The sequence below is a fragment of the Zosterops lateralis genome (assembly GCF_965231275.1).
Source record: "Zosterops lateralis genome assembly, chromosome: 3".
Classification (NCBI taxonomy): Eukaryota; Metazoa; Chordata; class Aves; order Passeriformes; family Zosteropidae; genus Zosterops; species Zosterops lateralis.
In genome coordinates, this window is record NC_139764.1 from 109,202,213 (window position 1) to 109,344,641 (window position 142,429).

At 41.1% G+C, this 142,429-nt stretch overlaps 7 protein-coding genes and 1 long non-coding RNA gene across 10 annotated transcripts; 3 read left to right on the plus strand and 5 right to left on the minus strand.

Annotated features, from left to right (window-relative positions):
• Positions 1-16,989: 16,989 nt before the first annotated feature.
• On the plus strand, positions 16,990-25,106 carry LOC310906630 (opsin-5-like; the record flags this gene model as incomplete). Its single annotated transcript, XM_083856049.1, has 4 exons — positions 16,990-17,062; positions 20,385-20,678; positions 21,257-21,588; positions 22,412-25,106. 4 exons carry the CDS (start codon positions 16,990-16,992, stop codon positions 22,757-22,759), a joined length of 1,047 nt encoding a protein of 348 aa, XP_083712175.1. The 3' UTR covers positions 22,760-25,106.
• Positions 25,107-31,688: 6,582 nt separating this feature from the next.
• Positions 31,689-47,167, minus strand: MMUT (methylmalonyl-CoA mutase). Its single transcript, XM_083856780.1, has 12 exons — positions 46,798-47,167; positions 45,522-45,889; positions 44,604-44,761; positions 44,209-44,380; positions 42,051-42,299; positions 41,675-41,786; positions 40,287-40,402; positions 39,634-39,749; positions 35,088-35,219; positions 33,583-33,730; positions 33,306-33,473; positions 31,689-32,085 (listed from the first exon to the last, which is right to left on the minus strand). Exons 1-12 carry the CDS (start codon positions 47,150-47,152, stop codon positions 31,957-31,959), a joined length of 2,223 nt encoding a protein of 740 aa, XP_083712906.1. The 5' UTR covers positions 47,153-47,167; the 3' UTR covers positions 31,689-31,956.
• Positions 47,168-49,509: 2,342 nt separating this feature from the next.
• CENPQ (centromere protein Q) lies at positions 49,510-53,963 on the plus strand. Of its 3 annotated transcripts, XM_083858129.1 has the most exons (10): positions 49,510-49,965; positions 50,074-50,131; positions 50,492-50,647; positions 50,955-51,012; positions 51,142-51,256; positions 51,411-51,479; positions 52,018-52,147; positions 52,353-52,472; positions 52,741-52,818; positions 53,426-53,963. In XM_083858129.1, exons 3-10 carry the CDS (start codon positions 50,525-50,527, stop codon positions 53,552-53,554), a joined length of 822 nt encoding a protein of 273 aa, XP_083714255.1. In that variant the 5' UTR covers positions 49,510-49,965; positions 50,074-50,131; positions 50,492-50,524; the 3' UTR covers positions 53,555-53,963. The 3 variants fall into 3 exon arrangements, with proteins under 3 accessions (XP_083714255.1, XP_083714254.1, XP_083714256.1); XM_083858128.1 differs by lacking the exon at positions 50,074-50,131; XM_083858130.1 differs by lacking the exon at positions 50,074-50,131 and having other exon boundaries at positions 50,958-51,012.
• A 1,546-nt stretch (positions 53,964-55,509) lies between these two features.
• Positions 55,510-64,508, minus strand: LOC310906933 (cytochrome P450 2K1-like). The gene is made up of 9 exons (XM_083856654.1): positions 64,079-64,508; positions 62,312-62,474; positions 61,040-61,189; positions 59,833-59,993; positions 58,993-59,166; positions 58,263-58,404; positions 57,429-57,613; positions 57,202-57,343; positions 55,510-55,965 (listed from the first exon to the last, which is right to left on the minus strand). Exons 1-9 carry the CDS (start codon positions 64,334-64,336, stop codon positions 55,778-55,780), a joined length of 1,563 nt encoding a protein of 520 aa, XP_083712780.1. The 5' UTR covers positions 64,337-64,508; the 3' UTR covers positions 55,510-55,777.
• A 1,956-nt stretch (positions 64,509-66,464) lies between these two features.
• On the minus strand, positions 66,465-81,113 carry RHAG (Rh associated glycoprotein). Its single transcript, XM_083856781.1, has 11 exons — positions 81,097-81,113; positions 80,680-80,901; positions 76,499-76,682; positions 74,664-74,814; positions 74,327-74,474; positions 73,459-73,625; positions 72,473-72,610; positions 72,164-72,285; positions 71,349-71,434; positions 70,430-70,503; positions 66,465-69,760 (listed from the first exon to the last, which is right to left on the minus strand). The coding sequence occupies exons 2-11, from the start codon at positions 80,825-80,827 to the stop codon at positions 69,683-69,685; spliced, it is 1,296 nt and encodes a 431-aa protein (XP_083712907.1). The 5' UTR covers positions 80,828-80,901; positions 81,097-81,113; the 3' UTR covers positions 66,465-69,682.
• Positions 81,114-84,787: 3,674 nt separating this feature from the next.
• LOC310907010 lies at positions 84,788-123,609 on the plus strand. Its single transcript, XR_014589512.1, has 4 exons — positions 84,788-85,153; positions 115,319-115,454; positions 122,462-122,607; positions 123,442-123,609. It is a non-coding gene; the product is annotated as an uncharacterized lncRNA (long non-coding RNA).
• On the minus strand, positions 92,803-97,690 carry LOC310906702 (cysteine-rich venom protein-like; the record flags this gene model as incomplete). Its single annotated transcript, XM_083856153.1, has 7 exons — positions 97,461-97,690; positions 96,565-96,696; positions 95,243-95,333; positions 94,641-94,786; positions 93,981-94,075; positions 93,121-93,209; positions 92,803-92,930 (listed from the first exon to the last, which is right to left on the minus strand). The coding sequence occupies exons 1-7, from the start codon at positions 97,632-97,634 to the stop codon at positions 92,803-92,805; spliced, it is 855 nt and encodes a 284-aa protein (XP_083712279.1). The 5' UTR covers positions 97,635-97,690.
• LOC310907009 (cysteine-rich venom protein kaouthin-2-like) lies at positions 116,342-125,842 on the minus strand. The gene is made up of 8 exons (XM_083856809.1): positions 125,727-125,842; positions 122,538-122,599; positions 120,986-121,105; positions 120,422-120,509; positions 119,191-119,336; positions 118,323-118,417; positions 117,441-117,529; positions 116,342-116,758 (listed from the first exon to the last, which is right to left on the minus strand). The coding sequence occupies exons 2-8, from the start codon at positions 122,595-122,597 to the stop codon at positions 116,748-116,750; spliced, it is 609 nt and encodes a 202-aa protein (XP_083712935.1). The 5' UTR covers positions 122,598-122,599; positions 125,727-125,842; the 3' UTR covers positions 116,342-116,747.
• Between the last annotated feature and the right edge of the window lie 16,587 nt (positions 125,843-142,429).

Sequence of the window (142,429 nt, forward strand, 5' to 3'; positions counted from 1 at the left end):
AGTCACCTTAGGCTGCAAGTGGGTTTTATCCTCTTTCATTCAATCCTGTAGCTTGGAGGGGCCTGTGCCAGTAATTTTGTAAGGTCTTACATCAGTATCCTTAACTTTACCAGCCAGGGCACATAACAAAAAGTCAAGCTGGAAATATTGAACAAAAAGCCTAAAAGTTGAGGGATAAAAGATAATGTCACTTTTCAACCAGGGAATATAGCCCTGGTTTCGTGCCTGAAATGTTTTGGTTTTCTGAAATTCTTTTCCCAGAGAATTTTCTGTAAACAAAAGACATGTGTTTTTTTTGTAAACTGTACCTATGTTTTTATTCCATTTCCTAAGAGGGACTTCTTGATATCTCTCTGATCTAACCAATGTAATTAAAAAGGTTTGTCTTTTTGTCATCGATCAGACTGATCTGTGTAAAATAGTATATTAAAAAAACACATCCCAAAAACAAAAAAAAGTAATTTTCAGCCTTCTAAAACCTGGAGTCTGTGTCATTGTAGTGTACAACAATGTCAAGGGAGAGCCAGAGAATTGCTCTTGGGAAACTTATATTATGTAGGTGCATAATGTAATGGTCTGGCAATAAGAGCAGAAGTGGTAGCTGAATACAAGTCCAGCTGGAAAAGCATAGAAAAGAGGCTGGGTAAGTTGTAAATGAAGTTATTGGTCCATATCAGCTAATATAAAGAGAGAAATATCTTCGGAAGGATTGCTCAGGACAGTTTCAGCTGTTTTAAGACTGTGAACTACAGGGACTGGGAGCTTTTTAACAGCCCAGATGTTGCAGTAACAAACCAAGGCTTAGTAACTAAGTGACTTCTTTTACTGTAAAACCTGATGGTTTATTTTTCTCTTTCTCACACTGCCACTGACTCTTTTTTTTTTTTTTTTTTTTTCTTTTTCCCTTTTTGAAAACAGCTCCACTGAAGTCTGTTCCAGAGGGAAGAGAAGAAAACACATCAGTGAGGACAAAGAGCTGAGCAGCACTTAGGCACAGAGCCTTCTCACACCAAATGCCCACAGAGAATGCAGCTGAGGATTAAGAGTCACACAAAGTCCCAGCACACTGTTTTCCAATACCTTCTGCCCCAAGCAGGTCTCTTATCACTAAGTTCACCTTGAGCTTGTGGAAACTGCAAGACTAGGAAAAAAATTCAGTCCTATGGTTATGGCACGGGAGACAGGAAGTTTGATTTCCATTCCTGTTTTTTTCTGCAGGTTTGTGAAAATCCCTATTGTTTGCAGAATGTTTCGAGCTCTTCACATTGCTTTAAAAGAACAGAGCAGTGCTTTTATACATTTTCAGCTCTCAGTATTGGAAAGCAGAGTTTGATTTATTGCCATATGCAGCATTTCCCTAAATCTGGAGACAAATGTATCTAAGGTAGAACTCAGGAAAACCTGGAAATACAGAGCCTTTTCTCTGGCAAATTGAGCATGGTCCATTCTACTGAATTTGCTCTTTTTCTTTTCATAGAATCATAGAATAGTTTAAGATGGAAGGACCATTTAAAGGTCACTGAATCCAACCGCACTGCCATGGGCAGGGACACTTTTCCCTAGACAAAGTTGCTCCAAATCCCTTCCAACCCGGCCCTGAACGCTTCCAAGGATGGGGAAGTTCTCTCGTGCCTTTCTGGTGTGAAAGACAGAGAACTTCTGGATCAAAAATGATTGCTTTTCATGAGGCCACACTGATCTGAACAAAGTTAGCCCAAAACTGAATTATGGAGTTTGTTGCAGTTTGAGAGAAACAAACATGACAAAGGAAATTTCAGCTTGGAAGTTCCAGCATAGCAAGACCTCTTTGTGGAAAGTGTAAGGAAATCTTAATAGAGGGTGTTGGTGCCTCTGCCTTCTAGAGTAATTTGAAAACTGAACATTAAAATACTGACAGTTACAGAGAGTAATGAGCCATTGCTTTTCAAAAATAATACGTTGGAAATGGTCCGCTCTTTGAGAAAGCAAGTGCCTGTGGATTGACCAAGTTAATCATCAAAATAAGTGTATTGCTGCCCAACTGCCAGTTGCTGGGTAACCCACAGGTGAAGGGAAGTGCATTTGCTTAGTGGCAGGAGTTTAATGATTCACCATCTGGGTGAAGTATTCTTCACTGGAGCATGTAAGATTTTTATTTAGACATTGCAGTCTACCTGTTACATTTGACCAGCTAATCTGTCTCTAGACTCCATTGATGATATTGGTTGCAAGCTTAATTCAGTTGTCTGAATATGAATAACAATAAAAGTTCTTGTATTAGTTTTTCTGTATTCCTAATGGACTTAACTTAAAATAACACATCTAGACCAGATAAGATAAAATAAAATAGCATAATTAGTTTGTGGAAAAGGTGCTTCTTAGGCACAAGGTTTGGAGACCAACCTGACAACATGATAAACTTTTTTTTTTTTTTTTTTTTTTTTTTTTTTTTTTTTTTTTTTAATAGACCAAGGCAAAAATGCCTCATTCAAAACAGAGAATGTTCTATTTGCTTTTAACTGGATGTTAATTGATTTTTTTAAGCTGTTTTTTCACAAGCTTTTTGCATTAAATTGTTCCCTATGAGGGTGGAGAGGCCCTGGCACAGATTGCCCAGGGAAACTCTGGCTTCCCATTCCTGAAAGTGTCCAAGGCCAGGTTGGGCAGGGCTTGGAGCAGCCTGGGATAGTGGAAGATTTCCTTGTTGAAGGCAGAGGCTGAAACGAGATGAGGTTTCAAGTCCCTTCAATCCAAACCATTTATGACTGTATGATTTTGTGTGGCAGGGCTTTTCTGCAGATAGGAGGCCTTTTGCTGTGATCTGGTCATGCCCTATTTTGAATTCCTGCTACCCTCCCAAACTGGGTGATTAGCCACTAGCCTTCCACTAGCCAGGTGACTCTGACTTTCATACAGGTAAACAAAAGTTCTCCTACACAATTTCCAGTACAGTTTAGGAGTTACCATGGGCCAGGGCAAATTTCCCAGAACAGAAATAAACAGAAGGAATTACTTTTTCTCTGAAGATTAATGCCTGTACAAAATCAGATGAGAACCTCTGGCACTCATGACACATCTAGAAAGATGTTTGCTATAACAAGCAAGTAACTTTTTTGTTTGTGTGTTTCAAAAGATTTCTTATAAAGTCCCCCCCAAGCCTGAACTATATGGTGATCAGATGTAGTTTATGTAGTTTATTATAGTCAGTCTGGTTACTTGTCTGCAGCTGGGAGGAGTGTTTCAGCTAAAAGCAAACTAGATGAATGGTCTTTCAACTGATTTTCAACTTTGTTTTATATTTTGCAGCTGCTTCTAAATCTCAGAAAAGCACAAAAGGCACAAAAATAACAATATTATTCATGCTGACAAGATTAAAAATGAAGAAAAATTATGGAAAAGGAGAAGCCAAAGCTTTTTGTGTTTGTAACCTTTTCCTCAGCTAAACATGTCAGGTCTCTCCTGGCTTATTTTTGTATTTTCCTTCCATCTTAGATTATGCAATCTTAAAATATTTTAGGTACTTTTTTCACTTTTAGCAAGTGCAAAATATTGAATTTTTTCTGTAAATTTGCCTTGCATAAATTCCAGTTACACAGCCCTTTGGAAGTGATTGAGACATTCAAGTATTACAGATTTCTCATTAAAGAAAGATAATTTACTAGGGTGATTGAGCAGTCTAAAGGCATTATATTTATATTTTTCCCCATTAGGGTGGTGAGGCCCTGGCACAGATTGCCCAGAGAAGCTGTGGCTGCCCCATCCCTGGAAGTGCTCAAGTCCAGGCTGGGCAGGAGTTGAAGCAACCTGGCCTAATGGAACGTGTACCTACCATCAGGAATCTCATTCCTTATTTGTATTCATTCCTTATCTATAACTCTTTATGGAATATTTAAAAACAGAAATCCAGATCTTGCCCAAACAGGTCTGCATTCCCTGATCGATGGTATGAATCCATACATCTCAGATCTGTCTGTTAAGTTCACAAAGTGCTCTGAGATTTCGAAATACAGCTATTATGGAAATAGACATTATTATTCTTGTTTTTAATAGCTGCTGACAGTCAGGAATATTTGGAGGTAAGTGCCAAGTTAGAAGCTGTGATTCTGAATAGAGTTTTTCAAATACTCAAGGGGTCTATTATGTTTGAGGTAATTTGTCTGGACTGTCATCCCAGAAACATCTGGTGGAAGGGGATCAGACTGGCACAACAAAGACTGGCAGTGGTACTCACATGTCCCCTTGTGGAGCCACTTTATGGGTTTGGTTGTGCTGAAGATGTTGAACACTTTGCAGGGCATTACTGAATTGTCTTGAGCTGTCTGAAACTCAGCATTTCCATTTCATGGCAAATATCAAAGTTTCACAGTATGTTTTTATTCTCCATATGAACATACCCACAAGTATAAAACCTTTCCTGCCCATTTAGAAAAGTGTTGTTTTAAACAAAGAATAAATATATATAGAGAAATTTCACTTCAAAATTAAATTACTGCTTCAAAACTTATTTTGTTTGGTTTCTAATCTTAGTATGAGGTGTTGGTTTGTGTCCAAAGAAGGATGACAAAGCTGGGGAAGGGTCTGGAGCACAAGTCTGAGGAGAAGCAGCTGAGGGAGCTGAGGGGGCTCAGCCTGGGGAAAAGGAGGCTCAGGGGGAACCTTCTGGCTCTGCACAACTCCCTGACAGGAGGGGACAGCCAGGTGGAGTCAGGGTCTGCTCCCAAGGAACAAGTGATAGGACAAGAGGAAATGGCCTCAAGTTGCACTAGGGGAGGCTTATATTGGAAATTAGGGAAAAATTCTTTATTAAATGGGTTATCAATTACTGGGCAGTGGTAGAGTCACCATCCCTGGAGGAATTTAAAAAACATGTAGATGTGGCATGTGGGGACATGGTTTAGTCATGGGCTTGACAGTGCTGGGTTAAGGATTGGATTCAATGATCTTAGAGGTTTTTTCTACCTTTAACAATTCAGTGATTCAATGATTCTCTCCTGGCACAACAGTTCTAATGGTTCAGGACATGGCCCAGCCCATCACACTATGTCCTGTCAGGAAAAGAGCCAGGTAAGGATGTTATTGCTGGACAACCACGTGGGCAGTTTTTAGTGGATGAGATTCATCCATTATCAGCAATTACCTAATTTTAGGGTGGGGGGGGGCGGGGCGGGGTTGTGTTGCAACTACATTGGAGCTTGATGGCCAAATTTCTGATTTGGAGAGGGATTTTCTACAGCTGAAAACATGTAGTCCAAGTCAGTCTTAAATTAGATACATCTACTAAGACAAATTATTTCCTGTCTCCATTGCCTCTATTGAGTCATTCTCCACTAAACATAATGGGAGTCTAGACTGTTGTAGCCATGTCCATTTAGGTTTGAATTTTGTGCTGAATGTCCCCCTACTCTGTTCACCAGTGGAATGAGAGCTTTCTGAGAACTAATTAGTGATAATAACTTGAAGTCTCTTGTCAATTTATTGTTATCATCTTTATAGTATGCACGAGACCATTTTGGGCTTGTGATCCAGAACATGTAACCAGAGCAGGATACATCAGAAGCTGTCTTGTCACTGGAATATTTTTAAGTTGTTAATATAACATCCTACTGAGGCAAAGCTCTGTAGTTCATACAAGACAAGTCAAAACCAACTGGGTTTATCTGAACCTGTCCCCATTAGAATCTTGTGTTGACTTTGCTGTTTGATTTAGCAATCAGCTATAAAAGCCAACATTTTGGAAGCCAGTCTAATGAAGATGCTTGGAGTGATATTCTTCCAACCACATGTTTGAATCTGAGAAAATTACTTCAGGCTTTATTCCCTTTATTGTTGATGAGAGGAAGCAGGAATTTAGCGTGTGAGTCATCTGACCTATTTTAGATGTCCATTTTGGAGTGATGAGTTGCAGATGAAATGCTGATTTCTCCCCGTTGAGTACTTGAAGGCCAGAGGGGGATTTAGATGCAGGTGAGCAATGGGATTGGAGGAACTCATCCTGTCCCCGCATCTGGGTAAAACGTTTGGCCTTATCAGCAATAGCTTTATCACCCAGCAAATGCCATGGCTGATATGGGATCTCTCCCAGGACAAGTCTGCATGGAGATGAGACCAGCCACTGGAACTGGAGCTCCATTTCCATTTGAGAATTATTCACAGCCCACTGAGGTCAACAAGAATCTTTCCACTGGCTTCTATGGGCTTTGCAAACCCCAGGGTTTCAGTGTACATTAATTTAGCAGCTGGGTGCCACAATTTAAGATAACATCATTCTCCTGGGTTTTATTATCAATGTTTTGCCAAAGGTCAGCACTCTCACAACAGAGCTGGCAGGCCAAAGTTAGTCACAGACTAATACAGCAGTTCACTTGGTCCTAAAGGCTGTGCATGTCTTACTCTGCACAGATTATTCCTTCCCTTGGTACCTGGGTCTCCTCTGATTTATCTAGTCCATAGTCTTCACCATCATAGAAATCCATACTTAATCCCTTTCTCCAAGGCTGCCAGTGATCTGTGGTTTACAAAGAACAGACTCCCCATCCAATCCCCACTCCCTGATGTGTGATCTCTGTCCTTTCAGCCTTTGACCACCTTGAAGCTGCATCTCAGTAGCAAGTCTGGTAAAAAGAGGGCTAAAAGTACCTTTGAGAAAAACTCAAGATAGACAAAAAAATTTGGGGTAGAAACCGGATGTTCTTCCTTTCTGCCAGACAGGCAGAAGTGTTGCTTATTTGAAGGAGAGAAAATTCAGTATTGAATTGTATAACTGAAGCTTGAAATGTCATTAATTAACAATTAAATAACTTGAAAAGATCTTAGAGGTTTTAGGGCAAGTGAAGACTTTGGAGAGACACCAGAAGAGTTTAAATATTTGTCTTATTTTTGTGGTATTGTGGATGCTTTTGCAATACTTATACTTTTACTCACTCCACTGCCCCAAACATCCTTTTCATTGTCTGGCAAAAATTATTCCTTTAGAGCTCACACAGTGCTTCAGAGAACATGATACTGCCTTACAAGAAAAGCCTTACAGGTACCGACAATCTTCTGCATCAAAAGAAGGGCAAACTCAAGTTCACTGTGTTGTCCAGGTCACTGTGATGTGACTTTCACAGTCAAACCCAGATCATTTAAATACTAATAACATCATTGTCTTGGTCATGTTTCTACAGGAAGGAACTGGTAATTAAAAAATCTTTGGGAAAATAATATTAAAATTGGATGGCTAGAATACTTTGTTTTGTTTTAAATATCAAGCAGGCTTCATAACCACTGCATGCTCTGAGGAATTTCAGTTTTGGCAGCAATGGAAACGAGGGGAATATAACACAGTTGAAAGCCTTAACTCAAGATTTGGGACCATATGTTCCCGTTCATCCTTTATTACAGGTTTCTTGTGTTTCTTAGAATGTCTGTCAGGACAGGATTCAAATCAACCAAATTCAACCACCTCAAACTGAGTGGTTTATTTAAGACACCTCTGGGCTCTCTGTAATCCCAGAATGGTTTGGGTTGGATGGGATGGGACCATAAAGATCATCTTGTGCCACCCTCTACCATGGGCAGGGACACATTCCACTATCCCAGGTTGCTCCAAGCCCCTCCAACTTGGCCTTGGACACTTCCAGAGATCATGGGGCAGCCACAGCTTCTCTGGGCAACTTATGCTAGGGCCTCACCACCCTCACGGTGAATAATGATGGTATTATTATTATTATTATTATTGCTATTATTGCTATTATTAAATTTAACGTCAATAGGCACTTCCAAATAACAACTGATCTCATCCAGAGAAGGTGCATATTTCTCCTCCAGGGGAAGTAAGGATGACCAGTTTCAACCAGATTTGAACTTTTTAAATGGTTTTATTTAGCTGAAATACATTCTCTGGTGAAGTTAGGGCTATAAAATCTATTTAAGTACATGTGACAGATTTTAATATATTCAGTTACAATCCAATAAATGTGTGCTTCAAATGTTTGGGTTATGAAAACCATTTCAACGTGTGACAGGAAAAATATTTTTATATATTCAGTTACAGGCAAAAATAAATTGGTATTACTTTGTCAACTCAACACATTGAATGTCACAGTATGACAGCAATGATGAGTGAAAAAAGGGTAATAATTATGGTTCTTTATTTACCTCATGATTTTTGTGCCTGTTGTATTCATGCTGTCAGAATTTTTCTAAATAAGCGTAATGGATAGAGATGGCCTAGAATTTTCTCTTCTGGATGAACACAGAGATTCTCTCCTGATGAGGACATGGAGTCTACAAACAAACAAACAAACAAACAAACAAACAAACAAACAATGTTTGCAATGCAGACTGAATAGAAAATGCAGCTCCACTTACAGATAAACCCAATTTGAGCCGTGGGAACCTTTTTCCCCACGTCCTGATCCAGGTTCAACAAGGCCCCAGCACCAAACCTTATGAAATTCAATGAGCCCAAGTGCAAGATGCTGCACCTGGGTCAGGAGAATGCCTGGTATCAACCCAGAGAATGGATTGAGAGCAGCCCTGAGGGAGAGAACTTGGGGGTGCTGGTCAATGAAAAGCTGAACATGATTCGGCAATGACTGGTTATTTCTTGCACTTGCAGCCCCAAAAGCCAACTGTGTCCTGGGTTGCATCAAAAGCAGCCTGGGCACTGGGTCAAGGGAGGTGATTCTCTCTCTCTCACTGCTTTGCTCTTGTGATATCCCACCTGGAGGACTGCATCCAGCTCTGGGAGCACCAACACAAAAAAAAAAAAAGACAGAGACGTGTTGGAGCAGGTCCATAGGAGGGCACAAAGGTGCTCCAAGGGCTGGAGCCTCTCTGCTCTGGGTGTCAGGCTGGGAGAGATGGGAATGTTCACCTGGAGAAGAGAAGGCTCTGGAAGACCTTAGAGCCCCTTCCAGTGCCTAAGGGAGGCTTCCAAGAAAGCCAAAAAGGGTTTTTTTTTAATAAGGGTGTTCAGTGACAGGACAGGAGACAATGGCTTCAAACTGATAGGGTTTATACTTGGATTAAATATAAGGAAGAAATTCTTCCCTGTGAGGGTGGTGAGGCCCTGGCACAGGTTGCCCAGAGAAGCTGTCTCAGGGCTGCCTCATCCCTGGAAGTGTCCAAGGCCAGGCTGGATGGGGCTTGGAGCAACCTGAGGTAATGGAAGGTGTCCTTGCCCATGGCAGTGGCTGAAATGAGATGAGCTTCAAAGTCTCATCCAACCCCAACCATTCTGTTCCTATGAACATGTGACAGTGGTTTAGAGATATAAAGAAGAAAGCTTTTATTTGCATGCATTTCTGAGGCATTAAAGCACAGAATGATTTAATCTCTGGCCAAAAGGCAGTGACAGGAAGACTGTGGCAAGGCAAAGATTTGAACTCAGAATGCCCCAGGGCCCTCACCATAAGATTTTTTCTCAGGATAGGTTAATCTCTGTTTTTTCAGTGTAAGTGAGTGCAGGAAGTATTCACAGTCACTGTTGCTGTTTCTGAGCATGGTCTATTAGAGAATAATCTGAACCAGACTCTTAGAAGCCAGACAATACTTTTCTGATGTACAGCAGATAATGTGAGCAGCAGAGGAATTGATGTCATCCCTACCTGAGATGAAGGAGGCTGCAGTGATGTTTTTCTGAGGCCTTTCCTCATCTTACAAGTTTTTCACTGTAGAGTGGCCCTGGGAAGGCAAGCAGAGGGATAACTCAATATTAGCAAAACAAACTGAGCACTGTGTAAACATGGGGGGAAAAAGCTGGAAGTTTCTTTGTGCAGAGAATATCCACTAAATATTTAACTTACTCCCACTTTTGTTTCCTGTCAAGTATCAAGAGCAATGAGTAAAGGACCTGGCTGCAAGTCAGTAACAGTTATGAAATTAATTTTTTCCAAGTTTAATAATCTTTTATATCCCTGAAAAGGTCATTTCACACCACTGCAAAGGAGTGAAATGCAAAGAAGTAAAACCTGAACACTTTCCAAGGTGTGGAAAATGCTCTCTGAGAGCAACGTGTTGCTGCAGCGCAGTTAACCTTGAAAACCCAAGAAATTAAAATGCTAATGACTAACAAATAATAATTTTGAGAAAGTAGTTTTTCTTCTTTCCCTCACAGTCCTGCTCTGTGCCATATTTACAGCCATCTTGAGCTGGAAGTTTTGTATAGGGGGAATTAACCACTACTTGGCTTAAAGCATCAAAAGACCTCAGAAAGGAAGTCAAGAAAGAATAGCTCTGACTTCTCTCACTCATATGATTATAATCTGCAGGCTGGAAAAGAGACCTGAACATGATTTAAAGAAGAAAATGACAGAGGGTCTTGACATGAGGCTTCTGGTGCTCTCCTTGCAGCTGGGGACCCTTAAACTCCACGCAGTGTCTTTCATTGGAAGTTAAAATCCAGGGAAGTTGCCTTAGCAGTAGGTTGCTGTGATAGTTGTCATCAGGCAGCTCTGCTCAATGCTGTCCTTAACAGGGTCATTGTCAAAGAGCTGGTGATGCCACCACAGTTTACTTCAGAGCAGAAGTTTTGTCTTCCCCATTCAACCTAATAAGAGATTTGTTATTATCAAGCCTCTGTTATGCCCTTGTTTCTCAACCTTTTTTCCTCTCTCCATTGAACTTTGTGTTCCAGATTGAACAAGGAAACCTGCTCTTTTCCATCCAAAAGAAGAATCTCCATGAATTTTCCCTCTTATCTACATTTTTACAGGATTCAGTCTCAGCTATTTTTCTTTTCTCTAAATAATAAGTTGTAATCCTGGCATTTTTGAATTCCCAGCGTGGGTCTATTTAGAAATTAGTAATTCTAATATGAAAGAAAATTGGCCTCTTTAAGCCATTGTTGTGTCACAATGGTGCTGAGAGGCACAAGCCAACAACGGCGCTGCTTTGTTACCAGGCACTGGGCAGAAATAGCTGGAGGTCAGTCAGACCTTGGAAAATGTACAATTTTAGTGGGTCAATCAGAGGCTGCAAGAGGAAGGAAGTGACCTGAGGAGTGTCACACAGTAGGCAGCAGCAGAGCCAGGGCAGTGCCATTGAGTTCATCTGTAGTGCCATAGGATTGCACCCTTGAAGCCTGTCTGTGTGGGATACACAGCCATGCCTGCTCTGAGATCACATCCCTGGGCTGCTCTATTCCTGCCTTGGCAGAGAAACTGGAACAGGGAATAGAGGTGAGTGCACCCAAAGAGTGTTCAGAGAGCCCCATGGTGTGAACAGAACTGGATTACACCATTTGGGTAAAGATTATCAATATATAATCAGCTCCCTGTCCCTGGAGGTTGTATAAAAACCCCAATCTCTTGTCTTCCACTCTGGTAACCTTTTCTTTGACTACCTTTAAATAAATGCAAAAACATTCCCTCAAAACAAATCCCCTTTCCACTCTTCAGTGAAGCAAGGAACAGCAACACCAGCTGCATCCAGTGAACTCTTTTAGAGGCAGCACTTTTAGAGGCCTCCCCTGTGCTCATGCCAGTGTCCAGGAGGGCCCTGCAGTATTTGCCATCCTATATGACCCTATATATCCCAAATATCCCACCACAGCCTATTTGGTCCTGTCTCAGTTCTGCCACATCCTAGTCCTGCTATCAAAGTTAAAGAACAAAGAGAAGGACCAGTTTCACCTGTGCTGCTGGAGGGATGCTCCCTCTCAGCATGATTCTTCTGGATTTCCTATCAAAAAGGAGAGGATGGAGTTTTGTCATTCAAAAGAGGAGGGGTTGAGCCCAAATCAGCACTAGGCCAAATGAAAAAAGGACAAAGGAGCAGAGCTGGGACTAGTCCTGCAGCTGGGCAGACTCCTGCAGAGTTGGCCTTCCTGCTCCCAGTGCTGCTGGAAGGCTCTGGGCAGGTTTGGTCCCAGCCCTACACACTGTGATCTCTTGTATCCCAGTCCTATTTGCTGTTTTGCTGCTTCCAGAACATTTCTGATCTTAGGATCACAGACAATCCTTGTTGCCATCATGTTACAGTAACACAGAACTGGAGAGTCTTAAATGATTCAATCTGTCAAATCTGGCTTTTTAGAAGGTAGAGTGCCTGGAATGTGTTGCTTCCCAGGTCCCCCCTCTGTAGCCACACTTGTGCTTGCCCAGAGATGTGCTCACCATAGAGATATGCAGAGGATGAAGAGACAGAGCTGCTGCACAGAAATATTCCTGTGGTGGCCCAGATGCTCCATTCTAAAAATTGTAGGGGTTTTTTTCCCATTGTTTGAATGACACAAAGGAATTGTGAATAGAGTGCAGGATCAAAATGCAAAGGAAAAGTCAGCGGAGCTTGCAACCAAAACCGACATGTCAATAAATGGTTGAAAAGAAAAACCCATAAGAAAGTGTCCTTGTGTGATTATTTGTGCAATATCCAGCATCACAGAGCATGGTTGTTTCTCTGTGCCCTTGAAAATGAGAGTAGTTGCTGTTCATACCACTGCTAAACAGAGATCTGGGAACATGGTCACCATATTAAATATGAGCAGGTTTGCAATGTCAAATTCCATTGCATGCGCAATATATTTTATTCTTCTCTTTTCTTGACACAATAGTAGCTTTCATTTTATTTTAGCACCTTTCCTTTTCACTCTTAGTGTATTAGAGTCTGTCTCCTCACACCTCTGAAACAGCTGTAGTATGCCTCATACTTGAATGTTGAATTAACCTTTTCATATCTCATTCCAATCTCTTCTTTCTCACCTCCTACTCTGTTTCTCCTTTGCCTTGTTTTCTCAAATTAGAGCCTTTCATTGCATATTTGAGAACACTGAGAGAAAAAATAATTGCCCCTGAGAGGGCAGGCTATTTCCCAGTTGAAAAGAGCTGGTTTGTCATGTCAGAGACACCTTTACTCCTTGTGTGGCTTTCCTCACTGCATACCTGGTATTTTTTTTCACCAGTGAACCATGAGTTATCATGGTTACAACAAATAATGACTTTGTTTAATAAATGTGAGCTTCTGGCTTCAGTTCCACAACCTTTCCCCAGCCTCATTGCTCTTCCCTGGACATGCTCCAGCTCCTCAATGTCTTTTTTGTCCTGAGGGGCCCAAAATTGAACACAGCACTTGAGGTGTGGCCTCACCAGTGCCCAGCACAGGGGACAGTCACTGCCCTGGTCTTGCTGTCACACCATGGCTTGTACAGACCAGGTGCCTTTGCCTTCTTGGCCACCTGGGCACAGCTGGCTCATGTTTAGAGCTGTCCCCAACACTCACAGGTCCTTTTCCACCTTTCCAGCCACTCTTCTCCCAGCCTGCAGCACTGCAGGGGTTGTTGTGACCCAAGTAACTCACTTGGACTGGGTTAACCAACACACAAGTATAATATATAAAACTGGTTGTCGTGAAAGAGCAAAATGTATTAATCCAACTGGATTCTTCAGTTCCTGACAAGGGAAGTTTAGGAGTTTAGCGTCCCTAGACTGAATTTAGACTTTGTAAATAACCCCTTGGGCAATAACATGCAAGTCAGTGCAGGCAGCCAGAAGAAAACAATTTTAAAATGACTATGCTTGAGGTTGCAAATACCAGCTTAAACAAGACTTAGTTGTTGAAAACATACAACTCCATGAGGAGACTGAGAATTCCACTTAAATGCTGGTTCTGGTTTTCATAAATAGAGGTGAAAGCTAGAGAAGCTCAGCTAGAGGTCTCAGCTCAAAGATGAGCTTCCAAAAGTTAAATGGCAGAAGTAAATGAATATTTAAAAAGAAGGAAGTTGTAGGAATTCCTGGAGAGTATGATGAAGTTGTCTCTTCCAAGGAGTTTGGAAAAGGTGGTATTTTTTAATCAAAAAGCTTGAGTTGTGCATCATGGCAGATGTGTTTTGCAGCAAGGAGAGGGCACTCAAAAGGGTCTGTCCCCACAGGCTGTTTGCACTGCTCACTTGAGATCTCAGAGTCTTTGCAAAGAGAAGATCTGGACACAGTAGCCAGAGAAAAACAGGAATAACAAAGTCATGTCCTCTTCTAATGATACAAGATTATTTTTGATAGACATTCCTGATAAGGACCCAGATTCATAGCCCTCCCCACATATCAGAAAATATCAGTGATTTTGATACATGGTACCAAACACAACCCAGTATTTATGTCTCAAACAGCTCCAAACATTGAGACATTTTATCTCAAAATGAACCACTACGTAGTGGCAAACTGGTAATTCAGAGCAAGTCCCTTGTTCCTACAGATTCAGAATAGTCTTTATTTTTTTCCCTGTGGAAAGTAAAAATGAATTTGTAGGACATTCTCACTGGGTACATCCAAACTCATATGCTGTTTTATGCCAACAATGGGAACTTGTTTTATACGTGTGTTCATATTTACATCAAATATGTGTGACAATTTCATGGTGAGTTTATTAACTTCATCCTTCTGTCTGCAAGTAAGTTTTCACAAAACAATTATAAAGTATGATCCTCCCCAAATCTGGGTCTATCAAGATATATAAACTTGGGCTGTTGTGAACAGATCATATGGCTTGATCTGATGTGCAGGAAGATGGTGATGAGCACAACTTGCTATTGTTAAACAACGCTTGAATAATGCACTGGGTTTGGGATCCGTCAGCTCTTCTGGTTTTAATAATTCATTTTCTTTTCTTCCATTTCGTAACTGGACTGTTGATGTAATCCTGCCCCATGTGAATGCTCAGTTGAGGGTTTCACAATAAATGAAATGCCATCTAAACCAGCATGAAAGAGCCACACAGTGTAATCTAAGGTGCCCACAAGAGCTGGCAGAGGACTGGCCTCCTGATGTAGCCAGTGGAGTCTCCAGTAATTAAATTATAATTAGCAATTAAATTCTCAGCAAATCGTTTTAATCTTACCCTTGGTCTCCTTGCTTGCCTGAAGAAAGGCAGTGTTTTATTTCAGTAGAGAGAGGTTGGACCATGTAACAAGTGGGAAAGCAGGAGATCTGGCTGGGACTGGGTGACATCAGGCTCCTTGAACTGAGCCCTCTGCCATGGTTTCACCATGAAAGGCCAAAAAGAAACATTAGGTGAGATGACTGCATAGCACAGGCCAGGAATTTTATCAATAAAGGGTTTTATCAGAATTAAAAGCTCTGTTTGAGAATTTTAAAACATTCAATCCTCATCCAGTGGCTGTGCCTTGAGAATCTAAATGTTTGCACTCAGGATAAGAGCAAAACTCAAGGGCAACATCTGTACCAGGGAACAAAACTCTTTGTTTTCAAGGCTGATGATGTTACTGCTTGCTGGGAACAATCCTGGGCTCGTTTTAGCTCACCTGTGCCTGGGAATGCCAGGACAGTGCCAGCTGGTCCAGGCCAAAGCATTGCCAGGTGCTGTTTTGTGAATTTAGCAAGGTGAGCATCAGATTCCAACCTCTTTGTATCTGGTATTGTGTAATTGTAAACCAATGAAATGGGTTTGTGTACTGGAGAAAGTGTCAGAATATGGCAAATTTCTACTTTCTGACAAAGGCTTTGTGTCCTTTGCTACTCTAACAGACATTTCTCCCTGTCCTTGTTCTGCCCAGGTGCTACAGAATCACCTCCACGTCCTGGCCATGCCCTTCCTGGCTACTGCAAAATTAACCCTGTCCTGGCCAGAACCAGGGCACTCCCCCAAAATCCTATCAAATGGTAACCTCTCTTTCTCACACAGACTACACTGAATTGACAAGGCTGTTTGAAACTCTCAGTACTGGGCATGTTTTTGAGCCATCACCTCTTCCCTTTTTTGTTCTATTCTGGTAAAAGAACTTCCTTTAATGATTAACACTGTATATATGCTACCTTCCTATGCTAAACTGAGTCTCACTTATACACCCCTGAGAGCACTGCAACAACCACCCACATTCATTCGTGCATTCAGCTGAATCTCCCCTGCTGAGGAACATTCAGTGAAGGACACCTGCACTGAACAGCTCATGAGCAGCTGCTGGGTTTCATGAGTTGGGTGGTGTCTTTATTCCAGAACTATGTGAGACTTTGAACAAAAAGGCACTGGAACAACAGCTGTGGAGTCTCCATGCTTGGAGATATATGGAACCCTGCTGAACCTAAAGGGTTCTCAACTCTCCCCGATTCCTACTTAGGGTGTTACTGCTGTACTTGAGCACCTAAATTCCACCTAAATCACACTTGAGATGCCTACATGCTCTTATGAATTAATGCTCTTATGCTCTTAAAAATTCCTTATTACAGAATCACAGAATGGTTTGGGCTGGAAGGGACCTTAAAGACCATCTAGTTCCAGCCCCTTGTCACAGGCAGGGATGCCACCCACTTAGCCATGTTGCTCATTATGGTGATTTTAGGCTCAGATATTATAAGGAGAAGGAACACATGGAGATGAGGTGTTCCTGTGGCTGCTTGCCAGGTCAGGACTCTGGAGTGTCACAGAGTGACCTCAGAGGTTGGTTCTCTTCTGGTACGCTACACTGGACAGAGCATCCTCTAGTTCTGCACTGGAGCAGCTCAGACAGTCCTGTCTTCAGTGGTGTGACTTTGATCCTGCTGAGCCCCTGCAGCAAACACCTTTCCTTTAACACTTCAACTCAGAGACTCTTGCCACAACCTCGTATCTCCCATACTCAGCCATAAAGCTGGAAAACAAAACTCCCGACCTTCCTTCCCTTGCCTGCCCCTTCAGCCTGGTTTTATTTCCCAGGGCTGCTGATGGTTGAAGAACAATTGGTTTTGCTCATCTGAGGGCATTTGTATTGTGAATCTTCCCGACAAGCCAAGGAGCAGAAGGGTGGGAGAGGAGGGGTGGGAGGAGAGCTGCTCTGCCAGCCAGGCAGGCGGGATCGCTCTGGCAGCAGCTCTGCCTGGCTTTCACTCTGCCTCCCAGGGGGAAATCCTTCCTCTCACTCCAGGCTTCTCCCCTGCCACACCAGAGGCAGGACAAGGAGGCAGCAGAAAGGTCCCTGCACTGCCAGCACCCAACACCAGCTCTCACCTGCAGCAGGCAAACCATGAGGACGAGCTCTTTGCTCCTGCAGCGTCTTCAGCCTTGATTGAAAACCTTCACCCATCTCCACAAGAGACCATGGAGGAGCAGTACATTTCCAAACTCCACCCAGTAGTGGATTATGGAGCTGGGGTCTTTCTTCTAATCATAGGTGAGTTGACAGCCTGCTCGTTTGCTTGGAGCCAGGGAACAGGATACAGGGATTCCCTGTCGGTGCTGTGGTCAGGCAGAAGAACCTGGAAGGAAATGACAGCAAATATTTCCCCACAGATTCCCCTGCTTAGTGCTTTGGAGTTGGTTGGCAGCCAGGATTAATCTCCACTCTTGGATTTGTAATCTTGTTTTGATGCTGAAGAATGGTCACCACAAATTTGCCTCTGTGGCATCACAAATATTTGAAATAAGTTGTCACGTTCTGTGGCATCTCAGCCCTGAGAACTGATCCAGGGCAGCTCAGTCCATGGGACTGGTCAGGGGAAAGCAGCTGTGGGCTGACCCTTGGTGGGGGAAGTGTTATTCTGCTTTGTCTTGGTAGGATGAACTGCTACAGAACAGCAGAGTGTTTCCAAATTGCAGTTCTGGGTTTTGCAGCAGCCTGTTTGCCCTGCTGCAGGCAGATTGGAAATGAAATACAAGTGGGGATAGTTACCAGTCCATGGCTTCAGTTATGTGTTTTCTTCCTTGTCTGCTTCTTGCATGTACACAGACATTTGTTTTCTACCCTCATGGATTTGGAGAGGAGTGGAACTTGTTTAGGCATGCTTTCCACCTCAATTTTTCCTAATATTCCTTCCTTCAGCTCGCCTGAAAACTCTGGTTGCCATAAGAAAGACAAGCCTATATTTTTATGTGCTTTAATACTTGAGGCTCTGGGCAGAAGTGCTGGACTTTAACACTTCATATTTCCTCTTGTTCTGCACAGCAAGGCACAAGTCAGGGTGAGAAAATTTTTACAAAACAATGAAGGGCTTTTTCAAGTCAGGATGCCAGCTCCCTTCTCCCAGAAATGTAAATGCATTTAGATGAAATTAAGGCAATGGGAAGAGACAATAAAAAAAGAGCTGGAGGCTGGGGCTCGCTGTGTTCATGTTCCACCATGCTGCAGCCTCACACCTCTCCTAAAGGACTTTGAGGCACTGAAACTCCAGGCACAGATTCCAGCATTGGGTCCAGAGCCCTGTGTGGCAGCCAGGCTCACTGCATCCTGCAGGGACTCTCAGAAATAAAGCAGGGAGCTGAACTGGAAACAGGTGCTGGATTTATCCATAGCTTTGCCACCTCACTGGGGCTGCACGTTTGTGCCCTGAAATGATGTTTTTATTGGGAACAAGGCCAGGGCACGGGTTGCAGCACTCACCACCAGCTGTTTGGTTACTGTCCCACAGTGGCAGCTCTGTCCTGGGCCAGCCAGCAGCCCACAGGCTGTGGGATGGAGGGCAACAGCTTCTGTCAGGGTAAAAGAGAAGCTGGGCCTGGATGTCACCTCTGATGACAGAGCTGCTTCTGCATCTTGTGTAAGGGTCGGGCTCTTATAAGAAGAAAGTGAACTGGGTTCATTTATCCTCCTGAAGCCTGAGGATGTTCTATTTTGGGACCCTCACTGTGAGAAGCAGAATGAGGGGCTGGAGTGACTCCAGAGAAGGGAACAGAGCTGGGGAAAGGGCTGGAGCACCAGGAGCAGCTGAGGGAGCTGGGGAAGGGGCTCAGCCTGGAGAAAAGGAGGCTCAGGGGGAACCTTCTGGCTCTGCACAACTCCCTGACAGGAGGGGACAGCCAGGGGGGGTTCAGGCCCTGCTCACAGATAACAAGTAACAGGACAAGAGGAAATTGCTTCAAGTTGCACCAGGGCAGGTTTAGTTTGGATATTAGGAAACATTTCTTCATGGAAAGGACTGTGAAGCATTGCAACAGGCTGCCCAGGGCAGTGGTGGAGGATTTAAAACCTGTGTGGATGTGGCATTTGGGGACATGCTTTAGAGGTGTCCTGGTCAGTGCTGGGAAATGCTTGGACCTGATGATCTTAGGGGTGTTTTTCCAATTGAAAGGATTCTATAATTCCATGTTCCAGCCTGTGGACAGTGCTCTGCCCATTGAGCTGCAAGTTGCTGCCAGCAAGTGGCCAAGCCCCCATGGGCATCATCCTGTGTGTGTAGACACAGAGATCCTGAGAGCTCAGGGAACTCTTCAAGGGCATCCAGAGGTGGCAAGTGAATGTGTTTGGTCAGAAGGTGAATGAAGGAGGGACATGGGGTCTCAGATTTGTGTCCCCATTTCAGTTAAGCCTTTCTCTTGACATCTCTGATGTTTTTGTACTTATGCCAATATATTTATTCTGTTTTATTGCATGTGCCTCTGTTAAGTGCTCTGTGGACACTTTAAGTGGTACCTGTGAGCAAATGCAGCCTTCCTGCATTCACAGCCACAAGGGAACATGACAGAATCTTTTTCCGTCTCCTTCTTTCATGTCTGACTTTAGAGGACACATTCTCAGGAAAACCTTTCATCAAAATGTTGCTACAGCACCATGTTCACTTGAAAGATGAGAGAAAATGAGTTGTTTGGTGTATGTACTTCTGACACTGCTGTCACCAGCACTTTGAAGCCCTGTGGCACACCTGAATAATGTATGTCTGACAGCTCCTTTTGCAAAGCAAGCTCTGGGTCTGTTGCATGCCCCTGGCTAAACAACTCCCACGGTCCCATTACTCTCAGTGACCACCAGAACAATCATGGGATCAGCAAGGACTCTGAGCTGCCCAGCCAGCACATGCCAAGGCAGCTCAGAGCCCAGTGCTGGGGCTCTAGTTGAAGATGAGTGAAGTCACAGAGAGGGAAGGCTTTGGGGAGTGCAGGGGACAGGTGGGCAGGATGGCTGGAGTACTTCAGCAGGAAGGAGAAGTGACGGTATTCTTTCTCAGTGCGAGAAATACATGGGCCGGCTAGAGTGGGTCCAGAGGAGGCCACAAAGATGCTCTGAGGGCTGGAGCACCTTCACTCTGGAGACAGGCTGGCAGAGCTGGGGGGTTCTCCTTGGAAAAGGCTACAGGGAGACCTCATTGTGGCCTTCCAGTACTTAAATGGAGCTTATAAAAAAGGCAGAAAGTGATTTTTCACACGGGCAGTCATAGGACACTCCAAACCCTGCCATGGGCAGGGACACCTTCCCCTATCCCAGGCTGCTCCAAGCCCTGCCCAACCTGGCCTTGGATACTACCAGGCATGGGGCAGCCACAATTTCTCTGGGCAACCTATGCCAGGCCCTCACTGCCATCCCAGGGAAGAACACCTAATATCAAATCTAAACCTGCTCTCTTTCAATTTAAAGCCATTCCCCCTTATCACTACATAACCTTGTAAGAAGCCCCTCCTCAGCTCTGCTGTAGCCCCTCTCAGGCACTTCACACACTTCCAATGGATTTCACAGTTGTGTTACCTGTGTGATATTCTTGTCTGCCTTGATCCTTCCCTTTCAGCCATCCTGACCATCCTGGGGAATTCAGCTGTCCTTGCCACGGCCGTGAAACGCTCCTCCCTGCTGAAGTCCCCGGAGCTGCTGACAGTGAACCTGGCAGTGGCTGACATTGGGATGGCCCTCAGCATGTACCCTCTGGCCATTGCATCTGCCTGGAACCACGCCTGGCTGGGGGGAGATGCCTCCTGTGTTTACTATGCCCTGATGGGTTTCCTCTTCGGGGTCTGCAGCATGATGACCCTGTGTGCCATGGCCGTGATCCGGTTCCTCGTCACCAACTCATCCAAATCCAACAGTGAGTAAATCTGGCTGCTCACCTGGAGGTGCTGTGCTTGGGCTGGGCTGCTCTGGGAGGTGCTTTGTGGAATGTGGTGTGGAATATTGGGTGAGTAACAACAGAATAAGCCTCAACTTTTAGTGCAATGTCAAATCGTGGTGTTCCCAGAAAGATCTGATTAAATTCTGTATGGAACAGTGAGGTTTTTCACTTCTCAGTTTTACCAAGTGAAACTACCTGAGAAAGGAAAGCACAAACGTTTTCCTGGACCAGACTGCCTTCCCTTCCTAATTGTATCCAAGCAGATACACTGGAATTTAAAAGGAATATTCTTCTAGCATTCTTGGGCTGGGACCACAGCACATTCAAAGTGAAATTGATCTTGTAATGCTCCCTGCCTAACTAAGCTCTGGATGAGCATTGAGAGCTGTGTTCAGGTCTCATCCAATCCTCTGACACCCTGTTTGTCTAGAAGCCCAAAGGTCAGAGACCTGCAGCAGCCCAGGTGTATCTGTAGCCACCATCCTTTTGTCTAAGAAAACCCCCATGTGGCTGGGATGGGATCCATATACTCTTGCTCTTCCTCTTTCTTGCAGGTAACAAAATCACCAAGAACACAGTGTGCATCCTGATTGCTTTTATCTGGCTCTACTCCTTGCTCTGGGCCATCCTGCCCTTGGTGGGCTGGGGCTACTATGGCCCTGAGCCCTTTGGCATCTCTTGTACAATAGCCTGGAGCAAGTTCCACAACTCCTCCAATGGTTTCTCCTTCATCCTGAGCATGTTCCTCCTGTGCACGGTCCTGCCTGCGCTGACCATCGTTGCCTGTTACTTAGGGATTGCCTGGAAGGTTCACAAAGCATACCAAGAGATCCAGAACATTGACAGGATCCCTAATGCAGCCAAACTGGAGAAGAAGCTGACCCTGGTGAGTTATTCCTGTGTGGGAAGAGTGTGCAGTAATCAGGGGCTGGCAGAGTGCTGGCTCTGCTCATGCACAGCTCACAAAATCATGGAATTACAGAGATCTACACAGAAATTCTGTATGGAAACAGGATTTTAATATATTAAGTATTAATATTTTTTTTTCCAAATATGCACTTCAGTTGTGCATTTCTTGTGGAAAAGGAGAATTGATCCAAGCTTGCTAGAGGCCAGTCATAGAATCACTGAATCATTAAGATTGGAAAATGTCTCTAAGATCATCAGGTCTAACCATTAATTCAGCACTGACAGATCCACCATTTAACCATGCCCCCAAGCATCACAGCAACACATTTTTATTAATGATGTTAATGACAGTGACTCCACCACTGCCCTGGGCAGTCTGTCCCAATGACTGACAACTCCTCTTGTGAAGAAATACTTCCTAATATCCAATCTAAACATCCCGTGGTGCATCCTGAGGGCATTTCCTCTTGTCCTTTCATTTTTCACCTGGAAGCAGAGCCTGATTTCCACCTGGCTCTACCCTTCAGGGAAGTTGTAGAGAGTGCTAAGGTTCTCCTGAGTCTCCTTTTCTGCAGGTTGAGCTCTCTCAGATCCTCCTCATCAGACTTGTGTTCCAGCCCCTTCCCCAGCTCCGTTCCCTTCTCTGGACACGCTCCAGCCCCTCAATGTCTCTGTTGTCAGGAGGGCTCAGCAAGCACAGCTCGGGGTGTTGCAGTCCGGGTGTGCCAGGGTATCCAACCCTGCCTGTGCCAGCTGCAAACAGAATCCCAGAATCCCAGAACAGCTCTGTTCCCTTGCAGATGGCCGTGCTCATCTCAGTGGCGTTCCTGAGCTCCTGGACTCCCTATGCAGCCGCCAGCTTCTGGTCCATCTTTAACTCCAGCGACTCCCTGCAGCCCGTGGTGACGCTGCTGCCCTGCCTGTTCGCCAAGTCCTCCACGGCTTACAACCCCCTCATTTACTACGTCTTCAGCAAGACTTTCCGCTGCGAGGTGAGGAAGCTGCGGTGCTGCTGCGGCTGGAGGGTTCACTACTTCGGCTCCGACAACTCGGCGGAGAACGCCGTGTCCACCTGGTGGAGCGGGAGGGACAACGTCCGTCTGTCCGCGGCGGCCAAGGCGGAGAGCCCGGGGGCTGCGGCTCCCTGAAGTGCGGCCCTGGGCTCACAGCACAGCTCAATCCCAGGTCCAAAGGAGCAGGGATGCAGCAAATGAGGTTGTCACAGCGTATCTTATGTCAATACAGAGGTTTAAGTATATATTTTTAAGCATCGTTCAAATATTGTCTTTAGGCGTCACAGAAAAAAAAAAAGAAAAAAAAACCATCTATTTTTTCCCCAAGCAAATCCACTTTATGTACCAAACATAAAATCATGTAAATTAAACTTATTTTCAGGTAAACAGAGATTTATTATTACTGTTGATTTTTTTTCCCCCTATACTTTTGATTTTTTTAAGGCAATCTCTCTGCCAACTAACTCTTGGCTCCAGCAGTAAACAGCCATCACAGAAAACCATAGGTTGCACACAGTGTTACCAAATAAACACAGCTGAGTGTGTAGTTTTCCAGCAATACAGACTGAAAACCATATGGGGAGCAAGAAATGTTCACTGCCAGGAAAAGGTGAGAATGTGGCTGCTCCTGAATGATTTAGGGATCTCTGGTTCATTGCTCTTTCCGAGGTGCAGCTCCAACTCCTCCAAACACAAGTCCAAGGAGCTGAGCAGCCTTGGTCGGATGAGGCTTGGTGGGAATGTGGCAGTCAGTGAAGGATGCCTTCTGTGTGTCCCAAATGGCACAGTGGGAAGGGAAGGGAGCTCTCAGCAAGGGGGAACTGTGTCCTTCAGCTGTTGCTGGCTGAGGTACAACAGCTCCTCTGCCACAGAAACTGTTGGAGCACTTCAGGATCGGAATTATTAAGGTTGGAAAAGATCTTTAAAATCATGTCCAACCATCAGCCCATCACCACTGAGTTCACCACTAAACCAAGTCCTCAAGTGTCACATCCACATATTTTGGGAACACTTCCAGGGATGGTGACTCTCTCACTCCTCTGGGCAGCCTGTTCCAGTGCCCTCCCACCCTTTCTCTGCAGCTGTTCTCTGTATAGGATGACACAAGGCATTCCCCAGGTCACCTTCCCAGCAGTGTCACCCTGCAGATGCAGTCCTGGCTCTCATGGCTTCCATGGGAGCTCCTGAGATCCCAAATTCTCCCCTGGCTAGGGCACTGACATGGCTGCAACTGAGAACAGAGCTTGCTGATTCAGTACAACCATAACAACAGGTTTGTTTGGTTGTTTTTTCTAAGTTTTGAGAAGGTAATTTATGGTCAAATCATAATTCCATGGTTATTTCCCACCCAGGCCTGGACTGTGCTGTCTTTTCAGAGATGGAAGTTGGATGCAAGCACTGAGTCCAGGAGTGAGTCTGGGCACCTCATGTTTGCAATCACCCGTGCAACTACCTTAATAACAAAAATTTCATCTAAAATCTCCAACATATCAGACCTCTCACATATTAGAAGATTTCTCACCACTAAGAAGAGGTTTACAGTGGAGACACTCAACATGAGCCAGGCACCTTTGGTTTCTTTCTTTCCATTGAGGATAAATGGAGCTCCCTACTCAGATGATGACACATAAAGTTAGATAATACAACTAAAACTCTGATTTGTATTAGAATAAGTTAGAATTCAATGCCTTACTTTGAAAAAGCTTCTAGGCAGTCTCTGGCTATTGAGGCATAGGAATAACTTACAGACTTTTTATAGAAAATTTCTGTTAATGGTCAATTTTCCGTCTGTAAAATTAAATGTGACTCACTTCAGAACAAAGATCAGTTATTTGAGAGAGGTCATTATTCCAGAAGTAGTTAGAGCATGAGGGTAACAGTGCAAAGCCTTGGATTCCACCCCATTACTTTGCCAGTAATACTGTGTAGCTCATACTTTGTTTTGGGCTCTTCTCTCATGCACGTAACAGACAGTTTTGCTGCTCATGAATGTAAAACACAAGTTGTTTGATGAAGGACTTCACAGAATCACAGAAACACAGAATCACAGAGTGGTTTGGGTTGGAAGGGACCTGAAAGATCATCTTGTTCCAATCCCTTCCACTACTCCAGGCTGCTCCAAGCCCCATCCAACCTGGCCTTGAACACTTCCAGGCATAGGGCAGCCACAACATAACTCTATTTATAACTCTATTTATCTATAGGTAGATAAACCACAATTTTTTGATTTCATGGCTTAATAAGATACAAATGCTGTACATGGCAGTAGCCTGTATAGCAGCAGCTGTGCACTGTGCTCTGTCCCCACCACTGCCCTTCCCTGAGAAGCCACCATTTCTCAAGTCAAAATGCTGCTGGATTCCATCCCATCTTGCTGAATGAGGAATCCTGCCAGAAAACTTCTAGGTCTACTATAACTGCCAAAAAAATTCAAAACAAGTTCTCTGCATGTGAGAGAGATCAGGCAAAAAAGATCAACCAAAGAACTTGTCCTGGATTTGTGAGATAAGAATGTATTCTATTTGCCATCTGTTGGAGGTGGGGGGCAGTTATCTTATCTCTTCCAAGAACAATGTCTCCCTCCGGGGAGATGTCTCCTGCTAATGGGCCATTAAGTGACTCACTGCATGACTGATAAGGTACATCATCCCATTGTGAGATGCTCCACCCAGAAGGAGGAACCAAGCATTCCTACCTGCATAAAATAAGCTTGGTCTAAGCCATCAGCCCAGTTTTTCTTCACTGGATTCCCAGAGGAACAGCCATCTTCACTGGATTCCCAGAGAAGCAGCTTCTTCCCTGCCGGATTCCCAGAGGAGGACCAGGCCCATCTACTCTATCACCAGACCTTCACAGAGAACTATACCCTTCTACAGGATCTCTGCTTCAGCAGCATTTCATCGGCCACTGCAGGAGGCACAGCCACCATCCAACTGGACTTTTACCAACACCCTGACTCCTCAGGGTGTCAGGTTTTCTGACTGTATCAGTAGTTTTGTTTGTACTAATTACATTTGTTGTTCTTTTTTTTTATTTTAGTTTTTTCTAGTAAATAACTATTATTCCCATTCCCATACCTTTGCCTGAGAGCTGGTTTTTTTTATTTTGAAATTGTGGTAATTCGGAGGGAGGGAGGGGGTTTACCTTTTCCACTTCACAGGAGGCTTTTGCCTTCCTTTACAGACTCCTGTCTTTTCAAACTAAGACAGATCTTGGCGCCCAACGTGGGGCTCGAGGGCATTGAAAGGAAAAAGGGAATAATAGTTTTTAAGTAATCTAATTGTGTGTACTGATATAGAAACATCTTTGAGTGTCACCATGTGGTCTAGCTTACCTTGGTTTGGGTGGCACGTGATCGTGGCTGTATTTCTCCCATTTGCAGGCCCTTATCTAGATATGGGTCCTATAACTAAGGCTACTGTGGCTGTTATCCAGTTTGGCTTATGGGTTAATAAGGTGAGGAATTCATGGATCTTTAACTTCCTCTGGAAGGCAGGTACATGGATTCAGAGCTATCATACACTAACTGTGTGTTTTTGGGGTTACCTTAATAATGGTACCTATTGTGAAGAAATGACACCAGGGGAGATTTTCTCCCAACCTTTTAACCATCTTTTTGGGTCTGCTCCACCAGTTTTTGAAGGGTTAAGATCCACTCTGAATGCTAGTGATGTCATACAATGGGTGGTGTTGTTGATATGCCTGTTATATTTAGCACTCAGAGATAAGGGAAGATTAACATGGAGAACTACCCTGACACCTGCCCCAGAGACTAGAGATGCTGCTGTTCCAGAGCCTGACCCTGCCCCACAGTCTGTCTCAGAAATGAACCACCCAGATTGGGTGGGGGTTCTGGTTAAGGAGATACGTGAGATGAGTCAGATGCTGAAGGAGTGCATTTCCCCAGCTATTGAGAAACCCTCACTTTGCCTTCAAGAGGGACAGCCAAATAGTACAGCAGTGGAACCCACAGGTGTTACAACTGTCCAGGGTCCAGCCGAACCACAAAGGCAGTCACAGCCAGCAGCAGTTGCCCCGGTAGAAACAAGGAGGTCTAAGATGAAAGCTGAGCACCCAGATAAGGATAGGAATGGAGGAACCTCACAACCCACAGGGGAGCCAGAGGTTGCAATCATCACTGAGTCCCTGAGGTACGAAAGTCTCCGTAACCTGCACAAAGACATTGTGCGACGGGGACGTGAGGCTTATACTACCTGGTTACTCCGGGTCTGGGATCTTATGGGTACAGGCGTGCAGCTGGATGGTGGTGAGGCAAGGAACTTGGGACCCTTGACCCAGGACTCAGGTATGAATCAGATTTTTGTAAGGGAGCCAGGGTCTCTTTCTCTCTGGGAGCGGCTTTTAATGAGTGTCAGAGAGAGGTTTGTCCACAGGGAAAGAATGCAGGAGCACCACCATAGGATGCGCTGGAAGACCCTTGAGGAAGGGATCCAACAGCTGAGGGAAGTAGCAATATTGGAGGTACTCTTCGGGAGGGATGGACAGCATGACAATGACCCCGACAAAGTCAGGTGCACAGGGCAAATGCTGTGGAGCCTAGCAAACCTTGGGCCATCTCAATACACCACTTTTATTGCAACAATTGATGCAGATACTAACCGAGAGACCGTGGGTTCTGTTGCCAACAAGCTGAGGAATTATGAGAGCATGATCAATGGCCCAATGCAGGCTCATATCTCAGCTGTGATTAAGGAGTTCAAAGAGGAGATGAGGGAGATGAGGGAGGAGATGAAGAAAGTTAATGCAGCCCCTGTGTGAGTTACAGGCCCCAAATTCAGTGCCCAACATTCCCCAGCTAGAGACAGAGGGTACACCCCAAGGGCCAATTTGTGGTTCTTCCTGCTTGACCATGGGGAAGACATGGGTAGGTGGGATGGGAAACCCACTTCTGTCCTGGCAGCACGGGTGCGTCAGCTCAAAGAGGGAAACTCTAACCGAGGAACTTCCACCAAGGTGAAGGTAGCCTCGACCTCCCATGACCGAGCTGCCGGGTATGATGTGTCAGATCCCCTTGAAGGAACCTCTAGTATGTATGCCCAGAAAGGGAATAATAACCAGTGTTAGAGGTGCCCTGTCTCTAGCCAGGGAGAGGCACGGGAAAACCGGATCTTCTGGACAGTGTGGATCCGATGGCCTGGCACATCAGAGCCACAAAAATATGATGCTTTAGTTGATACTGGTGCACAGTGTACTTTAATACCATCGGGACAGGTGGGGGCAGAGGCTGTTTCCATTGCTGGTGTGACAGGGGGATCTCAGCAACTGACCCTGGTGGAGGCCGAGGTGAGCCTGACCGGGAAGGAGTGGAAGAAACATTCTATTGTGACCGGCCCAGACGCTCCATGTATTCTAGGCATAGACTTTCTCCGGAACGGCTATTACAAAGACCCAAAGGGACTCAGGTGGGCTTTTGGAATAGCTGCTGTAGAGGCAGAGAACATTAAGCAGTTGAACACCTTGCCTGGATTATCAGAGAACCCGTCTGCAGTAGGACTCCTGAGGGTGGAAGAGCAACGTGTGCCAATTGCGACCTCGACAGTGCACCGCCGGCAATATCGGACAGATCGAGATGCTGTGATCCCCATCCACCGGATGATTCGTGAGCTGGAGAGCCAAGGGGTGGTCAGCAAAACTCACTCACCCTTCAACAGCCCCATCTGGCCTGTGCGCAAATCCGACAGAGAATGGAGATTGACTGTGGACTACCGTGGCTTGAATGAAGTGACTCCACCGCTGAGCGCTGCCGTGCCGGACATGCTGGAACTCCAGTACGAGCTGGAGTCCAAAGCAGCAAAGTGGTATGCCACTATTGACATTGCTAACGCGTTTTTCTCCATTCCTCTGGCAGCAGAATGCAGGCCTCAGTTTGCTTTCACGTGGAGAGGTGTGCAGTACACCTGGAACCGACTGCCCCAGGGGTGGAAACACAGCCCCACCATCTGCCATGGACTGATCCAGACTGCACTGGAAAAGGGTGAGGCTCCAGAACACCTGCAATACATCGATGACATCATTGTGTGGGGGAGCACAGTGGCAGAGGTGTTTGAGAAAGGAGAAAAAATCATCCAGATTCTCCTGAAAGCCGGTTTCGCCATTAAGAAGAGCAAAGTCAAAGGACCTGCCCGAGAGATCCAGTTCCTTGGAGTGAAATGGCAAGATGGACGCCGCCAGATTCCCACTGAGGTCATCAACAAGATCACGGCGATGTCTCCACCGACCAGCAAAAAGGAAACACAAGCTTTCCTGGGTGCCATAGGATTTTGGAGAATGCACATTCCCGAGTATAGCCAGATTGTGAGCCCTCTCTACCTGGTTACCCGCAAGAAGAACGATTTCCACTGGGGCCCTGAACAGCAGCAAGCCTTCACCCAGATCAAGCAGGAGATTGCTCATGCGGTAGCCCTTGGCCCAGTCAGGACGGGACCAGAGGTGAAGAACGTGCTCTACTCTGCAGCCGGGAACAATGGCTTGTCCTGGAGCCTTTGGCAGAAGGTGCCTGGTGAGACTCGAGGCCGACCCTTGGGATTCTGGAGCCGAGGTTACAGAGGGTCCGAAGCCAACTACACCCCAACAGAGAAAGAAATCTTGGCTGCCTATGAAGGAGTTCAAGCCGCCTCGGAGGTGATTGGCACGGAAGCACAACTCCTCCTGGCACCCCGACTCCCGGTGCTGGGCTGGATGTTCAAAGGAAAGGTTCCCACTACCCACCATGCCACTGATGCTACATGGAGCAAATGGATTGCCCTTATCACCCAGCGTGCCCGTATTGGAAATCCGAATCGCCCTGGGATTTTGGAGATAATTACGAACTGGCCGGAAGGTGAAAACTTCGGTCTCACTGATGATGAGGAACAGGAACAAGTGACAAGGGCTGAAGAAGCGCCACCATATAACCAACTACCAGCAGAAGAAACATGCTACGCTCTTTTCACTGACGGTTCTTGTCGCATCGTAGGGATAAACCGAAAGTGGAAAGCAGCCGTATGGAGCCCCACACGACAGGTTGCACAGGCTACCGAAGGAGAAGGTGGATCGAGCCAACTCGCTGAGCTCAAGGCTGTTCAGCTGGCCCTGGACATTGCTGAAAGGGAGAAGTGGCCAAGGCTCTACCTTTACACCGATTCGTGGATGGTAGCCAATGCTCTGTGGGGGTGGCTGGGAAGGTGGAGAAAGGCCAACTGGCAGCGCAGAGGAAAACCCATCTGGGCTGCTGATATATGGAAAGACATTGCCTCTCGGGTGGAGAAACTAACAGTGAAAGTCCGTCATGTAGATGCCCATGTCCCCAAAAGTCGGGCTAGTGAGGAGCACCGAAACAACGAGCAAGTAGATCAGGCAGCAAGAATAGAGGTGTCAAAGATAGACCTAGATTGGCACCATAAGGGGGAGTTGTTCCTGGCTCGATGGGCCCATGATGCGTCAGGTCATCAGGGCAGAGATGCCACCTACAAGTGGGCACGAGACCGAGGGGTGGACCTAACCATGGACAGCATTTCTCAGGTTATCCATGACTGTGAGACGTGTGCTGCCATCAAACAGGCCAAGCGGGTGAAGCCCCTATGGTATGGTGGACGGTGGTCCAAGTACAAGTATGGGGAGGCCTGGCAGATAGACTACATCACACTGCCCCAGACACGCCAAGGCAAGCGCTACGTGCTGACCATGGTAGAAGCCACCACTGGATGGCTGGAGACCTACCCTGTGCCTCATGCCACCGCCCGGAACACCATCTTAGGCCTGGAAAAGCAAGTCCTGTGGAGACATGGCACCCCTGAGAGAATAGAGTCGGACAACGGAACCCATTTCAAGAACGGCCTTATCAACACCTGGGCCAGAGAACATGGTATCGAATGGATATATCATATTCCCTATCATGCTCCAGCTGCCGGCAAAGTTGAACGGTGCAACGGACTCCTTAAGACCACCCTGAAGGCACTTGGTGGTGGAACTTTTAGAAACTGGGAAATGAACCTGGCAAAAGCAACCTGGATGGTCAACACCCGAGGGTCCATCAATCGAGCTGGTCCTGCCCAGTCTGAACCCGTGCACACAGTAGATGGAGATAAAGTCCCTGTGGTACATATGAAAGGTATTTTAGGAAAAACTGTTTGGATTAATCCCACCTCAGGCAAAGACAAACCCATCCGTGGGATTGTTTTTGCTCAAGGACCTGGTTATACTTGGTGGGTAATGCAAAAAGATGGAGAAACCCGCTGTGTACCACAAGGAAACCTAGTCTTAAGTGAGAAATGGGTGTAAGATTTCATTGTGATGCAGATGGAAATAGAATAAGGGGTGGATAATGTCCTGGATTTGTGAGATAAGAATGTATTCTATTTGCCATCTGTTGGAGGTGGGGGGCAGTTATCTTATCTCTTCCAAGAACAATGTCTCCCTCCGGGGAGATGTCTCCTGCTAATGGGCCATTAAGTGACTCACTGCATGACTGATAAGGTACATCATCCCATTGTGAGATGCTCCACCCAGAAGGAGGAACCAAGCATTCCTACCTGCATAAAATAAGCTTGGTCTAAGCCATCAGCCCAGTTTTTCTTCACTGGATTCCCAGAGGAACAGCCATCTTCACTGGATTCCCAGAGAAGCAGCTTCTTCCCTGCCGGATTCCCAGAGGAGGACCAGGCCCATCTACTCTATCACCAGACCTTCACAGAGAACTATACCCTTCTACAGGATCTCTGCTTCAGCAGCATTTCATCGGCCACTGCAGGAGGCACAGCCACCATCCAACTGGACTTTTACCAACACCCTGACTCCTCAGGGTGTCAGGTTTTCTGACTGTATCAGTAGTTTTGTTTGTACTAATTACATTTGTTGTTCTTTTTTTTTATTTTAGTTTTTTCTAGTAAATAACTATTATTCCCATTCCCATACCTTTGCCTGAGAGCTGGTTTTTTTTATTTTGAAATTGTGGTAATTCGGAGGGAGGGAGGGGGTTTACCTTTTCCACTTCACAGGAGGCTTTTGCCTTCCTTTACAGACTCCTGTCTTTTCAAACTAAGACAGATCTGCAGCAGTTATTTTATTTATCAGTATATCTGGAAAAAAAACAAAAACCAAACACACTTATCTGAATTCCCTTCACTTCCTGAAGTCATAGTTCTAGAGATAAAATCTTCTTGTGAGTACCTATATAAATAATCCTCAAATAGAACAAGCAGAGAGTTGAGAACTTTCTTAGAAAGCACAAAACACGAGGCCGGGGGGCAGTGGGAGCAGAGGTTTGTGGTTGGCCATCCCTTGCTGACAATCAAGTGGTCAGTGTAAGGCTGCTGAGCTGTGACATTTCAGAGTCACATGGATTGCTGCCTCTTCTCCAGGCACTTCTCAATATCATCCAACACTTGCACAGCTGCTTTTGGAATACGAGTGCCTGGACCAAACACATTGGCAACGCCGGCTTCGTACAGGAAGTCATAATCCTGTTGGAAAAGAGATTTAAGAGCTACAGTTAATAGTGAAACAGGCAATTGGTAATTGATTTATAACTGGTGCCTGCTCTGTCCTCTATGCTGGGCCTGAGAAAGCAACAAGCCCCAGAGAGAGGCAGCACAGCTTCAAGGAAATGGGAAAAAGGTGGAAGTTAGAAGGTAGAAAAAAACCACTAGGGTTTTTTTCTTTAGAGTCAGACTAATGGCAATCTTTGGAAAGTATTCAAAAGTCAACTGTATATGATTCTGAATAACCTAACCTAAATTTGATCTAACTTCTAATTTTGAAAATACTAATTTAAAAAAAGGCTTGGGGCAGATGACTGCCAGCAGTCTCTTGCAATCTAGAGTTAATTTAATTTTATGACTGTCCTGAAATTTCAAAAAGACTTGGGAAGCAGTTCTGTATTCTCTCTTTCTTCTATATAGGATATATTACACCTTTACCAACCACAGGGTAGTAGCATCCCATTGAGAGATACCAGACAGAACACAAATTGTCTCCTAGAAAAATACTGTGAGTTTTGTTTGTTCAGTTTAGAATTCTGTCATTCCCGAATACTTAGTTAACTTCCTAGAAAAGGGAGAGGTGTGGAAAAAGAGACTAACAGGAGATTTATGTGCAAAATCAGTTTGGATCACCACAGACAGAGGAAGGCTGTAAGGTGATGGAGACAGGCAGATTGTGCATAAGCTAAGGAAAAATTAAAGATGAAAGCACAAGATCTGACTGCAAGGGAATTCAACAAACTACTCAACAGTTTAGGAGAAAGCAGAGGGTATGAGAGGCAACACCTGCCTGATGATGAGGAAGGTGAGGAGAGGCTGAAAAGTGAGTGAGATGTGCAACCTATGGATGATGGGACCTGCCAGGGGCCTTAGTCAGTGGCTGTGGCTCTTCCCAACCATTGCTGGAATTCTCTTAAGACAGAAGCCAGCCTGTACCAGTGATAGGCAAGGACTGGTGATGCAAAACAGAACACAAAGAACATCCCCCTGAAGCTCATCTTTTCACAACACAGCTGCATTTTCCATCCCACAAACACTCTAAGTTAAACCAGGGCATGGAAAATCAGATCACCTTGCAGATCTGTGCTGGCCCTGCTGACTCTACAGAGTGCTCTGACATTACAGAACAGAGGAAACAGCTCAAACAGCTCAGACAGAGATAAATGAGTCTCTTAGGTGGATGGAAATTTTGCTGCCCATACCTGAGGGGGAATGACTCCTCCACACATGACCAGGATGTCAGGCCGGCCCAGGGCGTTGAGCTCCTTGATGAGTTCAGGCACCAGGGTCTTGTGTCCGGCGGCGAGGGTGCTCACCCCGACACAGTGCACGTCGGCATCCACCGCCTGCTGCGCCACCTCCCGCGGGGTCTGTGTGCACACGGGGCGTGGGGCAGGGCACAGACACAGCCCAGGGCTGAGCACACATTCCAGGGGGAGGGGATGCATTGGGAATGATCTGGGTGCTGCTCAGTCCTACCTGGAAGAGGGGCCCTATGTCCACGTCGAAGCCGATGTCTGCAAAGCCGGTGGTGATGACTTTGGCTCCTCTGTCGTGGCCGTCCTGACCCATCTTGGCCACGAGGATCCGAGGCCTGCGGCCCTCACGGTCCATGAACTTGGTAACCCTGGTTGAAAACACACATTTCTGTCAGTGTGAGTCACTGAGAATGGCTGGAAGTATCTCCACACATAAAAAAAAGCAAGTGTAGCATATTTCATCAAATAAAAAGTCATGTTTTGGCTGTGCAGTCTGCATACTGTGTTAAATATTCATGTTATGTTGTATTAACTAACTTCTTGTATTTACCAGCCTCGAAAATAAAATATTCTTCATTTAAAAAAACTTCCACTATTTGCTTTCTAACAGGTAAAATACTGAATTCTCTATTTTAGTTACACATTTTTTAGTTTTTAAGAATAATTATGACCTATTATTTCAAAAGTATTTGCACACAGATGGGTCCTGGATATCACATTGTGCATTATCATTCCACTGGGCAAAAATCTGTCCAGGGAAGGATTATTGTGTCACCTATTCTGTGCACTCATTCCGCTGCCTCTCTTTTTTTAGATAATGGCAGTTCGTATTTCTGTTGTATTGATGCTTAATGATTCTGTGTAACAAAGGGAGCTACATTGCTGTTTTCAAGGGGTTAGTTCAGTTCTCTTTCACATAAAAGCATAATTTAAGATAGTTAAATAGTTAAAATAAAAGAGCAATAGTGACACTTCCTAGCCCAACTACTTTCAGGTCAATCTAACCACTACCACTGCAAATCCACCAGTAATTCTCTTTCAGGAAAGCCTGAACTCTCCAATGGGTAAACCCCAACAAAGCAGAGACTGATGAGCATCGATTTGTGCTGCATCACCTCCCACAGCAGCAATTCAGGCTCTGTACCCCTGGGAGCAGCAGAAACTGAGAAAAGGCCCAAAGAGGCAACTGTTTTCACACATACCAACATCTTCAGATGCCTTTTCCATCGGGGTATGAGTAACACTCACAGACAGATTTTAGCAACAGTTTTAGCAACAGTAAAAGTGAAATTGCAGGAACAATTTATGGGTAGATCAAAAGGAGGTTTTGTAGTATGAACTGCTGGAAATATTTTAGAGATGACTATTACACAGCCTTTAAAAGAAGCAACTCAATGTACAGGGATTTCAGGCAATGTTTCTCAGCTTCTTAATCCTGCGGCTGCTTAGGCTATTTGAACAAAACCCTCACATCATAACTTCACCTCAGTGAACTTTGTTTGCAAGCAAATAAAAGTTCAATTAAGTTTTGACTTTGTCTTATTATACTTAATCCTTGTCATTCTATTTCCCTGCCCACAAGAGTGCTTTTGCAGGTCATTGTTTTCCCCAGGGAAGTCACCCAGCTTTGGGAAATGTTTTTTTAGGCCACAGTCAGTAGCACATGTACCTCCTGGATGAAATGTGAGGCTATTACACTTTTGGCTACCTGAGAAGAGTTCTCACCTCTTGATGGCATGAAGGATTTCATCACTCTCTCCAAACTCCTGGCGATAGGCCCCGCTGACCATGCGGTCGCTGGCTTTGTGCTCCCCGAACACTTTCTTCATGGCATCTGTGATCTCCCCCACGGTGCACCTGAGGCACAGACAAAAATCATTCCTGTGAGCAGCAGGCTGAAATGAAAACAGGACACAGACACCACTGGAACTGGCCCAACCATTTGCCTTGCTGCTGGACAAATTCATTTACGTTGGTTTTCCTTTCAGTGCTGCAACTCTGAACATCTGACTCATCCCACAGATAAAACATGCAAAGGCATTTTAAAGAAAATACCTTACTGCTCATGTGAGAATTGATTTACAAGAGGCAAGGCAATGGGGAATGGCAAAATGAAAATTAAATTAGATTTTTTGAATGGGGCTTTTTTTGGGTGGGCTCAGACTGAAAGATTCTGCATTTGGACCCATGCTAAAATACAAAGTATAAATCAAGAGGGACAAAAAAAAGGAAGAACACACAGAAAAGAGTGAAACCTAACATTTTAACAGAAATTTATTTCCCTTTCCCTTGATGCTTATATTTTAGTATTTATTCTTCTCTTGCACTCCTGACACAGCTCCTTTACTCACTGAGATGCAGAAGGATCTGAGAAATTTACATGCAAGCTACAAGTTTTGTTTGCTACTGGACACAATGTACATGTTTGAAATAATACTTCTGCTGTAGCACAAGTGATAGAAGCAAACTAGGCTGTGCTGTCTTCTTGTGCAAACATCAGCAATAACAGTCTCTATCCCAAAGCAATTAAAAAATCTGTTCTGAATCCCAATTGCTGCAGTCTTTGTCAAAGGAAGGAAATTAAAATACTACTCTTCTAAACCACTTTAAAAGTGCATTTACAAATACAGACACCAAAGCAGTATTAAGTATATAACTAATATAGCTAGCACATTTCAAATCTCTGGAATCCAAATTTTCTCCTGACACATTATATTTATTCTCTACAACTCCCTGAAAGGAGGGTGAAGCCAGGTAGGGGTCGGTCTCTTCTCCCAGGTAACAAGTGACAGGACAAAAGGAAGTGGCCTTAAGTTGCACCAGGGGAGGTTTAGGTTGGATATTTGGAAAAATTTCTTCACTGAAATGAGTATCAGGCATTAGGACAGGCTGCCCAGGGCAGTGGTGGAGGGATCCCTCCCATCCCTGGAGGGATTTAAAAGCTGTGTAGATGTGGCACTTGGGGACATAGGTTAGTAGTGGATCTGTCAGTGCTGAGGGAATAGTTGATTGGACTCAGTGATCTTAAAGGAATTTTCCAAACTAAAGGATTCTATGATTTAACTACAAGCTACTCTGAGGCAAAATTAACTTAAGCACTCTCTAAAGCTTTTATATAAAATGCTCAGGAAAGACTGGACAAGGTGCACCTTGCTGTCCACACACCTCTACAAGGAGATGGCCAAATGAGCTGTACTCAGTTTTGCTTCTGCTGTTTGCAGTTTCAGCAGCCACTGATTCCTACCCTGGGCAATCTGCCACATGTGCCCCCAAAGTAACAAGACATGGATTTCTGCAGCATTTGCTGAATCCTTCAGTAAATTTCACAGGGATGTTTTACTTCCTGTGACCCCCCCAACTAATTTGCTCTTTTGCTCTCAGCAAACTTAGTTATAAACATAAAGTATGCAAAGGTAAAATGTCAGAAATCCATTTGTGATCCCATAGGTAAGATCTGTACAGATCAGATCAGATGTCTGAGGTGGCCTCTTATCTCTGGTATCACTTTTCAGTTAGCCACCTTTGCCTAAAGACAGCATCACTCTGGAACACACATTTTTAACTCATATTATGGATGCTGTTTTGGCCATTTTTGCCATTTCTCCTCCCCTGGCTTTCTGGAATTCTGCTTGACTTACTGTCAATCACTCGTGTCACCAGGTTTTGATTTTCAGGACATCTAAATAATCTTATTAATATTATTGCTTTCTGTAATTACTAACAAAGAATGAAAAGTAAACTGCAAAAGTGCATTAAGTGAGGTGACTTCCCCAAGGTTAAAAAGCAAGTTTCCAACAGACTTAGAAAAAACAGTCTATAAATACTGACTCCTTTTCAGAATGCCAGACATCACAGACTGCAGCCCAAAGCAAATACACCTCATGCACCAACACTGAGGGCTTACTCCTGGCAGTGTGGTGAAGGGCCACAGTGGCATAAAAGATATTTTCTTCTAGACAACGCTAAGCTTATATAAATCTTTCTCCTCCTCTTTTGCAGAAGCAATATCTGAGTATACTTGAGTATTAAATAAAGCCCACCATGACTGTGGTGTGTTTTTCTGTTCTTATTATGTAAAAGTGCAAATGAAATTTTTGTGTTACAAATGGAAAAAATAAATGAGGTATAACCCAGTGGCTGGGATGAAGCTGTTTTTGTGTACTGTACAAAAATGAAACACACTTCTTTCTTCTGTAGACACTGCTTCTGAAATCCCTGTGTTTTGAAAATTGTGTCCCAAATCTCTGCAACCCTTTAAATCTAAAGCTTTTAAATAGTAATAGGAGTTTTGCTTATAAACTACTCATGAATACTTTCCTGCTATTATCAAGAAACTTCTTTTATTTTTTTAAATCTCTGCCACATATGCATCCACAATGGAATTGCTGTCTCTGAAGCCAGGAATACAGCCTCTTTTCTTAACAGAGTCATTTTTTATCAGTCTGTATTTGTGTGTGACTCTCTCCCAGTGGATCACAACCAGCTGCAGAGCCTAAATACCAATTTGGAGAAAGTCAATGGCCATAATGTACCCGTTAAAGCTGACACCCTGTGTCTCTCAGCCTCAGCTGCTGCTGCTCCTCACTGCATTTCCCCAGTAAGCAGAGGAGCAGTGTGAAATCAGGTGAGGAAGTACCATAGGGACACAGAAGGGAAAGAAAAAGAAGAAGCACAAGCAGCTATGCTGCATTTCTGCCTTCCCTTTTCATCACTGAACTGCAAGTCTGAAGAGGGACACACAAAAACAGCACAGCAGGTGAGGGAGGAGAGAAAGAACTTGGTGTAACCTGTGCTATTTTCCTGGGGTAATGGGGTTTCTCGTGAGACATGAGGCACAGAAGGGAAGTACTACACTCATTCCCTGTAATTTTAGATCTGGCTTATTTCTTGGGTTGGAATTACAACATTAACTTTTCTACTTGTGTTTGTCTGCACTGAAATCTCTGTACTAGTCCACAGAATCCTTTCCATAGCTCAGCACTGACAATTCTGTGCTACTCATTTTATTCCAAGTGGGCTATATTACATCCTGCTCAAAATTCATCATTTTCCATTCAGCAGGAAAGAGGCATCTGTCCCTCTCCTGCTGGTGATACTGGCCTACTTGTTGACTACTTGTGAAGGGTGAATGTGTTAATTTTGAAACCTTTTCCCATGTTGCCCCCAACAGGAAGGCTCCCTGTACATGTTCCCAGAGCTCACAATCCTCCTTCAAACACTGTATCCAAATCCAGGATAGATTCTTTCTGTGGTCACATCCCATATATACTTTTGGGGCAGAATTAAGTTTTGTGTTTGGAACTTTAAAAGTGCATCTTCAGTCCATTCATGCTTTTACAATTAACAAAAACGAGGTCACCAAGGATAGAAACTAGGAGTTGACTGATTAATTTTGGTACAGAAGATATGAATCCCTTGTAAATCCAACACCGCCCTCCTGTGACCTTCCCAGTTCAGAAAGAAATGTAGACATACTGCTGGAGATTCCTGACAGACTGTGGTTAAATATATCTAAAATACAATTATTAAGTATTCTAGGAATGGAAGTGAAGGAATTTGAGATGTGACAGTAAAAACAGGGCAGCAGCCCAATAAAGAGTGAATTTGGTTTGTTCATATTTGGGCCCTTTAGTTCATTAAGGAACAGACAGACAGGATCTATTCTAGAGATTGATGCTGACCTTGAAACAGGAAAGAAAACAGCCTCAAAAGTACCCTGGGTGAAAAAAGGAACTGTTTCACTGGACTCTAAGGATGCCTCACACTGCTCAAGAACATTTCTTACAACTTTGCCTGACTAAGCAAACTGATTTCTCCTTTAGACAAAAAATGTTTTCACACCAATCTGTGGTGCAAGGAAAGATGAAGCAACAGAGCATGATAAGACTGTAAATATCCATTTTCACATCTCAGACACTTAAACTCCTTGACCCATGAAACAATTGAGTGGCAGAGAAATCCAGTTATGTCCTGGAACTGGTAAGAATATGAGTTGTAAACAGCAGAACATGTATGAACAGCCTCATTTCATATCAGATTCTTTATATCTGTGGTGTTCCTTGTGAGAAATCAAAGTACTGCCTTAAGAAGCTGTAAAATGTAATAATAATGTTTCTTACAATGTGAAACTGCAGCCATTATTTATTTCCACCTCTAAAGAAAAACCCCAAAACTCCAGTATTGCTGACACCACACTCAAGAAAAGTTAAAAGGTGAAAATGAAGCATCAATTTTTAAATAGGAATTGGCTGTTCAACCCCACCCCCAGTACCTGGCACGTGCTGCTTCCACTGCCAGACCAAGTAAGTTGCCTTCCCCAGTGGCAGCACATTGTGTGAGAGCATCCAGGGCCTGCTGGGCTGCAGCTTGGTCTCTGCTGGCCTTCACCTGAAGTGCAGGAAGGAGACATTCAGTTCAAAGAAACCACAAAGTGAAATGAGAAGTCGAGTGTGGAAGATTTGTCTAATTTCAAATATTAATTCTGGATGTGGAATTGTCAACATCTACTTCATATTTCAATGAGATTAGAAGTTAAAAGGCATCTTGGACCTTAAAATGTGTACAAGCCCATAACATAACCCTAAACCAATTTTATCTACATTTTCACTGATTATGAAAGTGGATGTTGATTTCTGGTTCTGTATCCCTCAGTAGAACTTGACAAGAAGCACCCAACAGTGAGTGATTAAACAATGTTACAGGCTTTTAGAGCAAAACATTGCATAGATGGTTTCTATCTTATTTTCAGAACATGTAAAGCTCTCAATTCTTAAAGGCTGAACATACAGATTTATATTCCAGGTTCTCCATTAATGACCAGAGTGGACTCTCAGAAACTGGAAGGTCAAACTTCTGGCAAGCAGCCTGTACTCAATCTCTGTCTGCAATTACAATAAGATTTATTTTTAAGAAGGTTGTTCCCACCTTGTTGATTTTCTCGATCTGCTTGGCACGGACTACAGAGTTATCAATGGCCAGAACTTCCACTGCCTCCTCTTTCTCCAGCTGGTGCTTGTTCACTCCAACAATTACTTCAGACCCTATTTCCAGTGGAAACACCAGAAACTCAGAACATATTTGCAAACTACTGTGAAAAGACACAATGTTAACAGGACAAGAAGATTTTGAGTATTGTTATGCATTGCTTTGCTTATATAACCATACACATTTCACATATGTAAAATCTGCTCTTATAGAATGGATTTAAGTCTGTACTTTCCAGATTTTATGATAAGAGATTAAATGCATGAACAATGAATACTGCAGCCAGCAGAAAAAAAAAATAAATAAATAGAACAATATTTATCTTGCAAACTCATTTAGTGATGAGTCCTTAAAATACATTGGCTATTTGTCTCTTTTTAAGCTTACATAAGTGTATCTGACAGAACTAAGCAGAAGTGGTGGTCTCTGGCTCTGCATTTACTTTTCTGATTCAACAGAAAAATAAGACAATGAAGTTCCTAGCTAAAACTACTCCATGTGCATAAAAATTAATTTATTATGTTGGGAAATTATATTTTAGGTTTCAATCAGTATGGACTTATAAACTATTTTTATTTGCAGTGCCAGATAACATTAATATGCTCTTTGAAACAACATGAAGTAATTTACCTTATAAGAGAAAACACAGAACTTTACTGAATATTCTTTATTTGCCATAATTAAGACCTGCTTCAAATTTATCCTCCATACAAAGAAGTCCATGTAACTCTTTCATGTTTGATTTATTCCTAATTTCTGTTCCTGGATTACTATTGGAATGTAGATCACAAAAAGTGGAATAGAGTTTTAAGCACACATGTATAAATATCTCCACAAATACTCTCTGAGTACACATACATATGTATAGGCAACAAGGAGCTACATTATCCTCTGCTATGTTCTGACCATTCAGGAAAAATGGGCAGTTCTCCAGAAAACTCAGGAATTTGGCCAGCTATGATGAGTATCGCCATCTGGTGGCATTTCTGCTTTTAAACTCAGGAATCGTAACTTAAAGCTCCTATCAGAAACCAAGCCATTCTCTATTGAAGGCTCCAAACACTCCTTTAAAATGGTGTTTGTACTGCTCGGTCTAATCTAATCTTGAACGTGTCACGCAAGACTTTTCACACTAATGCTGCATTCTGTACATGCTGTCTCTTTCCAGATCTTTCACTGACATAAAACCATCACCATTTGTTCTATCACTCACAATCTGCTACTCCTAAACTGAGAAATTAAAAACCACCATGAACATGTGTGTAAAAAACCTTTATACTGAAGTATTTTATTGGCAATTTTCCCTTCTTTCATCCCCTTGCTCCTACCAGAGTCAATCCTGGCTTGTCTCCGGGCTGCACACTCTTCAATACGAAGTTTGGGGATCCCCTCAGCAACAGCTTTGGCCATTCCACCCATTTCTTCTATCTCCTCAATAAGCTGAGAAATGGAGAGGATTGAGATAGTGAGTAGTAGCAAGGCTTAAAAATTGAGCTTTGTACCTGTGCTACCACTCACATTTTTATTAAACGTTTTCTATACAGTTTTGTGATTGGAACTGTGTTTTGTAAAATTTGTTTACAAAGGCATCACTGAAGCAGAAGTGTAAAATAATTCCTTGATTAGAAGTTACCACTTTATCAAACAGCCCCTTAGAAGGCATTTCTCAAAATTTCTATCCCAGAGAAGGTTTTGCAAACTGACCTTTAAAGCAGCTTCATAGACTTCATTGGTGAGGCACTCCATGAGGTAAGACCCCCCCCAGGGATCTGCCACTTTGGGAATGCCCGACTCCTCCTGGATTATGATCTGTGTGTTGCGGGCAATGCGAGCACTCTTGACTGTGGGCAGCCCCAAGGCCTCGTCATAGGAGTTGGTGTGCAGAGACTGCGTCCCCCCAAACACCGCGGCCATGGCCTCGATGGTGGTGCGGATCACGTTGTTGAAGGGATCCTGGAAGGAAAAAGGAAAAGCTCTGGAGCTCAGCGGTTCTGCCACGGGGCTGAGGCAGGTTAGCGTCCTGGGTTGTAGTGTGGGATGTACACAAAGTATTTATTCTATCACCATCTTCATGAACTGTTAAACCAAGTGGGGCAGTGTTTCCCAGGCCCCCTGCCTTTGGCCTGTCTTCTGCTCATGACCCATCAATGCCTTGCCCATGACTCACAGGTAACTCCCTCCAGGAGTTATCTCTGTTTAATGGGCCATCAAGGACCTACTTCATGACTCGTCATCCCATTGTGAGATGCTCCACCCAGGGGGAGGAGTCAAGCATTCTCACTTGGATATAATCTGGGATTTGGGACAGTACAAGCAGCCCTTACCTACTGGATTCCCAGAAGGACCAGAGCTACCAGACCTTTCTACAGGATCACTGCTTCAGGAAGAGCACCTCACCTGGACTGCTTCCACCATCCTGCTCAGGTTGTATTCTGACTCTATCAATGGTCTTTTGTGTTATTGCATTTATTTTATTTTACCTTTTCACCTTTCCTCTTATTAAATTGTATTTCTGACTTGGAGCCTCTCACTCGTTTTGCTTTCAAACCACAACAGTTAGTCATTATTGCAACGGAACAAATGCAAAAATCCCCACTGAAACACTGTCATCAGAAAAAAAGCTGAAAAAAACTCCGAATCAAACCGATTCATCACTTGTTGATATCTTAACAAAGAGATTAATCTATAAAGCAAGCCAGAACGATCACTGTGCTGCTGAACTGCTCACAGTAACAAACCAAAACCTAATTTATATTTAGAGGTGTTTCAAGGAACTTAGTGAATCCAAATCAGAGAGGATAGAACAGTAGGTTTCATGTTTTCCGTCCCCCAAATACAGAATTCTTGGAGCAGTGAACATGTGTCAGACAAATTGCTAGTCAAGATGTGTTTTGGAACTAAATGTGCTTAAATATTTTCATTAATGACAGCATCACATAAGGTAGTTACAGAAAACTGTGATTTGGATAGGTAAGAATGTAAAACATAAAGGCACATTAAGTATACTTGTCCTCTGAAACCTGTAAGGAGAAAATACTGCTCACTGAGAAGCTATATTAAGATAAACCACAATGTTTAGACAAAAAGGAAGAGCTATGATCAAGTCAGAAATATTTTTACACTGGACACTGGAAGACAACTGAATATAGTTTGGGTAATAATAACATTTTTACACTCCCACAATACTTTTAATTGGAGGGCCCACAGAGGCCACTGTTCAGAAAATTCTATTTGTTTTAGTTTTACTGTATTATTGTAATGTAAGTAAACATTACTTTTACTTTGAAAAAAAACCCAAAACAACAAAAATAATAAGGCACAGAGTCAACAATGCTTATAATCACAACCTAAAAATAACTCCTATTGCATGACTTTGACTGAGCAGCAGGCCTTGGGATCAGAGCTGGAACCCAGCTCTGACCTGACCTGGGAATCTGTTGCATTCCAATGATTTATCTCCTTGCTGTAATGTAAATCAGCAGATTTAAGGAGCAGAGAGTGCACCCAGTTTCAAAGGAGCAGATGAGTTGTAACCATTGCTTCTCTCTTCAGCACTGAGCATCAGGGGCATGAGTGACTCCCTTGGCTGCTCAAATGAATTCTCCTTTGATCCTGAGAAAAAGGTGCCTCTGCTTGCTCACTGCACTGCATTTTGGAAGGATAACTCACAGGACAAATCCAAGAGGGAGCTTCATCCTCTGAGTGCTGAATTGACATAAAGGTGTATCCAATGCCAGTGTGTGTGTATCAGACTGAGAGGACAGCAGCTGCACCTTTGTGAGCAACACCAGCTGCCCCCTGTAAGACTCACATCACGAGAGCACCTTTGAGTAAGGATGTTGATGAGAGTTCAATTTCTAACCTGCTCAGTGAGTGACCAGCCTGAAGTCTGACAATGAGCTCTCAGCAGAAGGGATTTGGAATCCTTGGGCTTAAACATTTTCTCAATCAAGTGAGCCCACAGCCGCCTCCCAGCTCTCAGCTTTGCTATTTCCATGTAGAAGTTCATGCCAATTCCCCAGAAGAAAGAGAGCCTGTAATAGGAGAACATGCACAGAATATAACATTGAATCATTCTAATAACTCTGGATCAATAACAGAGAAGCCCTACAGCAAGGTCCCTCTGATTAATGCACTTTCACAGATGATGGGAATGTTCCTACTTCCTTGCATGTGTAAAAATACTGAATTTGATATTAAACTCTATCGAGGTTTTACCAAAAGTGAGTTTTATATTTGTGAATTTCTTGAGCTCACCTAGGTGCAAATTCATCAATAGTGAGGCCAGCTTTAAGCCCAGTTCTGCAGTACTCCAAGCCATCTGCTATGGTATAAGCTAATTCCAGGATGGTGTCAGCTCCTGCCTCTTGCATGTGGTACCCACTGATGGAAATGGAATTAAATTTTGGCATATACTGAAAAAAAAACCAAACAAAGCTATAACAGGGTATAACAGCACAAGGGAGGATCAAATACTTGTTCTATCAACATTCACACAGAATCACAGAATGGTTTGGGTTGGAAGAGAGTTTAGGGTCATCTAGTTTCAACACCCCCTGCCATGGGCAGGGACACCTTCCACTATCCCAGGCTGCTCCAAGCCCCATCCAGCCTGGCCTTGGACACTTCCAGGGATTGCAGCCACAGCTTCTCTGGGAAACTTCTGCCTGGGCCTCAACAACCTCACAGGGAAGAATTTCTTCTAACATCTAATCTAAATCCTCTTTTAGTTTAAAAATGTTCCTCCTTGTCCTGTCGCTATCTGTGTAAAAAGTTGTCACTATTGGTGTAAAATGTTGCTCTCAACATTTATTTTATAAACCCCCCTTAGGCACTGAAAGGCTTCAGTGAGGTCCCCCTGGAGCCTCCTCCAGGCTAAACACCCCCAGCTTTCTCAGCCTGTCTCCAGGGCAGAGATACTCCAGCCCATTCTCTGAATTCCTTGTTGACTGCAAATACAACCCATCTCTACAAAGATACGTTTGCAGATTTGGTCTGACTCAAACTTCAAATTCAAATTACAAGTGGTATTGGATCTTAACTTCTCCTACTGGCCCTTTCCACAACCACGTTACTCTTCTCTATGACATGCCTTCCCATTTTTTCTTTGCTCTCCAAAATGCCTCATAAACAATTAACCTAATAACAGAAGTTATACATTTAACCAATGAATACCTTTGAGGTGTACTGGAAGATGTCAGCAATGATCTTCATAGATGGTTCTGGGGGGAAGATGTAGGTATTTCTGACCATGAACTCCTTCAGGATGTCATTTTGGATTGTCCCTGTCAGCTTGGCCTGAGGCACTCCCTGCTCTTCCCCAGTCACAATGAATGTAGCCAGCACAGGAATGACTGCCCCATTCATTGTCATGGAAACTGACATTTTCTCCAAAGGAATTCCATCAAAAAGGATTTTGGTGTCTTCCACTGTGTCGATGGCAACTCCAGCCATTCCAACGTCTCCTCGGACTCGGGGATTGTCTGAATCATAACCACGGTGGGTGGCTAAATCAAAAGCAACTGATAATCCCTGCTGGCCAGCTACATGAAAAATAAAGGGAAAAACCCAAAAAACAACAAAGAGAGATAGTTAGAAGCATTGAACAGACTTGGATTAGTATGGGATCTAAATTTATTAACTCTATCTTACACGATTCAGGCTTGGATGGATAACTAAATTTTGATGTCAAACATTGTTCTTTCCCCAAACCTGTCCAGGGTCTAGTAGTCTTAAACTTTAAATGAAAAAGTTTTTAATGGGGGAAAAAAAGCCAAAAAGGTAGTCCTTACTGTGCTTTAAAAATTGCTCACCCACAAGTTATTAATATACCTAGAGAGGCAGTACAAGAGCTTATATACCTAAGTCAGCTTGGCTTAGCTGGGAACAGAAGTGTCATAAACTCTACTCTGTCACGTTACCTTCTCTTTATCACCAACTAAACACACACAAGCTGTTCCCTGGCTCTACCAACACAAGCTGCTATTTGTAAATCTGCAGTAAGAGGAAATTATTCATATAAAGCAGGGAAAAGGACAGCCAGAGCTCTTGTTGCTGCAACCCGAAAGCAGAACCCAAAACTCAGCTGTCCCCAGGCATCCCCCTCCTGACCAGTAACTGGGCTGTGCTACCAGCTAACCCAGGTTACCACTTCTGCTTCAGCTCTGTGATCTCAGCTGCTTGAACCCTGAGATGGATCCAAATTATGTCTGTGTGTTAAAGTGCAATAAAAACCAGCATTTAACACATTCATTCTCCACAGCCAAACAAAACAAAAGCACTTCCAGAAACGATCCAGTTTCCCAGTAATAAAGAAAGACAGTGCCACTGGGAAGACCTTATCAGAAATCCAAACTCACAGCATGGAACAATCACATTTGCCATGTAACTGACTGAATTCATGTCCCCCATTGCCTCACGAGGCAGTTGTCTCCCAGACCAGCTGGCCCACCTTTGATGTTGTCCTTGTAGAACTTGTTGCTCTCCTCCACGGTGCTGAACCCAGCGTACTGGCGGATGGTCCAGGGCCTGTACGTGTACATGGTGGGGTAGGGCCCCCGAGTGAAAGGCTTCACCCCCGGCAGCTCCTCAGGGAAATCCTCCGTGTCCCTTTTGGAGTACAAAGGCTTGATGTCGATCCCCTCTGGGGTGTGCCAAATTAAATCCTTCGGGTTCTTGCCTTTCAGCTGCTTCTGAGCCAGGGCAGCCCACTCGGGGTGCAGGGGCTGCCGGTGCAGGGAGCGCCAGGCCAGGAGCGCGCAGCGGCGCGGCCGCAGCCGCAGGACGGCGTCCCCGGCCCTCAGCATGGCTCTGCTCACAGCCCGGGGCAAGCTGCACAAAACAGAAACGAGTATTCTGCATTGTTATATGCACCTAACATAGGAGATGTGAGGATGGGGAGGTCAAGCAGTTTGCTAAAGCTAAAACAATCCCTCCGGAGAAAAATGAAACTGATTTGACAGACAGTCCTTCTTCTTGCCTTTCAACCAGGGACAGAGCTCAGGAAAAATCCTATGTTTTCTCCTAACCAAGGAAAACATTTCTACAACTTATCTACATCCACGTCTGAGATGTGTAACTTATTTCAGTCCCTCAGCACCACTGTCATTAATCAGTCACTGAAAAGCCAGTGTGAGGCATGAAGACAGCATGGCCAGTGACCCTCTCACCTTCTCATCTCTCTCATCTAGGAATTCTTAATGTCAAAGAGCAATGCTTTTCCAGGGATGGGGCAGCTACAGCTTCTCTGGGCAGCCTGTGCCAGTGCCTCACCACCCTCACAGGGAAGAATTTCTCCCTAGTATCCAACACCAAGGAGGTTCTCTGCAGGAAGTGAACTGTCAGAAAGTTGCTGATATAATCATACACTTTGGAAAAGATGCTTGGGCTGGATGAAAACTAGAGACAGGTTGAAAAAGAAAGCAGAAAAAAGAAATGTGGTATGTGAGAACACAGGGACAATACAAGCTGGAGAGCTTGTCCCAGCATGCTTGAGATTGACAAGGAAAATGATGTGAACAATTCCCTGTGAGGGTGGTGAGGCCCTGGCACAGGTTGCCCAGGGAAGCTGTGGCTGCCCAGTCCCTGTAAGTGTCCAAGGCCACTTTGGATGAAGCTTGGAACAAGCTGGTCTAGTGGAAGATGTCCCTGTCCATGGCAGGGATTGGAATGAGAGAATCTTTTGGGTTCTTTCCCACTCAAACCAGTCTGTGAGTTCAGTAACTCCTAAAATCTGTAAGCTTCTTTGCTTCTTCTCTCTATCCCTATCCTTGCACTTTTGCAAAAACAAAACCTTTACAGCTTGGCTCCAAGGGTCAGTCACCTCCTCACTGCCTCATCTCTTTCACAACTTTCAAGAAACACACACTTGAGAAACACAGACTATGAGAAATCCTGCATGAAACTGGAAAACACCCGTATCGCTGCAGCAACACCCTCCAAACATGTGCTTTAACAGTGCATGTGCTAAGTGTGGTATGCCTGTAACCAGAAAAGAACAGAGGAGCTGCTGAGCAGCACTCATGCCCTGTGGGGATGTGATGCTACAGCCACGATGGAAGGCAACCTGTGCCCACAGCCCTGCATGGCTCACAAGATGGGTCAGGCTGGAAGAGACCACAGTGGCTCATCTGCTCCAACCTCCCTGCTCAAGCAGGGTCAGCCCAGGGCACAGGGTACAGGAGTGTGTCCAGACAGTTCTGGAATATCTCCAGCGAAGGAGACTCCACACATGCTCTGGTCTCTGTTCAGTACTCAGTCACTGCACAGGAAAGAAGTTCTGCCTCCTGTCCAGGTGGAACTTGCTGGGCTCAGTCCCTGCCCGTCCCTCTGGTGCCATTGCTGAGCCCCTGGGGCAGAGCCTGGGCCCTGCTCTGAGCCCTCCCTGCACACAGGGACACCCAGGGCTGAGGGCCCCTCTCAGCTGGGGATCCTCTCGGGGCTGAACAGCCCCAGCTCCCTCAGCCTCTCCTGGGCAGGGAGATGCTCCAGTCCCTCCATCATCTTTGTCACCCTGAGCTGGACTCACTCCAGGAGCTCCATGTCTCCCTTGTCCTGAGGAGCCCAGAACTGGACACAGAACCGCAGACATGCCTCAGGGGGCAGGATCACCTTCCTGCTGGCAATGCTCTTCCTAACACAAACCGGGATTATTCCTGCCCCGGTGCTAGACGCTGCAATTACCCTTGTCCACTTTCAGACAATTCTCTACCCATCTCCCATCCCCGCACCCCGAGGGGACCCCAGAGCCGCCCTGTCACCGTCCCTCCGCACCTCTCCCTGCTCAGCGCCCACAGCCGGACAGGAACGCTCCGCTCTCCGTCCCGGGACAGCGCCCGCCGCCACCGCCCGCCCCCAACACGCCCCTCGGGCGGCCAATGGGGACGGGGGGCCGGGCCGGGAGCTGGCACAGGGGATAAGGGACAAGGACAGGGGCAGGGCTGGGGGCTGCGGACACGGGCAGGGACGTGAAAAGGGATCAGGCTCGGGACAGGGATGGAACCCCCCCCGTTACCTGCCACCCCGGCACTCGTCAGCGCGCGGCCCCCGCGCACGCGCGGCGGGCGGGAGCGGCGCTGCGCGTGCGCCGCGTGGAGCGCGGGTTTATTTTGTAACGTGCCGGCGGCGGGCTGGGGCCGGAGCGGGGGCAGCGCTGAGCGGGAGAAGGTAACGCCGGGAAGGTGAGCCTTGGGGCGAGATGAGCCGGGAGGAGAGGAAGGGTTTTGTGGCGGTGTTATCCGCGATGCGATCCGGCAGCACCGGGGAGCGGGCATTTGGGAGTCTGAGCAGCTATGGGTGGGGAGGACTACAATTCCCGGCATGCACTGCGATGGAAGGTGATTGTTCTAAGCGGCGGCGGGGGGCGATACTTGCCGGGAGTTGTAGTCCATGCCTTATTTGCAGTCCGCCGTGAAAGCTGTCCCACAACGTCAATAGTTACGGAGGAGGGGAGAAGTAGGGCTTATTTACCTGTTTTAGTACTTATTTACCTGGTGTAATGTTTATTTACCTATTATAGGCCTCACTTACCCGGCCGGCGCTTATTTGTCTAGTGTCAATTTCGACAGTCACCTGGTGAGAAGTGACAGGACCTGAGTGAGGGGGAAAGCGGCCTGAGGAGGTGAGGGAAAAGCTGAACAAATGTGAGTCTCGCTTTAGAGACGAGAAGGGGGACGGGATTTGTGGCTTAGTCCCTTCTATGTGACTGCTTTTCCCTCTGTCTATATAGTAAGAAAAGAAGCTGAAGATTTGAATTACATCAAGGATCACTGTGCTGAGGTGCTAAGGTAAAAAGTTCTGCTAACTGAATGACTGCACTGAAAATTAGAAGGATAAATCATAGAATCACAGGATGATTTGGGTTGGAAGAGATCTTAAAGATCATCTATTTCCAACCCCCTGCCATGGGCAGACACATCTTAAAAATGGGGATGCTTTTTTGGTGGTCCTACATTTAAGTAAATTTACAGGATTTAGGCACTAAGTCAGCAAATATTCAAACATTTAATCTCATTTAGGTTCATTTGGGGCTTATGGGGTTGAGCCCAATTTCCATAATTTTTTTAAAGTATGGTTTGTGCTGTATGGGTTATAATTGCTGTATTTTAATTTTGTTTTTGTTTCCTCCTGTTCCCGTTGGTTTACAGGTAACAAGCCCCCACCACGCATCTCCCAATAAAATGGGGAAACCAACTGGTGGGAGATCAGCAAAAAATCCTTCTAAATTGCAAAAGCAACAGGGAAAAAACAGCAAAAAAAAGGGAGCAGATGAACAAGGAAGAAAACAAGGTCAAAAAAACCAGGTATTCATTATTTTAGATCAAACAAAGTAGGAAAGTAACTGGGGGTGGGAGAAATAGGTAATTTTCCCTATTTTTTTAAATTGGAATTTATAGAGAATAATTCATTAACTAAGAATAGTCCTCTTGAGGAAATGCCCAGTGTGAAGAGCTCTTTTGAGCAGTCTTCAATAAAGCAATTTTATTTTTGTGGTCAATGTCAAAGTCTCTTGTCAGACACTGGCACAGTGAGTTCATAGGAGTAGAGAAACGATTGCACAGTAGAGGATGTTTCAAAATTGCCACATTTGCTGTAAATTTTTCCTTTTAGCAGGTCTCTCAGACAGTCAGAAGGGAAGTTAAGGAACTGAAGGAGCATTCCCCTGCAGGTAGGGTCCTATTCTTTCCTGTTAAGTCTGAACTGTTTTACACCTTTGACTCCGGTCTGACTGAGTCACGAAGTTGTCTGTCCAGGTTTGACAAGTCATACCTTTCCCTTTTTTCCTTTGTGATAACAGGAGAAAATACTTCTTCAAAAAGGGTGAAGCTGTCCAGTGCTACAATAGGATCTTGGCAGTCTCTCTCAGAGAACAGTAGGCTGCTCCTGGAAAATATAGTAGATTCAGTAGTACTGTAAGTGCCAAATATCCTGGTGGTTCTTCTTTGTTTCCACAAGGAATAATTAAAAATCATAGTGTTACTTGAACTGGAAGTCAATATGTTTTTTGTTGTGTTCTCTGTGCTTGCAGGCTTTGTGATGGAAATTCTGCCTTTATTTTCTTTCTAGATCTGTTTTGTCCCAACAGAGGGAGAAAAAAGATGATGTTCAGAAGCACCTCATTGTACTGAAAGAAAGGTATGAAATTAGAAATTAAAAAAAAAAAAAGAGGGAGAGAAGATATTTCTTCTACCCAGTTGTTTTGTACCATACTTTGAGGGTGAGCTAAAACACTCTCTTTCTGACTTAGAGCTATATATCATGTTTCATAAAGGCATTTCCAGCTTTTACTAAAATGATCTTTATTTGGAAGCAGTTAAAATTCTCTTAGAACTTAAATTTGAAAAGCAGAAGGGTCAGAACTGGGAAAATATTAATTAATGTCAGTTTGGAGTCAGGGAATGTAGAGGCCAATGGAATATAAACCACAGAAAGTCAGTGGAATAACAAACATGAGAATATTGGGATTTCTTGTTCCTGGTTCCTTCCTTGGACTTCTATTCCACATGATTTTGGAAAACAATTCAGGGCAGTTTTTCTTTCTCTCTGCAACCTTTTACTTCACTGCCAGCAATTAAGTTTAAAACAAAACTTGAGATTAGTTTTCCCCTGAATTTTCTTTCTGCTTTGCCAAGAACTCCAAAGAAACCATGCTTTCCTTTTTCTGTAATTAAAGGGTGCTGAGAAGTTTCAGGTCTTTAAAGGTGCCTCCACAGAAGCTGGGCAACTTGAAGAATATCCTGAGCCTTCAAATGGCAGAGAAACAAATGCTGGAGACCAACGAGGAGTCTTTGGTACAACTGCAGGTATGAAAAGCAAGAAAGGGAAGAAATTACCTGACCACACTGCTGGCTGTGCCTGTGCTGTGGTGGAGGAGTGTCCAGTGTTCATCATTGTCACCCACCTTTGCTGCAAAGCTCTGTCTCTGTTTTTTTCAGTGATTCAGTGTGTTCTGTGAGAAAGACTCACCATCTCTAAAGTTACTTTTCTTTTGTGTTTGTTTTGTTTTAGGAAGAAATAACGGAAGCGGAGCGATCAGCGGAGCGCCTTGAGGAAAATATACAGCAACTGCAGTACAAAATCCAGGTGCTGAAGAACCAGTTAGAGGAAGATGAAAAAGATGCCAGGAAGGTATTTTTCATAAATACTTGTGTACTCTTATAACCTAGAGGAATGGACTGACTTCCAGAGCTTTCTCAAAGAAACTGTTTCTTAGATAGGGTTGTTTGAGGAAGGCATCATTTGCCTTTGGGGATGGATCTTTGTAATCTTTCCAGCTTCAGTTGCAGAATTAAGAAGTTTGGTTTCAGAAGCTAGATAATGACAGGTTATTTTCCTACTTGTGTGCCTGATATTTGGGAGTTTGGATTGTTTTTTCATTCTCTTTTTCTTTTTCTAGGTGTTCCAGGAAAATAGCAGTGAAACACTTCACCTCCCAGAACTCCCCAAGCGCAGTTTTCAGGCACCCACTTTGCAGGTGAGTGTGGAATATGTATTTATCTTTTCAGAGACACTTTGGTTATGAGGAGGAAGGCAACAGAGTGTGCTTTTATCCCTTAACTTCTGCCAGAGGGAGCAATTCTGAAAATTCAGAAAATTTGAATAGGCTTTCATTTTCCTTTTTTTTTTTTTTTTTTTTTTTTTTTTTTTTCTTTTTTTAGATTGAGAACTATATGCTTATGTTTAAAAACCAGGACAAAATCCTAAAAAACTCCTCATCCCTGGAAGTGTTCAAGGCCAGGTTGGATAGGGCTTTGAGCAGATGGAGATAGCGGAACCTTGTGGGAGGTGTCCTTATCCATGGCAGGGGGTTGGAACAACCTGATCTTTAAGGTCCCTTCCAACCCAAACCATTCTGTGATTTTATGATTTAAAGCATCACATAACTTTTCCTAGAAGCCTTATGGCCTTAAGGAAGTTATAATTTCTGAAATATATCTGTAATTGCTGGAGGGAAGACTCATTCTGTGACTTTGAATCTTTTTCATTTTAGCTGTAGCTGGTCTGCATGAGAGTGAAATTCCTGTTGCACTTGACAAAAGCTGTTTTTTCTATTTGTTGTCTATCATTCTTTCCTTCTTTAGGAGGAAATTTTGAAGGTAAAGAATCAGAAGGGCCTTTTAAAGGATATGAATGCTATTCAGCAGTCAGCTGACTTGAAGAACTTGTTAACCCTCATTGAAAAGACCTATGAGAAGGTAGATTTGCTTTGAGAAGCCAAAATGTGTGGAGTCTCCATGCTGAGCTTGGAAACTACTTTCTTTCTGGTGGCCTTCCTGTTGTGACTGCAGAATTTCTGTTAAGACATTTTCTATTAACATTGATATATAAATCTGTAGATATATTTTGGGACTCAAGTGATTTAAGTCATCTGTCAAGGTTTTTTTGGTATTTTTTGACCTTTGATGACTTCTAATGATGATGTATCTCATCTAAGGAGAAGGGAGGGAAAGGGATCCTGGGTTATTTGGGTGTTTTTACAGAATAAGGGAACTGTTCCATTGTATTTGCACTTCTATATCTGTAAATCACTAAAGGCAGTGTCTTTTACCAAAGTAGTTTGTATTTGGGAGTCTAAACTTGAAACAGACAGTAAAAATAAACTTATCTAATACTCACTTGTAAATCTCCTCTTCAACTTTCTTACTGTTTATATAATAAAAAGCCCTCAATTGAAGAAAATTGAATAATTTTTATCCAATGTACAAAATTGTTTTTACATTTTCATTACTTAATACAAAAACCAGCATCAAAAAACATAAAGTACTTTCTTAGGTTAAATTCCCTGCTGGAAGATAGCAGTGCTGTTTATGCTGACTTGCCTCATAAACTCTTGTTCTTCTGTTTACAAGCTGCTGCTACTCTTAATGAGACAAAAGCTAATTATCTCTCTTTTATGAGGGCTTGAAAGCCTCTCTGGAGTTAGAATAATGGAATATCTCAAGTTAGAACAAACCTGTAAGGATCTCTGAGTCCAGCTCTAATCCTCACAGGATTACCTAAACTATGTAGGATCAGAAAAACCAGAGTAAGTACTTTCTTGATACTGAATCACAGGAAAAGAAATATAATTATTTAGAAATATGTCTCAAATTTGTGATCACTTGGCTAGGGAAGCATTTACTGATATAACCATTTCCCCCAAATAATTTAATCCAGAGTATGGATTAAAGTTTTTTCCTGCATGCCAGGGAAAGGTTAAGTAAAGATAAACTCCTTTGCTTTCATTGAGGGTGATTTACTGTGTGGGTTTTGTACTTCCTGAACCAGACAGAGACCTTTTACTTCTTTAAATTTTTTTTAGTTTGGAAAGAAAGTTTGGAGAAGGGCAGTGAGCAGGAGTCAGAAAGAAGTTGAAATAGTAACTGAAGAATGAGCTTCTGCATTACATCTCTGGATAATTACAGAAGGAAGCCATAATCACTTAAATTTAATTTTTTTCCATGACACTGGGTGATTTATGATAGGCTGGCTGTGGGTGTTGTTGCTCTGGGGTTGTCATGGACACATAAATAGGGCAACATGAACCAGGGAACATAAATCCAGACAGTTATTAGGTGGTTTTAGCTTGACTTGATACTCCAGGACAGAGTTGCAGAATGATCAGATTGTTGGTTTTGATGAGATTTGAGGCCTCTTTCAGAAGGTTCACTGTTGATCCATGTGTGTGGAGCTGTGCCCACAGCTGTGTGATTTGACCTGAAACTTCAATTTCACAAACCTTGTCTTTAAGCAGGTAAGATATTTTCCCGTGCATGTGTGCTTTGTTTGCTGAGTTTATCCATTTAAGAAATACTGAGGGAAAATCTGAATGAACCTCTGGATTCAGGTCAACTTGGTTTAAGGTTTTTCCTCAGAAATCATCTACAGCAAGTAAAGAATTGGGATTTCTTTGTGTATGGAAGTGGAAGGAGTAGGGAGAGGAGCCAAGGGAAGAAGCTGCACTGAGGCACTGAAGAACATCAGGATCTCCAGCCCATCTTCAAACCCAGCTGAATGCCAAGGTCAAAAAGCCCTTCTGTTCTGACAGCCTGAAACTGAACATCCCACATTTATCTCCTTGTACAACCTAAGCACAGGTTTGTGGTTCATATGTTTTTTGGGAAAAACCTGGACTTGGGAGCATTTTTTGGGAAATGCTTTCAACAAACACTCAGTGAAAATGGCAGCAAGAATCAGAAAGCTGAAGGTCTTTATTATTTAGCACAGATTAAGTGATCTAAGAGATTAATCCATGAGCCATCAACTACTTCACACTTCTAGTCCATTTCTGCCCTCTCCCAATAAAGAAAAAACAAAAGAACACCACTTTGGTTTATAAGTATTGGAAACCTTAATTGAAATATGGATTGTGTTGGTCAAAGAATTAAGAAGACAGATGTCACAGAAAAATGATTTAAACATTTTAGAAACACAATGGATGCTGATAAGAGCTCTTAGGAACGTGCTACAGCACACATTTTATAGGGTTTGGGGATGATATTGAATGAAATGGCAGGGCTGAGGTCCAGGTCTGAGTTGGAAACTCCAGGTGGAGGGCGGAAGTTGAACCTCTGCAGGAGACTGGTGAAGAAGAGGAAGAGCTCCATTTTGGCAAGAGTCTCCCCAGCACAGATCCTCCTCCCTGGAACAAAATGCAAAAGGACCACAAGAAAATCAGTGGGAGCTGCTTCTTCAGTATTGAGAGAAAAGACATCCTCTTTTATCAGCTCTTGTTCTGACAAAGGTCAGTGGGAATTCAGAACGTTTGATAATTATATCCTAGGTATGAATAAAGAATACAGTAGATTTTAAAAGTCTGGTACAAGTTATCAGAGAGAGAGGAATCTTGATCTTCAGAGGTGTCATACCAAAGCCAGCTCATGGTGGGTTTTTATTTTCCTTTGTCTAAATGCTTGCATTTGGAGAGAAACGTATGGAACTGTAGTCTGAATTCCTTAACTCCAGTTTTCAATAAAATCTGAATTTTTACTTAATTTTCACATTTTTTCCTCTACTTGGCCCAGTTTTTGGATCCCAAACCAACTGGTTTAGTCTAGACTTCAGGTCTATTAGTCAACTCATAGGCAATTTTTTGTACTAAAATTTGTCAGCAAATTCCTTGAAGATTTACAAATGCTGCCTTATTCATAGCATGATGATTCAAGGCCATAACTAACAAAAACATGAACTAAAATTTGGTTTTAACATCCCTGTGTGACAGAAAGTGGGAAATGGAGATCTATTGCATGGCTGTGATATGAAATAAGTCTTGCAGGGAATGCCCAGAAGTGACACTCCCTGGATGTGCTTTCAGCTGGGATATCTAGACCTAAGTCTGGAAAAAAAAGACCTGGGAACTGGAAGGGTCATAAGTTCTTTAAAAAGAAAAATAATAATAATAATAATAAGAAAAAAATGTAATATACTGGATGGTGAGTACCAGAAAAAAATCATATTTAAAGATCATACAGAGTTGAAGATAAACAAATAGAGTCAATAGAAAATAGAGAGTGTTGTGGATATGATAAATAAATTAGCCAGAGACTGGTGTATGAGAACTTAAAAAGAGCAATTACAGAGCCTGCAAAGCAGGAGAAATGCCAGAGAAGCAGCAGGGTTGGAATGTCCCATGATTTGGCAAATGGTCCAGATGTGTAAATTCAGGTGAATGTTACACTCTGGGCAAGCCCCTTCTGTCCTTTGATTTTTACACAGAATTTGGGGGTTTCTATGGCAACTCCTTGTTGCCACACTCTACAAAATCTTGACCCAGCCAACATTTTTTGTGACTTTTTAAAAACAACATGGGAAAATTAGGCAGGAAATGCACAGAAGCATCTTTGCTGCGTGTTCTGTGTAAAGGTAAAAGAGAAAGCACCTGCTGAAAAAGGCATGAAAGCATCCTTCTTCACAAATTTCCCATTGGCATCGAGGAAGTGCTCAGGGTAGAACATGTCTGGTTTCTCCCACTGTGACTGGTCTTTCAGGACTGAGGTCAGCAAAGGGACGATGAAGGTTCCCTACAAAATAGGACAGAGGAATGAATTCCTGGACAAATTCAGAAAGAAGAAATGTTTAAAAGTGGCAATCCTTTAGGCATCTCACCTTGGGAATGAAGTAGCCATTGAGGGTGACATCTGCAGCAGTCTCATGAGGCAAATCCAGTGGCAGGATATTGGAGTACCTCTGAATTTCATGGATGACAGCATCCGTGTATGGCATCTGAGCTCGGTGCTCGATCCGGGGGGGATTGGACCCTATCACTTGCTCTATCTCTTCTTGGACCTTTTCTGAAGAAAGAATCAACTCTAAGACACAAGGACTCATTCAACCCTGAGACACAGTGTGCTTTACTAGTGTAAGGTATAATAGATCTGGAGTACAAACCATAAATTCTCCAAAAATCTTTTTTTTTTCCTTTCAGAAATAATAGGAGGTGAAGAGGACTACAGTGTTTGATTGATTCTTAATCAACAAGAAACCTAAAGACTTTTTTTCTGCCATCTCTTCTGTCTAAAGATCCATGTTATTTGACTCCAACCATCAGCTGAAATGGAGATGCCAGACAAGTGCAATTCCATGAATCTTCTCAGGTCCCTAAAGCCTCAGTACAGTCCATTTAACATCTGCACAGGCCTTTCATTTATTGACAGTTTCTGAGAGACACTTGGGACAAAATCATTGGCCAACACAGGACAGCTCTTTACTTATTAATTAACGAGACTTCCCTAAGCAAAGGGCCTGTAAGAACTCTGTGTTCTGCTGCTGGCCAACCAGTGTGACCCTCACTGGGTCTGAACCACAGGGCACAGAGACAATAATTGGCTGGAAATGTCAGCTTTTTATACCTTGGCCTGTTAACAGATGTGTTGATCCTCCAGGTTCCTGTTTGGTCCCTAATACCCTGAGTATAACAGCATCTACCATTAAATCACTTACTCTGGATTTCAGGGTACTTTAGCATCAGCAGAAAGCCCCAGTTTAGTGTGGTGGAAATTGTCTCAACACCAGCAGTAAACAAATTGCTCACCAAGCTTAGCAAATTGTCATTATGGAAATACCCATTGGTAGTGGATTTCTCCTGAAAAAAAAAGTTGTTGAGATAAAAGGATGAAATCTCAAAGCTTTCCATGTGAAAATGCAATTTATGTAGATAAACATTTGCTAAGATATAAATCCTATATTTTAAAAAAGTGTGAAAGACAAGGAAGAGTTTTGGGCTTGTGCCTGGAGGAGGGTGCTGACAAATCTTTGTGTTTACTGGGAATATCTGCAAAGAGAGTTGCTTTTCCTGTAGGGAAGGTAACCCAGACATATCAGGTACCCCAAATAAGACCCCAAATAAATCCTGGGTAGTGATTCCATTCTGTAATGCATTATGTTTTCAAAAGAGCCAGAAAGAGCTGGGACAACAGAGAGAGCAGATAAAAGATGCAGCCTTGGTAAATGTATCTATTCAATCTGAAGAAAATAAATAAAGATAAATGTTTGCAGATTAAAAGAGGTTGGAACTTCAACTCTACCACTTTATCTACCACTATGTCATATGTGTTTTCTCAAAGACAGTTTCCCTATAGAAATTCAGCTGTAACTGCAAGGACTGAAAGAAAATTGCAAATGTCTTCATAGAATCATAAAATATGGAATCAGCAAGAAAATACTCAGTTACCTCCTGCTGTTTAACCAGGAAAGCATCAATAAAACTTCTTTGGTCATTTTTGTCCAGGTTTTTGAGGTTCTCTACAATAATACTTCGTAGAAAATCATGGAATTCGTTTCTATTTCGGAGGATAGGTTTGTTAGCCCTTAGGAGGAATCCAAGGTATGGGAAGATATTGTACACCTAGAAGAGTGGAAGTTGTTAGAGAGAGTTTATCAGCCAGAACTCTGAAAACACAACAGAAACAAATTAGCAACATTTGGCCTTCTTTGCAGATACAAAGTCAAAAACTTAAGATTAATATACTGTTTTTTAGAACACAGAAAAAGTGACTGGATGAATTTGTGGTAGAAAATTCATCAAAGACCAGTAAATACATATAAAAGTCTTACCCCAAATTACTATTTTTCAGGAGTAGTGTAGGTGTCAGGCTCAAACAGCTTCAAGCCGCCACCAGGCAGATGGAAATGTTGGCCAGCAAATTTTTTTGTTGTTTAAGCCAGCTCTTCCATTAACTATTTTTTTTTTTTTCAACAGCTAGATAAACATGAATCAATCCAGGGTGTGGGAGCATTGCATGCAAGTATATGAAGGTATTTTTGTATTTTTCACTCACTAGCACTCTTCAGACTATCTCTTAAATATGTTTTTCATACACTAGGGGCTTGATTGTTGACTTCATGATTCCTAAACTGTCTCTCAAGGTTTCTTTGTTCGAGAAGATGCTTTGTAAACCCATTATCTCCCAAAGTCTCAGATTTTCCTGTTTAACAGAAGAAACTGATCACCAGTATTGCTATTTTCCCGTGCCATCCAGTGGAACAACAACATAAACATGTGAATCATTACCGTAACTAAAGGTTTCCCAGCAAGCCTCATGTTTTCATTGGTCAGATTGATAAGTCTCACAAATCTGGAGTCTTTGTAATCAAATCGTTTTCCAAACAAGATTGACACAATTATATTAGCAACTGCTGCATTAATTATTTTGCTGGCATCAATGGGATTTCCTAGACGAGGAACAAGAGAATTTATTGTATTGTATTAAAGAGATGCCATTTGTAAATGTAAATAAAATATTGCTATTTATTTGTTATGATTGATTGCTACCATTGATTATTATCCGATGTTAGAATACCATACCAATATAAATTAATTTATCTTTGCAGTTTCGGGTGTATGGTTTGGCTTCAGTTCTTCTCGTTTTGGGTGTACAATTTGGGTTAGGGTTTTCTTATTTCAGTTGTGCAGTCTGGGGAGGGAGAAGAGCATGGTATATGGGCATCTGATGGGTGGGGCTGCAGAGTGGAAAGGGGAGGAACAAAGAGAAAGGGGGACCATGGCGGGGGGGGGGGGGGTCTCCTCCTGATGGACAGATTTGGTGGCCAATCATCTCCTGAGTCCAGGCCATGGTAACAACGAATCACAAAATGCTCCATGAGGCAGGAGGTGGACCCTGAACATGAGCCAATCCAGAACCTGGAAGCGGGAAAAATTGGCCAATGGACAGTGACCTCAAAGGGGGAACCAATGGGAAGGATGGATGGCACAATAAAAGGAGGTGCTGAGGGGAGCTTTGGTTCCCTGTCCAGCAGCCTGTTGTGCAGGGTGTACCTCTGCCTCAGTGAAGAGGAGAAGGGCTACTCTCCTCTCCTAGCTCCCCAGATTTTGGTGATTGGATGTTTATTAAACCAGTTAACCCAGTTCAACAGTGACTGGCCAGTGTATTCATTACAAGAGGAGCCAAATTTGTCAAACGGACGTATATTTCATAGAAAGGTCTGAACTTGAGAAGGCCTAAAAAGCCTCAGCATACCTGGACAAAACCTTAGAGGTAGTGAGGCCCTGCCACAGGTTGCCCAGAGAAGCTGTGGCTGCCTCATCCCTGGAAATATTCCAGGCCAGGTTGGCCAGGGCTGGGAGCAACCGGGGCTAGTGTAAGGTGTCCCTGTCCATGCCAGGAGGTGGAACTGGATGAGATTTAAGGTTCTTTTGAACCCAAACCCTTCTGCGAGTCTGTGATTCTGCGGGTTTGAAGAATGAATGATCCACCCACCTTCCAGTGAGGCGATGGTGTCTGCCAGGTGCCTGTACTCCTCCACGATCCGATCCTCGATGGCCTTTTTGCCCATCCCAAAGTCCCGTAAGGCCGTGAGGGTAAATCTTCGCATCACCTTCCAGTTTTCACCATGAGCGAAAATAATCCCTGAGACCAAGAGAACGTTTCAATGTGGCAGAAGATTTTAAATAATTCTGTAGGCATAGAACAGAGCTGTTTAGTAGCAGTCACTTTTAAAACAAGTTAAGTTGCATCCAGATGAGGAAAAATGCAACTGTGCTTTAAGTATTTTCAATCATCAGCAACAGGTTTATTACACAAGCAAAGGATAAATATTTAAGGTTTATCTAATCAAATTTTAAGAAGTATATATATCCCTCAAAGACACTTGTCACTGAAAGAAAGTGGACATTGGGAATTCAAGTTCAAGCTGCTGGGCATCATAGTTTGGAAGTGAAATTGAACTGAGATCTCTGATGACTGCAGGAAAAAAATAAGTAAGAACAAATGTCTTAAAATATCAAGTAATGTCTTAAAACCTCCTCCATCAGTTTTTTCACTGAAATTGTTACATCATTTAACTGATGACCTCAACTATGAATTTTTTTCAAATAAAAAATAAAGTGAAAAGTAAGATTCTGTGCAATAATATGATCAAAAGAAGCAGTTGTTAAAATGTTCACAAAAATATTCCTGAATTTCTCCAAATCCCTACAGAGATACAAATATGAAGCTCTTATGCTAAAACAGAATGAAGTTGGGTGTGAAATTCTTGTTTTGAAACCCAGCTCAGTAGACAGTATTCCCCTTTTTAAAATAAACCCCCAGTTCTCTATGTGTTACATGCTATCTATTGTCACATTCTGAATTTAAAAGCACTATTGACCACTGAAATGTCAAGCAACAATAGGATACTAATTTCAAAAAAGGTGGTTCTATGGTAAGTCCAAAGTAACACAAGTCCAGAGCCATATCATGAGAGCTAGAATAGCTTCTCTGGCACAGATGCCCTGTTCTAGATCCTGAAAGTGTGTCACTATCCATTATCTGTTGCCGTGGTTGTTTTTAGAGATATGATTGTTTTGTTGCCACTGTCAGTAGTTTCAAAGTTGAACAAGTATTGCTGAAGTCAGTGAAGTTGCTCCCTATTTCCAACGCCTTTTGTGATTTCTGATCCAAAGTGTTGTCCCAGCTCCTGCTTTGTCAATAGGAAAAAAAAAAAATAAATTGAGTCGGTCAAGCTGATAAGGAAAAATAAGATCAACTCACCATTTCCTTTGGTCAAATCTTGAAAGATTGGGATATCAGGTCTCTCTGCAAATGCATCTGCCTGGTTTACAAGAGCTTCCTTCACTGTCTCATAGCCAGAAATCACTACAACTTTCCTGAGCCCCATCTGAACACTGAAGACTGGACCATATATTTTGGACAGCTGTGAGAAGAAGAAAACAGTGATTTACCACTTTTACAGCCCAAAAAGAAATTCATCACCCTTTCCAGTGCTGCTTATTTTCTAGTCCTGCCTCTGGGTTACTAGCATGGTAGATATTTTCCTAACTACAGGGAAAGACACTTGATTTAAATGATGGGAATGTTCCAGACATTGTGGTGGATAATGACTGAATGGCACAGCTGGGAGAAGAGTTCTTTTGTGCTAAATTGAGCGGAAATGTCAACAGCTGAAACCCCAAGTCAGCAAAGGATGGCACTGAGAGTTCTGTCTTCCCTCAGAAACCCTTGTAAATTCAATTTTTGACTAATTTTTTCACACTTATTTCTATGTTATTGTGTTTCTTTTGTGTACAGACTACACCTGAACAACCTGTTCAAATGTTCACTGCCATTATTTTATTAAAAATAAATCAATTTTTTCCTGGGCCAGGATTTAGCATTAGATACATTCAAACTTTTTATACATGATTACATGTACCATGGATCTGTCTCAGACACAATGTAGTACCTCTTTAGCTGGTACAAGTAGATTTTTTTTTAATGTAACTCAGTGTTCCTGGTTGTTCTGACAGCTGGAGGAGTATTTCCTGACTGCACTAATTATCTAGTGAATTTGCAGAGAAAAACAGAGGGCATCTATTTGGCATCAAGATGCAAAATGTTCAGCAAGTGCTAAGCAGGTACAGCCAGCTGAAATTACAGGAGCAGTGACCCATATCTGAATTACGCTCAAGTCAGAGAACCAATACCCAGAATCAGAAAGGAATCACTGAATTAGTTGGTTCTGTTGGCCTGAAAAACAGGTGGAACTTGCTTTTGTCAACACGAGTGGGCTATGTTGGAGAGCTACAGTGATATTCTAGATATTGCATCTAAGCAGTCTTTGATTTGTGGAACATTCATACAGGTTTGTTGGTGCAAATACCCCTTTCAAAATCATTAGCATTTTAATGTTTAAGCAGAAAAAACTCTTAGAAAGAAGCAAGTTCATAGAATTCTTCTGACTGAAAGTCAGCAAAGCCCTGCAAAAAAAAAAAAAGAAAAAAAAAAAAAAAAAAAAAAAGAAAAAAAAAAGAAAAAGTAAAGCACCAGAAGAAAAAGGAAAAATTAAATTCATTATTATGGCAAAAGTTGGACCTGAATATTAACATGATATAGTTTTATCTTCAGCTTTTGGGGAAGAAAAGAGGAAAGGGAGGTGAGAACATTGATAAATCAGTGAAGCCAAGATGCTGCAGTCACAGCTTCAGATACATCAATCAGTGGAAGGCAGAGAGGGTTACACCACATATCAAAATCATTCCTTATTTAGTTGCCTTTTTCTCAAAAATACCACAAAAATAAGGTGGACACTTGCTATTAATTTGAAAGTTGTTGATGGCTGAAACCTGGATGCATGGAGAAAATATTACAGCAAAAAAAACCCCATGCTGCATTAAACATTTTCTGCTCAAATAACCATCTCTGGGTCCCTTGCTAAAGGCTCAAGCACAGATGCAATACATTGGGTGAAGTAGGAGAAACTCTCTGGCATCTTGGACTGTGGGCTTGGTTGATAGGAACAATAGAAAAGAAAATGAGTACCTGTAGATAAGTCCTGTAGGGTCTCTTCAAGTCAAACAAAAGGAGGTTTCCAATTATAGGTAATGGTCTTGGCCCTGGAGGAAAATTCTGACTTCGGTTGCTGTTCCAGAAACCTGCTGTTTTCAAAATGGAGAGAAAAGCCAAGATGAACACTAAAAGAAGGGAAGTGCTGTTGTTCCAGAAACCTGCTGCTTTCAAAAGGGATAGAAAAGCCAGGATGAACACAAAACCAATGGAAGTGCTGCTGTTCCAGCCCATCTCTTTTCAGCCAAGTATTTGCCACAGAAGAGAAAAGCGAAAATATGGACTCTCGATCTCTGTCTTCCTGAAATAATTTCACTTGAGAGGCTCTTGTGTTAGTCCATAAACCTCTTTTCCAGTGAAGGGTATGTTTTAGTTGCAGCTTGTTCTCTCTTGTGAGTTTCCTTATGAATCCTCAGAAGGGTAAAGGGGCAAATAAATGTTTGCTAACAATGGTGACCGGGTGAGAGTGTGGGTCACTGGGCAAGTGTGAAAGTCCAAGAACGTGGATAACTGTAGGTCATCAACCTGACATTTGCTATAAAAGCCATAAATTCTGCATGCTGTCCAGGTTACTGATTAATCTTTTTTTGCCTTTAGCACAGATACCCTTGATACACTTGAGAAATCAAAATTCCACTGCTCAGGGATGTAGCGCACAGAGATTTATTTTTTTAAACTGTGTGATATATGTGTGTGATGCAAGACTCACAGGCTGAGAGCAAATGAATCTGTTTGTTGCAGAGATAAGACAGTACTTATACACTTAGTGTGAGAATCTCTGTTCTTCACACATAACCTGGTTGCAAGCCTCTAATAAATCAATCATCCTGAGTCTATTATTTTCCTCAAGGTTTGCAGGCTTAGAGGCAACGCCTTTCCTGTTTTCAGATTATGTGTAATCTGCTTTCTCCTGTGCTTCCCAGGGATTTTCAGGCCTGCTGTTTCCTCACAAAACTATTTATGGATGGCATAACTTCGATTCCATTGAATTCACTGGGAATTTGAAATCACAGAATCACAGAATTATTGAGGTTTAAGGGGACTCTGGGATTTGTCTGGTCGAATCCCCCTTTCAAACTGGGCCACCAAGAGCCACTTGCCCCAGCCTATGTCCAGACATGCTTTGAATATCTCTAAGGACTTAAAAATTTTTATGATCCTCAGGAGAGAGACTCCATATCCCCTGGGCAACGTGTGCCAGTCCTTAGTCACTCTCACAGTATAAAAGGGTTTCCTGATGTTCAGAGGGAACGTCCTGAGTTTCATTGCCTGGCACCAGGCACACACTGAGAAGAGTCTGGCTCTGACTTATTTGATCCTTCCCCCCTGGAAGGATACACTAAAAAAGATCCCCCTGAGCTTTCTCTCCTCTTGCTGGGCTCCCATCTCTCTGTGTTTCCTCATGTAAAAGATGTTCCAGTAACTCTTTGTGATTGGATCTTTGTGGGACACTCCAGTACCTTTGTGGCCCTTTGCTGGACTCTCTTCAGTCTGTCCATATCTTTTTGGTACTGGGAACCCCAGAACTGGACAGAGCACTAGGAGAAGGTATCCTCTGTTGTCTGAGGAAAGGGGGCTGAGGTACAGCCTAACTCAGCTGTGTCAGGGTCCAAGAGTGAACAGCAGAGGAGGAGATGTTGGAAGAAAAAGCCAAGGGGAAGACTGGACAGAAAAGCTGAGTCACAGTCCACAGAACAGTGCTTGGAAGAGTTTTCTAGTAGAAATCCAGAACACTAAATTGCGTGTGGCCTTGAGGGCAGAACCTGAAGGTTGTGTGAAATACCTCAAGGCTGAGCTCCTTGTCCTTCTCTCCCAAAAGTGTCAAGGTCCCTGCAGAGACATGACCAGAGGCAGAGGAGAGGAGGGAATGGGGGAATTCCCCAGGGAATGGGGGTGTGAGACCTAGAGGAAAAGATCCCTGGCAAATGGCTGGGAGCCTGGGAGAGGGGCTTGAGCAAGCCTGCTCTTGGCCTTACTCACCTAGAGCCTGCTGCTGTCCCTGGGGCTCCGAAGGACAGACCAGGACATTTCACCTACCTGGAAGGTGTCCTGGGAAAAGACCAAGGCCAGTGTCCAATTGTGCTGTGCTCCAGCTGGCCTGGTTCTACTTCACCTTTCCACAGTGGGTAAAAAGGGCACTGAAAATGTTGAGTTTTCCATGTATATCTGGAATTTAACTGATAGCAAGGAGCTGAGAGGAGATTGAAAGGTTGAACATTTTGCAGGAGGCTTGAGAAGAAGAGGAAGAGCTCTCCTTTGGCAAGGAGACATATTTTGTTAAGGTATGTGGAGAAAAGTTTGATCCCAGCAAGAGAGAAAGAAGACATCCCCAAGAAATTTCAAATAAATACGGTTGGTCATCTGATCATTCAATTAATGTGTTTATTCAGCAATAGATTTGAGCACAACTGTTAAAAGAAATTTTGTAAGCAAATATTCAGCCAATAGCTTTCAAATAATTTTTTTTTTCAGTAGTGAAATACAAAGATACTGCTCTGACAGAGGCAGGAATGGAGAACTATAAGACAGCTTTCAAAGCCATGATCACCCACTGGTGTTCTGAAAGACTTGACCTTTGGTTAGTTTGAAGAAGATATTGTTAAAGCTTTTACTCATTAAAAAAATAAAAAGAAAACCAGAACACAACACCTCATTTAAGCTCTTTTAATGTAAAAACAAGTCAAAGTGAGAACAAAGGTAAGACAGAAAGTCTTGAGCAGTTGTTGGAAGGGATAAAACATTGCCAGTCTTTTATGAGAAAGAAAAGAAATGCTGATGATTGTGAACCTCAAATTTAGAGTAGTTGTACTTTAACTTTTCTTTACTTTTCAGTCCCATCCTTGAAGTTCATCCTCCACTCTGTGTCTTGTTTAACTCCTTATTTTCTTTTACTGCCAGTGTAAGGCTTCCTTATGGAAGAATAAAAAGTTCTTAATAAAATATTTTAAGCTTGTGACTTTTGAGTGTCCAGTCCCATATTACACAGAAGTTGTAACTAATTATTATTGAAGCTCTGCCAATTCAAGGTATTCAAAGCTTTGATTAATTGGGAAATAACCAACCAAAGAAAATACCCTATGCCAGAGAGGCAAACACCACTGATCAGCAAGGTGGAGGTGAGCAATTAGGGTAAAAAAAAAACCAAAACAAACAACCTTTGGAGAAACAAATTTTATACTTCAAGGGCACAGTCACATGGAAAAGAAAATACCATTTAAAGCTGTGATTAACCAAAGGGATTCATCTCCTTATTCTGTGTTTTGAGAGAACCTAAGGGACTGATTCCTCTGGGGTAGGAATTTTCTGAAGATGTTCAGGGATAATAATGAGTACTTAGAGGATGAGGGCATGGATTACTATGGAAAGATTATAAGGAAAACTGGAAAACAAACCTGTATAGTTCATTATTTTACTTTTGGAATTAAAAAAAAAAAAAAAAAAAAAGAAATAACCAAACTAAATGGTATTATTGAAGGCATCAATCACCAGGGAAGATTTAGGTTGGACATTAGGAAAAAAAGTCTTCACTGGAAGAGTGGTTAAACATTGGAACAGGCTCCCCAGGGAAGCAGGGGAGTCACCGTCCCTGGAAGTGTTCAAGAAGTGAGTAGACAGTGGCATTCTCAATGTGGTTTACTGGCCATGATGATAATCCATCCAAGGTTGGACCTGATGATCTCGGAAGTATTTTCCAACCTAAGGATTCTACAATTCAAAGATTTACTGACAGTGGTGCTTCTTCACCCAGGTATTCCAGTGTGGTCAGCACTCAAAACTAGTAAAATTATGTCACCTCCTTTAAGGTGAATGAAAGACCCTCTGAACTCCCAACTAGGAATTTGAGGGGTGAAACTCATGTATTAAAGATAAGATTTTTACAGGCCCTCCACAGATGGAATCTTTTTCAAGTAGTTCAACACTTCATAAATTATGTGCAAAATACTTCTAAAGTCTTTCAAAATACAATATTTACATTGTCAAATGCTTCCCCAGTTTTTACAAAAAGTGAATGCGTGACAGCTTTGAGAGGATAAAGGACATCTTAGAGCCAACAAGGTAGAAGAGAGTCAGTCATTGCACATCTGCAAAAGAGCTTAACTGAACTAAAGTGTGATACAACAAATGTATTTTTATTCATGGATAGAAATCTGACTTATCTAGCAATACACTGCAGGTATAACATATGAGACAGCCCTGACAATATCTTTCTAAAGATTTTCAAGGAAAAATACATCAGCAGAAATGAAAATGTGTGTGCTATTTTATATGAGAGGAGTTTTCTCCTTAAGTCTGATAAGTAAGACTTGAAATAAGATCCTAGTATAAAAAAAAAGGTTGAAAGTTCACCCACTTTGGCTTTTATGCAGAGACATCAGCAATAGCTTTCCATGAATGATGATGGATTGAGGCACTGCGTTCCATTTGATTTCCACTTCCCGTCCATTGTCTCTCAGTGGATTATCCCGTGCACGAAGGCACCTCATGAAGTTCCTTCAGCTACCTCAGTTTTTGTCTCTGAACTGAGCAACCACTTTCATCACTTCTCCAATGAAGTTAATTTTCCTTAATTTAGCTTCAATTTTCTTCTTTTTTGCTTTCAATTCTTTTAGGAGAAAATGACTTCGGAGTTGGAACTCACCCCATGGAAGTTCTCTGCCAAGCCTTCTGTGGGTTGGACATGGTTCTTTCAAATCAGTTCCAAACAATTCATGTTTTTCTGGAGCTGGCATTAATTCAGGTAATATTTCTTGACATTAATACTGCTACAATCCACTTTTTACTGTTGAATAGAATATGACCTATTATGCAATCACTTGGTTTTCATAGGTCCTGCTCAGTTCCCCTGTTATGTCCTTGAAACTAACTAAATCTATGACAATAAATAAATAGATCTATGACAATAATGAATATTTTTACAATTTCACTTTCTTTTCCCTTTCAATAAACTTATTAACAATGAATCTTGATACTCATATTGCTCTCAGATTGCCTTATCAATTACTGTATTCTGTGCTTTGCTGTAAGAATTATTTCAACATTTTGCTTCCTGTCGTAATCAAACTTTAAAATACAGGATGTTTTCTCCTCCATCAGTAAACACATTTTCTTAAGAAGTTAAGCTGGGATACTCAGTGAAAACTTTGTTTGAATCCATATAAAAAATATCAATTCATTTCTTCTTCCTTACCCCTATAAAGTTGAAGGATGTAACTCAGAAATCTCACAATTAAATATATTATCTTGTAATAATCTTGAAGTTCAAAGTTTATTACAACAGCTGTATTGTTGTCAGTGACAACAAAAGATAAAATATAGATAATTTTAAAGAGCAGTTTGTGGTGCCTTTTTCTGATGAACAAAAATATTAGAAGGACCTAATTTATTCACCTGAGCTTGGTATAATGACTAAGTAATCTAAAATCAAGCTTGATTTCTTTTACAAAAAATATAGCTATCTTCAGGTTTTTCTTAAGAAACCTGGCGTGGTTGGGACAATACTTGGATGTTGTTTCATTGTTTCTTAGCATTAGAAGCAGAAAAGAGCATCCTTAGGAAAAATATTGCTGATTAATTATTTTTCTACATGGCAGCTTCAAATCTGCTGTGCTCATCACGGTGGCTGGAGAGAATTTCGGGTGCAGTCTCCTCCTCTGGAACCTGCCATGAAAAACAAAAAGCTCAGTTAAGGATAGATAGATTTGCTTTTGCCATAAAAGAAGACTAAAATGTGCTGAGAATGTAATTCTATTTGTATATATTGTATGTCTGTTTATTAACATTGACACAGCCTGACATGAACCAGCAATTCTGGATACTGAGGAATGAACTCAGGGTTTTCTTCATAGAAGAAGGAATTTAATTAATTAAAAAAAAACCTAATAAAATTTTCTCCAACTTCACATTTTATTTGCAAGGAATGTATATTATATATTACTTCTTGCCTTGCCTTTTTGGGTTTGTCTTGGCATAAAGGTTAAAGTTCAGATTGCCTAAATTAAGAATATGTCATCAGTCTCTGATAAGCAAGAGAATACCTGATACACTGAGCACATAGGAAAGAGATAAAGCCCTCCACTGTGATATCAATTTGTTGTCTCTATTTCTGCTTTTTTTCAAGATGAGTCCAAAGAAAAAGGCATGATAACATAAGGTGTCCAAAAATTATCCTGAAGGATGCATTGATAAATTCACAGCCTGAGATAGAGCAGCATTTTTGAATTTTGAAGAAGCAGCCTTTCAGACTCATGTGTGCAAACCACAAAGCCCAGGAGAGCAGTGGCTGTACATCCTCCAACATAATGAAAATGAAAGAAGGTTGTGTCTTACCTCCCAATAAGCAGAGTCATCAAAGCAGTTCTGGTCAGATACTTGTCCCAAGAAGGGCAGCTTTAGAATAGCACCTGCGGGAAAACCAGCGTGAGAGGTATAAAAAATGGAGAAAATTACCACATAAATGTCCCTCAGATGTGCCCTAGGCAGCCAGCCAAGTTTTCTGACTGATTTCCTCATTTACAGGAAAGCCCAACCATCCTGGGGCATGAGGTCAATTATTCTGAGAAGTGATGCAGATTTCTTGATACAAACATAAATAAGGGCATAAACAAGACCTTGTTTTTAATTGACCAGATTTCAGGCCAGAATTTTCTATTTCAGCCTGAATTTTTGTTTGTTTGGAAGTATTCACAAACATGAAAACACGTGACACTTCACTGAGTATGTCTTGATCTCAAAGTAGTTTCTGTTCAGAATTTGAAGTGTCTGAATCTAGAGAAGTGTCTGAAGTGTCTGAATCTTCCAGAACAACACCTTATTATTCCTATAGATATAAAACTCAGTGTCTTTGGAGCATATATTCAGTAAGATATATAGAATCACAGAATCATAGAAACGTTTTAGGTTGGAAAAAAACCTCCAAGATCTTCAGGTCCAATCCAGACCAGAGCCCTGAGTGCCACATCCAATCACTCCTTGGACACCTCCAGGGATGGGGACTGCACCACCTCCCAGGGAAGCCTCTTCCATTGCCTGACCACCCTTTCAGTGAAGAAATTCTTCCTGAAAAACCTGAACTTCATTTGAAGATAAAAACACTGGAAACCTGCTTTTCCATATTTGAGTTTCTGACATTGGAACCCATTATTTCAATTTTGTATTATTTACACAAAATTGTTGGTACATTTAAGTTCTCCTTGGAGAAACCTCTAAATTCACATGTGTTTTTAGTCACTCTAAGCATCACACTGACCTGTGAGTGCTCCTCCCACTAGTGCAATTCCAAGTGTACTTCCCAGGGCAGCAGCCTGCATGGCAGGAGTAAGCAGGTGACCATTCCTGAAAAGGGCAAAAAACCAAACCATTGCCTATCAAAAAACCGTTACACTTTGAGGCTGATGATCAGTCCTACAACATTGTACTTCCTGCATGCTGGACAAGATGTCTTGTAGGAAAACATCCTATAATCTTTATGGTTGGAAAAGATCTCCAAAATCATCGAGTCCAACAAATCCTGCCATTGCTGTGTACAAGACTGAACTCATTATTTTAATTTAGCATTTTTTTTAGGTTACAGATGAAAACAGCTTATTTGAGTAGGTTGCTAATGTCCTGTAAGCCATTAGAGAATACCCTCTGTTGTCAAAAGACCAGCATTTTATCTTTTTGGAGTCCTATTAGATAATGGAAAAAACCCATTTTGCCTTTTTTTGAAATTTTACGAATACCAGCAGTGTAACTGTAGTCATAATAAAAATTTTTCTATGTTTGAATGGTTCAGTGTGCTGTTTCCTTATGACATTTCAATTTATTTATTTTTATTTGAGCTTTTAATCTGTAACAAGCTTGGCATTTAAACAGTGTTAGGCTGTTTAACAGTTAAAGTGTTAAACAGTTAAAGACAGGAGATCAAGTAGAACCCAAACGAAATGAAAATACAATGCCTGACATCAAATCAATGATGCATTTCTGGAAAAAAAAATCATAATCAGATCCAAAGAAGGCAGCAAATTAGGATAGACCTTCAAAACTCAAGAAACTTCTTTCTCTCTTCTTTCTATAACTCACCTAACTTCTGGTTTTATTGCAGTTACTATGATGCCAGCAATACCCCCCAGAATTCCAGGTAAACCATGTAAGTTATGAACTCCGCAAGTGTCTTGAATTCTCAGCTTGGATGCCAACACAGGCTGAAATGAAGGGAAATAGGGAGTTATAATTTCTAGTGAATCAAATTATAGACTCAAATAATTATTAAAAGTTACCATTACCTGGAGTTTGCTGTATCTATCCTCCCTTTGTAGCAAACCAAGGGAACTCCAGGAAAGCCAAAAAGAAATAACAAAATGGGAGCAGAGCTGGGTCCCCAATACTCACAGTGAGGAACTGGAATCCAAGGACAGAGACAATTCCAGCAATGACCCCAATGAACATGGCAGAAAAAGGGTGGATTTCCAGGTCAGCACAGGTACCCACTGCTACTCCTCCTGCCAGGGTGGCGTTTTGGATGAGAACCTGCAGAAGGGACACACAGTGACACAGAGGTCACACATGAGTAGCTGAGACTTTTTTTTTCGGTTGGGTGCCTCTGAAGGCTCTCGCATGTGCTGGGCTCAGACAAATAACTGCAGCTGCTGGAAAGTAGTGGGCAAAAACACAGCTGGATTTTAGGGCAAGGGGAGAGGAGCTGATTTGGTTTTGTGTGTTGTGCAGCTGCACTGAGATTTCCAGGGAATAGGTCATTTCCTTGAGAGATCTGTTTTGGCTATTGTAATAAGGAAACTGAAGTAGTAACATCTTTGGAATAAGATCCAAAAGTCCACCTGAAAACTGGACTAAGGTCTCTAAGGTCCAGCAGGTTCTGTGGAAAAGAGAGAATCATCACAGAATCATTAAAGCCGGAAGAGACCTTTGAGATTAATAAATCCAACCATCAAACCAGTACAATCACCACGTTCCCAGTTTACTACACTGCTTTCCAACTCTTTATGTCAAGAAAGGTCTTCTAATATCCAATCTAAACCTGCCCTGATGCAACTTGAGGTCGTTTTCTCTCAATGTCTTGCTTGATAATTGAAGAAGACCAAGCCCCACCTTGTTCCACCTTTCTTCCTTAGGGAGTTGTAAAGAGTGAGAAGATCCTCCCTGAGCCTTATTTTCTCCAGACTGAGCTTCCCCATCTCCTTCAGCCACTTCTCATCAGACTTTAGAGGTTTTAAAAGTATAATAGCTCTCATTCTGGCCATGGTGTGGAGAAAAGCTCCAGATAGCCTGGACAGATAGATGGACACTGGGAATCTGCCTACTCATGCTTATTATAGAGGATTGACTCGATTTAACAAGGGTTTTGATGTGATTCTTACCATACTGAATTTTCCTCTTTTATCTACCAAGCTGGAGAGGGCGAATGTTACGACGGTACAGGCAGCCAAGGAGTAGTAAGTGTTGATAATGGCTCTTGTCTGCCCTAATGAGATACTTGCAATGGCAGAGTTAAAACTGGGCCAAAAAAGCCAAAGGAACAGGGTACCTGGATGAATAGAAGTCAAAACAAAAGCTATTTAGTCACAAGGACCAATACAATGAGTGAGCTAAAAGAAATGAGGACGATGATTAATGAGAAACATGGAATAGCCAAAATTCTTGAAGAAATAATAGAATATGCAGAAACTTTGGGATTTTGACACATGGTCTCTTGTCAAATCTTACTGGAAGGCTTTAATGACCCACTCACTGTCAGAGCTCACCACCATTGTGAAACCCCAGCCAGAACAGGAGACATAGGCCACACAATTCACATGCAAATCCTTTATCATCTATCAATACAACTGAGCATTTTAGCTGGTTAATTGGTCTATGAACTGTTCTCATGGACAGACAGATATATGATTTCTGACATTCATTACCATGACAGGCACAACTCAATTCTTTTAATTATGGACAACTGCTTTGGAAATACTGCTGAAAAGCACAAGACTTAAGAGAAAAGAAATCACCACTAACGCCCAGTGAAAACACATATTTAATTTAATTTTTCCATCCTTGGAAACAAGGAAAAACTGTAAAAATATGTGTGCCACTGAAAATATGGTGCATGCACAAGACTAAAAGGAATTTGTCTCCAGAAGTGGACTTAGGAAAATTAATGTAGCATAATAGTAGGTAATCATAAAAAAGTAGGGATGGAAGAGGGATGAACAACTGATCGGCTCTTGATATTATTTCACTTACCAATCATGGCAAACATGTCTGAGTGATAGGTGGATTCTTCATTTTCATGTTTGTTTGTCAGACCAGGACGGTACAAGACGAAAGCTGCAGCCAAACCAAAATAAGCTCCAAAAGCGTGGATAGTCATCGAAGCTCCAACATCTGTGGCCTGTGGACCCAAAGTAATGCCACAGATTTTATATAATAAAAAGACAAGGGTCTGATGAGTGAGAAGTCTGGAGGACTTAATGGTTTAATTCTGTGGTAGAAACCAGAGCCTGGCATAAGCAAACTGGGAGTATTACAAAGTGAAAGCATTTGTTATAAAGAAAAAAACATGATTGCTAAGTAGTTGTACCTTGAATATTTTGGTAACTAGATGTTCATTGCATGCAAAAATGGTGATCTCCAGAAGAGTCAAGATCAGCATCTGAATGGGACTTGTTTTCCCCAGGAGTGCTCCAAAAGAAATCAAAGCAGTTGCTGTACTGAAGTCTGCATTTATCATGCTGAAGTTAAGAAAAAGAGAAAAAAAACCCCAAACCAAAACACATTAAAAAAGAGAAAATTAGTTTAAAAGCTTTAATATCTAACATGCCATTAAAATGATATCATTAAAATTATAGAGCTTTAACTCTTCTAGCTACAAAATGATTAAGCTCATCTTCATGGATAAAAATTAAATCAAACCATTCCAGATGGATGTTGTAGGGATCTTAACAGCTAGCAAAGAGTAAGTGTAGAAGGTTTCCTCCCACTTACACCATACACATGTGCTTAGCTGGTTGGAATTATGATGAAAAGGCAGGTGAGAAATGTATTGGGATATGCAGGGATGTCATGGAATCACAAAATCATTTAGATTGGAAAAGGTCTCTAAGACCATTGAGTCCAGTCTTTTACCCAGCACTGCTAAACCCGTCACTAAGCCATGTCCCTCAGTGCCACATCTGCAGCTTTGTTAAAACACTTCCAGGTGACTCCACAGCTTCCCAGGGCAGGCTGTTTCAATGCCTGACCACCCTTTCTGTGAAGAGATTTTTCCTAATATCCAACTAAACCTCTCTTGGTGTGATTTCCTCTTTTCCCTTCAGGCCATTTCCTCTTGTTCTGTCACTTGATACCTGAAGAAGAGATCAGTCCCCACCTGGCTGTCCCCTCCTGTCAGGGAGTTGTGCAGAGCCAGAAGGTTCCCCCTGAGCCTCCTTTTCTCCAGGCTGAGCCCCCCCAGCTCCCTCAGCTGCTCCTCCTCAGACTTGTGCTCCAGACCTTACCCCACCTCCTTTGTCCTTCTGTGGACATGCTCCAGCCTCTCAGTTTCCAGCCCTGACTGCCACATTGGTTTCAAAGATGAAAGTGAGATCTTTGATCAGATGATTTATACAATCCTGGAAGCCTTGCACACCTGTCTGTCTCTGTACATCGTCTTTGCATGAGCTGTCAGGCAGGGGATTGGCAAAAGTAAATAAAACACCAGGAACTGATCAAAACCTTAGAGCACAGAGAGGCACTAACCTCTGGGTCCCTCTAAAAATGCCTGCCTGTAAGCATTAGGGAGCTACTTGTATCATTCCTGCTTTCCCCTCAGTAATATTATCCAAATAATTTTGGATGCTGTTCATTTTAAAATTGTTTGCAACTTTTCTCAGAAAACAGAACTGCAGATGTGGAAAACACTGAGATCTTGGCAGAGGCCAGACAGGTGAATAGGAGGGACATAAAATGTGCTTAGAGACATTGCCCATGAGACCTTTTATTCTGTGATGGGTGTTCAGACTCTGCTGGACTATGATGCTCATGGAAATCATTCCTTGAGAAGAGCAAACCTTGTGAGTGCACAGACATGCTGCTCCAGCCTTTCTTCTGTGTCTCCATGTGTCATGGAAAGACAGATTCTTCCATGCCTGCTGGATGTGCTGTGCTACTGCTGGAAATCTTCCAGTTTCCATAGCTTTGGAGATTCAAAGCAATCTCTCTACAGGACCCACACCTCCCACACATAATGTAGCACCTCAAATTTCTTCACAAACTTTGGTTACCTTGGCCCAGTGCACCAGGACAGTGACAGAGGGGGACAGTAAGGCTTAATGAAATTTAGGTAGAGTCTGACCACACAAATGTTGTGGTTTATGCTTTTTCCTGAAATCTTGAGGGATAGAAATATATATATATATATATTTAATTTACATGTACCTTTCGATGTTAGCAGGAATTTTCCCATTTTTCATGTGCCAAAATCCTTGCATCAGAATTCCCCACTGGAGACCGAAGGCAGCAATGAGCATGTTGAAACCAACACTGCTGAATCCATATTTCTTCAGAAAGGTCATCAGGAAACCAAATCCAACAAATATCATCACATGGACATCCTGAAAGTCTGAAAGGAAAACATGTCTGTGTAGAGACTGTGAAGAGTGACTGTGAAGGGTGAAAAGCAAAGGACAAAGGCAGCTTGAGGGGAGAAGAGTTCCAAACTCCAGTCATGCATGTGATCCTTTCTTCCCACATCATGACCAGTCTACCAGCTGAAAACTGAATGGCTGCAAAATGCCACACCTAATTATTGATTATATCGATTCCTGTATCATTATGGAAACCCACTGGAACTTTATACTTGCAAGTTTACTTGTGTCTGGCACTGTCCTCTCTTTGTGAAGCTCCCTGGAACATCATCACAGCTTCATGTCCTTACAGAAAAGTTATGTTCTCCTTCCAATAAAGGTGGTCAGAGCCAGTGTGTTCTGACTAAGTCCAAAATTGTACATGGATTTGTTTGGGTGAGGCCTAGGTGTCCCAGTGCAAAGGAATGCTTGGGATCCCTAAAAATTGCTGTCCAAGACATTGATCTTTTTACATGGATAAAAGAAAAATTAATTTTTAGGCAAAGTTTAGATTTACATTAATATAGTTAATCAGCATACAATTAGTATTCATTCAAATATTTGGTTGTTTTTTGAAATATGATTTTTTAAAAATATATGGTTAGTACTTTTTCTACTTTTTAAAGTTATTTAATTTTCTTTTTTATGCCTTTAATACAAAATGAGTCTATCACCACAACATGGATCGTTTTTATTTTTAAATATTTTTTTTACTTTTAAGCTTTGTGTGATTTAATTGACTAAATCAGAAAGCTTTGAGTCCTGTAATTGCAATTTTTGGTCTGATTTTACTGTTAATAAGAACCTCCAGTATAGACAGACCATTTTAAAAAAATTATTTTATTGCTCTTACATGCCAACAAGCATGAAAAACTTGAGCTGGTTACTAAACCAGCTTCATTTGGCTTGAAGTTGCAATTCCCGTTACTCGAAGCATTCCTCAGTTTTGCATTACCTGGCTTAGCCAAAAGAGGGCCCAGAAGTATAAGAAGTTACTGGGAATTCCCAATAAACTCTTATATTTGCAGTGTCATATTCCAGCCCTGCCCTAGCACTGAAATACACAGTAAGAGCCTTTATTTGCATTTAAGGAACAGCATCGTTGGTTGGCTTGGGGTTAGATGATAAACTTTCAGGTCCCTTCCAACCCAGGCCATTCTCTGATTCTGTAGAAATGCAGGTGGTTCACAAACACCTCCAACCTTTCTCCTCTTCAGGCTGAACATTTTTAAAGCTGTCTGGACTTATTTGCACATATAGTTTAAAGTCCTGGTTTAAACTAGCTTAATTCATGGGTGCTGAGCACAAATTCCTTCTAGGTTAGCCTGTACCTTGAACTTTAACTATCTGTCATGCATGATTTTAAAGAAGAGTAGGTCTGGAGTGACTTTAAATGATGAAGAAAACAGCATGATTTGAACTGAACTGTTTCAGTAACTACCTGTGTTTGACAAGCATAGCACTTCTGTGAGAGAGGAAAAGAAAGACTGGAAAAAACACTCCAGCAGATCCTGAACCAAGACACTGTGCAGAAGTTTGCAAGTCTGGCCAAGACCAACATATAAACTCCACTGCAAGGTAGCCAGTCTCAACACAGAGGTGCTTGTGACATACTCTAAAACTAATCATGTTTGGGCTAAAGTTGTAAACCGTAGAACCCTGAACAAGAGGGCTGCATAAGTTTTCTTAAGCCCTGAGCCAAGGATGCTCACAGGACAATACATACGGGATGTCAATAAAAAAGAAATCGTCTTGTAATGCTCCAAGAACCATCACACCCCTTGTTCTCCCATTCCAGTGACACAACACACCTGAAATTGTCCATCAAATTTGCCATTCCTGTACTTGTATCCACCAGAAACAGATATAATGCAAAGCTACGATTTAGGAATGATCTCAGCTTGGCCCTCCTTACCTGAATGCAAAGCTATGCTGATCCTGCACTATTATTTTCATTTTTCTTCTGTCCCAAACCACTGAAACAGCTTGAATTCATGGTTCTGAGATGTCTAGGACATACAAAATCAGGCCTTGCACTATAGTCCTGAGAATATAAATTACCTCCTGGATGAAAGAACCAAATCTATGAGGTACAGATGGGTTAACATCCTAAGGCACACAACTCATAATTTTGGGTTACCACTGATATTAGTAAAGAAATAAGCATAAGTGATCCCTAACTGGGTAGGTTACATTTAAAGACCTATATTGTAGTATTAGTTCAATTACCTGTGCTGTCAAATTATTCATATGGGTTTTGGCATAACTTTTGCTCAGGCCAACAGTCACCTCCTGGATCACTGTGGACCAAGAGTAATTCCCAATACACTGTCTAGGTAAGGCCACCTAATTTAGGAACTTGGATAGTTCAATACAATTGGGATAATTTAGTATGACAACAGCTAAGAGAGCTGCATTTGTTCAGCCTGGAGAAGAGAAGGGTCTGGGCAGACATTAAAGCACTTTTAAGTACTTAAAGGAGGCTCATAAAAAAGTGGGAGAGTGACTTCTTAAATGAGCAGATAATGATAGGACAAGAGGGAACAGTTTTAAATTAAAAGAGAAGAGATCTATATTGGGTATTAGGAAGAAGATCTTCCCTGTAAGGGTGGTGAGGCCCTGGCACAGGCTGCCCAGAGACGATGTGGCTGTCCCTGGATCCCTGGAATTGTCCAAAGGCCAGGTTGGACAGGGCTTGGAACAACCTGGCATGGTGGAAGGTATCCCTGCCCAGGGAAAAGGGTGGAATGGGATGAGCTTTAAGGTCCCTTCCTCCAACCCAAGCTTTTCTTTGGTTCTATGAACATCATTGACATGGCCAAACTGTGTCACAGAGATTGGGCTCTGGCACAGCCTAAGTCATCACATCTCAGGGGTACTGTCACATCTCGGTGGAGCTCACCTAAATGTGAGTAATTAGCCCCTATGTCCATCAGCTGGCTTGCATCTGGAGCTGAACAATGCCCTCATTTGCTGTTCTCTGACCCAGACAATACTCTCTGTGAGAATACACAACGCAACCTGCGATCACACACCCCTGTGACAGCCACGGAAAGGACAGTTAGAATGAGAGAAAAAGAGAGATACATAGAAAATTACGCAGGTGCTGCCTGCAGGCAGGGAGTTCTGTACTCTATGATCCTCACCAACCACATTGCAACCAGAGCTACAAGTCATTGAGGCCTCAGAGCCGAAAACTGAACAACAAACCTTCAATACTGCCAGGAAAACAAAATTTGCAGCTCTGCAAACTTTGTTTTCTATTTATTCACAATGGTCTTATCTTTGCATGAGGAGGAGGGGGTGAGAGAAGTAACTACTTCTCAGGCCAAGAGCTTTTTCTGATCTTCACCAAGTATTTGCAGAACAACAAATCAACAGAAATATTTTCAGGCTAAACCATTTCAGGCTCCATTACTGCCTAATGGAGCCACTGCTTTGGAAAATAGCAAGGGGTTATCCACCTTGTCACCAAAACTATGGCCCCTTTTGGAGTCCAGCTTTCACACAGTCCAGCCTTAACATTTTATAACAATGCATATGCATCTCAATTTCAGTGTTCTCATAAGACACCTTTTCCAAACCTTGATATGGTGCTAATGAAATGTTCTATTCATTTTGATTATTTAATACAGTAATCAGAATAGAAGGTCTGGCAAGAAACACTCCAATCTCTCTCTGGAAAATGCTAGAATCTTTCAAAACAATACACAGTTCTCCAAATCTTAACCTGCTGTGCAAACACTAGAACTATTTCCCAGGCTTTCCTCTCCCAGAACAGTAAACTTCTCAGCAGTGAAGTACTTGCAGAATTTTATACGTGTTCAATTTGGATTTGTCTTTGAAGCCTGCTGCTTTCACACGAAAAATGTGCTTGCCCCAAAACACAATTTCTCTTGCAGCTTTATCAGTAGGTCTTATAAGTCGTTCAGACATCTTGCTTAGGATCAGTTTAAAGAAATTTCAGCTTCTATAAATCTTAGAAATACTTACGTGGGTATAACTCTGTAGGAGAATGATATGGCTGAGAACTTATGTCATAATCCACAAATATCCCATACAAAACAATGACAATCACTTCCAGAAGAAGCGCCAGGATCGAGAACTTGAACCTCATGTTGGTGTCAAAGTCTGGAGGCATTGCTGGAGAGCAGGTGTCTGTGAGAGCTTGATAATGGGTGTCTGCCTTCAGAGGAGCTGACTAATTCTGTGGATCTGGGTGATATAGCAAAAAAAAAAAAAAAAAAAAAAAAAAAGAAACAGAGACGTGAACACACTGTCACACCCACTATGGGAGGGAAAAATTATGGGTTAATATAGTGATTTCCATTTCCCAGGGTGCTTCTGGGTGTGAAATGCTGGCTTGCATGTTTTGTTTTGTTTTGTTTTTTTCCAGTTTGTAATACAAACCAGCTCATCCAGCCATAGTTATACTTCTCACTGCCTGTATGTATTTTAAAAAGGAAACAGCCTTCAAGAAAATCTCACAGAGCCTGGTTTGCTGCACGTAGTAAGGAACAGTGACTCTTAATTATGTTTCCTGTAATCAATAATATTTTCAAGTTGTACTTCTTCCAAAAAGTAAATAATTTTGCATTGCAAATAAAACATGGAAAATCATATAGGCTATGATAAGTAAAGAGAATCTCTTTCAACAAACTGAAGGCATTTTATTTTTTTTATTTCACAGTGAAGTATTCATTCTCAGAGCACGAGTTCTCACCATAAACTTTTATTTAAGAAGGAAATGATTGTACTTCTTTATGTGTAAAAAGGATATTCATAGTCATTAAAAAGGAAAGCTGTAATTACTAAAAAGAAGAATTTGAAGAGAACAGCTCAATATTTCATTTTGAATGATTGCTTTTTTTTTAGCATTCCCCTTAGCTCAGACAAAGGAAATAGGTCAGAGACCAAATCTATTACATGGTTTAAAAACCTTACTTTGTAAACTTTCTCACAAATGGAGGAGAAAATTAAATTCACTTAGTTTACTGTTAGATGATTTCTTGTTCTTGAAAGTCACATTGCTTGTCAATTTTTTTCTTGAGTCCTCAAAATTTTGTGGATAAAATATTGTATTGATGTGAACACATTCACTTCTGTTAATCCAGTCATCAGAAAACAGGGCAAAATTGTACATCAGAAGCTTTTATTTCACGAAAAATTGTATCTATTAAAAAGAGGGATGATATTGTAGTAACTGACTAATTGGTCATGAAGAAGTAGTGCCAGGGTATGGCAATAAAATGCTGGGTGAGCTCTTGGGTACAAAAACCAGCTTTATATAGAGATGTTGGGAGATGATGCTAAGTTGGGCTGCTGTCCTGGTGAGATACTGCTGGAAAACTGCTCACATTTGCTATGTCATTGAAAATGTCATAACATTTTAAAAACTCAGGATTTTTTTAAGGCACTTTTATTCTGGTGTATAGGGCAGTGCCATGACTTTTTCTCTGTTCCTAAGTCCAATTAACAATTCTCTAATATAAAGGTAGAGTTAGACCGTTATTCAAACTAAGTTTAAAATTATCACAGCTTTTTCTCCATGAAAATGAATCTGAGCATTTGAAGGGGAAACCAAACTATTTAACAAAAAACCACTCATGTATTACATAATCAAGCCTGCAAGTGGAAAAGCTAAAATAAGCACATATGTGTTTTTTTCCTTCATATCAACTGTATTTCACTTGAGCAGCTCAAAGAGAGGAAACAGCTTTGTTAAAAAGCTATCTCTCATCCTTACTGCACCACAGGAAAGGACACACAGCCAGGTTTGATTGTGAGGACCTGTGAGCTTCTGCATTTGCTCAGGATGTGATTAAAAAGGACAAACTCATTAGCAAAGTTCATTATTTATTTTTATTTTTATTCATAGCTCAGCCAGGAATTTGTTGGGTATTCAGTGCATAAAGTTTTTCCTAGTGAAGATCTGACATGACGTGTGCAACGCTTATGTTAAAATCTTTCAGAGGTGAAGAAAAGTTTCCTTACTGAAATTTTATCAGGAAAAGAGCCTTTTAATAGTGTTTAGAATTTAAAATTGATCAAGTCCTTTCAACAAAGACATTTTCTGAGGTTATTATTTTATGTCTTAAATCTCATACAGGTACATACACATATGGAGACACACGGTCTGTATTAGAAGAGTGCCATTCATGTCTTTTTCCTTTTTCCTTGGCCAGGAAGAATAACTTTGCTGTTTTCCCAGTAAGGTGAACGGATGCCCAGCCAGAGAATGGCCCCTAGACATGTACAGATGTTTTACACAAATATGGATATTAAATAAATTATGTTCCAATACTTATGCACTCTTTGTCCTTCTAAATAAACATTTCTCTCTCATCACTAACAAGGCTGAATATGTCACAAATTATCTTCACATATTGCCAACTTTAAGCTAAAAGGATTGACAACACAAACTGCCAGGAAGAAGATGCTTTATCCAGGGGGTGGAGCTGGACTATTTTGCTCACTGGACCTTTTGGGAAAACCCAGTTTAGCTTGACTTACTGCCTCAGTTTTTGCTTGCTGCGATGGGCCTTGGTGTGTATCATATTTGGGTCTGGGCATTGCTTCAGGAAATGACAGGTGGATATTCTCCTCAAGCCTCTCCAAGGGAAGAACTGTGAACAGCCATACCCTGGGTACATGCACACCATCTGTGGAGAGTATGGAATGTGTGTCCTGTTAAATCAGGAAAACAAGATCTGGATCCTTCAGCGCTACATCGCAGTGGAAACATTGCACATAGGAGGTCCTACATTTTGATCAGATGCATTTCCCAGCAGAAGCAACTGCCATGTCAATGGCTGGCTGCCATTCCCATTTTTTTCCTGATTGCCTTGTTTCTGACACAGGCTTTCCAGGTGATGGGAAATAGCCATCTCCAACATCTTTCAAATGCCTTTATGTGTCCATCCAGCTATTGCATAGGGCAATCAAAATGAACATATCTCGAACTGTTCCTCTTTAGGAAATTTTCCTATGTCTCCTTATTTGCTTTATCCCGCTCCTAGTGGATATTAATGCAGAGGAAGGAGTGAAGGTGTTCTTTGACAAATACTGTTGCACACCTGGATCTACTAAGTAAATTTACGTATTTGTCATTTAAATAGCTGTTGGATTTTTTTTCCAGCTTTCCATCTAAATAGGACATTGGTGACATATCACAAACTTCATGTAAATAAATGTGAACAGTTATGTCAGATTTTCAAGCTTCTGGAATGAAAAAATATGAAATAAAAGGGTTTCTTGGCCAGTATCTTACCTAAAGAATGAGAAAGAATATTCATTATAAGAATAATCTTCTTACAGAATGCCCTCAAGCATCATTAGGAGTGTCATTCAACTGACCAGACACACACTCTGTGCATTTCTGTACATGATCTAACTTGCAATGTTTCCCTCTTAAATCACAGACTCATGGAATCGTTAAGGTTGGAAAAGACCTCTAAGATTGTGAAGTTCAACCATTAACTCAGCACTGCCAGGTTCACCACTAGACCAGCACCACCAATGATACTCCCTCAGCACAGTATCTACAAGTTTTTTCTATTTATTTTCCAGAAGAAATAGAAACTTCCAAAAGCAATTGTTTTCATGTTAAAGTAAATTACCTAAAATATCTTTGGCTAAATGGGCCATGTGAATGGAAGTGCCTTTTTTGGTCATGTTTGTTGGCTGACATAGGTTCAAATCAGCTTCATGTCTCCTAGAAGAGGCTGATATTATTAAAGACTCTGATCTCAGTTCATTGAAGTCTGAGCTACAAGGATTCCTCAGTCAATGTGGACCTACAGAGCATGACTTGTGTGCACACTAATCTTCAATTTTCTTCTTGGTGTGTGCTCTTCTTGTAGACACAGCTATGGAGACCAGGGAGGTGGAATAAGGTCCATCTTTCCTCCATGCTGGGACAGAAATATTCCTTAGATCTCCTGAGCTTTGAGCTAAGTTTTTTTGAGAACATTGACATTTATCCCATTTCTGTGGTAGAAACATTATTTTCATTAAACATTAACTTCAATTCTTTAGGTCAGCAGACTCCTATCTCTCCTCAAGCTGAAAGCTCAGCCAAGAAAATGCAGTTTGTCCTTGCAGTCCTTAAATAGCCTCCCTCACCTTAAAGAAGGAAGTGGATTTTCCAACTCCTTAGTTAGCAACAGTGAGAACACAGGATGGGTCAGGCTGGAAGGGACCACAGTGGCTCATCTGGTCCCTCCTCCCTGCTCAAGCAGGATCATCCCAGAGACAGGGCACAGGATTGTGTCCAACAGTTCTGGAATATCTTCAGTGAGGAGACTCCAGACCCACTCTGGACAATCTGTTCAGTGCTTGGTCTCTGCACAGGAAAGAAGTTCTGCCTCCTGTTCAGGTGGAACTTTCTGTGCATCAGTTTCTGCCCATTGCCTCTTTGTCTTGACTGGATCCAAATCACCCCCACCAGCCTCTTAGCTGATTTCTTGTAAATGTCTTTTATTTTTCCATTTGAAATCTCATAGACTTTGTTCTCTAAGACTTTGCTTGATTACTATACAGTATTTTTAATCTTTCCAGTACGCAACGAACATCAATAGAAGCTAACAATGGAAGGAATTAGCTTCTTTTCTTTCCTCTAAATAGAATAGGCCAGATAGTTACATCCAGTTAGGCTATGTTCAGCTAAAGTATGACTTGTTGAAGAGGAGCATGTGTCACTTAAAAACTTCACTCTTTCATTTCTGCTTTTATTGCATGAATGTTGCGAAGCAGGGGTTAAATGCTGAAGCAGAAACTTTTGGTGGAGGTGTATCCCAAAGCTGCAGGGAAGGTGTTTACTAAAGATAACAGGGTTCTGCTCCCTTCTACAACGGCCAGTGGGCCTGTCTGAAGTGCTCTTGTGATAAATAGGAACCTCAGCTAAGATGGATGCTTTGCATAACACCTAGAAGCTCTACCTAATCTGTTGTGAAAGCAATAAGGAATACTAACAAGTCGATGTCCATGTTTTAGTCTCAGGTGGTGTGAGTGATGAATCATGTCTTTTTATTGACTTTTCTTATGTTAATGTATTTCTCTTGCTCGCCATCAGTCCCCTGTGCTTACTTGTAACAGGGCACTTGATGTGGCTGTTCCTGCCTGTGGGAAGTCCCTTACAGAGTCTGGTTCTAAAGGCAAGCAGGTCTTAAGCTTCTGAAAAAGCACAAGGAGATGACTTCAGACTTGGCAATGAATCATCTCAGTTGTCTTTCCTTACAGAGGACTGGCTGCCTCTAGGTTTCAAAATCAGCTCTGTAGCTGTGAGTACACCTGGATTTGTGTTGTCTCTTTGCATCATGCCAGAAGAGCACTAGAAAAGGACACTTGTAAAGAGATTTGAAGAGAATTGGATTGAGTCTTGGGCATTAGGAAGAAATTCTTCCCCATGAGGATGGTAAGGTTCTGCCACAGGTTGTCCAGAGGAGCTGTGGCTGCCCCATTCCTGGAAGTGTCCGAGGCCAAGTTGGAGAGGGTTTGGAGCAACCTGGGATAGTGGAAGGTGTCACTGCCCATGGCAGGGGGTTGGAAATGGATGTTATTTTAGGTCCCTCCCGGTCCACACCATTCTGTGATTTTATTTTTCCATAAATCTTTTGTTCCTCACTGACCTTTCAAGATGCACTCCTTACTTAAATCAGCAGGCACAAGCACAGGTCAATCTGAGCAGTTCCAGAAAACCTCCTGCTAAGTGTGGCTCTTCCATCATTCCTGCTACCATCAGCCTCTGGAGGTTGAGCTGGGATGTTCTCAGTGATACAGCATCAGGATGTGGTTTAGTGGTAGCATGAAATAGTTGGTCTGATCCACACAAGGACTTGTCAAGCCAGAGAGAGACAGTAAATATAAAATTTCTATGACTCAGTGAGTGCTGTAAACTCTGAGCCACACCACAAGTTAAACCCCAACATAAACTGTTTGTTTCATCTGTGTGTCCACACTGACCCACAAGTTCTAATCATTTTGACCTTGGCAAAAGTTGCAAATAGGGGTAGAACAATTAGTACATAACAAATTCCAGTAAGAAACTCCTATATTGTTTGTTCTTCCTGTGTTCAGCTAACATCTCCTCCAGCTGGCTGAATGTTAGGCAAATGGGGACTTCTTTGTTTGCAGCTTGAATGCTGACCTGATGGAAGACATGATTTGTGACTTTCATAATTAATTTACATGACTGTTTTTTAATTGTCAGGAAGTAGGTGGTAAATCACTGAATGTCCCAAAGTAGTCCTGTGCTATTGAACTGACAAGATGAATTTATTATTTCCTCACAATGGGCCAAGAACAAATTCAATGAACAGCTACAACTCAACTTACTATCTAAAATACAGCACCCCTTCCGGGACAAGCCAACACAGGAGGTACTACAATGAATTGGGAGCAAGTAAATAAGAGTATGGAAGGAAAAACTACCTCAGTGGAAAAATCCAATCTCAAAATGTTCATACCAAGCTGTGAAAGGTACAAGTTTTTGTGCTATCGCTAATTAGATGCTACATTCTCTTTAGATATTTCTCATTTACCTCTAAAACATCCATAGAGTGTAAATAACTCGTATAAAGCTGCTTAAAAATCTTTATACTGGTTTGTTCAGCTGATCTGTCTAGATCTGCAGTGACTTTTAGTGCAAGGCTACTGGAATAACCTAAGATCCAAAGACTTAAGCTTGGTTTATGACATGTTATGGTTAATATTATGTCAAAATGGTCTGGATTGGTTTTCTGCACCCATCCTTAAGTTTATTGATTACAGAAAGGATGGTCTAAGGGTCATCCAGGAGGCAGGGCAAAAAGCAACACCAGAGACAGACTGAGCCAAAATGGTGCTCCTGGGTCATGGGCAGGTGATCGGGAGGCTTCAAGGAGGCTAAAAGCTCCTCAATGCTCATTATTAAGTATTAAGCTCAGATGATTGTTGACATTTCTGGCTATTTTTACCTACCCAGCAAATTTCCTCATCTTTGAGTGGCTTCTCCCTTATCACAAGGTTTGTATCCTTGCCTTCACACCCTACAACTCGTTTTCATTTCACCTTTCCCCTCCAGTTCTTTATACACTGCTTTTCCATTGCTATTTTTCTCCTTTCCCATTTATAAGCTGATTTCCTCATGAGCACTGAGCCACTACTATCTGTGGAAGAGGCATGATCACTACTTCCAACACCTAATTTATTGTGACTGACATTTTTTACCTCTTCAATCACCCAGCATTTGTCTCTTCAGGAGCATGGAATTTTTAGGTCATTGAGGACTTTTCCTGCAATTGTAGGTAGATTACCACATAACAACTTCAATAAATATTTTGTAAGATTTTTATATCCTTCTTCATTCAGGTGGAAGGCTGCTGCTGACCTTTCCAGTTTTAATGCTTAGAAATTAACTTTTTTAGCTTAATTTCTTAATGAAGTGTATCTATCTATCTCTATCTATCTATCTATCTATCTATCTATCTATCTATCTATCTATCTGTCTATCTATCCATCCATCCATCCATCCATCTATATCTATATCTTGGTTTTGTGCTGAAAATAAAGAATAAAATGCAAGATATTGAGAAATATCTGCTGCCATAAAAATAGTGGCACCTGCACAGGAGCCACTCCTAGAAAAAAGTATCAACTTGAGTCTCTTTTAGGAAACATTTTCTGGTACATTGTTGGGTGAGCATGGAAAATCACCTCCATCATCTGACTGGAGTTGCAAAGCCACATTTGTATAAGAGGTGAATTCATTCTTGCTTTAAATTTATAGAAATTCTGTAATTTCTGCACTTCAGAAGAAGTTGTGCTCAGAAACTGTCCCTGACTCCTCAGTGTGTCAATCCTGTGCTAAAATCACAATAGATACAGTTCCATTTTTGCCAAAATAAGCCTCTTTTGACCCTTCAGCAGTCACTTTATGGGAAACTTATATGTGCCTGCACAAAGAATGCTGTATATCAACACTTCATTTTTTTATCTTTAGTGTAGTTTTCTGTAGTTTGTTCCCATTGGGAAAAGACATTTTAAAGAAGATAGGTGAATGGTTTTGACTGCTCTAAAAAACCCCTGGTGATTTAAGGTCAGTGAATGAAATTTAAAATCTTGTTGTTCATTTAACAAAGTACATAAAAGTCATAATTTGGTTTTAGTGTGGCATCCAGGGCTTTCCTCTTTTATTTTCAGCACTTCATGGAGCAGTGGGAGAAGAAAGCAGAGGAGTGTTAATGATGCAAAACACTAAGTGAAAAATATAATTCGATTTCAAGTGGTCTTTTCTGTGGAGAAAAAAACCCAAGAATCTGATGATAATGATTTTAAAGAGTAATTTCCAGTTACATGTGTTGAGCCTTGGGCTCTCCATCAGTGACTGAATACTTAACACGGTCCTTTTCCATGGCAGTTTGCTACCTTAGCTTTTCCTGAAATTTTCCTTTCTTCCAGCTTTGTTATTGATGCTGGTGTCAGAGTATCTGCTAGTCCCAGGGAGCAGTCTGAGGCTGGCATTTCACAGACCCCAGAGCAGAGGGTTGGGCCCAGTGACCAACCCATGAACCCTCAGATGTCACCGGTGGGCTGGGAGGGAGTGTCGCGTCTTCCCTTCTATCTCCCAGTGCCCCCTGTCCCCTCTGACTTGTGGTCAAACTGAGATATAATTATGCTGGGGGTGTGGCTATCAAATGTGATATTATAATTTACAGGGCCTAGTGCTTTGTGGGCTCTTTCTCAGCGCTCACTAATTAATCTTGCTGGCCCTGACTGTGTGGGTTTATCTCTGCCTTGCAGTCGGTGAGGCTGAAGCTCACAGGTCAAATGTCTTGCTCAGGGGTTAAAAGAGTGGAGACAGGAGCTGTCAAGAAAGCTCTTAATCAGAGAGTCCATCTCCTGTTTTTCACAGTTTAACCATGGCCTTTACACTGAGAGGAATCCCATTTTTGGCAGCTTGGCTTAGAGAGATGGGAGCAGTCCAGGCTTGGGGAACATCCTCTCCTGTCCCTGCTCTGATGGACCTTTTCTGCTTGGGCTTGCTCAAACATCTGGCCATGATTTTATTTTATGGGAATAAATTGGATATTCTGACAATACAAATTTCTAATGTCATGTGAAGGTTTCCAACCCTTGCTTTCTGTTTAGTATGAAGTCTTGAGGCTATTGTGAAGGGAAGAATTAGATTGGATATTAAGGAAAATTTCTTCATGGAAGGGGTTGTCAGACATTGGAATTGGCTGCCTTGGGAACTGGCGAAGTCATCAGCCCAGGAGGTGTTTAAAAGGCATGTGGAAGTGGCACTTGAAGTTATGGTTTAATGGTGAAGGTATTTTCCAATCTTAATATTCTGTAATTTCATGTTAACCTGATGGTGAGATTTGTCAAGAACAAGAGTGGAGCAAGTTTTGTGGAAGATTTGTTCTAACACAGCAATAGATGGAGAAAAACAGGGGAGATACACGCCCCTGACACTCAGCAAGACATTGGGATACTGAAAGTGATGACCTTCCCTTTGGTTTAGCCCAGAGACCAAATTTGTTAATGAAACTGCTGCCCTTGGTGCATTTTAAACACCAAAAATATTCTTTCTTCAGAAACTGTCAGACTGTTCAGTTGCTTCATAACCTTTCTTCAAAACTGTATTTAAGGCCCTTGTCATGTGTGTTAACAGCTGAAGAGTTCTTACACCACTCTCCACAGATAAGGCTTAGACCTGTTCTCTAGTAGTTGCTCTTATCATCCCTCAGCATATGTACTTCTTGTGAATCAGAATAGAAAGTGTAAGAAATTCATGGTGTTTTTTGCTTCTTCCCTGGACTAACACCTAAAAGGTAACACAATTCAGAACAGACTAAAAAGCACATCCTAGTGTCAAGAATGAAACCACTGTCAAGACATCAGTATGAAAAATAACTTTGTGAAAAAGCAGGCAAGTAACGGAGAGAAATGTCATTTGACATGCTGGATCTCAGCAAATGTCATATTGCTTTTACCCCATCTGTGTGTGATAAACCCAAATTCAGCAGCACCTCAGCTTTAACAGGGAAATGAACAACAAAATCCCAAGCACTCCTTGATGTCAGCTCTGAGAAACAGGAACACCCAGGCAGCATTTCATCTCACCCCCTATTTGTTCTATTGCACACCTGTAGGGGAACAGAATCTTTTGAAATCTCCTACAAAAGCACAGAGGTTGGGCCTGAATACCCTGCAGTAACCCAGCGGGGTGCCTGGTGCTCCAGGGTGGCAATTCAAGTTGTAGGAGATCCCTTCCAGCTCCTGCTGCTGCCGTGCTCAGACATCACAGCTGGATATCCAGAGCATGAAACCAGGCTCTCTGGGGAGGGAGCTCTATCAGAAATCTCTGATAATAAACTAATTCCTTGTTAAATATTCATTGGCCCAGATAAAAGGGGAGGAAAGACTTGGAAAATAATCCAGAAAACACTTGCGAGTTTTGCGAAAATTATGCATCCTCCTGTAACAGAATTGGGGTTTTACAGGTTAGAATTTTCTGAGGAAAACACAGGTTTTTTAGGAATTTTTCACCAGCTTTAGTTTGAATTACATTCTCTACAAGCCATAGAATCAAAGTTTGTGTTGGAAGGGAGCTAAAAGATCATCTTGTTCCACCTCCTGCCATGGGCAGGGGCATTTTCCACTATCCCAAGTTGCTCCAAGCCCCGTCCAACCTGGCCTTGGACACTTGCAGGGATCCAGGGGCAGCCACAGCTTCTCTGGGCAACCTGTGCCAGGGCCTCAGCACCCTCAAAGCAAAGAATTTCTTCCTTAAATCCAATCTAACCCTTCCCTGTCATTTGAAGCCATTTGCCCTTGTCCTATTGCTCCATGCCATTGTAAAATCTCTCTCCAGCTCCTTTGGAGCCTTGCACAGTGGCAGTGGTCATCCAGGTGAAACTGGGCTTCAGGAAGATAGGAAACCAAGACTACCAGAATTAGTAATTTATATCTTAGAAACCATACATTTCCCTAATTCAATGTTCTCAGTTGTTTTAATATGATGGTAATTTGACCAGCAGAAATAGGATGAAAAAATAGATGGGAGGAAACCACTGCCAGACTGTTTCTATATGTTTTGATTATTTATTGAGCCGATATTACCTAAGAAACTTTGTGCCAGCAAGTGTTAAAATCAGGCCAGACTAGGTCCAGAACTTTAATAAAAGGAGATATCCTTTATGCAGATAGAAAAATGAAAAAGCAATGCAGATTCATGTCTGGGTATGGCTCACCCTCTTGTGTCCTTATCTAGAATTGCAGTCTTGTGGGGAAAATCATTTTTACTGGCCTGAAATAAGAAGGGAAAGTGATAAATGAGCTCTATCCTGCTCGCAGCTGGTTTATGTGATTCGAGGGCTATGGAAAACCAGGACCCTTTCAGGAGCAGCTGGAGGTCTGGTGGGATACCCAGTGTGGTGCAAGGTTAGTGGGAAAGAGCCACAGGAATAAAGTTATTTATCACCTGCAGGCAGATGTAGCAAAATTTTTGTGATTAGGTCAGAGGGAAACTCACAGTTATAACATGTGCCTCTTATTTTGCCTGTACAAAACATTACCTCCCTTTTTCCTTTGTACTTCTTTTCCTTTCTCATCACATGAAATATAAAAGAGACTCAAAATATCCATAAGGAATTTTCCAAATTAAAAAAAAAAATCACCTACATTTATAAATAACTTTTAATTAAAAGCTCTGTTTGTGAACTGGTGGCAATTCATGTGTTTATTTAGCAGGAAGACATTCCATTGACAATCAACAAAAAGTGAATAGAAGAAAATTTAGTGGCATTTAACCAATTATGCAAAAACACCCCTGAAGTGTTTTAAAACTGGATTTCCAGCTAAAAGGAAACAAATCAGTGGCAGATCCACTGCAAGGAAAGAGACAAAGTAACACATTAGTAGCTTAAACATGATTTCTACAAAACCTAAAATAACATCAGAGGTTATTTTGAGCTAGCAGTCTAATTTAAGACTGAAGTAATGGTCAGATTTCCCATAAATTATTACCTATCTGTCAGTCTGAGCAGATGCACTGAGAGTGAATACACTTTACAGTGGGTTCTACTCTTTCCCTATAATCTCACAGCAGCTGTAATGAGACCCATGAGGGCTTTAGATGATTTGAGTGGTGCATTTGCAGCTTGCAGGACACTGTTTCTTCACCAGTGAGTGGCTACAGCCAAACAACGTTTTCAGATTCCTGCAGTTTCCAAGGAGGTCTTGATACTTGCAAGGGTTGGCTAAAATAAAAGAGAGAGAAGCAAACACATGAAATATTATATGGAAACTGAGCTCTGGTTTGATACTTCTATATTTTCCAGAAATTCCAGTTCTTCATGTCTATATAAACTTTGTACTTTTGCTCTGCTATTAAAATGGCTTGAATATTATAGAATGTGGGGGTTTTTTAAGGAGAATGGGATGACTTACTGCAAAGTCCTTTGTCACAGTGGCCAGGACAGTCAGCACATCTTGGTCCACTTCTGTAAGGCATAGCTATTTGCATTGGGTTATTTCCTCTGAAATTTGAAAGAATTACAAGACAAAACAAGATCAACATGAAGCTCTGAGCCATTAGCAAGAGTTGTTATTTATTGCAGTGAAAGGCATCCAGAAGTTTTTTGTATAAAAGTATTTTCGTAGGCAGTCGTGTTTTAGTTTCAGGTATTTATAGAATAAAAAAATAATTAAATAAGAGGGACAATAAGGTTTAGAGAGGCAAAATTAATTGATTGATTGTATATATATAGTATTATCTGGTAAAAAAATGTGGTCCCTAGCTCTGCTTCTCTAATAGATTTCAACTGGTTGAGGAAATCATACAATCACAGAATCATAGACTGATTTGAGTTGGAAGGGACCTTAGAAATCACTTAGTTCCAACCCTCTGCCATGGGCAGGGACACCTCCCACTAGTCCAGGTTCTTCCAAACCTCAGCAAAACCCTTCTGAAATTCAGTTCTTCACCTCTGTGTATATTCATTTGCTGTTGGCTTCCACTTTATAGCTGATTTTCTCCTTTGTGGTTAAAATTACAGCATGATTTGTCCTTGATGCCTGATTCTGACACAGATAAACCCTTGTTCATCCGCTAAAATTTCCCCAATATCTCTTTCAGTGCGAAATAAAACAAATACTGACATTCAGCGCACCGTTAAACCTGCAACCCACGTTGGTATTTTCAAAAGTATAAATGGCTAAAGTAGATTGCAATTGTTTTATCTTATAGCCAAGGGTGTTTTGGAAACATATCCATAATCATCACAACTGAATAAGAAGGCAGTACGTACGCAGGGCAGTATTGGCAAACGTAAAAGTACTTGTAGGGGCCTGTGGGACAGTAGGAAACTCCACATCCCACCTTGTAACTGTTGTACCAGATCAGCTGGAGATTAAAAAAACAAGGACATTATTTCAGAGTGAATTCTTGGAAAAAAAAAAAAACAACTCCACTCTCACAAAGTAACAGAACCAGAAAACAATTTTTTCTTTCATTTTTTTCTAGTCAGCTTTTAAATTTAAAGTTTAGCTGTCATAAAGAATGCATAGAAAAAGGAGTTTCCTCCAGTTTTCAAATGTTTTGGAACACAGTTTTTGGCAGAATACTAACGTTGAAATTCAAATTTTTTTCAGTATAGGTATTTTGCTTTGGCACTTCTTAATTACATATTTCAATCCCTGGATAGAAAATATTTCTTTCTAAGTTAGAGGTTTTTCTACAGACTAATATTTCCTTTCTGGACAGCTCTTCCAAATTATTGGTTCCATTGTTTCCTACTTAGATAGAAAATAATTTTAGCTTATCATTCGTCTTTGGATCAGAGTATGAATTATAGATAATAGTTTGATAACACTGATAACTTTTTCCTGATTATAAATAACTCCCAGCTGGCCTAAGTGCACTCCTGTGATTCTGGTGTATCCCTGCAGTTTGTTTCAAGTCTCCCTACCTGAGTGTAGCTCTCAACATTGATATTTTTCGAGATTGCTCCGTATCCATACTTGAAATTGGAGGACTGACTGTGCCACACTTGAATTGTATCAGCCCATGTTCTTGGGTAGGACGACAGTAAAACATTCTCACCACAGGTGACACCTGGAGTAGAAATAAATCTATTTTATTAGGAGAAAAGCAAACTACAGGGTGAGAGGTGGGACAAAGGGGCTGTAGTATATTCTAAAAAAAAAATAAATAAATGAATGGCCTATAATGCCGTTCACTTTGCCCTGTGATTTTAAAGACTTCCAAAAAATTGTCTTTCAGAATGTTCATCTGAAAAAATTGATGTTTTTTGTGTTTAACAATCACAGAATCAGAGAATTGTTTGGGTTGGAAGAGACCTAAAGATCATCTTGTTCCAACCCCCCTGCCATGACAGGCAGGGACACCTTCCATCTAATAATCCTATAAACCTAATCTACAACAGATTAAAAGTCATGCTTATTTCTCTTTCATATTCACAGGGGTCATCTTCAAACTTTCAGTAACTCATTGTTATTATTAAATAATCAATAACCAAGGATGGAGTTCAGTCTCCATCCTTGTCAGTACCATTAATAACTCTCTTGTCTCTTGGACTGACTTTCATCCCACACTGATTTGCCCATTTCTGAGCATTTTTGGCAGCTTTCTCACTCCACACCTGAAAGACACAAAGCAAGAAGTATCCAGGTCACAGATAGGTTAGTGCACCCCATGAGAAGGAAAAAACCAAAAAAGAATAGGGAGTGGCTTGGGTGTTGAGCATTGAATGCTGCCATGGCCCTCAACAGAAAGAGGAGTTTTGCTGATTTACTCTCCTGGGGCAGAGGAACCACATTTCTTCAACTCTTAAAGATTTCAGAGCAAGTTATTCTGCACAGTTCTATCACACAGTCCTGCTCTCCAGATGGTGCTGATTAAAAGGGGTTTTCATAACATATTATTGTCTTCTTTCAGTTTTGTGTCTGAATGAATACTGCAGGATGCACTGGACAAAATGGTATAAAACTGATTTTCAGCCCAGGTGCAGCTGAGTTGTTGTGATTAACATCAGCTGGGCTTTGAATCTGGGGAAAGTTTGTGGTCTCTGTGCAGCTTAACCTCAAAGCACTGAGCAGCTCATCTGCTCTTGGGACAGGGATAACAAGGACTGTCAGGGGTGACAGGGATGGGAGAAGTTTTGCAGATTTAGTTCTCTTTTTCCCTCCTGACAGTGTGAGATTCAGAAGCTGCTGCTTGGGCTCTCGCTCCCCTTTTTCTTTGCAGGCTCTTTCCTTCATCCAGGATTTGTTTTTCTTTTTATACTAAGAAAATCAGAGATTGTTTGGGTTGGAATGGACCTTGAAGGGTATTTTAGTCCAAGCCCTGTGCAATGAGCAGGGACATCTTCAACTGGACCAGGTTTCTCAGAGCCCTGTTCAGCCTGGCCTTGACACATCCAGGGATGGGGCAGCTGCAACTTCTCTGGACAAGCTGTGCCAGGGCCTCACCACCTTCATCATAAAAATATTCTTCCTACATCTAATTTAAATGAATGCTCTCTTGACTACTGAAAACAAATAACCCTTGTGCTATTGCAAGGGGCCCCGATAAAGTGTTTTTCCTCATTCTTATAGACCCCTTCAGGCACTGGAAGGGGCTCTGGGGTCTCTTTGGATCATTCTCTTATCCAGGTGAACACCCCCAGCCCTCCCAGCCTGACTCCAGAGCAGAGGTGCTCCAGTCCTTGGAACATCTTGATGGCTCACGTTGAGTTTCTCATCCATGAAACCTCCAAGTCCTTCTCATCAATCTGTTCCTAATCCCTTCAACCCACAGGTTCCTTTGGTGCTGGGTTTGTCCCATCACTTCCTTTAAGGGAAAATTCAGGCTAACTATAATTCATAGCTCACCATCTTCAGCATGTTCCTGGCTGTGGGAATTACAGCTCTCCGTATTTCATTGTGCAGCTCAAGGATCTGTTTTTCATTTGAAGACTTAAAATGAGGAAAGGAGAAAGCGTTCACTTTTTTGTATGGAAAACCCTGAAAAAAATAACAGTAAAGGTCCCAGTTAGCAGAAGTATAATAAAAAAAGATAAGTTATGAGTTTCTTGTCACTTCTGTGTGGCCAACTGAACCTACTCCAATAACTGGTCTCACAAATTTTGTTTAATTTAAGACATTTATGGTGGCAGATATAACATCTCAGCCAGTTGTTTTAGGCTGCAGCTATACTCAGGTGAAGGAAAGTTATCAACTTATAACATGGTTCACCTCAGATTTATTGAAGGAAATGATAATTTTCTTCCCTAAAGTGCTTCTTTGTTTTCATAAGAAGATCTTGATAAATAGCTCTCATGCAATACCTGCATAGCAGATATCTTACAAACCTAATCCTCTCTTGGAAATTTATGAAACAGATTTCTGAATCTTAAATTATTTACCTATTTATGAAAAACATCTTTTTAAAATTAGCCCCATGAAAGGAAGAATATTTTGACAAGCAGAATCACAGAATTATTTAGGTTGGAAGCTCAAAGAGCCAGTAGCTCTGAAGCCCCTTAGGGACATCTTCCACTAGGTCAAGTTGCTCAGCCAATACACTAACAACAACAACAACAACAATAACAATAATACAAAATCTGTATGAAATGAGAGTTCATATTCAAAGTGTTGCCTTAACATATTAACAATACTTGCACCCCATAATTCTAAATCTGTGGAGATCACAAGATCCCACTATATCAGGTCAGATATCTATTCAAAGGAGTCAGAGATGGGTGTTTTGCACAGATGAATGTTCCTACCTGTCCATCAGACTGGTGTAGCACAGCAGCCAGGAAAATAATTGCAGTTAGTAGATCCATTTCTACAGGAAAAAAAAAAAAAAAAAAAAAAAAAAAAAAAAAAAAAAAAAAAAAAAAAAAAAAAAAAAAAAAAAAAACCAAACCCCAAAATCCATTAGTCTCTGTTGCAGTCATTTTATGGCATAATGTAATATAAGCAAGATAGAAAACTGTTGCAAAGTAAAGCCTGCACAAAGTTTATTTTAGTTTATTCTGGATATGGATGTGCTGAATCTGTGCATAGGCAGCACTGCCTCCTACAGAGAGAAGACTCCACCTTGCATGGAAGCACAGACTGTAAGTAGCAAAAAGTTGTGTGTTATTAGGAATAGATGGATCAGTCCCCTTTTGACTCCTTTATTCAAGATATCTTGAATTTGCAGCATTTCCTTCATGTTTATCACCCTGTACATTAAAAAAAGGCCATTGATGTGTTCAGTACTCTCACATCAGAATCCTTCTCAAGCATCATCCATAGTGAGATTAGTTGTTTTGGAGTGGAGCACTGAACACAGGGACTGTTGTCTCCATTTCTTTCCCAGTTCCCTGTTTCCTGATTAAATCAGCACCATAATGGCTCAAGCAAATGGTTGTGATCAATCTCTTGTTTCATCTGACACCTAAACATAAGGAAAACCTTCAAATATGATGTTATTAACAAATAGTGTTGCCTACTGCACTCTGACTCCTGAGGAACCTCATGCAGGTGTACACAGACACTCTGAAGCCCACTCACACATACAGGACTCTTTTTCAGCACATCAAAAGAAGCAGAAGTTATATATTTTTGTGTTGGTGAGAATATAGGGAGGAAAGGTCTTTTTTGGTTGTTAAAAAGATGTGGCACAATCCTAAGGAAGACTAGCTTTAAGCTCAGCAGGTTGCCTTAGACCAGATAGGCAAGAAGGAAATAGAGATAACAAAACCCAACAAATATAAAATGCCTTAGAGCTAGCCTCTGAGAAAAATCCATGGTGTGAGCAGGACAGGTCAATAGAAATCTAAGAAATTCTGCTTGACAGAGAAGCTATCTCTAGTTAAAAAAAAAAAAAAAAAAAAAAAAAAAAAAAAAAAAAAAGGTCTCCCCTTTAGTTTAAAATCACTGCCCCTTGTCCTATCATATCATTCAGATATTCAGTCTTTTTTTTGTTTTCCTGTGATTTCATAAGCAAATCATTTGCATGAGGTAGAGGCAGGGATCTAACTGATATTAACATGGAGGAGTTGTCTTGCCCATACACACGGAGACAAAAATTTTTGGGACTTCCCAGATTAGGTGCTGCAACAGGAAACATAAAATACTCCTAGATCCAGAGTTAAAGTTGAATAAATACTACTGCACATCTTCAATTGCCAGACTCTGCCATCAAATCTGTCTCTTGGACTAAGTGTGTTGGGCTTTACTTAAAAGTCAAATGATGATGGTTCCCAGATACAATTATCCTTCCCTGCCAATAGTACTCAATCCACTAAATCACTTCTATGCGTCTGAAAAACAAATGCCAGCAATGCCCTTTTAGGCAGCTCCACTTGAAAACCTGAGGGTTCATGAAAAATTGGTTCAGTGTAAAATTGATAGCTTCAAAACTGTAAACAAATTTCTATTTGAAAAATACAGTCTGTATGTTGAATCCTCAGTGTTTCATTCCTCAGTAGAACATTTCTCCTGCCATCTGATACAGCTTTCAGGGCATAGCAGGTTTGAAGGTTTGGCAGAGTGGGAATATTTGTCTTTTCAGTCATTTTGATATATTTTTCTTCTACCTTCTCTGAGTTTACCTCTTTAAATTTCATTAAAGTAATGAATTCACTCTCCATTAAGAAAAGTTCAGCTTATTACAAACTACAATGTATATTAGACATTTCAGCAGTATATATACATGAAAGTTGGGACATAGTTAACATTTAGAAATAACAAAATTCTGAGTTCAGCTGTACTGGTGTATCTCAACACTCAAGTGAAATAAATGCAGCACCAAAACAATTCAAAAGACATTAGAAAAGCATTTTCCATGACTGACAACCAATGCAAAAATTTCTCGGGATTATTTTATTTTCACATTGGAAGAAAGAAGCAAGTGGGTCCAAGTGTTCCATTTTGATCTAAAGAAATACAGGAATTAGACTCCACTGAAGCAATTTTTCATCCCTACTCATGGAAGCTGTGGTTTCAGAGAAGATATATTTTATTTTACATTCTTTCTCTGAGATATTATAAGCAGAAATTTCCTTTCAGTTATCACATTATCAATTATCAGTACCACTTAGCCATTAACTCCACTAACCTTTGTAGCACAATGAACAAGAGACTATGGATAAAAGCTCTAAGGCTGAAGTTCAGTTCTGCATTCCTTACCTTCATCCACCAGAATCCTCCTGTACCTGAGGAAGTGTCAGGAGAGTGAGAGGCTCTCTCCAGTCCAGGTTTGTGTATATATACACATTTCCCCTTTTTTTTCCTTGTCAATATTTATTACTGATAAATGACATCAGCTTCGGGGTTGCCCATTGTGTAAGAAGAACTTTTCTTAAGAAACAGGTGACTGAACATGAACCAATCCAGCTGCATTGTTCTGGATTTTTTTTCCCTTGTCTCCAGGGTAAGGAAAAAGAGAAGACAGGGACCTGTCCTTTTGCAGAACCTCAACTTCTAGTCTGACCAGCAAGCTACAGTGCTAATCTGTTCACAAAATAAAAGCTTGAGTTCTGAGCTAGTTGTTTTACAATTGTGTTTCCTGTTTCAGGGAGAAGAGTGGGATAAATGTTTTGAGGCAGAGACACAAGTGAGCAACTTCCTAGCTGTACACAGAATGACCTGTACTGTGGGCAACTAAGTGAAGTTTTCTTCCTGAAAGTGGTTCCTGAACTTCCATTTGCTGAATAAAACTTATATTCCATTAGCTCAATGAGGCTGTGGCTTTCTACCGGTGCATGTAGTGATGGGACAAAAGGGAATGACTTTAAACAGAAAGGGTGAAGGTTTAGAATAGATATTAGGAATAAATTCTTGACTATGAGTGTGGTGAGACACTGGAAGAGGTTGCCCAGAGAAGCTGTGGCTGCCCCATGCCTGGAAATGTCCAAGACAAGGCTGGATGAGGCTCTGAGTAATCTCGTCTAATGAAAGGTGTCCCTGCCTGTGGCAGCGTGTGGAACAAGGTGATCTTTAAGGTCCTTCCAACCTAAAACATTCTGTGATTCCTTGATTATTGTACACATAATTCACCCCAGATGTTGCTCAAGATTAAGTTATTTCAGAATGGCTGCAGATGTTTCATGTCTTCCTCAGTCTGGAGAGATGTGTGGCATGTGCTCTGCTCTAGTGCAGCATAAAAAATGGTCGGAGTTGAAAAGACCTTAAAGATCTCCAAGTCCCAACCCCTGCCATGAGCAGGGACACCTTCCATTATCCCAGGTTGCTCCAAGCCCTGTCCAACCTGGCATCACTCTGTTCATCCTTCCTTCTTGCAGAATCTTTGTTTCCACTCTCTTATAAGGTAAAATATCACAAAGGCAGCTTTGACAGGTCCTCATTGCTCAGTCACAACCTTTCTTGCTTCCTTCCCTGCAGTCTGTTGACTGTCAAAGGGCACAAAGCATCTGCACATGTCCTTGTTCCTTTCTTGGTACCCTTCCCCATCCTTGCCTTTGCTGTGGTGTGTTCCACACCGAGCACCCTTTTCATCACACTGGGTGGAGGTGGCTGCCCATACTGCAAGTCAATATTGTCTCACTGTTTCTATATTTCTGCTGAATTCCTGCAGCTCTCTGCTGTTGCCGGAATTCTAATATTGTGTTATAATCCCTGTGTTGGGAAACACAGCTGCCTTTGTTCTTTCTCTGCGTAGCGGGCAGCACTTAGGGGAAGTCGCCTCTGATAAGGTCTCCCACATCCTTCCACGTTCTGAGATAAGGGCAAAGGCACTTTTTTATTTCAAGTGCTTGTGACAATTTTGATGAGACTGGGGTTATCACCATCAGAAAGCCTCATGAGACACTGACCATAGTTACTAAGACTGCATTTCTACTGACTGTGAGGGGAGGCAGCCCAGCAGCTCCAGATTCCCAATGTCCTGGGAGATACTTCCATTCTTTTACCCCTTCCACTGTACTCAGCAATTTTCATTAATTCACTGCAGTCAACTGAGCTTTATCTGTACTGTTAAAATGAAATTATGCTACTACCAGTATTTCTTTAAAGCCTGCCCCACCTGTTTGAATAGTGAAAACCATTTGTTTTCTAAAGGAAAAGATCTGCTGCAACTCATGGTCTGTGGGTGAAATAATTGGGAGGAAATAGAAGATTAACAAAACTGACATCCGGAACCATGGTACAAAGAACAATTTACAAAGCAATTCCTACTTCCCCATGTGGAATACCTGAAGAAGTGGGGTAATTTAATTAAATAAAGAAATTAAGAATTTATTTCATGGGGTTCTGCAAATGTATGTGTATTTTTAGAAATAAATCTATGGAAAATTCTTTAAAAAAGATCAACTTGAGTGATTTGACTGTGGAAGTTCTCCCCCAGGCCTTGTGTAAACCTGAACTGCAGGAATCTGATTTATCTCAAGCAATGAAGACAAAAATCCAGTTTCTTCAATTCTTTATTTCCACTGAAGTCAATGACAGTTACAATGGAACTTTAGATTAAAATCCATGCAATTCTGTGAGATTCAAAACATTGCACAGATCTTTTTCTTGGCTATTCAGGACACCTTGAAGACCTAACTTTGTTTGGCAAAAAGGAACATTATTGATTTCTTCCACACAACCCAACTCACCTTCCACTCCAGATTATTAATACTATTAGAGAGAGAAGCAACAGAGTTGCTGTCAATCAATTAAAAAGTTGCTGTCAGAGTAACATAAGAACAGTATAACGGAATAATGAAAAAAAAAAAAATGTTATACAGAAACTTTTAGAGGCCTAATCCTTCCTTTGCGCTCCCAGAAAGGGATCTGTAAAAAATCAGCTGTTCCTTAGAGATGTGCTTCTATACGTTTCTAGAAAGTTTGCAACCAGAAGATTTCATGGTTTCCTTGGGTGATAAATGTCATTCTTTCATAGTGCTACTATTCCAGAAAGCTTTTAAAGTGTAACATACAAAATTGTGGGAGGGATTTTGTGTATGTGTGTGAAAATCATTTTCATGAAGCCCAAAATGGATTAGCAAAATTATTCAATCAGTACAATCATACACTTCTCATGTCAGGTTCAATACATGCCTGTGTTCATGCCCTTCACTGTCTGGTGAAATGTGGAAAGCTGAGCACTGTAAAAATGCATAATTCTCCTTTTTTAAGCATATATGGATTGTTAATTCAGCTTCACTTTAGTTCTAGTCAGTCATTAGAAACGTTTTCTAAATCTCTGCTATGGGACATCAAAGATCTTACTCCAGAAATAAGTCTGGGGTAAAACTCATTCCATCTCCTGAGACAACCCAATAGTGAAAGCACTTGCAATTTCAGCCAGAGTTTTCCTTGCAAATAGATAAAACACACCTCTGAAGTCACCTTTGAGAAGCAGCGTATCTAATATATTTAAAATGTTAGATTAGAATAACAGAAAATATCAGATACAGGTCATTGAGAGCAATGACCTTCATCTCTTTGATCATATTTTCTCCCTTAAATCAAAAATCCCAATGCCTGTTGTAAGCAAATTGCAACAACAATGTGGAAGAATACACAGAAAGGGAACAGAGAAGAATTCTGTGGAAACCATTAGAGCAACACTATTTTTTTTAGTTATGTTTTACTCTGTGTGAGTCAAGTGTAACCAAACAAAAGCCCAGTTGATCCTCTAGAACAAATCCCTTATTTGAACTAAATCTGGCCAACAGGAAATAGAGCAAACAAACCATAATGACTTTTCTTAGAATTCAAGATGACTTCTGATATAGGTGATTTATTGATTTTTATTGTTTTTTAAAGGAAGTGAGAATATACCCCTTTCTCTCTAACTAACAGTGAAAGACACAAAGCTATGCAGACTCAAACTATCACAGATATCTCAAATGTGATGATCATCTGGAGGCACTTGTTTATTACTCATGGATAGAACAGGTTTTATGTTCAATTTACATGGTTAATAACTTCAAACATACTTGTCTGAGAAATACAGGCTACACACAATGAAGTTTTTTATGACCACCCCTTTGTTTGCTGCATGCGTTTGCTGGAAAGGGATTTTCTGTAATTTAGCAGTAGGGACAATGTGGGGCCTTTTACTGTGAAATCTTTTAAAAAGTGTGCGTGTGCAATTAATTCCTTAAAATCCTTATATTCCTTAAATGTTTATATATGAGCATTTTAGTCTTTTCATGCATTTGACATAAAAGTAAACCAGAGTTGTTGTGGAGGATGCAGAGAGAAGGTTGATCTTCTTGTAATGGTGTTTCATTGGTAAAAAATACCTTGAATCTGGGGCAACACAAAGTAAAATGTGTTAGAAAACAGGAAAATCAGGAAAATCTTATTTCCCAGGGAGTGAGTCTCACACAGAACATTTTATCGGATTGGTTGCAGTAAGTAAATGAGAAATATTTGGAGCTGTGAAAAGAAGTATTTATAGAAACTCCACTTAAAATCACAGAATCCCAGCTTGAAGAGTCATTTGGAAATGATATTGCTGATTAAATGCTTTTTGACTAATAATAATTCCTGAACCAATTGCCTTTGGCCACAGCCAAGCTTCTTTGTGGAGTGATTTCTCACCTTTTTTTGTAGTGGCATAGGTTTGACAACAGTCTGAAGCTGGAAATTACTTGATAGAAGACCAATAAAAGCTACATAACCAGAGAGTATTTTAAATACTCATTCAAAGCATATCTTGACTGAGGGGGCTTTCCACACCTCACTGGAGCTGAGCTTTTCCACAGCCTGACATCCAGGAACCATAGAGCTGGCTGGGGAGAAAGGTAAGAGGGAGCATTTATTTGTTGGGAAAGGCCCTGAGAAAAAGTGCTGCAAAGGCAGATATAAATTCCTCGTTTCTGCATCCTGCAATATTTTTCCCTTTAGAGAGGTGATGTGATGTGTTGTGATAGAAAATGTACATGCAGAAAGATGAACCTAGAACACACTGTTCTGTAGTGACCAGTAGAAAAATGATTGCTAAGGAAAAAAATATTTCCTGATGGAAACTGATACAGAACATTTACAGCTTTCTGCTGTTGGAAAGCGTCCAGTTGTTCACACAAGTATCAATATCTCAGTGTGTGTGCTTATCTTAGTGCTTTTCTATTGTCACAGCAGGGAAAAACAAATACAATGCAGTTCTTCATAAATCAGTGAATAAACTCTTTTGAGATGTCATAAAATACAGTTGAATTACATACAGTTGTCTAACTAAAAGAGGTTACCTGAAGTGTCTCTACTACCTTTTCTACCTACATCTAAGTAAATTATCCCACCAGAAGGAGGGAGATCTTCTAGGTTAGTGAAGACCTGAGTCTGAATGTAGCAGCCCATGAGGAGGCACTTGGCACCATCTCATATAAAACAAGAGACCTTTGCAGTGCTGAGGATGTTGACAGTGCCTATGGAAGACTTGTGCCTTTCCAAATTTTATCTGGAGCCCTGGCAGGACACCCTGGGGAATGGCAGGAAGTTGAGGACTCGCAACTGAATTAAATGCTTTGAGGAATATGGATAGCTGAGAGAACTGGGATTGTTCACTCTGAAGAAGAGAAGGCTCCAGGGACACCTTAGACTTTTCGGCACCTAAAGGGATGCCAAGAGAGATGGAGAGGGACTTTTGGCAAGGGCATGGAGTGACAAGACAAGGGGTGTTGACTTCAAACTGACTGAGGACAGGGTTAGATTAGATGTCAGGAATAAATTCTTTACTCAGAGGGGCGGTGAGGCCCTGGCACAGGTTGCCCAGAGAAGCTGTGGATGCCCCATCCCTGGAAGTGTTCAAAGCCAGGTTGGATAGGGCTTGGAGAAACCTGGGATAGTGGAAGGTGTCCCTGTCTATGGTTGGGTGTTGGAACTGGATGATCTTTCAGGTCCTTTTCAGCCCAAATCATTCTGTGATTCAGCAATTCTGTGAATATTAATTGACAGCTATGCAGGCATTTATGTGCAGCCGTGAAGCTATTAATTATACTTCTCAAATGTATATTGAGATCTAGATCCACTTTCAAATTGCAAGTATATAAATACTGTGACTCAATTCTATTCCACTCACCCAGAGACTGACCTTATGACAAGTGGGTGGCCCTCAGCTGTCCATAGATTGGCATCATTGATGTCTGTACTTGTCCCTGTTCTTGTAAACAGATTATTAATTTCCTAATGTTCTTTGATTCTGTTCTTCGTTCTCCCTTTTCCTGAGTTTGAGCCTGTCTCCTCCCTTCCCACTCACCCCATTATCTCCTTTCTTAATTCCATATTCCACTCTGAACCTAGTTTTGCTTCTAGTCTATCCAAACCGCGATATTTCTGAGCGTTCCCATGGCAATCTTGTCTGTATATGGCATTACTGACACAGTAAGTGTGAGAGTCATTGCAACCCAAACCTGCTCTGCCATTTTCCAGGTCAGATTTATTGTATTTACTTTAGCATACCCAGCCACTTTACATAATTATTTTATTTTAGCCTTGATTCTTTCAGCTGAACACAAGCAGGTTCTAATTTTTTTTGTGCCAGCAGTTTGCATACTAGAGCAGCAGAGTAACTTGTTCCACATTTCTGCTTTGGGTGTGTAAAGAGAAGTGTAAAAGTTCCCTTTTAAGGACTTTGCTACCACGAGGCCTCTTCATCTCACAGGCTTGCTTGATGGAAGTTTAAAATGTTGAATGTGTTTTGCTATCAGCATAGCTTCCACAGATTTATGCATTGCTTTTTCAATAATTTGATTCACATTTTTTCCCTGGATCAGATGAGGTCAGTGATTCAAAAGCTCCCTTAGTTCTCTTTTTGGGCTGAAGTTCCATATCCGTCATCCCAATTCTCCAAATGACTTTTGTGTGATGATTGTCTTCATGAAATTGGTTGTTAAAATCACAGAATTGCAAGGGACTGTAAAGTTCACGTAATTCAAGTAGGCAGAGGTGAGACCCACTAGAACAGGTTGCTTAGAGCCTCATCCAACCTTGCCTTGAACCTTGATCACATTTCAAAACTTCGTTCAATTAATTCTTTAAGTATTGGTGGTGAATTTCATCAGCCTTGACTCCCCCTCTATCATCCCATCTTTTGTAGTGGGAACCATTTACATGGACATTTATTGCATTTCCCTGTGTATAAGAAGGGTTTTAAATTTCACTGTGCCAGGATAATCCCCATGGCTGTGTGGCTTTAGAAGATAAATAGAAAACAGTTTTTACATTGTGACATCCTCATATGACAGACGTGCAGATTTCAGTCTCACAGACCTTTTTCTTGCTTGTCCTTTGCTCTGTGGAAAGCAAACACTTTGGGTCAGTGAAGTACCACTCCCACTGAGCCAGAGAGTGTTTACCAGGAAACTTGCTGTTTGCCAAAGTAATTTTTCTTAATTATTCCATAACGTACAAGCAGGAAATTTTTTTCATCTGCTCCAAGGATACTTTTAGTGCCAAGCAACAAATCACAAACTCTGTTCAGGTTATCAAATAATCAAGTTAATGTATATTTATCTTAAAAGAACGTCATCATCTGAAAGGCTAAGGTTTTTAGCAAACTACTACTCCTTTCCTTGGTCTCTTTCTTTCTTTCTTTCTTTCTTTCTTTCTTTCTTTCTTTCTTTCTTTCTTTCTTTCTTTCTTTCTTTCTTTCTTTCTTTCTTTCTTTCTTTCTTTCTTTCTTTCTTTCTTTCTTTCTTTCTTTCTTTCTTTCTTTCTCTCTCTTGCTCTTTCTCTCTCTCTCTCTCCCTCTTTCTTTCAGTGCTGTTGTGATACCAATTTCCGCCAGCGCGGTGGCTCTGATAGCTCACTTAAAAACCTGAGGATTCCCAATTAGCTCCTAATCCGATTTCATGACTTTTAAAAATATTTTTTTCTCTTTACACTAAAACGGTTATGTTTTCATTTTTAAATCATTGAGCTAGTAATACACAAATCTCAACAGTATTTAATTTCTCTGCTTTTATTTTGCTGAACTTTCACAAACTTTCCATCTGCTCCTTCCCAGTTGCAGGAGTCAAGTGTGAGGGCTTGAGCCCTGGATATCAGGAACATGGGCAGCCAAGCCCTGGCACGTATCTGGATGGAGCTCCAGATTGCAGAGAAATGGCATTAAACTTATCCTTAGAGGAAAATTCAAAGTTGATGCAGGTTCCCCAGAGAAGCTGTGGCTGCCCTGGATCCCTGGAAATGTCCAAGGCCAGGCTGGACAGGGCTTGGAAAAGCCTGGGCCAGTGGAAAGTGTCCCTGCCCATGGCAGGGGGTGGAACCAGATGATCTTTCAGGTCCCTTCCAACCTAAACCATCCCTCTGATATTTTCTCCAAACCAGTGCCCCTGGTTGGAACACCTGGAGTCTCAGGGCTCTGAAGACTTCACTGCAGAATGACAAAGCACAAAATGACCAATCTGGCCTTGAAACATTCAGTGATGTAACTAAGACGTTTTGGTTTATCTGCAAGAAATTGGTATTTGTATTTGAGGAAAAAATACTTCTTTTTAGCGACTCCGGAGCTTCAACTGCTCACTTTTCCACCAGAGGGCACTCCTATATTTTCAATGAAGGCGAATTTTAGAACAAGATCGAGCAAGTTTTGTGTGTGCAATGCAATTCCAGCTGTGACAGGGCAACGAGAAAAATGCAGGAGCAGAATGACCTTGTGGAACATCTGCCAGCACTGTCCATCTTCTGGGAGCCTCCACTGCCACCTGATGGGGCACAGCCAGGCTTCAGGATGCCATGTGTGTCAGGCTGATGCACACAAAATAAATAACCAGTTCATACACACAGTGTCTGATGTGCCCAGTTTAATTAAGGGATCTGTGTCTTCCTCCTGAGGAGCAAGAAGGCCACCTGTGTCACCAGATTCAGTATTTTCCATGGAATATTCCATCCCATGCACAGTCCTGTGGTTTTATCTTCACTCATAAAAATATGTATTTTTACAAAAATTAAATCACTTCCACAGCTAATGCAGCTTGGGTTGATTGTGTACTTTTGGTACTCAGCAGTTTACATCAAAATACAATGCAAGACAACCATCTGCAGTCAAATCTGTAAAAACTGGAGAATCTGTTGGTTTAGCTGGACTGCATCCCTGTCAAATATATATACATTATATGTATATTCCTATGTGTGTACATATATATGCCTATCATAAATTTCAGGGCTTTTTTAATCCTGTTTTTAGCTTTTATAACTTAGAATGATTTTCAGTAATTAAGCTTATATACTTGAATGAAGGAAATCCAGGCACTTTTTTATTGATGCAGAAGAGAAAACATGATTTTGTGGAGATAAAAATAAAAAAAGAGCCAAGGCTCTGAATAAAATGTTTCAGAAAATTAGTAGTTTGTTTTATTTATGCATACAAGAGTAAGCCAAGCTCTCTGAAGTCTGAATTAATTCCTAAAGATGTATTAAATCAGGTTCATTCTTTAGTTACTGCAATAGTTAGACAGTTTAAGGAGGAAATAAGATTTTCCGGCAATTTGACCAAAATATAGATGAGCAGAGTAAGCAGAGATTGGAATTATGATGCATTGAGCAGTTTAGATGTTCTGACACCCTGTCAAAATTGGCAGAATCTCACAGCTACTCATAAACTCATCAGGTAAATACTTTGCCCTTCCTCTTCCGTCAAAGAGGAGGAACAGCCTGAAATCAGACTGTCACACTCAGCTCTGCTCCAAGGAAATATTCCTGTTAAACTGCACCCAGATGAGACAACTCAGGGCAGAGTCAGGCTGAGAAAACTCAGACAAGAGCCAGGCTGAACTAATACAGGTGTGAGAACATGTCATTTTTTCAGTCACTTATTCTCACTTGTATTTTTCCTACGGACACCTTTGTCATGGTTTCTGTCTGCCCCAGATTTTTTCCCCCAGCTGGTTGTAGCTCTGCATTCTATGGCTGAATAAAGGTGACTTTGGTTGCCTGGTCATGTGGTGATTTCTCTCCCCTGTGCTCCAGCAAATTCATCAGCCACCCTCTGGCCAAATCCATCATTCTTAATGTAGTCAAAGGGAGATCAAGCATATGGATCTCCCATAAATGTGTGGTGCAGCAGATGACCTCTGTGCCTTCAGGATTTGAATGTGCTGGTTCATCTAATGGGACCAGTCACTTCAGTTCTCTGCAGTGTTTTGTGACTACTTGTCTTAAAGAACTTCTCAAGCTTATTTTGACCCACTGCAGAAAATGCCTCAGTGTTTAACCAAGAGCATCTCCTCTATTCACTTCCTGGCTTTTGAACCAGAACCCTTTTTTCTCTGCAGACCTCTCACCTTCCAGCTCCATCCCAGCCAGGCCTGCTGCCATCAAAATCAACCTCACTATAGCTACAGGTCTCTTGAACCTGCAGATGGTGAGGAAAACCTGTCCCTGCCAGAGTATGATGCAGACTGATAAAGTGGCATTCATCTCTCACCAGGGCTCAACTACAAAGCCATTCTCCTTATGCTGCTTTTAGAGGCAGTGGAGATACTTCAGGTCTGTATTTCACCTTTTCTTCTTATGGCAGATGCCTGAGACAGGCTGGATGAGCAGATAAGGTAAATGAGTGCCTTGACATCACCAAGATTTTTTTAAAAAAACTGTTATATGAGTCAAGTCAGTCACTATTCTATATCTCTTTCTGGGTAAGGTTGAGGAAAACAATTGTTTGGGGAAGAGATGTAAGGATATGGATAATACAATTTGTCTATGATAACTTTTTGGGTCTTAAGGCCACTGGTTTGGCTCTGCTCAGTAGAACTGAACTCTGCTTCTTGAACCATGTCTTCAAAGATGCTGAAGGGCCCTTGGCATTATTAACCTGTCAAACATGCCAAGGCTATTTGGTCTAAGCCAAAATTGTGTCAAGGGCTAAGATTATAAAGTCACAGAAAAGATTTTCAGTGCTCAGACCTGTGTTCTGACTCTGTGTAACCTGTCACCACAGACAGACAGACATGGAAAAAAGAATGGATGGAAAGGCTTCAGAGGAAAACCTATAAAAAAGGCCTGAAATTAAGAATAGATTCAGGTCATGCCATGGAGAAAGCATTTACTTGTCCTACTGTAGAATGCCATCAGTGCTGTACCAACAGTGTGTAGGTATCTTCTGAAGTACACAGAGCAGGTGTCAGACTGCAATGGACACATGATTCCTCTTATCAGTGTGTTACCTCTGGAGCCTGTTTGATTGTGTCTCCACATTCTGTAGGAATGGTCTGTGTTTCCTCTGTGAGAAACTATGCAAAATCACATCTCTCCACTTCTTCAGCTGCTCAGCTGCTCACAACCACCTCATGCACACGTGTGTCCACACATCTCCCATTCCTGCCTGGACCTCGGGGCTGTTTTGAGTTGGCACTGCAGCTGTTGATGTGTTTCCTGCTCATGGGGAAGGACAGCGGTGCACACACCACGTGTATTCCATAACTGTGGAATATTCAGGCATGCTGCAGAGTTGCTATTTTGCCTTTGAAACATCCCTGCTGCTTCTCCAGAACTGAGCTGATACACTCATTCATATTGGTATTCCTGAGGTTTTCGTGGGCAAACTCATTTGCTTTGGTTGAACCCAGCAGCTGTGTGGTTCATCTTGGCTAAGCAGAGCTTTCAGTGCTCAACCTGTACAATCCTGTTTCATGTTAACTGGTAATGGGATGGGCCAGCTGTCAATTATGGCTTAACCTAAATGACCTTTTTATTTGCTTTTATTACCTTAAATTGGGCAGAAAGGCACCCTGTGCATCGTGTATCACCTCCTGGCAGGATGAGCCTCTTGCTCCCACCCACTGCCAGCAAAGCAGGTCTGATGCTGCAGTTCATGGAGTGAACAAAGACAGCAGGGGCTCAGGGGAGATGCTTAATGCAGGAGATAAGATCAGGCTCAGACACGGAGCTGCTCGGGGCGATGCATTATTAAATGCTATCTACTGATATTCTCCTTCTGTAGGAGCCAATTAATGACATCCCACTTTATTATTCCTTATCTTTCATCTCCACCTTGTTTCACAGATGTAGCCAGCAGTACATGGCACTAACCACGGACCCGTGGCACTCATTAGGTGGTGGCTGCTCCTCACAAGTGCCATCAGATGTGCAATTCCTGTCCCTGATTTTGCTAACGATGCTGGTTTAACACGTTGCTGTGTCACTGTCCAGGCAACCCAGACAACATGGTCTTGTCAGTCTCAAACTAGCTTATCTTTTACTTATCGCTTCCTTTGACGCCCTCCTCTGATAAGCTGGGAGATAAACACATGACAGACCCTGCAATGTATTCCCCCAGCACTAAAATCTTAGCAGTAGCTCTGTAGAGGGGCTTTCATCTAACGAGTGCTTCTTTTGACCTGTTTTCTATTTTGTTCAAGCGTTGCAGCTGCAGATCTTAAGGCACGTTTAAACCAGAAACACAATCTTGTTTAGCTGCTCCCCACACATCAGGAAGTGTTGTGCCTTTGTGTGAGTGTGGGTGTTTAATTCCAGCAGCTACACAGTACAGGAAAGTCAAGCACAATCCAGTTGCTTAAGGTTCTGCTTTTAGCTTGGAACCTGTGATTAGAGGAGAGCAGTTACCTCCCCTAAGAGAAAACTAACTAGAGGAGTATTTTTCTGCTGGGTTAGTGTCCTGGTTTATGTCAACAAGAGTTAATCAGGCACAAGGACACTTTTATTGAAGATAGCTAAAATTGTTTTTGTTACTTCTTATCACAACCAGACGTGGATCTGGTGAGGAGGGAGAAAAGGGGTGGATTAGGGAAAGGTAACGTCTTCTTAGTATCGGTAGTGGTAGTATGAGTCTTGTGTGACCAAAAACTCAAGGTCTGTCCCTCATCCTGGGGCTTCCCCATATCCACCACCAAACCATGGCCCTAAGCACCACATCTTCACATTTTTTTTGTGATTCCATCATTTCCCTGGGCAGTCTGTTCCAATGTCTGACCACTCAGTCAAAAAAAAAATTTCAAGTATCTAATCTAAACCTACCTACAACTTGGCAAAATTTGCTTTTGCCCTGTATTATCCTGAATTATTTCTTTCTGTGGCTGGCTATCTCAGCACTAGCCAGGCCGTGGATCATTTTCTGCCAGGTTAGGAGGTGAGGTCAATCCATTAAGGAGGAAATGTTGTAGTGGCACTGGGGATGATCTTCCTCTTCCAACCTGCGTAACCCACCTCAGGTGACTTCACTTCCAGGGTGTAGCCAGAAAAGCATGAACAGCTAAACTTATGGGAAAATTGACATCAATTTTTTGATACTATATGATAATCCCAGCAAACTATGGCCAAATGTAGTATAGAGAGAGTGATAAACGGGCAGTGCCTGACACTTTAAGCTGAGAAGTAAGAGGGTTTTTATTAACATATTACAGTGAGTGCTGGTTTGTGGACAGGCTGAGACTGAGATTAAAGGATCCCTACAAACAGCTCAGGGAGAAATGCAGCTGCTTAAATCCAAATGTGTGGTCCTAACTGCTTCTGATAGCACTCTGCCATGCCCAGGGAAATCCTTAACCCTTGTGTATACCCCAGCACAGAGGGAGGGGGAGCATTAAAACTTTGAGTCTTATTAAATTGAAGTAGGTCACTTCTTGCTCAGTCATTTGTTGCAATTAGCGTCCCTCTCATGTCAGTCACTATGTGGGCAGCCTGGGTGCCAAACAGAGAATTGTGGGTGCCAGAGCTGGATTTCAGGGTGCAAAACATCTGGTTCTGGAGAATTTCTTATATCAGTTGGGGCACAGATGTTCTCAGGCCCCTCTGTCATCTCAACATGCATCTCCTGAGTATAAACCTGACATTTTCTTTTCTAGATACAAAATGATAAAATGCTAAACTACAAACCTGTAAAACTATCTATAGATTATTTCTGTTTACTGTAAATTTTTTTCTTTCTTACCTGTTCAGGAATCTGATACAGCATAGCAGATGGACAGTGACATAAAGTCAAAAAATAAGTCTGAAAATGGCCCAGCTGGAGTTTGTTTCTTCATTGTATAACACTTGTCTAAAAAGCTTATCTGTGGCTAAATGTTGTAGAGAAAATCAATAAGGATTATCTCCATACAAGTAGAAAAGGCAGCACCTTTCTGCTCAGATGGTTAATGCTTCAAGTGCAACAGTCCCATTTTTTAAGGTCATTATAAAGGACATCAAATCTGAAGAAAGAACAAACTCAGTTCAGCCTGATACAAGATTTTTCCAACTGCCATTAAGGGACATTCTCTTTGTAATGGCAAGAGACAAGGACACTGCCTTGGCTGAGCTGTGCACATCATCATGTTCCTCTTAAACCACTGGACAAGTGAGACAATTCCAGCACTTAGAGATGAACTTATTCCAAATAAATTTTTGGTCAGGAAGTTGCACTAGGTAGGTCCCCTCTAACTGAATCTATCCTATCCTATCCTATCCTATCCTATCCTATCCTATCCTATCCTATCCTATCCTATGTGCTTTCCACAATGAACCAGGAGATCCATCATGTGGGACATAATTCAGTCCCTGTCCCAGAGCAGCCAGCAAGGAGCTCCCTCAAGAGCAGGTGAGAAGGAGGAATGGGAAATTATCCCTTTCCACAAGCCTTCCAGTGGCATCTCCTTGTCTGCTCTGGATCCTTGCTAAAGGTAGGCAGGGGGTCAAGGGTTTCTCTTTGAAATGTGGAAGGAAGCAGGAACAGAATGTGCCAGAGGAGAGCCTGCTCTGTTGTGGGGATCCCAGTGATGACAGGAGCTACCAGGGACAAGGCAAACTGCCTTGCAATATGTTAGGAAATGTATATCATAATGGCTCTTAAATCTTTTACCAGCAGTGGCTGATTGCAACATGGCCCTTTGGTGTCGTACTCAGTCACTAAATATTTCTCATGTTCTAGAAACATCAATAGCTGTGCCTCACATAAAGCAGTGCTTTTAGAGAATGTGGCACGAGATTGTGTTTACAGACATTTCTGGAATACCTCCAGTGACAGAGATTCCATCCCCTCTCTGGACAATCTGTTCAGTGCTCATTCATGTCACAGGAAAGAAGTTCTTCCTCCTGTCCAGGTGGAACTTGCTGGGCTCAGTCCCTGCCCATTCCTCTGGTGCCATTGCTGAGCCCCTGGAGCAGAGCCTGGGCCCTGCTCTGAGCCCTCCCTGCACACAGGGCCCCTCTCAGCTAGGGATCCTCTTGGGGCTGAACAGTCCCAGCATTGGAACAGGCTACTCAGGGAAGAGTTGGAGTCACCACCCCTGGAAGTGGGCAAGAAATATGCAGCTCAGGTTCTTAGGGACATGGTTTAGTGGTGGACCTGGCAGTGATAGGTAAATGCTTGGACTCAATGATCTTAGAGATCTTTTCCAGCCTTAATCATTCTATGATTTCTTGACCCATTATTCATGGTAAAGGAGTCTTTTGGGAGTGAGAGTAATGGTTCTGCCCACTTACTTATTGATAACAACATTGGATTAACTATTGCAATATAATCATTCTTACTTGGAGCTGTGCTAATTATTTCAGAGTGTAGTAGGTGTAGTAGGTCACTTTCCAGCATTCACACCTATGCCCTGGCATTGCTTAATTTACTTTTAGAGCTGTCTCCAGCTGAGAGGGCAGTGTGCCATGGAGGGGAAAAGTGGTGGCAACGAATGAGGGGAAAAAAAACCCAAATAAGAAGCACTTTGACTCATGAAATTGAACTTTTAACTTAATACTTGTCTCACACTAGAAGAAACGCCACTGGAATGAAGGAGTCAGAAATGTGTGATGAAATTATTCTGTGCCAAGGACTCTGGGACTTGAAATCTTAATTATGACAGCAGCTTCCTTACTAAAGAGGGACTGGAATGTGCAACCTTTGCAAGGTGAGACTGAAATAATATTTAGCCCCATTATTAATTGCAAAAGAACACCTGTGTCCCAAAGGTCACAGACTGGGGATTGCAGGTTATTTATGCTAATTTTTGTTTCTTTCTGAAAGGGAGTCTGGTGGAGGGTTGTTTCCCTGACTTCTGTTTTTGCCTAGGAAATCTTCTCCCATAACCTGTTTCTGCTCATGCTGCTAAATATTTAGTCTCCCTTCAACACCTAATGCCAATAAAGTCACAATGTTTGTGAAATTTAGAGAATTTTATTTCATGGTAATAAGAAATAATTAAAATTATGAGGAACTGGTCAGTGAAGAATGAGTAATTTAATGACTAAAACAGCAAAAGAAGATATTAAAAAAAATTGGAACATGTCTACTTGTTATGAAAAGCAAAGTTTCCAAATACAGGGACCTTCCCCTTTTGACTATCTGGTTTTATGAATTAAACTCTTTTCTCAGACAGTCCCTTTTCTTCACAAGGCAGGTTTGGTTACCTGTATTTAAATACAATCTTACACTATAAACAGGGTTCTTAATTTAAATTAACTACATTTGGTTTGGCTTTGAGGGGTATTTTTTTTTTTTTTTTTTTTTTTTTTTTTTTTTTTTTTTTTTTTTTTCTTTTTTTCTTTTTTTCTTTTCCACAACTGGGCATTTTACAGTAGAACATATGTCAGCAACAGATTCTAAACCAGAATAGAACTAGAGTAAGTTTCTCTGCTTTCCTAATTTCTTTTAAGAATTACATATTTCAAGCAATCCTGTTTATCTTTTGGTCCTGTTAACAGTACAATAGTTTAAATTTTCAATCAAGTTAAAAGTAGTTACATGACCAAGCACTATCCATCTATGCCAAGAATATAATAAACATATGGAACGACAGACCTTTAAAAATATTTATTAGAAAACATTTTGGGGAAAAAAGATGAGAAAAGCTAATAATTAAATATATCTGGTAAAAAAAACCCAACAAATTTAAATTAAGATCTCTACCATGTTCTGGACCATTATATAAAAAGAATATATACATCATCCTACAGATGTATATATTTTTCTGGTGTGAGTCACGGTACTCAAGTCAGTCCTTCTGCACATGTTGGAGGGGCAGGATGGAATCAGTGTCTGTGGAAGAATTCATTAAGGAGATGGATGTCCAAGAAGGTAAAAGTTGAACCTGTTGTTTTATTCCAGTTTTGCAATGACAGGAGCAGAGCACTGGACCTGATGAAGCTCTGGGTACATCTTGGACACTTTGCCGGGAGTGTTGGAAAAAAGCATTTTCAAACTTTCAGTGGTTGGCTGAAAATTATGTGAAACACAAAATCAATCATGAGTGGGAAGTGAAAACCCACAGCATGTCCTTTCAGAATAATTTTTCATCAACATTATTTTCTCTCTAATGTTTGCCTCTCTGTTGCCACTTACCCCCCAGCAGCATCCAAACCACTAATTTGACCACACATAAAAAATACGTGGCTCTCTCAAGGAGATTTCTCACTTACCCATAAAGGCATTTTAAAGCTTATTTTCTTTATGCTACAGCCTGTGGTGAGAATTTGGATAATTCCATAACAGAAGATGGGGAGTAAATCTTGCGTTGTGAGACTCAGCCCATATGTTTTTATTTTCTATTAGAATTCTAAAAATTCAAGTTTGCCGCTTGCTCTTATCAAGTGTGTTGCTACTTCCATTTGATCTGCCACCATTTTTCAAAGGATGGAGAAGAAAAAAAAAGGTTAAAAAGTCCCTTCCTTCCCTAAAATTTCTTAGGACAAAGGATCTGTCCTAGGCATGGAAAAGTATTATCTCACATAGGTAAAGCAGACAGCATGGTGAAATGTGATTCTCTGATAGTGCTTTTGGCCTAGTAGTTCAGCAAATAATTTTTTTAAAAATCAGCTTGCATAAATTAACTGTTGTTTAGGTGGTTGTTTTAAGCATCAAGTTTACCCAGGTCACAATTAAAATGCTTGGAACTTACTGCACAATCCATCCTCACAAGCACTGGGGCAATCCCCACAGGGCTGTCCTTTCTTGTAGGGTGTCTTCATTGAACTTATTAGGTTTCCCCTGAAACATCAATGTCACCAACATCAACTGTGAAGTCACTACACCATATCTGAGAGGAAAACTAAACTATAAAGATGTTTAGATTTACACTCAGTTACTTATATAACTTACTGTTAATTTTACACTCAGTCTTTGGTTATATGTCAATCAGTCTGATTTGATTAGTGATAAATTAAATTAATTTTCCCATGCTGAGTCTCTTTCTTTCCATGACAGTAACTGGTGAGGGAGCTTCCTTGACCTCATCCTGACCCATGAACTTTTTGCCATATTTTTTAATGACTCTGTCCTGTTTGAGAAGAGTCAGAGAGGCTGGGTGAGCTACTTGTGGACAGTCAAGGTCAACCCACAACAAGATAATGTGAATGTGGAAATTAATTTTAGGCACTATTTGAAATAATCACTTTAACATTCCTGTTGATTATAGTCTTAATAGTCTTATAGTCTTATAGTTAACTATTATAGTCTTCATTGTACTGGACATATTGGTATGCCTTTCTGAACTGATATTTCAAGTAGAATGTGCAAAATATTTATTTCTAATTAATTATTATGAAAATTAGGATTTTTAGGCAAGTGACATTTAATCTGAAATTCAGTGTCCTTTTTATATATTTTATGCTTTTTTTTGTTTGGCAACTCTTTTCATGGGTATGTTTCTGTCCTTTCATATTCCTAAAACAGTCTTCAAACCTGTTTCTCAGCTATAGATGATGTGCCCTGTTACAAATTTGACCAGCTCCTGCCTAATTTTGATAATGTAATAAGTACCAAAATCACAATCAATACGTACGCGGGGCAGTACTGGCAGACATAAAAATAACTGTAGGTAGTGTTTCTGCAGAAAGCAAGACCACATCCAACTTGATAAGAATTGTGCCAAACCATCTGTAGGCATAAGAATAAAAATCGTGGGAGTATGAAAAATATACATTTGAAAATCATTGAAATACAACATGGGTCACAGGAATGTTTGCAACGACATTAAGTCACTTTATTCACCCCTTTATTGTAAAAATATGAGCCCCATTTTGCTGAAAATCTGCTTTCACCCCTATTTAACCTAAGACTATTGGGGATATAACAATAATAATTTGAGACACATAAACCTTTGATTTTGTATTTGTCTTCATTCAATTGAAACTGTTAATGTAAGAATGATGATGTAAAATTTTCTATCCTGTGTTTTGTGCAGGGACTGTAGAAATTTAGGATGAGCCATTGTCCAGCTCCTCTGAGTCAAAGGAATTCTGTTGGCTGCAACAAACCTATTAATATTTCCTTGCTGATACTTTAATAACCCTGTTTTTCCAGTGTCAGGGGAATTTTCAGACGTTAAACAAACAAATAAGCTTTTACTTCCTGAAGTCTTGAAATACCAGTATCTTTACTCTTTGCTCCTACGTACATTTTGACTATTATTTTCATTTTAATTTTGTTACTTCACCTATTATTTTCATTCTAATTCTGTTGCTTTGAAAATTTCTATCTTGTTTTGTTAGAATAACTCTAATGTCTCCATTGTATTTATTTCCTTTAAAGATGAGATGGTATAATTTGCTTAGCTAAAATTTATTTGTTCAGCCTGAAATATAAATATAAATATAAATATATATAAATAAATATATATATATAAAAAAAAATATATATAATACATTTACCTGAGTGTAATGGCCAACCATAGCACCTTTCGGTTTTGCCCCAGTTCCATATTCAAAATTTTTCTCCTCATTGTACCAAGCCTGAAGAACATCTGACCATGAGAACGAGGCAGAGGACATGAAGAGATTTTCACCGCACTGTACATCTGAAAAGAGAAGGGTGCTGAGAAATGCATAGAGAATACATGCATGAGAAAAAAAACATCAAAAAAACCCCAAAACAAACCAGCAAAAGATGGGATGACTTCCATAGAAATTCTCATTCTAAATGGGGCAGCAGGATATTGGTTTTTTTCCAGCTGAGCGACATCACCCTTTGTAAATACTGAAGGTGTCACTTGACCCTGCTTGGCTGGTGGATGTTTGTTGGCAGATATTCTGTATGACTCTAGGGACACCTGCACAGGTACATTGCAGGTTCGTGAGTGTAATTTTGCTGTTTGGAAGTTGCCAACATAATTGTTGTCCAGATCACAGCCCAGTAATCTTGGGAAAATCCCAATAATCCAAATTTTACTCCTGGCACACAAGTGTCTATAATGCCCTTATCTGCTGTTTTTATTCAGGTCTAACCCCACTGCATTGGTCCTCAAATGGGATTCACCCTGGCAAAAAAAACAGGATTTGGAATTTAGGAAAAAATATTGACATAGATGTGGTGTGGGCAGAAATCAGTCAACAGCACACTGGGCTGTTAACATGGCACAGCTGTAAATTCAATATCCAGTGACTGACTGAGGTGTTAATCTGAACCTCAAAGACAGTTTTAGGTTGCAATTTGCCAGGGGATTTAAAAACTCTGTCTGGTCTGAGAAACTAGGCTTAGCACCACCAGCCAGTTTTACACCTTTGCCTTTTGCCCCTTTTTTACCAGGCATTTCAAACCAGCACATGTAAACTGGTTTCTGCACTTAACTGGCTCTAGATCTTGAGACTCTTTTTTCTGATGGATATTTTAGGAGAATATGCAATGTCATTGTGATTTAATTTTTTCATCTACTGTAGAAAATGGAATATATCTATGTAAAACTGGGATGAGAATGGGATTGAACTTTTCTCACTCACTGGGCAGATTTCTGCCGAGAAATTTCCCTTTCTCATATGACCAAAAAAAAAAAAAAAATCAATATGGAATTAAAATTGCATCTCATTTCCCCCCAGCAAGCAAACCCCCAAACTGGTCACATCAATAACGTGTGATGCTGTCCAGTTCCACTCATGCTTCTCTTACTTGTTCTCCTCAGATTAGGAGGACTGTGCCTCAAAGTACATTGATTGGCCCAATTTTGGGCATTCACTGCAGCTGGAGGACACCATTCCTTAATGAAAGAAAAAAAAAAAAAAATCTGTCACATACCTATTAATAACCCCTCATAAAGAAGCAACATTTAGAAATTACATTTAAATAAGAAAAAAGTCAAATACAAAATCCTTTTCATCCCATTTTTTGAGGGGAGAGGTAGGTAGGAGCAAAGTTACTGTGCACCAAGGGAGTAGAAACTGTGAAGCCTGATGAAGAATTAATCAGAAAGAAATTAATTGTGCAATGGATCTTTCTTCTCCTTTTAATTTTCCTTCAAAAGAGACATTACTGTTGATACACCACCAATTTTTCCAGTTTTTTTCTTCTACCTGCCCAGCCTTATCTTTCTCTTGGTGCTGGCTGTACTCAATCCTTAGGAAAGGTCTGGAGAAGGAATTTGTGGCTAAATAAAATAATGTCACCCTGCATCAGTCTTGTGTCTCTCACAGAGTCCACTGCTCATTAAAAATATATTTACAGCACACAACTTACCATCTTCATCATATTGCTGGCAGTTGGTTTTACTCCTCTCCTGAGGGCATTATGTCTATCAACAATCAGCTTTTGCTGCTCTACTCTGCTGGTTGACAGAGCACGGAGAGCTTCAGTTCCCTAAATTGAAAAAAAAACAAAACAAACAAACAAACAAACAAAAAACAAAACACCAAAAAAAACCAAAAAAAACCAAAAAAACCACAAAAAAAAAAAAAAACACCCAAAAACCAAACCAAACAAAAAAAAAAAAAAAAAAAAAAAAAAAAAAAAAAAAAAAAAGTTTTCTTTCTGTTTTATTTTAATGTTACTAAACCCTGCATCTTGTGTAGGAAATATTAAAATACCAGAATTTTATTGTCAGCCAAGGAGATAATCCCTGTGGGGGAGGAAGGACTGGGGTGTGCTGTGTCTCTTAAGTGTCTCCAGAGGTGCTTCCATGTGGAGCAGCATTTCAGTGGTTCCAAAGTGCAGAGCTTAGCAGTAATAACACTGATTCCTGTATTGTAGCTTCCAACCCTCTGTGGAGGACTGAGATATTCTGGAATGCCTCTGTGCCTGTAGACTCATATATTTAGGCAACAGAACCAGCCTTATTTGCTAATATTATAATTTCCTTAATGAGGTTTTGTGGAAAGAGGATCTAAAAATCATCTGCATCTATGAATTGTGTTTATGATGTGTTTCTCTTCTGTCTAATTTTAAACATCCCTACCAAAGTTTTTCTATTGAAGAAATCTGTTGTTTAATCACAAGATCATCTCAGGCCTCTTGTGGTACTTCATCAGGACAACCCACTGAACAGAAAATGTTTATACCTTTCATGCCATAGATTTTCTCCCAATTCTGTCATAACTGATAAAATTTCTTGTGCTTTTCATATGTTCTCTAATTAAAGAATAGCCATGTGAGGAGCTCAGCCTCCTCTTATGTCCATTCTCAGCTAGTCTAGACTGCAGCACTGAGAGGAGAAATTGAAGAATTAGGGGGAAATGAAGTCAAGCCATCAGTCACATCCAGTGTTTCTGATGGAGAAGTAGCAAACTACAGATTTCAGACTAAGTTTGGGTTGGGAGGAACCACTCTGTGTGTGCATCCAGGGTGCTGGGTTAGCTATTTGAGGGAAATCAGGGATACAGGCTGAGCCAATGGGATTATGAGCAAAGGGAGAGGCAGCACCTCAGGACCTGTAGGATGAGAAAGGAACAGAGGTAGAAAAACTATATCTGTAAACCTGTGTGGAATAAATGGGAAAAGTGCTGGATCTTTAGGAGGTCCAGAATATTGGATTTGTGTATGGAAACTTCTGGAAAATGCAGTTATCTCTGACCCAATTAATGCTGAATCTTTAGATTTTTTTTTGTGCAAATATGAAACCAGAGAACTGCTTTGAAATTATGCAGACTTCAAGGATAAATGCTTTCCAGATCCTAAATACATCATCAGACTCTTTCTGCATCTGTTTGGTGTGCATAGGAAAAACTATATTCAGTTGGTCTACAAGTGCCTCAGGGCCCACCCAAATTTTAAAAATAAGAGCTATGTATTCTACCTGTCCAGTGCATGGAGACAGCACAGCTGTGAGACACAGGAACACCACTGGCAGGATCATCTCTGAAAAGGTGAGAATGAGGAATTAATTTATTTTTTACAGAGCTTTCACTTCTCTGAATACAAAATACATCTTTCTCCTGTGTGTTTGCTGGCTTTTGCTCAAGTTCCTTCCTTTCTTCCTTCCTTCCTTCCTTCCTTCCTTCCTTCCTTCCTTCCTTCCTTCCTTCCTTCCTTCCTTCCTTCCTTCCTTCCTTCCTTCCTTCCTTCCTTCCTTCCTTCCTTCCTTCCTTCCTTCCTTCCTTCTCCATTTTTAGAACTAAAATAATAAAATTTATTCCCTCTCTTAATTTCCAAATTTTTATTAATCAACTGCTTTTTACATCTCATACTTCCTGCTATAGCCCTGATGGAAGATCCCTGCAGGTATTCACAGATATTTTTGCTGCCCTTTCTGCAGGAAACCTATTGCTCATTTTCAAACTGTGGGATGGGATGGGACGGGATGGGACGAGATGGGATGGGATGAGATTGGATGGGATGCTGCTCTTAGTTTGTTCATGTCTAAGTTCCTGTTCTTGTCTAAGTGTGTCTGAAAATTCCCCTGCTCCCCTTTGCCTGCTCTGACTGCAGTGCTTTGATTGAAAGGGGAATTAGACACTGAGTCCGTGTGATCTCTACAGTCAGCTGTAGGAGTCAGGATTCACAACCTGTTCAAAGTTTGATGACCAGCAGTGTGTAATCTGGCATGTGAGGTGGGGCAGAACTGGGAAAGATCTGCTTCAGGAAGTTTTTTTGTTTTTATCTGCTTTAAGACAAGCCTTGATTATATTACAAGTAGTAAGAAATGACAACAGAAATTAGAGCCTTCTCTAACATTGTGATTCTTGATATTTCCTATTCAGGGCCAGGAGTAGGACTTTGATGATCCTTGTGGGTCCCATCCAACTCAGGTTATTCTACAAATATCTGATTCTAATTGAAGAAGCATCCACCAGACCCTGGACTCCAAGACTCCACTTGCCTGGGAGACTCAAAGCACCACTCCAGTGAGCCAGGAGGTCACTGCAAAGTTCAGGTATCTGCAATCAGTCACACGAGATGCTTTCAGCTTGTTTCAGCTCACCTACCTCAGGCAGGCAAGCAGGTGACCAGAGTGGAATTTACTTGTTCTGGCAATTTTCCCAGCCTCCCACTCAGAGGGAATTTATGGGCGTGTTACCACAGGGGTATAATATTAGCTTAACTTTTTTTTGGTTTTGAGGGGCTGCTGATTTTAGTTTTAAATTATTCTTGGGGAGAGGCCAGTAGGGTTTGCTGATCTTTCATATTCAGCAAAGCCCCTTGGCCTCGAGGCAACCAGTTTATATAAAACACAGGGTGCTCTGGAGAGCTCTTGTACTTGTGGAGAACACATGGTCAAGAAAAATTATTCTTTTCCAGGTGTTACAGCGAGGCCCCAGTTCTTCATCAGCCTCTTACCTTGCTCTGGGGGTGACCCACAGTGCCCAGCCTTAGGCTGCTCCAGCTCTGCTAAACAACAAAGCCCATAGACTGTGATTACGGGAAGCTGGAGCCCAGAGGCCAAAAAACTGGAAAGACTGGTCACATCTGTCCAATTAAACTCTCCCAGCCTTCAAATAGGATGGCTTATTCCAAGAACTTGTATTTGAGGGAACATCTAGTTGATCCAGTGGAAAACTTATAATAAGTCATTGATCTCCTGTTCTTAGTATTTCTTCATGTCCCCTACTTTTAATTTTGACATCACCTGTGACTCCTTGAAGTGCTTTAGAATCACAGAATTTTTTTCTGATTAACATCTCTAACACTTATTTCTCAGAGCCATTAATTTTTTTTGCACTTGATCTGACTCAGGTGTTAGCAACAAAAGGTTATAACCCCAATATCATGAAAAAATATGCTTTTCACTTAATTTCTAACTAGATAGTAAATAGAATTGGGGTTATTTTTAGCTGTACTCAAGTTACAAGCAAAAATATGTCTTTTGAGTGCAAAATATGATGAGATGCAAATAGAAAACAACCCTTTTTGCACTTAAAGCACATTTTAAAGGAAAAAAAACCTCTTCACTGAAATTGCAAAGCTTTCTATTTTGCAAACCCAGCTAAAGAAGCTAACTTAGACACATGGGCAAAGTATTCATTCACTATAATATTTTCTATGAATTAACTTACAATTAAATATAATTGGTAATTTAATACAATGATATAAGTTTCAAAATGCCATTGGAATGCTTTTTAAGACCCAGTGGGTTTCCCACTCCAAGATATTAACATACTTTTGGCAATCCCACTGATTTCAACCAAATGCTTACAGTTTATGAGATGTAAATTTAATTGCTCTGCATTAATTTCTAGGCACCGGTCCTAAAATCAGTCTCTCTCTCCCCCTCCCCTGTTCCCCCTCAATCAAACATAAATCAGGACGTGTGCCAAGTCTTACTGACTTTCCTGCAAATCCATCTGTATACTGGGATCTGCCACTGAAAGATGGTGCTTTAGCATCCCTAGTTTGTATGAGTTTGGCAAACTCATGTGAATATGTTTTTCACGTCTCTCCTTCTAAAATAAAAAATTAAAAGGTGTGTCCTAAATTATTCATTTAATCGAATAACCATTACCAAAAAATTCCAATTATTTTTTATTATCCTTGAAAAAGACCTGAAATGTTTTCTGAACAGAGGCTGAACAGACCTGAAAAGACCTGAAAGGTTTTGTAATTGCACTTGTACAGCATTATTGCACAAAGGCTATTTAGCAACCACTTTGTAGAAGAGGAGTCAATTAAACAAGGTGGTAATTTCCCCCCTCTGAAAGTAGGTGGTGATAGAAACATGAACCAATAGAACTAACTGAGCTGAATATATATCCCATTCAGTGTGTTTTACTCTCTCTCTGTTCCTTTCTCTATGAACACATAATTTACTAAGATGCTGCTTTCTTGATATAAGTGGCTTTTCTTGTATTTTTGATTGTTTATCCACTTCTCTACTTTTTTGTTTTAGCTTGTATTACACTGTTGCCTATATAATCTTTATTTTTCACTGAAGAAGATCCTCTTCTGTGACTGTCCTAAATTTTTCAAGAAGCCTTCTGATGATAGGTTGTATTTTAATACATGAAAAAAATCATATTCCTTTAAGCCAACAAATGAAGACAAATCCTACCTTCTGTTTGCAGGAAGATCAGAAGTTTCTTCCGTCCTTCCTCAGGTAGCTGTGGAATTGGCTGGAATTCTTCACTGGAGGGTGATTTATACCTCTCCTGCTTCCTGATAGGACAAGGTGATTCAACATCACAGGTATTACAAAACTCACATAGTGACCAGATAGAACAACGTATTTTTCAAGCGCAAATTCATCCAAAAAGGAGGTTGTTTCCTTGTGTTCCATTTTAATTTCCTCTTACTTCTTGCACTGGAAGAGGTGGAATACTCTGAAATGATTTTTGAATGTATTTCATCTTAAATGTGAAATTTGCAGTCAATGGGGACACCAGGTTAAACTCTCTCTGCCCATGATTGACTCATCCAGTTGTAGTAACATTTGATCCTAATCTCCAGCAATGAAAATAAACTCAGATGGCTACTGAGTTGCTCATTATTATTATTATTATCATTTAATGACACCCTGACATTGTAACCAAGATGGAATCTTGTCCATTGGTTTTTCCAGGGAAGTTTAAAAAGCCTTGGGCCAAATACTTGTACATGCTGTGGCTTCTTTACATCGGTCCTAAGCCAAAGAAGAAGACAAAAGAAGCCAAAGAAGGAGACAAGGATGTTTCTGTAATTTATATTTTTAATCAATATTGGATAAAAATTAAAAGATTATCATGTGCATTAACATTAACCCACATATTTGTTTTTGCATTTCCACGTACATGGGGTGAGATGGGATGGTTGGGAAACTGCCAGATGAGAAGGGCTTTTGTGTGTGCACTGACTGCTTCTGTACACATTCAATCTCCAATAATTGCTGACCTGAGCAGCTGTCATTGTCCCCTTTTAAATCAAGTGTTGTCATTTTTCTATTTAAATTCATATCTCCCTTCTTTATAGTCACTCAGCTCCTCCCCGGGTTCTCATGTTGTGCCTTCAGAACAGGCCTTTGCTTTTCCACACCTGGGAAAGCAGCACCTTGGCTCTGCCAGATGAAATGGCAGTGGGGTGGTTTGATGGTTTGTGATTATGTGGAGAGGAACACACCCTCAGGAAGTTTGGGATTGACACCAAACTGCAGGGAGAAGTCCATAGGCTGGATAAAAAGGCTATCATTCAGATGAACCTCAAAAAGCTGGGGACGCGATTTGACAGAAAATATCTGAAAGCAAACAACTGAGAGACACCAATCATTGAGGGAACAGCTCTAGAAAAATACATTAGGGGCTGGACTTGATCATAGAGTGGTTTGGGTTGGAGGGGACATTAGAGATCATTTACTTCCAACCCTCCTACCACGGGCAGGGAAGACCTGAGAGGTTTATTGCAAAGTAAATGAATCTATGAGAAGTTACACGAGAGTCGTGATGAATGATAAGCTGCACTGGATTAGACATTGCTTGGTGCACCAACTGAAAATAGTGATTAAACCCACTTTTGAGCAATTCTGAAATGGGACTGCTGTGTCCAGTTTTAGACTCCCCAGTGAAAGAAAGGCACTAACAGAGTAAGCTCAGCAATGGCTACTGTGTTGGAAAGGGAGAAGGCAGAGATTGACTCTTACAACACAGACTTGAGGTTGAACATGGTGTTGGACCAGAGGGACTTCAGAGATCCCGTGCAACCAAAACTGTCCTGAGGTTGTGTGATTTTTATGTTGTTTACACTGGAGAGGAACAAAGTGAGACTTGTCTTATTTTATTTGTTGAACAGATATGACAGTTCAGCACATTAGAATGGGAACCTCTAACTGCTGTATGAGAAAATAAGTGTAATTAGCATAATCATTATAACCATTACTAATGAAAGGGCTCCATGCAGGTGATCAGTGACCAATGGATCATAAGGTAAAGACTATATCCTGTTGTGTTTGTCAGTCATCTCTCTGCCTAATATATACTGAGACCTTGTGAGTCACCTCCCCACTCAAGTGTAAGAGCTGCCTATAAACCCGAGAGGATGATTCAGAGCAACAATCCCCCGATAACATTTCTGCCAATATTCTGTCATGACGCTCCAAAAGTTGTTCCTACAGTTTATTTTCATAGAGTCACAGAACCTCTCAGGTTGGAAGGGGCCTCAAAAGATCATTTCTCCAGCCTGCTGAGGTCCCTCTGAACAGCAGCTCAACCACCTGCTATAGGAGCCCTTCCTTTCAGGTTTGCATCCCCTGCAAACTGGCTGGTTATGTAAATCTCACTTCTCAAGCAACTCCCATTAAGTCTCAGGCATTTCTAGTGACTCTTTATGCCTGGCATTGCTAATAAGAATCCAATTCCTTGTCTTTAAATTTTCATGCCAGCTCCATCTCATCAGTCATAAATTACTGTTTCCATTATTCAGGTATGCAGAGCCCCTCTTTGTCTCCTGATGTTCACCTTTCATCCACTCTTCAGATTTTGATCATGATTCCTTCAGCACCTGGTGATAAATTGAACCTGTTAATTGGTACATTTTCAACATCTTCAGTTTGTTATGGGAAAGTCATCAATATACATTTGCAGTTTCTTCTGGATTTTCTTAGTTTTGAAGCCTATAAAATACTTCAGTGCAGTAAACTAGATCTAATCTGTGGATATTGTCTTATTTATAGATCAAACTTATTTTGTTTTTATTTTCTCCATTTACTGTCCCTATTCATCAATACCTCTCTATTATTTTGTATCCAGCTATCTAATATCTAGGAGGAACAGCATCTACTCATTCTTATTTCTACGGCATCTTCTAGAGTTCCCAGAGAAGGGATGCAGAGCCTATCACAGGAAGAACAAAAAGCACCAATAAACTATATAAAGAATTTAGATTCCTCTCAGATATCTTTAGAAATACAAATGATACATATCTAACACAATATAGGTGTCTTGATTCTCTGAATATTCAATAATCAGAGGAACCTTTCTGTTTTCCTATCTTAGACTCCCATCTTAGTAAATTAGCTTCTGGAAGTATTGTTCTGTTCCTGTTGGCCACACAGTGACCCTGACTTAGAATAAAGGTCACAAAAGCCTCTGAAACTCCACTCTGCCAAGTTATTTTTTTATATGGGAGGCAGTCTCCAGATGTCTAGATGCTCCTGGTACTTTTCCTACTTCGTGGTTGAAGAGAGAGAATTAGAGGTAGAAAAATTAGCTTTTCTCCAGTGGAGGAAAAAATAAGTGTTATCATATGTTAGAATTAAGCTAAATTAAATTTATCAATCTAAAATTTATTTTTAAGTCTTTAAAGTGGAGGGTAACCTCCAGGTTCATCTTAGTTAGAGACCAACCTTGGGTGACATCCCTGTTCACTGAACAAAGCAGAGACTTGAATTAAAGTTGTCAAAACATTTGAGATATTTTACCTTCGCGACCCATATTCCCTTTCTAGTCCTCACTCCTGCATTATAAATGGGTGGAGTTTTCTCATTTTCTGTCCACCGCAAACTGAAAACACAGATGCTCAGCTGGAGCTCCATTCCTGTTACACAAATGGAATGGTCAATAAATGCATTGCTTTTAAAGGCTTTCTTGGCTGCTTTCCCACTGGAATTTAGGATATAATCAGCCACATTCTTTTCTCATATTCCATATGAGAAAAAATTTTCTCAATTATTAGAGTGTATAATTTTTTTATTAGCCTGAACAAAAGTGTGGGGTTTTTCTCTGTGTATCATATGCATTTATCTCAGGGAGATAATTCAGTGCAGCTTCAGATTACACAGCTTGATAAATATTTTGAGTCCATTATGGAGATTCCAAACTATATTAATAACCCTTAAAGAAACTTAATGCCTCAGCTTTTATATCTGTCTCAGTTTTGTGTTTCCCAGGGCTTTAATTCTCCAAGTAAACTTATGGAAACACTGTGACATCAGCACAACCTTTGGAAAAAACGCACCCTGAAGGCTCCACTGTGTATCTCTAGGGAGAGACAGATTGCAAAGTCAATCACTGAGGTTTGGTACTTGGTACCATCCTAAAAATTATGCTGGTTCTTTCAAGAGTCAATGGCTCTTTCATCCCTAACTTTGACTGAGGGGACAAACCCCAGGCTCTTCTGTAGCTCTTCCCAGAGCCAGGAGCTCTAAGCCAGCAGGACTCTGAAGAAAATTAATTTTTTTTAGTATTTTCAGATTTCTGCCACAGCGAATGCATTTAGCAACAGCACATTTATTTAGAAGGATTCTGTTTCAAGGATCTACTCGACCAGGCAATCACAAGAGAAATGCAGCTAAAAATGAAATTAAATTTGCATAATATATCTGAAAGAAGTGTCTCTGTGTTTAGGGTGAGATGTTGTTTGCCACAATCCTAGCAGTATAGCAAGGTTGTGTAACATCCTTATACCATACCACACTTTTCTGTAATGTCTTCTATAGATCTTTGGTACAGTTAATTCCCAGCATGCCTGCTGTTACCAATTCTGATTTTAAAATGTCAAGAAGAAAATGTTAGATGTCATGGAAGGAAAAGTTTATGATAAGCACTTTGTGCCTGGAAAAAAAAAAGAAATAAGACAGAACAGAAGCATTCTGTGGATTTTTATAAATGTCTGATATATGTTTCATACCCTTTTTTGAGCATGGATCATAGAAGTACATATATAGAAAAGTTCCAAAATTCAGTTTCATCATTGATTGCTGCACTAGACTAGTGGAGTCCTTGTTTCTTCTTTTTGCAGTGATTTTTCAGGTCATTAGCCTGATGAAACCCTGAGATAGGGTCTCAAACCAAGGGTCCTTACAGGAGCAGCCGTGTCTTGTGTTTAAGAGTAGTAACGTACTGTATAAAGAGACTGAGATTTAAAATTTACTCTGTTAAGGTAGCTAAGTGGCAGAAAATTCTGTTGCCAAAGTGAATTTCTGTTTTTCTTTATCCCTGTGTGTGTTTATTTAACTCTCCTTGACTTAGAGAAGAAAATGCACTGGACAAGGAGAATTTTGTTCACGGTCCAAATCTGTTTTTCCCCAGTACTTGTAGTTCTCCAAGCACTGGACCACATTTAGGTCCTCAATGGCAGTGCAGAATTACACCTTGTGGCCTGTCACAGGAAGGGAAACCCTCAAAATCTCTTTGATCTGCATCCCTTAACACCATGTTCAAGCACAAATTTTCCACTGTTGGGGAGCTTAATAATTATTTCTCTGAATAAAGTACTTCCAGTTTTATTGAAAAATCCCACAATATTTTGGACTAATTCCCTTTTCTTCTACCGTTTGAAATCCCATCCTGCTATCAAGTACCTGGACGTAATTCCAAATGGCTTTGAAGCAATATTGTCTCCATCATCGTGCTAAATCCTATGCATATAAAGATAATAAAAGATAAACCTTTTTTGTCAGGTATTCCATGTGGACACACAAAGTGCAACAAACTTTATCAGCCTTCTGATCTAAAGAATTTCTGTGTCAAAATCTGAGTTGTGCTAACAGTGTAAAGAAGAAATAGAGATAATTGTACCAAATTGTGTATTTTCATTTTTTTAGGGAGTAAGTATTTGAGTCTATACATTATATTTGTGGCCATATCCTGCATTCATAGCTTATATAGTCACAACCCTGTTGAATCCACCTGAAACCAAATTTTACCAGCAAAGATGATGAGACATTCTGAAGAAAAGAATATTGCAAAGACCATCAAGACCACATTCTACAGGTCATTCATTAAATGATTAAATTAAACTAATGATTAAACTAAATTAAATTAAATCCTGAAATGGATTTAATTTAGGTAACCATGGGCATCTACATTTGAGGAAGATTCCTTTCACACTTTGAAAATTAACCGGTATCTTTGGGACATGTTTCCTTTGATCCCAAAGTTAACATCTAAACAAAATCATATGCTGTCCTAGAAATACTTGTAATCATAATATTATGATTATTGAATGGTCTTATTAAAGTCTCAGATGTTTTTAATTCTGTCTTTTTATTTTAATTATTTGTATTTAACTTATTAATGAAAAGGATACTAAAAGCTCACCTTGTTGGGCTAAACATGTAGCAGAAGCTGAGGAAATTTTGGGGAAGGAAGGGAATAGCTCATGAACATTCCTGGAGAATTCATCTTTTCTGTTCTTCTCTTCACAGAGAAATTCTGTAGCTCCTTTCTGGTTTGTGTGGTTTCTCATGCTGAGGAAAGACACACTTTTAAAGACAGACTGAGAAAGGGTAGAATTCAGTCAGAGTTAGAGCAAGGGGAAGAGAATCCTAAATGCTACATTGTGGAAGAAAAAGCAAAGTCTGTTCTTACATGATGGCTGAATTTGTGGAGATGAACTGGGACTTCTTGTTCATCACAAAAAAAAAAAAAAAAAAAAAAAAAAAAAAAAAAAAAAAAAGGAACCGAGAGATGGAGAGAACTAAAAAAGTTCAGCATTGTCAAGAGGAAACTCTAATTATTATCTCTCTGTCAAGAGCCCCCAAGGATTCTAAAAATTTCAGTGGTAAAGATATTTCTGGACATATTTGATAATAATCAATGGATATGCCTACTCAAGTAATCTCAGAAAAAGGGAAGTAATGTTAATTTCAGGATGAGATGGAAGGAAATAAGAGGAAAATAATTGCTTGTCACATCCAGGAAGGTTATGACTCAGTTACAGATGGAACTCAACTTCTGCACATAAAACCAGGATTTCCTTTCACCTTCTCTTGAAAAAAAGGCCATTATGGGGAACTGCATGATGCAGATCCCAACCTGTGTGCTGAACATGCACCAGGAGGGTCTGAGCATCCTCTCTGGATACATCCTCAACTTGAAGTGTGGAGAACACTGAACAAGCTTGGACTATTTGCAAGAATCATCGAATGACAGAATTGAAGTGATATAACTTGAAAAAAATAAGATCAACAGCCAGCACTGCCAAGGCAACCACTAAACCCTGTTCCTCAGAGAACATCTGCACATCTTTTAAACACCTCTGGGCCTGGTGACCCCACAGCTTCTCTGGGCAGCCTGTTCCAATACCTAACCACCCTTTCAATGAAGAAGCTTTTCTTAATATCCAGTCTTAACCTCTCCTGGCAGAGTTTGAAGCTGTGTGCTGTTGTCCTGTTGCTGGTTACTTGGGAGAAGAAATCAACCTCCTCATGGCTGGAAAGGAAGGAACAAATATCTCCATTCATGGAGCTGTGTGCTCCCACTGCCTGGGAATGAGGGTCCCTTGAATGGCACACCAGGCTGCTCTGCTCTGTGCCATCACTGGCTGACACTGCTCTGTGCTATTTGGGTGACAACTTGCAAGGTGGGATTCCCAAATGCTCAGGGAAGTTGGAAGTGCAGGCGTGCAAGGGAGGATTTTGTTGCTGAAACATGGACGTCTGTTGCCAATTTTGCTGTGGCATATTTGAGACATATGCACGGTACTAACAGGTATTACACAGCACTTATGGGAGACTCCCCTTCTGGAGTGTCAGATGGAGGCAAGGTAGGACATTCTGCAGTACTTAAAAATAACCTTAAATGTCTACATGGAGGCAAATGAATCACATCCCCATTATTTCATGTGTAATAAGTCAAATTGCCTGACCTCAGTTTTGCTTCCAGCTCTGGGGATTTAGCAGGCATTTTCTGTCAATTGCTTCCTTTTTCTGTTTGAGAATATCCAGGAGCTAATTGTTCTAGTGTGTTTGCCTGCCCTCCTCTTTTTTTGGGGGTACATGATACTAAACACCAAATTTTGGACAGCTGAGTATAGCCCACTGTCTGATTCAGTCACTTCCCAAAATTTGATTTTGTCTCCACTTCAGCGCCTGGCACTGTCTTCAGATGCTGTGAAATAGTCTGCCTCAACATCAGCTACTAGTTCAGAAAGTTTAAGCTTCCCATTGATGTTTTGTAGTGTCTGACAGCCCTGGGTGCCTGTCTCAGGTTTGACAGGGCATCTCAGACAGCCAAGAATAACTCTCAGGGAGAGGAAAGGACAATCAGCTGTCTAAAAGCCATTTAGTCCACTTTAGGGCTCAATGAAGATAAAATTCAGACACTTCTATCAAATTTCTATTTGACATGTTTTCTCTCAATCTTAAAAAAGAGTGAACCACCCAGTACAGGTGCCTGTATTTTTGCAGTAACAGGGAGTGAGCCTATGCCAGGATTCAAATTCACTCACTGAATTGTAGATGTCTACACCTGAGGAACATGTCCTGACTCCTGTAATCCCTGGCAGTAAAAGTCAGTTTTCTACAGGCATCCAGAGATATTAAGAACACCTTTGAATATTAGACATACTCATGTGGGCCATGTTTTTTGTTTAGATTTATAAATTACACTGAAAGTGTCCTGCAGCCCAGAGGATCTAAAATATCTCTGTCAGAGTCAAAAAGAAATCCAGGAGTTTGTGTCATTTATGTACTGCAGCCCAGATACTCTGTTTGGTGAGATTTTGAACAAAGAAAGCTTTTCAGGTCTGATCTCACACTGGATCCACCTGGGATGTTTCCTTTGGTTTTCCTGAGTACTGCATTGGGTTTTAAGGGTGCTGTAGGAGAAGACAACATTCTTTTGTTATGGTACAGGCCCCAGAGAGGATATTTCACTTGGAGCACAAACTAAAAAGTGATCTGGAATGACCCTGTTTGATGGAGGTTGGAGCAGGTGACCCATTGAGCTCCTTTCCAACCTGACCCGCTGTGTCTGTGGTTTGTGAAAACCATAAAATATCCCTTCTTTGTTTGCAAGATCTCAGATTTATATAGAAGCACTCTCTCCCTTAGGTTTTTTTTAGGGGGGTGTTGGTGTGTTTTGTTGTTTATTCCATGCTTGGACATGAGCAGTAGCCAGCAATGGCTGTTTCTCTCTCTCTCTCTATGTGTGTGCTTGTGAGCCCAATGCCATATTTGAAGTCTTTCACCTCATGCTTGTCTGACAGCTGACCAAGTACTGAAAGTGTCTGTCACAGACAGATTTTCAGTGCAGTTCACAGCTCACATAACAGAGGGAGAGGGGAGGGGAAAGACAGTTCACAAAATGTATGAGGAAACGTGTCGGGAAGATGCAGGATCTCTGCGCAGACAGAGTGTCTTTTGTCTCTCGGGCAGAATGACTCCCTGGCTCAAAGCCCACCGTGAAGCAAATAACAGAGCACACTCACTATACCCTAATGTTGCTACATAACAGTATATTTGGGAATTAAATCATAGACAAAGGTGTGCTCTTTAGTTATTATTTTTTTTGTAATCTCATTTGCCGCTCTCTCACTGTTCAATAGGATCTTTATATTCACCAGATCTGCACATGCAGCCCAAAATGACCTTACTCAAAATGACTTACTGTTGCACTGAAAATGTTTCTTCATATTAGTTTTTACTCCGTTTAGAAAAGAACAAGGGTTTATTACTGATCAGAGTTATGCAAAAACAGATGGTATTTTTCTTTTTTATATCAAAGGATAACATAACCATATTTAGGTATGAATGGTGAGATAATTTTTCAAAATTTTCATATGTTACAGCCTGGTGTCTGGTCTAAGATAATTGTATAGGTGTCCTGTGGTGATTAGACTGAAAAAGACATCATTGGAGCAGGATTTAACCCATTTGGACAACTAAAGACCAGACCTATTGCTTTTAGAAATGCTTGCACTGCTACACTGATGGCAGAGCTCTTGGACACAAATGTCTGCCTTAAAAATCACTGAAGTAAAAGACCATAATTTCTTCTGAACTCTCAAAATTTTGACTCTTGAATGAAATTTTTTCCTTCTACTTAGGTTTGGAGATGTTTTGTGTTTGTTTGTAGTTTTGTTCATTTTTTGTTAAAACCAGATGAAACTCCTTTTTATAAATTCTTTTCCTGGGGAATTAATTAAAACTTTGAACAAGGTTATGAAAGGATCTGTAAACAGAGAAACAAAGAAAAATCATGTTCATATTAAATAGTCATGTGAATAATTTTTATAGTTATTTATAAGTAAAATGAAACACTTTCACCATTTTTCTAATCACTGTTTGTACCATTTCCGTGCCAGACCTGCCAGCACTGATAAATGTCCTGTTTTCTTTTGTGGTTCTTGTCAGTTTCTGCACTGAAGTAGTTGTACAACCTTGTGTCATTCAGCTGCAATGTAGCAGTGAATTATTTTAGGAAGCAGTGGGTCTGCTCAGAAATAGTTCATAGCTTCAGTAAAATAAATCTCCATGAGATTTCTTATGTCAAGGGGAACTCACTTGGTGTTACAACTCTCCCAGATGACTGATTCCCTAAATACCCAGCAAAATCTCAGGAACTGCCATTGATTCTGCACTGATTACCACAATATCTCTGATTCTTGCAGGTATGCAGCTATACAGGAAAAAAATACACAAGGGAAATGTGTTGTAAATCGAGGTGGGACAAAGAGAAGTGGAGAAATAAAGGTCCCATGTCATGGTTTATGTATTGTGTGAAGCTTATGAGGAAGGAAAATGAGATCTTCATCAGCATTAATATTGTGGAAGTAATTCCCTACACTGATAAGGGGAAGATTCAGTAACAACAGAAACAGATTAGTCAAATATTGGTCAGGAATTGGTTTTCCTGAGGAAACTAGAGCACCATGACAATCACAGAGGTCACAGGTAGTGATATGAAGGAGTTGGGTCATTCTACCTTTTTTTCCATCCCCCTTTTCTCCCCAGATATCTTGAGGAGAGATTGATTAACTTGATTCTCCTGCAGTCTAGAGATGTTCACAGAGAATGAGATCTTCTGCTTTTGCTCGTTGTTTTATTTTTTTAACTTTACCTGCTTGAATAACTCCTGCATTTCTTCTCAACATTTTCCACTTTTCATTTTTCTGACTTTCTTACTGCCAGTCTCAAACAGCTTTAGTTACCCAGGATAACCTATTTGGCAGTGCCTGTTGGGGGCACACATATGGTCCATGATGGAAACCTCAGGTTTACATTCTCAAAAATTTCCATACTCTGATAACTTCCCAAGCTGTCCCCACCTCTGTTCTATGTAAATGCATGTCCTAAATCTTGTCATTTCCAGATCAATGGAGCAACTGCCTTAGTGAAAATCTTCTGCCAGTTGTTAACGTGTGCAGCTGACTTAAAGCAGAGAAACTGATTTTCTGGGGACTGCTCAAATCATAATGTTAAATATTCCTTGCTGAGTAGGTTCACATTGACTATGACTGTAGGCAATTAATATGAGTTTCCCAAATGACAGCTGTTTTCTCTTGGTAGTTTCTTTTTGTTGCTGTTGTTGTTGTTTGTTTGTTTTTGTCTCAGGAACAATTTCACATGGGCAGACTAAGGCAGGTTGCTATTGTGAACCTGCTGCAATGCTTCCAGGTATCCATAACACTGTTTGCATTGCTAAGTGCTGTGAGGGAAAAGTATCAAGCTAAGGGATTATGCTCTGCTGAAGCTGATTAAACAGTTCCTCCAGTTTGAAGAGTTATGACAAATGAAAACCTCTTACACACAAACTCAAGTTATCCAGGTTGTCTGTTAATGAAACAGATGTCAATTTGCTTAAATGCCAGGCTTCCTTTTTTTTTTTTTTTTTTTTTCCCTGTTCTTCAAGTCCTTGAATTTCTGCCTGAGCAAAAGTTAGGAGTGTGCTCCTGTGCAGCATTCACCTATATGGTACAAAAATCCCTTATTTTGACTCCTCCAGAATTAAAAAGAGGATATTATCTATATATTTAAAGATTTTTTTGCAGACATCGGATCACATTTCTTTTTTCTGGTTTTCATCTGATTCATCATCACTCCATTGAAATGCAAGTATACAGTGGTTCAGCAGAGGGTAGAATTGATCTGACCCAACTTAATCTTCTCACATTAAATGTCCAATTTAACAGGTTCTGTAGGCTCCCCATGTAGCAGATAAAGAGAGATGGACAACTGCAAGAAGGCTCTTCATCACTTCTTTGCAGATGTCTGAAAATTAAGGTAAAACATTCTCTGCAGTAGATTCTTTTTATCCAGGGAAAATGAAAAGGCTACACTGGATCATCTCACAGTTTAGAAATCTGCTGTTAGGCAAAACACCTTGAATTTTCTTTAGGTGTTCAGAAACCTGGAAAACAAGACATTGCAGGTTCTCTGAGAATTCAATGGTGATTAAAAGCTGGAAACAACTTTGTAATAGAAGCATCTTTCTTGAGTTCTCTCAAATGGTGTCAAGGCAAATAACATTAAGGAAAAAAGAAAGATTATGAGGGTCTAGCTATTTCAGAAAGGAATTAGATTGGCAAGGAGATTTGAAGGGATCCTATTTCTATGTAATATGAAGCAAGACTAAAAGAAAAGAAAGGCCAACTGGAAGTTTATAATATGGCCATGGTGTAACTACAGAGTAAAGCAAGCATAGCTTTTATAGATTTGGAAATGAGTTTTTAATACAGATAATTTGCATTGACAAGAACTAACCTCCTGTATGTCAATTGCGTAGCTCTCTTAAAAGAAAGTGGTTTTCTATCAGTGATGCACTTACAGGAACCAGAACAGTGTTTTCCAACATATGTGTGGTTTTATGTGGCAAAGTTCTGTTCTGACAAGATAACTGTGAAAATTATCCACTGAAATGGGCTCATTTGACATTGCTTTTGTAACAGTTTGACTCTACTTTTGTACCAGTGGTGTGAGCCCACAGGAGCCATCACACTTGGGCAGTGGGAAGCAGTTGCACTCTCAGACATATAATTTACTACTTATAGTCCTTAAAGAGATATAAACTCACATCTCTTCTGGATTTAAAAAGCCATAACAATACATCCCATCTCTGTTGACGTGTCAGGTAGTTCTTTACTCATTGAATCTATATTGGTAATTGGTATATTACGCATTTGGTAATACAAACACTTGTTTTTTTTAAAGCAAACAGGAAGACAAATCCCCTTCCCTGCACATGTAATGGATTCATCAGCTCAACACCCCTAAAGCCACATCAAATACCCACAAAAATTCCTATCAACCCTTCAGTTATTGCTTAGTCCATTGTTGCAAACGTGAGGACAGTTTCTGCAGGGGGATCTTTTGGGGCAAGGTGTGTAAATGTAGTTCATTAGTTACCCTTTGAAATTTTGAAGTGACGCAAAATGGAACAAAATCTTTTCTTCATATCAGTTCTAAAGAAGACAAGGAATCTTTTTCTCTGGTACTGCAGCAGTAACCAGAAGAGAAAAACTAATATCTAGTACATATCTAATTTTCAGACAGCTGAACTGTAACTTCCATAAAGTGTTGGGACTGGAAGAGAAATGCTGGTCTCACTCATTTCCATGCCTTTTCTGTTGTAGGGAGAGCTTAGCTATAACATAATTCATCAAGTTCTGAAACCAAGTTTAGGTACTAATAGTACTGAGCAACACACAACAAAGTCAAAAGGCACAGCAAAAGTTTGGGTTTTTTCCCAATGCAGGATAATTTTTGTAGTTCAAACAATACCTAGGATTGATTTCTCACCACTGTAGTGGATGTTGTTGGTCCAATAAACATGAAGGTTTAAGTCTTCCCAGTCCTGGATTGAAGATGATCATGAGGTGTGTCCACTTGAAATTAAAGATTTTTAGCCACATGAAAAATAAAAATAATATCTATTATGAGAGTTTTCTCGCTTTTGTCAAGGAAGATTTCTGAAATCTTTGAGACCTCTCCAGAATTAAAGAGCACAACATACAAATGAGACAGAGAAAGTGTTTCAAAGTACCATTTTGGACACGTCTCAATGATTCTTATCAACATTAAACTGATGGGTCTTGCATGCCCCTATGTACCTTATACACTTTGACTCTGCCTCAGCACAGCAAGTAATTCAGAATTTTTGTATTTTTGGAAATAATGTTGTAATACTTCTACTCTTCTTTTCCCTACATGCAAAAGAATGTCAAGAATCTGAGACAAGTTAGGGAGTCCTTGAGGAAAACAAACAAACAAACAACAACAACAAAAAAAAAACATATTTGTACTATCGTGAATATTTAAAAGTACAAAATAAATTTCCTTCTCTGCCTAAGGTTTAACATTGTTTGCAGCAGCATCATTTCATACATCAAGAAAATAAGGGCTAAGAAATGCTATTAATTCAAACAATAAAAGAAACCACTGAAGGGATTTTGTTTCCTTTGGTGGCTTTACCTAAAGTTGAATATAGAAACTGCTATTTTTCATACCTACTGAGAACTGAGTCTAAATCCCTACAACCTGTTGAATTTCTTAGCCCAGATATGTGGACAGAACTTGTTCTTGCCTGCAGAACAAGTGCTTTCAGTTTCTTATATCCCTCATGGAAAATGTGTTTCTCTGGATTTATAAAACTGGCCACATAATCAGGTTTCTTGCTAAGGAATTAGATCTCAAACACAGATCTCTAATCTTTGAAAAGAAACATGTTCTCAGTCACTTAGTGTACCAAATGTCTCACAAGATATAATGATAAACTTTTACCTTTAGGTAGCTAATTGAATTTTTAGTTAATATATACTGACCTAAAGCCACATTCCTCGGTTCCTTGTCAAACTGGTTGTTGTTTTCAATTCAGTACTATTTGGGGAACTGCTGATTGAATAAAGAAAACTTCCATAGAAGCACAAATTTCCAGCATTATTGGCTAATTAAGGCTTTGTCTACGCTGGCAGCTGGGGACTTTAGGCAATCTCATGCCCATATGCACTAACCATTTTACATTGTAAATCTCTTGGCTGGGTCTTAAGTGACAGTCTTGCCTGATGCTGCAAAAAATGTTGGCACGAGGCTGATCTGACCCCTTCATACCATGTGCTTTGAAATTATCTGGGCATGCAATCTGTAAGCACTATAAATCGATCTGCTGCAGTCCCACAAGTCCTTGTTTCTGACTTCTTGCAGTTCCTGCATATCCTTTCTTTTCTTTTTGTCACCCACAAGCACAGACAATCTCAGAAAAAACCCAGAAAATTCACAATCGGCTGCTAAAAAATATCATTTTCCCATGTTATAAAGGAAACTGATTCACCTAAACATTTAGTCAAGTAATACGAAGCAGCAGATCCATGGTTTATAATCCTTGGGAATGTGGGGGAAGCAGTCAGGTTCACTATGGATGATTCAAAATTGGTTATAAATATCAGATAAGATTTCCCTTGTGCATCATGAGGGCAGTGCTTCAAGGCAGCTCACGGCAGAGGCAAAACACTTAACAGGATAAAATAAAATTTACCTTAGAAACTTGTTTTATGCACGGATTTTGCCCAGGCTTTTTGAAAGAATTGCTTGCTTTTGTTACATGAGCAGCTAAGGGCAAATTAGGCCTTGTGTGCATTTGCAATATTTACTGAAGAAAAATATTTTTAGGGTAATAGTCTTGAAAACTCAAGGAATGCTGGAATTCCTCAGACCACTCAGAAGGCAGATTGGTTTTATTGAATCTAAAAGAAGGAAGTTTGGGGGGGGGGGGGGGTGTTTTGCCATTCTTGATATTTTGTTCAGTGGCTAACAGTAAAGTCCTTCATTTCTGCAGTCCCTCTCCTTTTGTATTTTTCTCCAGATTTTCTGCATTTCTTATCATCATCATCATTTATTCCTCTGATGAAAAGGATTGAAGATGATTTTTAACCTCTGCCTTCTTGACCTCTTTCAGCTCCACAGCATTGTGCATACATATGTAGTATATAGCCAGCCTAAATCCTGCTTAAATTGGAGTTATATCTTAGATTTTTTTTCAGGAAGTCTTCCTTTTCTTAGCCAGAAATAGAGGTGCTCACGTTGGAGGAAGCAGATATTTACACTAAGAGAACATCATCCTTTTGGGAGGGACTCAATTTCCAACTGGAAAAGGGAAGCAGGTGGGATAGTGAGACTGGATCTTCTCTGCAGAGACTTCAGTGTGAGCAGCCTTGAAGGTGGCCTGGCTAGAAAGGGAAAATTACTGAGCAGAAGAAAATGTCTGCTGGAAAATACTGGCAGAGATATTTCCAGCCAGCCTGGCAGCTGTGAGCCTGGGAACTAAACTTTCATACTACAAACATCCCTGACAACTGCATCTGGCCTCCTTAAAGTACAGCTGGGGTTCCCAGAAGCCAGAGACATCCTGAGATACCATCGATGAGCACAAGAAATTGTAACAGCCATTTATCTGCTGAGAAAGTGGGAACAGTCTGGGGAAAGAAACATGGTCTGAAGGAATTAAATTTATTACCATCTATTGGCTGGTTCAGGTGGAAAATTGAAATTAAAAACATCCATTGGCTCCTTGAGATGGTGATGAATTGTACCTTCTTGTGACTCTACGGTATAAAAAAGACTTAATTTTTATCCAAATTGGAGCCTCTGTTTCTGAGAACTTTTTGTTCTGTATTCCTTTCCTTTCCTTTCCTTTCCTTTCCTTTCCTTTCCTTTCCTTTCCTTTCCTTTCCCTTTCCCTTTCCCTTTCCCTTTCCCTTTCCCTTTCCCTTCCTTTTCCTACAGAGATGTTTTGTGAATTCCAGACTCCCCTGAGGCTCAGTCCATTGTTATATTGATCCCCCCTTGGTTCCCCTTTTGAGACCAATTTTAGGAATTGTTTTATAATTCAACAAGGGTTATAATATTATATAATATTATAACTATTATACATGAATAGAAGGAAAATGAGCAGCCATGTAGTTTGGTGGTCTGGCAGACACAGAATCTTAGAACAGCTGGGGTTGGAAAGGACCCCTGGAGGTCACTTTGTCCACCCTCCAAAGCCAGTTCCCAGATGGCTTTTGCCTATCAGCGGTCACGGTTCCTGGTGCCAGCCTGGGAGAGATTTTTGCCAGCAATGCCTGAAATTTTCC

Excerpts from the sequence above, each read along its gene's own strand:
- CENPQ (XM_083858129.1), top strand. The coding sequence starts at position 50,525 with ATGGGGAAACCAACTGGTGGGAGATCAGCAAAAAATCCTTCTAAATTG. Across the intron at positions 51,480-52,017 it reads CTCATTGTACTGAAAGAAAG|GGTGCTGAGAAGTTTCAGGT; the intron begins GTATGAAATTAG and ends CTGTAATTAAAG. Across the intron at positions 52,148-52,352 it reads AGTCTTTGGTACAACTGCAG|GAAGAAATAACGGAAGCGGA; the intron begins GTATGAAAAGCA and ends GTTTTGTTTTAG.
- MMUT (XM_083856780.1), bottom strand. The coding sequence starts at position 47,152 with ATGCTGAGGGCCGGGGACGCCGTCCTGCGGCTGCGGCCGCGCCGCTGC. Across the intron at positions 40,403-41,674 it reads ACAAGCCAGGATTGACTCTG|GGTCTGAAGTAATTGTTGGA; the intron begins GTAGGAGCAAGG and ends CACTGGAAATAG. Across the intron at positions 32,086-33,305 it reads GAGGAGTCATTCCCCCTCAG|GATTATGACTTCCTGTACGA; the intron begins GTATGGGCAGCA and ends CTTTTCCAACAG.
- RHAG (XM_083856781.1), bottom strand. The coding sequence starts at position 80,827 with ATGCCTCCAGACTTTGACACCAACATGAGGTTCAAGTTCTCGATCCTG. Across the intron at positions 73,626-74,326 it reads AGACATGTTTGCCATGATTG|GTACCCTGTTCCTTTGGCTT; the intron begins GTAAGTGAAATA and ends CTATTCATCCAG. Across the intron at positions 70,504-71,348 it reads AGTGGGAGGAGCACTCACAG|GTGCTATTCTAAAGCTGCCC; the intron begins GTCAGTGTGATG and ends GTTTTCCCGCAG.
- LOC310907009 (XM_083856809.1), bottom strand. The coding sequence starts at position 122,597 with ATGATCCTGCCAGTGGTGTTCCTGTGTCTCACAGCTGTGCTGTCTCCA. Across the intron at positions 120,510-120,985 it reads CCAGCAATATGATGAAGATG|GAATGGTGTCCTCCAGCTGC; the intron begins GTAAGTTGTGTG and ends TCTTTCATTAAG. Across the intron at positions 117,530-118,322 it reads GTCTGCCAGTACTGCCCCGC|GGGAAACCTAATAAGTTCAA; the intron begins GTACGTATTGAT and ends TTGATGTTTCAG.
- LOC310906933 (XM_083856654.1), bottom strand. The coding sequence starts at position 64,336 with ATGGGCTGGAACAGCAGCACTTCCATTGGTTTTGTGTTCATCCTGGCT. Across the intron at positions 62,475-64,078 it reads CCTACAGGACTTATCTACAG|CTGTCCAAAATATATGGTCC; the intron begins GTACTCATTTTC and ends TTCTTCTCACAG. Across the intron at positions 58,405-58,992 it reads TCCTGGTTAAACAGCAGGAG|GAGAAATCCACTACCAATGG; the intron begins GTAACTGAGTAT and ends TTTTTTTTTCAG.